Source organism: Vidua chalybeata, chromosome 4 (genome assembly GCF_026979565.1).
Source record: "Vidua chalybeata isolate OUT-0048 chromosome 4, bVidCha1 merged haplotype, whole genome shotgun sequence".
Lineage (NCBI taxonomy): Eukaryota > Metazoa > Chordata > Aves > Passeriformes > Viduidae > Vidua > Vidua chalybeata.
Genome location: NC_071533.1, coordinates 23,226,887 through 23,347,931, shown reverse-complemented (window position 1 = coordinate 23,347,931; position 121,045 = coordinate 23,226,887). Strand labels below are relative to the sequence as shown.

Sequence of the window (121,045 nt, the reverse complement as noted above, 5' to 3'; positions counted from 1 at the left end):
TGAAAGCACTTGAAAGTGTGGGCAGAAAAAATGTTAGAAACGCAGCTGGAGTAAGTTACCTTCCTTTTTCATATCTCCATCCCCAATCCCAAGTAAATCAGAAAAAAATTGTGCTTTCTAAGTGGTTTCTAACATAATGAAAGTCAATTAGAGTGATGCAAACAGAGCTTATAACTGTAGGTTTTCATCACTGACTCTGTGCTAAATATCTGCACTGTGTGGTTTGCAAGGAAGTAAGGGTGCATGGAGAGGAAAGGGGTTTTTAAAAGCACTTGAATTACCTCCAATTAGCAACACAACTGTAGTCAAAACATAATGTGAGGATAATAAATTGATATTTGCATAATGGAAATACTACCAAACTGTACTTCAAATAAGATGAATTAGATTATAATTAGAGCTGTGTTTTGGGAAAGAAAATCCTTCTAATTGCCTGAGTACAGACAGTGCCAAGGAGGGGAGGGCTGGCAGCTGTCGGGGAGGTCCAGCCAGTGCTGTGTGGGACAAGTGCCCCACAAGTGGGGGCCATTCCCTGAAGGGGAGACAGGGTGCCCACATCTACCAGCAGCCAGAACAGCCGTGGCAAGGCAAGTCTGGGGAGAAAAAGGGAAAAAACAGAAGGAACATGAATGTGTGCACTCTCAGCCACCAAGTGCAAAACTGTGAACTGAAAGAAAATCCAGGGCAAATTTGTATGGACAGCAATAAGGATGGAAGACACCTGTGTTTCAAGGGAAGGTGGTGCAAGGGTAAAAATGCAAGCAGTAATCCCACAAATTGCAGGAAAACCAACATCTTTTGCTGGTAAAATCTTGTCACCACATTGAGTTCCAATGGCTTCCTCCTACTGCTGTTTGATAACTGACTTTATTAAACAAACAGTTGTTTTCATCCTGTTGAATCATATGCAAAGTTGTTTGCAAAGACTTATTGTCCAGCTCTTACTTATTGTCCAGCTCTTACTACTCTTTTTTAATAAAGAGGGCCACCTGGATAGCACTGGATGATAGGTCACTCACCCATTGTACAAGACCATATATACCAGTAAGGAAATTACTGCTGATATGTTATATTCCGAAACAGCATTTTTTTTTTTTGAGAAAGCAAACAGAAGAATTACACCTTGTCACCGAAGTTAAGGCAGAATGAACCTTGAGGCTGACTTGTTGCCTGGTAGCTGCAGAATCTTATGGTTGGTGCTAATGCCCATTTTGTTGTTGGGCAATGACATGAGTTCAGGTGGGAAAATTGATGAGCTTAAAAAACCTGCTCTCTCATTTTGGCTGGGGGACTGGAAAAGGTCATTTCTTAAGTCCTGTGTGGCCATATTTTGATAGTGAGGGGGGCTATGGGATGATTTCTGTGAGAAGCTGCCAGAAGCTTCCCCCATATCTGACAGAGCCAATGCCAGCTGGTTCCAAGGCACATATGCTGCTGGCTAAGGCTGGCCTAGTCAGGAATGAGAGTAATGCCTTTGTGATAACATATTTAAGAAGGGGGAAAAAGTTATTGCACAGATGTAATTGTGGCCAAAGAAGAGCAGAAGGGGACTGCACCTCATGAAAAGTGACCTCTGTTGGGTCAGTCAGTGGAGAACTGTCTCCTCTGGCAGGGACCCCACACAGGAGCAGAAGGACTCCTCTCCCTGAGGTGGCAGCAGTGGCAGAAATAGCTGTGGTGAACTGACCATAACCCCCATTCCCCATCTCTGCACTGCTGAGAGGAGAGGAAGTAGGGCCAGGGAAAAAGGGAGGGATGAGGAGGAAGCTGGTTTTAAACTTTATCTTCTTTTTAGTTATTCTGCTCTGATTTTTTAGTAATAAATTTAATTAATATCCCCAAGTTCAGTCTGTTTTGCCTGTGACAGTATTTGATGAGTGATGTCTCCCAGTCCTTATCTCAACTCATGAACCTTTTGCTATATTTTCTCTCCCCAGTCCAGTTGCAGAGGGGAAGTGAGAGAATGGCTTTGATGGGTGTCTGGCGTCCAGCCAGGGGCAATCCAGCACACTGTGAAATGCAATGACCCTGCTCACCAGGTCCTCAGTGTATTTGCTCCTCACATACCCAGGTGAGTACGCCTCACCGAACTTATGCCATATCTGGGCCACCAACAGCATCATCCTGGGCCCAGTGGCAATAGGAAAGGTGTGAGAGGTGCCTGGGTTTGGCCATCATTGGTTGGCAGAAGTGTGCAACAGGACATGGCTCTCTGCAACCATGCTTGGACATCCCCCTGACATTGGCCGCTGCAGTTAGGGAGGATGGAGAAAACAAGGAGGATGATTTTGGGGGTAGAGGAGTGGCAGCACACACTGGTTCTGGGTTTCGGTGGGGTTTTTGAGACAGCTCCTCATGTTACTTGCCCAGTGGATGCTGCTTTGTGGAGACAAAGACAAGATTTTCCTGCTCATAGGCACAGAAAGGAGGGTACCACAGGCCTGGAAAATATGCCTGATGCACTTAATTGGTGCATCTCTCTATTTATGAGATGTAAAACATAGGTCTGGTTTCTAAATCAGGAGCTACTGCTCATGCACATTTACTCTATGAGAAAAAAAGGGCAGGGTATGAGGTGTGATGCAGCACATGAAGGGAAATATTCCCCTGCCTTCAAAGGGTCCTGGCTCAGGGCATGGACCACAGAGACCATGGAAATAAGCTCCTTTTTGAGCTGGCAAATGGCATCTTGCTTTTCTGCCTGAGGAGTAGGAAACAGAGAAACTCACCTGGAGCTCTGCTCTGCTGTGCAGTTTGTGGTACCAGATTTAATAAAGGGCTGTGTGGGAGGGAGCACAGAAGGGAAAGAGAAAGGAGATGAGTGGGGGGAGCAGGCAGCTGCACTGCACCAGAGAGCATTGGTGTGCAGCATGCTGATGGGGATAAGCTGAGGGAGGCAGGACAGCCAGGCCACAGGTCTCCTCTCCGTCCTCTCCTGTTGGGAGCAGGATCTGGAGCTGGCCCTGAGGAGCCCACCCTGGGGACAGCCAGGTGGAGAAGAGGCAAAGCCTGGCCATCTCTTCCTTAATGTGTGGCCACCACACAGCCTCCACCAGTCTCCACTGTGCGGGGTGCTGGCATGCTGTGCCAATTGATGCCTGGCAATTGGATGCCCTCCAGTTGTTGCCAGGATCACCTAGAAAGATACTGAGGCTGAAATCCAAGAGGGAACAGGAAAATGGGAACCTTGATAAAATCCTTCATGCCTTTGCTTACGAGTCATGGCACAACAGCAATTCTCAGAAACCAAAGTTTGGACCTCACTGTGGACTTTCTGTCCCATTTGCTCCCTCAGTGGCAGCCCATAGTTCTCAGGCTTACCAGTGTGGCCTCATGCACCCAGGGGGACTGCAGGGCCTTGTGTCATGCAACAAGTGAGCTGAATAGTCATGGTAGGAAGAAGGGAAATATTGCACACCAACAAAAACCCTGGGAAACAATTTTATTGCTAGCAAAACTCTGCAGGTCTTTGTTTAGTGAGTGCACTTCCCATGAAATGCAGTTGCTCACTGTGGTTTTAAACTGCAACCACCCTGAAAATGAAGGCAGTTTCATTAAATTGAATTACTTCTCCCCAGAACTGGCATAACAATGGTAATGTTGATAAGGAACAATAGCTGTTAAGTGAGAGCATCATTTATATTTTCTATTAAATCACTGTCATTTCCAGTACAAATGGATCACGCGCGCATGTCATGCTGATTTACAGTGATAAAGCCTTAGTCATGATCGGTTATTGCAATGCCTAAGCAGAGCATGAAAGGTGGCACAAACATGCAAGAAACACTGCACCAAGCCCAGATCAATATTTGGATCTAACTTAGCATTAGCAGATGAGTTGGTGCAACAGTGATGGGAGTTTTTTCAAAAATATTCATATGCTTGTCATCAGTATAACTTTAAAGGTTATTAATCTCCTCCACCACACCTTTCCAGTGGTCTTCAGAAGAGGCAAGCCAGGAAGCAAATGGAGGAGGAGCAGCAGCAGCACATGACTGCTATAGACCTGACCATGGAGATGCAACACAAAGCAAATGTAATGTGCAGTGAATTATGCAAATTCCTGAAGATTAGACACTCAGCAAGGAGAAGGTAGGGTTGCTGAGTGAAGAAGAAGGCAAGGTTGGATGAGCATCGGTGTTGCAGCAGTCATTCAGAGAAGGTTTCTGCTCTTGAAGATGTTTTCCAAAAGTTGCTGAGCTTCTAGGAGCCCATGGGCTGCTGCCACACTGAGGAGTTTCTCCACTTCCCTGAAGGACATGAAACCTTCATGAAGAAAATCTAGGAGGAAGTCCTAAATTCATTCCTACCTAAATTTTAATTACACAGGCTTTTATAAGAAGAACACAGCTACTGAATATGAAAACATCTGTGAAGTTAACTCTCCCCTACTCAGAAAATGATCTGATTTTCCTTCTGCCTCTTCCTGTGGTCTGATCACGTATGTTCTAGGTTTGGTGATTTTCTCTTCTTAATTGAAGGAGAAATGGTTTTGGAATTCTTGACATACCACCCAATATGTGAGTCTGATAATGCAATATGCAGTGGACACTGAAACAAAATGCACTGGCTTCAAATCACAAGGTTTATCCAAACAATTCTTTTTTAGCTTCATTTAGCATACAACTGTTCTCTCCAACCCCAATTTTAATTTTCAGGCTTGAAGCAAATGAAGAGAATCAAAATGAAACAATACACAAAATCAAAAAGGGGCTGGGCTTCACTGTGATGGGATCAGTTTCTTCAGCTTCACTTAGCCCTAAGACAAGTTGCCACAGTGACTGTACAAAGCACAAGGCAAGTTTTCTTTATCTGTGGGCCTTGCTGGGAACACTGGTGTGCAATTTGCATGTGCACATCAGGGAGAGAAGCTCATCCTGGGCAGTTTCAACCCAACCCCCAGGCAGTCAACAGGAAGCTTCTGATTGACCCCACTGGATGGGGAGAGAGTGAAAAGGGAACTCGCTTAAAAGAGAAAGACAGAATTTTCTTTATAGCAGAAAATTCACATCACTTCAATTGCTCTTTCTATACAGTACAGGTCTTGTCTCTTGCTTTCATTGGGAAATCTTCATGGAAAAACATGTAATCAGTCCATGGACATTTTAGGAACTGTGACACTTAAGTTTTAAAATGTCATTGGACTAACTGTGTTTTTCCATTTCCCTGCTGCAGGTAGGGCTGCATTACTGACAATAAAAAAAGAGGGCATTAGAAATGCTGGAGTGGCTTTGTGCCTGGAGTACCTACAGCACCAGGTTTCCCCCCCCTCCCCAAGAGGAGCTGGGAATTAAGCTGTAATAGGAAGGAAGAGGATTATCTCAAGTTACCTGTCTTCAAGTACCACGGTCATGTTTCTGAGTGTCCCCACTGCCAGGTTGAAGGAGGAATGGGGATGGCCCTGCCCTGCAGCCTGCCTACAGCCAGGAAGAGGCAAGCACAGAAAATAGTAAGAGAACTACAGAAGAAAAAAAACAGAGTTTGAATGTTTTCAAGGAAGGTAAGAGTTGGTTTTGGCTGAGAGTCACCTTTCTTCCTAGCAGCTGGTACCGTGCTGTGCTTTGGATTCAGTATACGAATGATGTTGGTAACACACTGATACTTTGGCTGTTGCTGAGCAGTGCTTACCCTAAATCCAGGACTTTTCAGTTTCCCACGCTCTGGCAGTGAGCAGGTGCACAAGAAGCTGGGAGGGAGCACAGCCATGACAGCAAACCTGAATGTGCCAAAGGGCAATTCCATCCCATGGAGCATCTCATGGTCAGTGTATAAACTGGGGAGGTTGGTCAGGAGCTGCTGACTGCTTGTCAGGGACAGGCTGGGCATGGGTCAGAGTGTGGTGAGCAATTGTGTTGGGCACCACTTCTGTTTCTTGGGGTTTATTCCTCTGTTTTGTTACTATTGTTATATTTTATTTTATTTCAATTATCACGCTGCTCTTATCTCAACCCATGGATTTTATGTTTTTCTAATTCTCCCCCCACAGGAGCGGGAGAGAAGAAAGCAGTGAGCAGCTGCACAGTACTTAGTTGCTAGCTGAGATTAAACCAGGACAGAGCAAATAAGGGAAAACTTATGTATAATTCACTTTTTGAAATGTGACTCCTTTGAAATTTCAGGCCCTGATTTGGCAAACACCCTTATTCAGAAAAGCATGAAGGCTTCAGCATTTCTCTAGGTATGGACATCTGTAATGATTCCTCCTTGATTTACATCTCCTGCTGTCACAGGCATAGTTCTTTCAACTCTAAAAATCCTGCAGCTCAATGCTGTTCTATGCCTTGAACAGGCAGAGATACTGTCCAATATGCCTATTCCTCTCCCCTTACTTTTTGGGTAGCACAGTAAATTTCCCTGTGTTTAATCCTTCCCATTTCTCACCAAGAATGATGGGATTTCAGGGGACACAGCCCAGGTTCCCACCACAGGTGTAATTGCTATGGGTACCACAGCAAATGCACACACAGGCATGGCAGTGTCACTCATGTGGCAGAAGCCTCTTGGGAGGATGTGCTGAGAGCAGGAAAATAATACACTGCTGTAACTTGATTTCCCATTGCCTCAGCAGCTCCTGGCTCACTCCCTTCCTGCACCTGTGCATTCTTCCTGCTGCCCACCTGCAGCTCAAACCTCCCCAAAAAAGCCATACAGCAGCACCAGCATCCCTCTGCACGCCCACTGTCAAACACTTCCTTTCTTCCCACTGATGAAAAAAATACCAATAGCAGGTGGGGAAAGTGGAGCAAAGCATAGTGCAACACACAGTGAGAAGTCAAGAGCTCCCACTGTCCCTGCTGCCACCTGTGAATCTTCTTCCCACCAGCACAGGACAGCTCAGTGCATCTTTCCCCCCAAAGCACTGCCAGCTTTTTCTTCCTCCCATACCACAAGTAGCTTTTCCCCAAAAGAAGCCAATTTCCCATGACAGGAATTGCTTGGGGGATTTTTGAGCCTCACCTGAACCAGTGCATGGCCATGTCCTCATTTTTTTCCACTCCAGCTCCTGGGTGTGAGACAAGGTAACAAAGTCACAGAGAGTTTATAAGATACAGTGTCCAAAATCCAGCAGTGTGTGGTTCTGGCTTATAAGCATGCACACTTTGGCAGCAAATTAGCCACAGATTGGAGAAACATTACCTTGCAAATACCTCTGTCCCAGGATGTGCTGAGCATCGGGGTACCCCAGGCAAGCATACACATGAGCCACATGGAAATGGAAATCCTCATAGCACAGCAGGATATAGAGCAGCAGGAGGCCAGCAGTGATTACAGCTGCCAGCTGTAAAAGAGAGGAACAGTCATGATGCAAGGAAGAAAATAAGCTGAGGGCTAGCTACAGCAAATATCTCATCTGAACTCTGAAGCCTCCCAAAGCTATTCCCCACAGAGAAATGGGAGGAAAGGCCCACACAACCGCAGAAAATCAAAGTCACCTTTGATAGAGAGCCGGTTCCAGAACTTTCACTGAAGCTGGCAGAAAAGGCCCTGCTGAATTCAGTGAGCAGTGTATGAGCTCCCAAGTTAATTTCCTCTTTAAGCTCTGCTACAGCAAAGGAAAGTACAATCACTTAATTTTCTAGTGGTCCTCTTGAAGTAAAGGGGGAAAAAGAAGCCCTAAGGTGCCATGAGGCTTTTAGAAACAATTCATCAAAGACACCAGAAAGAGCCTCATTCTCCTGGCACCTGGGGACTTGTGGACCACTACTGCCCACATAATTGTCATACAGATGTGAACTCATATAACCACAAAATGCGTCAGGCTGGGAGGAACCACAGTGTGTCATCTGGTCCAACCTCCCTGCTCAAGCAGGGTCACCCTAGAGCACATTGCACAGGATTGCATCCAGACAGTTCTTGGATATTTCCAGGAAGGGAAACTCCACACCCTCTCTGGGCAGTCTGTTCCAGTGCTCGGTCACCTGCACAGTAAAATTCTTCCTCATGTTCAGGTGGAAGTTTCTGTGCATCAGTTTCTGCTCGTTGCCTTTTGGCCTATTGCTTGGCACCAGTGACAAGTGCCTGGCTCCATCCTCTTGACATCCTTCCTTCAGATGCTTATAAATGTTGATGACTTCCCCTCTCAGTTGTCTTTTCTTGAGGGTGAACAGGCCCAGCTCCCTAAGCCTGTTGTCCCCCTTTAATCATCTTCATTGCCTTGCACTGGACCTGCTCCAGGAGCTCCATGTCTCGCTCCCTTTGAACATCCACAGCTCATAAACCCTTTCATTCTGTGTTACAGCAAGGACATGCCTACACCCGACAAGAGAATAACCTTGAGTCTGAAACTCTTCTTGCATCCAAGGTATAAATCAGTGAAAAGTCTGATGAACTGCTCCAGCAGGGAAAAAAAATATGAGAGAGCAGAATAAGACTGTTTGCTTTTTTTTTTGCCAAATTGGATTTTCTTTGTTTGGTGAGCTAGCTATTAACTTCCGGTGAGAGGAGCTGGCAACTTATGCATCCACATGTTGGCAGAGTCAGATGTTCCTGGCTGGGGGAAAAGAACATATTTAGGAAAAGGCTGTAGGAGGCCCACGTGGAGCCTCCTGCCTGCACAGGTTACCAGAAGACCTTTGCCTCCCTGGAAGAGAATGCAGCATGTCTCTCCAGTGCTGCCAGCCTTGCAGAAGGTAAAACCCTTCTCTACTACAGGGGAAGATGGACCAGGTACAGTCCTGAGTGGAAGACATGGCTTTTTGAAAACATTAAGAAGAAGAGTGCTGATCAGTCTCTCTGTGCTGCTCTGTGCTGAAAGAAACCATGTCAATGGTGTGGGATCTGCAGGAGGTGGTGGTATCCACTAATACCTCATCCTTCAGCTCTGTAGCTTTGGTGAAACAGTGATGGATTCTTGGAGCTGATGTTCCTGGGGAAATGCTGAAGTGCTTGCAGGTGCTCTGTCCCTCTGTCCCTCCCTTGTGCATGAGGAAGCAGAGCAGACACAAGTAGCTCTTTTTAACGGCCAAGTCAGAAGCAAGCCCCAAGGTCTGTCCAGTTGACCACAGCTGTTGCAGAATAAGCTCACTTTTTCATCTGGGCATATTTTCTTGCTTCAGCTACTTGTGCATAGTGGCTGCAGCATGTGTGTGCGTTTGTCACCATGTCACGTTCAGAATGAGCCAAGGGGACAAGAAGTAGCTGCAAAGGATGATGAGAGAGCAGTGCTTTAATAGTGAGGGGCCCTTCTGGCCACCATGGATGGTTTGATGCAACTGACACAGATGTGTGCAAAAACCAGCTCTCCTTCACTTTTTTGGGGGGCAGGAGGTGTAGTGCTCAAGATATATGCAGACCACAGCAAAGCAAACAATGCATTTAGATCCTGATCTGCTGCTCAGTTGTCTTTAGAGCTTGAGCACAGAGGTGATGTGGGTCTGCAATTCCTTGCTGTTTCCTTGCTCCTGCACTCCCACACATCACTATCAGCTGCAGGGATTGCTGGAGGCAGCAGATTGCCAAGAGCTTGTTATCTCCTAATTGAGACCCAGGTCCAGGTTTGGGCCCATCTCTAATTGGGATAAGTGAATGCTGAGGATTAAGTGAGCCTAGTTAGCTAATTAGGCTAAATTATAAAATAGGAAAGCAATAATGACATGCAACTGCCCCAGCATTTGATTTTCTGACTGATAAGTTTAGGGATGTAGGAAACTTGGACACACACACACACACATTCCCCCATTCAGCCTGTGTGATGCTGTTCTGAAAGTGCTGATGGGTATGTAAATCTCTGTAAGCCAATGGCAAGTCCAAGAGGAAATGTAAATCATAGCTCAAACTGGTTATTTTTGAAAGCTTTTGATTTTATTTAAGAGGAGGAAATGCTACTCCTGGTAAGAAGTGCTTCTTGCTGAAGACGTGGCTGATGTTAAAGGTCAAGCTCAGGAAAAGCTGAGCACAGATCTATGATGAAGGACAGGACAGTGTTTCTGAAGCAGTGCAAAAGCTGATGAGTAAGAGTCTGGTTTCACACAGTGGCCGTGGGCTGTTATTGTGCTGTTTTGTCACTGCTGCAGTGGCTGGGGCTGGAACACGTCAGGGAATGTTTCATGTGGCTGCAGGAGATAGAGTGCACCAAACTGCAAGAGGCAGTGACAGTGCTTTTATAGGTGTAGAGCTGTGACCTGCAAGATGCTCACAGCTGTGGTGTCTCCTTTGTACTCCATGATAGATTGCCTGAAGCCTCAGGAAAGGAGTAGAAAATGTAGTGTTTTGGAGGAGCTGTTCCTACTGCAAGTCTGGAACATCCAAAACATGTAACAGCAAACAAATGACCAAGTCGGTGAAAGGGCAAAGGATATGGTCAGAACCAAGGTCACGGGGGAAACCTCTGTGACCATGCACCAGTGCCATCGGGGTACATCCTGGCATATATGCTCTCTGTGGGACACCACCTTTCCACAACAATGTCCATAATGATCAGCCATGCCCTGCTGGCAGCCACCACCCTCAGTACTGCATAGATGCTGTGCCTGGCTCCTCTGAGGCAGGTGGTGCAGGAACCTCTGGATGTTCACTTTTTGTCCCAAGATGTTTTTTGAGGGGAGGCCTTCACCTTTTTGCAGTTGTGTAGGCACTGACATGTATGGCAAGTTCACATTTCACAGGGAGTTCCTTTAGAAATCAATCCCTGAGCATCCTTAATCTGATTTGCTTGTTTGGTTTTTTTTTGGGGGGGGGGGGTTGTGTTTGTGTGGGGGTTTTTTTCTTTCTATTTTCTTTTCCTAAACAGTGAGAAAAAAGAGACCTATGCATGACAAAAGGCAGGTGCACAAAGTGCTGGAGTGCAGTGATCCCAGCTCCAGAAGATGATACCACAAAGAGCTGTTGCTTGGCTGCCCACCATCTGAAAATGCATCTACAAGCATACAGCTAGTCCTACACAAGCAGAGACATTAGCAAAAATACTCTTTTGTCCTCCACTGTGGTTACATCTGAGTTCAGGTAAATATTGTGTTATTTTAAGTGTCTCCAAGACCAGGAGAGGAGGGAAACGCAGCTGCTGGTGGATAGGGGGGTCAGTTTGAAGGAAGGAGATACAAGTTCCCTGGGCTTCTTCCTTCTGCAGCCCCTCGTCCTCACAGCCAGCACCAGGGACTACAGGCACCAAGAGCTCCTCAGGGACCCCAGCTGGGCAACAAATATAAATAAATGCCTGTTGCATTGCATGCAGAGATGTGAAGTAGATCACTGCCCTGAGACAACCTTTGTAGCCTTGGGTGGCACCTCTCAGTTGCTCATCACACCCTTTTCTGTGGTGACTCATCAGAAACTACTTTGCATGCTTGGAACCCTGCATCCTTGGGGCTGCTCTAAAGCATGGGGAAGCCCAGTGCTGTTGTTAGGGCTCTGCTGGGGAACCAGGCAGTGAGGGAGATAAATCAAGCTGTGCATATGTATTTATGCAACCCAGTTCCTATACATCACCCATGTGCCAAAGCCAGGTGAATAGGATCAAAATGATGACCAAGAGGAATGCCTAAAAATCCCACCCATAATCACTGCATTTGAAGATGCCACATTACTGTGTGCTAGCAAAAGCCTCTGCTCCCCAAGCTGAGCAATTTGGAGAGGCTGTTGTGAGCAAGCAGCTCCTGTGGCTTTGACCCACTCTGGCATCGGTGGCTTTCAGAGGCAGGGTGTGACATAACACCCACTTCCAGCACTCCCACCCTGAGCCCATCCCCACACTTACCTCCCAGCTGCTCCATGCCAAGCTCGGGAGGTGGGGGTTCCCACCCCCCGGAGAAGGAGTTGCCCCACAGGTATCAGCTCTGCCCCTTCCCTGCCGTCGCCACCGTGCTGCAGGCTTCGTGTCTCCCATCTCTCCCTCTCGCAGGAAGTCCGAGCACCTCGTTTTAAGCTGCTCTCTCCCTCTCACCAGGTACCACCACCGCCCTGCCATAACTCTTACCCATCACCATCCCTTGTTTTTGCTCGTGATTTACAGCAGCAGTAGCCCAGCTGCTTCACTAAGATAAGAGGGATGGATACGCATCCCCTTGAAGAGTCACAGAAAGGATTGTCCTGACAAAAGCCTTTCAAACCACCAATGTTTAACCCTCCCTGTGCTGAGTATTTATCTTCTTTCAGACTGCTCCCAGGTGTTGCAAGGCCTTACCAGTAAATCGTCGTATTTGACAAACGTGTTTACATTTTTTTTCTGCTTTTTACATGCATGGATTTGGGACAAATGCAAGATCATGCAAGCCCAGGTAAGAAAATTAGAAAAGATGCAATGATGTATTATCAAAAGTTATCAGGACATACAACGCCCCCCCCCCAAAAAAAAAAAAATTAACAGGATGGGAGGTGTTTTTTAAGCTAGAAAGGAGCTCACTTGTTAAAGTCAATCATTTTATAGCTGCGTAATTATGCCTCTATTCAACTGCAGTAACTTCACCTAGTGATTTTCACATGCTAAATTTTGTTTTGCTTTCACATCTAAGGAAAAAAAAAAATCCTTTTTAACACAAGATCTCTAAAGCATGTTATCTTTCCTGCTCTGAAGTCCTAGCAGAGGATCTTAATCAGATGGTAGCCAGGCATCCATCTCAGGTAAAATGCTGACCTTGCCTGGTCTCCTGACCACAAAAAATAAAATGTTTTTCTTTCCAATTTTACAGCAAGATAAGTGCTGTGCTTTGGTTTTAATGGCAACCCCACCTCCAGAGAACAAGGATACCACTTTGATGATGATGACTCAGCCTAAAAAGCCTTACTGAAGAGGAAACCCTTCACACTTCTGTATTTTATTTCTTATGTTATGCTGCCACCATTGGGACAATTTCATTTGGTCAGTCACAGCCCCTTTACAGTTAAAGAGATTTATCTTTATAGCCCTGGTCAAAGTGTGACTCATTTTCACAGTATATCAAATTTAATTGGGCATTAATAGTCATACTGCAAGATCAAATGCTTCCAAGTACAAACATCTGCATTAAGGAGACTTGGAAATTTCCAAAACAAGTCCAGCACAAAAGGCCCTTCACTGCAGCAAAGAGTAAAGAAGAGATGAAAGAAGGTGAGGAGTCTACTTACCTACTTGCCTTTTTTTTCTTCTTTAGGTGCAATTACTAAAATTTAAAGATAAATGGAAAAAAAAAACACAAAAAAAAACAAACAAACAAACAAAAAAACAACCTCTCTGGCAGTTACTGTTCTTGGGAATGAGATGCCCTTAGCTATAATCCCGAATTTTGGATGAAGTGAACTCCTGAGTTAATCTTGCTGTTGTTTGTAAAGGTACGTCAGTAACAATTCCCCCTCCCTTGATCTCTGACTTATGACCCCTCACCTTTGATCCTCGACCCTTAACCTTTACCCCTTACCCTTGACTCCTGGCTCTGGAGCCTGGACCCTGACCCTGGTCCCTAAACTGGTCCCTAACTACTCTGCCCTGCCTGTACCCAGACCTGCTGCTGTAACCCCAAACCCCTGCTGTGTAACCCTCAGCCCCCAACCCCTGCCTGTCACTGCAGCCTGGACATGTCATCTCTACCTTTTTGGGGTGGTCTTGCCCTCCTGGGAGGGTTCTGGTGTTGACATGGTGTTAAGATTGCTCCTGCTGCTGCTGCTGCCACGAGGGTGAAAATGGCATCCTTAGAGCAGTACAACTTTTCTAATGTTTCTACTGCTGTTTCTGTATTTTAAACTAGAGAGAAAAATTACAATCTGGTTTAAACATGGAGGAGACAAGGAGACTAGGTCTCAGCGAAAAAAGCAGGTCAAACGCAGAAAGGTTTGAAATATACCTAAAAGCATTATTAAAACCAAATAAGGTTAGATGTTGGTGCCAAAACATTGATATGTTTTATTTAATAGTAAAAGAGGGAGGAAGAAAGAGAGGGAATGACAGCGGTTAGGTAGAAAGGTATCACCCTTCCAGGGGTCCCGATGGCATCTCATTTCTCCCCTCCATCAGGTCTTCTTGGCGGTGAGGGGTCCCCCACTGCCAAGGCATGCTGAAAAGTACAGAATCCAGTGGAATTTGTGCTGACACCTCGACTCACTCTGTGAAACTGGTAAGTTCTCTGGTAAGTAGAAAACAGGCTCTGGAGCTTGCAGTTCTTTGCTGAAGATGACTAAAAATGAGAATGTTATTATTAATTATGCAATATTCAGTGAGGGCTAGGCTGTCTGTGTCACAAGTTAGGTGTGGTACAGGATCTCATTCCAGTTGTGACCTTCAGTTACTTCTCTACAAAACCCAATTTACACTATGAGGAAGAAATGATAGCTGTAGCAGCTGCCTCCTACCACCTAAGAAGAGTTGGATCTCTTCTATTTGCAATGACTTCAGCAAGGATAGGGTAAGCCCCTCAGTGAATTTTCTCTTCAGACTTCCAAAGGGCAGGTGGCATTTCTTTTTTCATTTCATTTTCACAGAACAAGTTGTGTAGAACCATTTCCAGCTCCTGCAAGGGAGCATTTTGTTTGAAAACCTAGAAAAAGCCACCTTCAGGAAAATGCAGTTTTCTTCCCTTTTCTTTTTCATGTTTTTCAGGTTGCTTTCTTAGGCAAAGAAACTGGTGTAATGAATTTTCTATAGCTGGCAAAACCCTATTTTATTACAATGTCCTTGGGACACAGATATCACAAGGAAAATTAGATTCACCCGAGAGCTCCCCAACCTGAACATAATTGAAGCAGGTGCTTGCTAATGACTTCATAACCAACACAAAATATCACGCAAATATAGCTTCAATTACTGTATTGAACAGAGCTCAGATAGGAGGAAGCAAAGCACACAGCAAAAAGAGAGTGTTGAGGGATAAGTTTCTGTGTAAGACAATGGGAAGGATGAGGTTAAGGAGTTCTGGCTGTCACCATCTCTGACAGACTCATTTCACCTTGCCTAACTAGATGTAGTTTCGTTTCAGAGCTGGCTAAACAAGACCAAGAAAAATCAATACAGGTCAGTCATTATGACATTATTAATAGCAAATACAAGGGTGTACCATGAACAACAGTGCAGCTACAGGGGTAGTTCAAATCTTCCTGAAATCAGTATGCAAGTGTTATCTGCAGAACTATTACAGAGACTTGTATTTTGTTACAAGTATAGAAATTTATCAGAAAATAAACCCTTCTGCTTTCCAGCTGGTCCTCAGAGGGGCTGGGTGCAGCAAGGTTTAATTTTTTTTTATTATAACCAATTCAGCACTGTAAGTCCAGCTGCATTCAGTAAGATCCCAGAGGCACCAATACAGTGGGTCTCACTCACAATCAGAGATTCACAAATAGTGCAGCTTACCAATGAAACACTGTAAGTCTGGTTGGGTTCAGAAGAACTCGCACAAACACAGACTCACAACCAGTTGTGAAACAACAGATTGAAGATTATTGCAGATTGGCAGCAATGGATTCACTAGATGTGCAAAATATAAATATATAGTACTATGTACAAGTGTTTCCAGGTATGTTCTAGAGGTGCAAATCTTACCAAAGAGGTAAGGTATCCCAACTTTGGGGAAGGAGAGAGGAGTAAACCCTTGGACTTGTCTGCAAGGTAATAGTATTCTCAAACTCTGCCATGGAGGATTTCAAATACCAAATCACATTTTTTTGAGAAGCGGAAGTGAGAATATAGTCAAATATTCTGTTAGCTGCTATCACAAAGGGGAGGGGTAGACCTTTTATACCTAGATGAGGAATATGGAGAGTTACAAAAAGAGAGATTACAAAGGCTGTATGTCTTGGGCAAGGACAGAACAGGACTGTGACACCTGAGTGTTACTCCCTCTTCCAGCTGGATTGCAGTGAGGAGAATCACCTATAATCTACAGATAAGATAACCTATCACCCCCACAGCAGGCCATCATGCCCATGGTAATCCCTTCACCACATATCTCACACCACATCTCATTCCTACAATGTGTGAAACTGTTTAGAGATAACAGATTAATAGCTATATCTGTTAAACTGAACAATTGAATCCATTCATCACTACAAACAATACAGCAGTGCAGGCACAGAGGGTGGGATTTTCCTGAACCCAAATACAGCAGCCAGCAGGGAGGCCCAGCTGAGCAGAACCCTGTTGTTTGATAGAGATCCTGGAAAAGGGCACAAGGGAAGCCCTCTGCAAGGGGAAAGAACCCTGGTGGCAAATACAAGTCATACGGGAATTCATCTCACCACAAAAACTAGAGCCTGAATAATTTAAGTGGTGTCTAACAAAAACCCCATACTCACTTCAGGGGAGTTGGTTCAAAGTTCAGCATACTAAAACCTCTCAATAAAAATTGTGTACTAAAAGCTTAACTGTTAGCTGTCACCTAAAAAAATAATTTCTTAAATGTTCTCTGCCTGGCTTTTGAAGTTCCACAGATATACAGATTTGTATCCTGGGAACACCATGGCAAAGCTGAGCACCTTGACATGTATCTCCTACTTAAACTTATGCAGCATCCAGAAACTGTAAAGTTCTGAAGGCTGTGGTACAAAGAGCTTTCTGGGAATGATTCATCAGCCCACTAAAGATGATCTCCACCACTTCTGTAGAAACTAAAGTCCTGCAAAAAATGAATTCAAGGAAGTCCAAATATTATCATGTTCATAGCCCAGTACTTACTGAGGGCTGAGAAGTAGTACGTGCTTTAGAGAATTTGTTTATATCTTTGGGGCAATTGGAAATAATACCAAGTAGTAGGCAGAGTAGAAAAGAAAGCAACACTACACTCCAATCCTCCTAAAGCTCTGAGAACGCAGGCGGGCAGTTGAAGGTCCTTCAAGTACCATTCTGTCTCCAAGGCAGAGGTAACCTTTACCCAGCAGCTCACACTGCAAGGCTGACAGCCTCTGAGCAAGGACTTGCCCCAAGCCGGCTCAGGCAGGGCACCAGCAAAGCCATCCAGCTTCCCGGGGCAGGCGGGAAGTACCGCGGTCCAGGACAAGGCAGCAGCAGCCTGAATGCTGGGCTGTGTGTGATGGGCTGCAGCAAAAGCAGCTCAGGCACAGCCTGCCCAGCGCATGCAGCACTGCAGTGCCCACACAACATCAGCAATGGCAAGCACCAGAAAAAATTCACGGTAAAAAAGCAGAGGCACAAAGGCTGGGTAAATGATGCAAATCTTCACCACTGTGCTCTTCAAAGGTAAGACACTTGGGGATAGGCTTTCAGTACAAATATCATTATAAATATCATTAGGAACATGGAGGTGGTAAGTGCTCCCTTTGGCTCCTTTCTGCATGTGGGATTGAGATTGAGTTATTTGTGCTCACAACTGGGTCTGAAGTTGCTTTGGGATTGTTCCTGTGTACCTAAGTTTGTTTCAATTTTTAAAAGATTTTTTAAATAATTTTTAAATATTTTAAATAATTTTAATTTTTAAATAGCAGAGAGGGGAGTTCAGGTTGTGCTCGTGAGAGCATCTTGTTAGACGGCATGCGGCAATCTGAGGCTGGTTTCATGTACTCTACGTGACACGTCCCTAACCTGATCTGTATGTTAAATATATATCCTTGCTTTAGTTTAACCTTTGGTGCTAGGCTGCCTTGCCTGGTAATCCCAGCTGTAAGGAGCTCCAAGCAGCCAAAGTGAGCCATGTGGAAAGTTCATGTGTGAAACAGGGAATGTCTGTGGCAGGGATTGTCTCCATCTAATAGGAGGCCTTTTTGTTCCTCTTCCTAGCACTTCTGTGGACAGAAACCAAAGAGAAAAATAATTTGTTTCTTCCTACATCTTGAATGGTGTTCCACAGGGGTATGATGGCCTGCAACTTGGTTCTCTTTTCCTGCACGGTAAAGGGCACATGGATCCTTGATTTTGAACAAAAATAGTTTTTAAACAGCATGCTGAACGAAATCTTAAGTTCTGCAGGCTTTTGTAAAACTTTGAGATTTGTTTTTCAACTTAAACCAACCCCCCACCTCAAAATCCTTCAAACCCTCTTATCTTTTTTTCTTGCTGAAGGAGAGTATGAACAACTGATGCTTCAAATAGACAGAAGCACCAGACAGTTACATAAAAACAAACTGCCAGATCTCTGCACGTAGGAGTGTCTGCTCTCAATTCAGTCCTGCCTCTCTGTGAATGTGCCTGGAAGTAGGTCTCCCCACCCAGAGATGATAGCAGCTGGGACTAGGTGCCCGAACTGAAACAGGGTGTTGAAGGCATTGATGATGTGGCCTTAGGCTGTGTAGAGATTCAAGCAAAGGGTCCTTTATAGCCAGGACACCAAGTATTTGCAGTCAGACTTGGGAGAAGAAGAGCCACAAAGTTTTAAATCTTTACTACTTGTGTGAACAGCTCAAAAGACCTTTAAATGAAGCTCTAGGGATCAGGACATATCATCCTGTCTTAAAGCTCTGAGTACTTTGGTTGTTGTAGACCTGAATAAGGGGGAAAGTTATGGCATGGAGAGAATCCTCATGAGAACTTTATGCCCTCAGCTCTACCTCCCATTAATTGTCTGGCTGTAAGAGTATTCATTGTGCTCAGGACCCTTCAATATCAAGGCATAGGAAATACAAGCTACACCTACCAAAGTGGTGGGTTTGTGATCAGGTTGGTAAAGCGCATGACAGATCCAGCTCGTCTTCTCTCTAAAGAGCTGTTCAGCCATCCTAAAGGCCAAGGTTTCTCCCTGAGCCCACTGCATGCTCACAGATGAACAGCAAATCTCTCAGATAATACAGACTTACAGTGTTCGGGAAGAGCACAGTGAATTGTTACTTTTTTGAAGCTGAAAATACAGGATTAACCAAAAACACCATCAGCTGAGCTCTGAGGTTAAATGGCAACATACTGAAAATGGGACCCCAAAAAACAAGCGGGATAAGGTTTCATTTTAGGGAAACACAGGCAGGGATTTGAGGTGCCCAAGGTGAGGAAATTTGCACTGCATTAATTGTTACACTTGGAACATAATGAATGATAATCTGCTTTTAACTGTAGTTTGTGAAATATCCGGTGACACAAAGGGGTCTGAGGCTGGGTGGCCCTAGGTATTGGTGCATCCATCCCCTGCTTACAATAGAGGTAAAAATAAAAATCAGTGCACGTGTGTAGTCGTTGGCACTTCTCCACCCCCGGAATCTTGAGGAGTTGATGCGAGCTTTATTCGACGCCCCTGAGCAGCCTCGTGTCCTCGCTAACGCAGTGTAATAGCTCCTCATCCCAAACCCGGGACATAATCTCCTTCAGGCTGCTCCCGAGGCGCTCTGCACACAAAGCCAATTAACTCCATTGTGGAAAGAAAGCTTCGCCGGCAGTGCGGCGGCTCTGGAGCGATCTGAATACAGAGGCGAGGCTCGGAGCGGGACCTGGCGATACAGAACCCCGCGAAAATGACAGAAGTGACTCTGGGCAGGGTCTCTCCCGCCGGTAATGCCACGGAGCCTCAACCCCAGAAGAGGCCGCCGGCGGCGAGGCGAAGGAAGCCCCCACTGGGCGGGCGCCACGACCGAGACACCCCCAGCGCCATCCCCCCCCGCCCCCCCCACCTCGTCTGGGGCCGTGGAGGCGGGGCCTCTCCCGCTCCCCGCGTCGCGCGGCCGGCCCCGCCCCAGCTCGCCATTGGTTGTCGCTGGGGCAGAGTGGCCGCCCCGTCCGCGGCCATTGGCTGGCGGCGAGGCCGGGGTTCCCGGATGCGGCCGCGCGGTGCGGATATAAAGCGCCGGGGGAAGGCGGGAGTGGGCGCAGTTTGAATCGCGGCGGGTCGAGGCAGGTTGGTGCTGTCGCCCGGGCTCGGTGCGTGCGGGACGCTCTCTGCTTCAGCCTTCCCCTGCGCGGCACTGCGCTCCGGTTCGCTATGGTGAGGAACCGCGGGGGCCGCTCGGGGGGCGGGGGCGGTGGCTGGCACCGGGGCGGTCCCGTGCTGCTGATGGTGGGGGGGAAACGCGCGGGCTCGGTGGGGGGAGGGCGGGGGCGACTGGGGGGGCGGGGGGGTGGTCGCACGCGCACTGGCGCGCCGGGGACGGGGGAGCGGTGGCCGCGCATGCGCGCGGGGAGCGGCCTGCGCCGCGCGGTGCGGCGGGCGGCGCGCACGCGCCTCTCAGCCGCGCGGGTGGCTCTGCGCGGGGAGCGGGGGATGGTGGAGGGGTGGGGCGCATGCGCGGTGGGGGACGTCAGCGTCTGCTCTTCTCTTGGCATTGCCAGGCTGGTGGGAAAGCTGGGAAGGACTCTGGGAAGACCAAGACCAAAGCAGTGTCCCGTTCCCAACGGGCTGGATTGCAGGTGAGCAGGGGCTGAGGTGTGGGTGAGTGAAAGTCACGCTGGCCTTCCATCTGTTGGTTTGTTTGTACAGTGTGAAGCCTTCTCACTCTGCTGTCTGGCTGTTTGGAATGATGTAAGGATCGTAAAGCAGACATTAGCACACCCAGCTGGTTTTAGACCTTTGCATATCTGTGCAGGGAGGAAAGTAATTCCCTTGTGGCCATTGCTACTGTTTGTGCTGAGAATCATGAAAGTTGCTGATGTGACCTTGGCATGCAGTGTCTTAACTGGATTCTCAAGGTTTGAAATGCAGCCCGTGCTTCTGCCACTGGGATTCTGCTGCCCACAATGTGGTTTTGTGCAGAGCCTTTCTGTCGTCACAACCTGTTCATACTTCCATTATTTTCCAGTTCCCTGTTGGCCGCATCCATAGGCACCTGAAGTCTAGGACAACCAGCCATGGGCGTGTAGGAGCCACAGCTGCTGTGTATAGTGCTGCAATCCTGGAGTACCTGACAGCTGAGGTAAAATGCCTGCAAGGGTTGCAAGCAAGTTGCTCAGTCCCCAAAAGGTGCAACAACCAGTACCTACTGTATTAGACAGTTTGGACTGGGTTGCAAACTCTTTATATACTATTGAAAAGGGCCATTACAGCATGTCATATCTGCTGTAGAACACTTACTCTGTCATTGGGAAAACTAAATGCAGAGCTCCTTGAAAAGAGACATTGTTTGCTGTCTTGGTGTCGCTAGCAGTGACACGGTATTCAGAACAGAGAATTGAACAGCTAAGACGATGCTGTTAGTCTCACTTGATTGTGTAACTGTTGAAAAATGGTCTTGTCTCAGGTCCTTGAGCTGGCGGGAAATGCATCCAAAGACTTGAAGGTGAAACGTATCACTCCCCGTCACCTGCAGCTTGCCATTAGAGGCGATGAAGAGCTGGATTCTCTGATCAAGGCAACAATTGCTGGTGGTGGTATGTCAGTGCTTGCTGTTTATGGGTGCTTGGGTGGCATGAACTATCACAGATTTGAAGTTCATTAGTGTTGTCATTTTATTTGAAGCATGAAGTTCAGGAAAATTGTTGAAGAGAAATAGCATGGTCTTAACTGTTGTTCTTTTTTAGGTGTAATACCACATATCCACAAGTCCCTCATTGGCAAGAAAGGACAACAGAAGACTGTCTAAAGGATACCAGGATTCCTTGTTATCTCAGGACTCGAAGTACTTAATTTGTCCAGTGTTGGTGATTCCAGTGGACTGTATCTGTGAAACACAATTTTGCCTTTTTTTAACTTTGAGAAGCTAAAGCTCCCTTGAGCTTTCTAACAAACCAAATTTCTGCGTTGAAGTCTTAACCATATTTAAGTGTTACCATGGCTTCAAAGAAGCTATTGTGTTTGTAGTGGGTTGTAATTGAGCTGACTGTTTTTAGATTGGTTTAAGTAAAGGAAATGTTTGGTTTTGTACAGACTTTTCATCTACTAGAGTGGAAATACTCAATAAATGTTATGTCAAGACTGATTTTGTCTCTTTTTCATTAACTGGAAAATCTGGTCTCCACTGTGCAGCTCTTGAAGTTGTTCCAAGAGCATTTAACTGACAACCCTTCCTGCTGGGCTTGGGGCATCTTGAAATTCAGCCTAAGAATACTGCAGTCAGTAAATACCATGTAGTGCAAGGGCACTGGGCTTTGTCCTGTGAAGTTACACTCTTCCTAACTGAACCTGCTGTGTCGTGTGCTGAAGTTGTCTTTAGCAGGGCACATTAAAGGGTGGTGCTTTTTAAGGCCAGTTTTACTCAGTGTCAGCCTTCATAGAGGAAGAGGGTTTGTCATGGAGGAGGGTAAGAATAAGCTGAAGGGATGTTTAAATTCCATGCTTCACATAATTTTGTGTTAGGGCCTGGCCTCTCTTACTGTTTCAGCTTGCAGAGGCTTTGGACGGACATCCATGAAAGCAGGGACTGTACTGCAGCAGCCTTTAAATTGTGCCATGCAGTAGAATCCTCAGTAGTGGATTACAGGGGAGTCTGGGCACACCTTCAGCTGTCCTCCACACTGCTAGTTCATTTTGAATGGTAAAGCCCTGTATGTTGTGGTAAGGAAAAAACCTTACCACAGGTAAGCTGGGGGTAGCAAGCTCCCTGCCTTCCAGAACTGCAGTCAGCAGTGAAATACTACAAATAGACTTGCTTCTTGTGTTTCCCTAAGCTCTTGGAGGCAATAATCTGTGCTGCAGCACTGTAGCTGGAAGGCGGTGACCTAGATCGGAGACGCTGGTGAGACCTGTGCAAACCGCACTCCTCTGGCGCTGCGGTGCTTCCCTGCACCCCAGCGCTTCCTTGGCGGCAAAGCAGTCCTTGCCGGGCTGTAACTGATGTCACTAATGACAGTGAGCCGGTGCGAGGTGCTAATGAGTACCGTGAGGCACAGTCGGGCACGGGAAGCAGTGGCACCGCGCGGGTGCTCTTCCTTCCGTGCGGGGCCGCAGTGCTGCAGCAGCGCGCACGGTACTTTTCCATCGCAGCCGGCTCCCTCGAGGGGCCGGGCGTGAGGGTGGCTGCGCTCCCGGCTGGGACGATCCCGGCGCTCCCGGTCCTTCCAGCCGCTCCAGGCCTGGCAGCGGCGGAGCCCCGGGCGGGCGGGGCGGCGCATGCGCGGCCGGGCCCGGAAGGGGCGGCCGGGCTAGCGCCGGTGCGAGCGCCGCGCTGGGGCTGCGGCAGCGCCGGGGCAGCGGCGGCATGAGCCCTGCGGAGTGAGCGCAGCCCCGCCTGACGCCCCGCGCCGCTCTCGGCGCCTCCGCCCCGCCCGCCTCCGCTCTGGCTTCGGGCCCCTTCTCTCTGCGCTGCGGCGGGCGGAGGCGGCGGAAGGAGAAGCCCATGGAGGGGAACCGGGACGAGGCCGAGAAGTGCATCGGGATCGCGCGGGAGGCGCTGGAGGCCGGGAACCGCGACCGCGCCCTCCGCTTCCTAGGCAAGGCGCAGAAGCTCTATCCGACCGAGACGGCCCGAGGTGAAGCCCGGCCCCCTCCCCGCTCCCGCTGCCCGCGACCCGGCTCTGTCGGGACGAGCCCGGACCGACCGCGGGGCCCGTAGGAGGGCGGGCGCACGGGGGCCCTCCCTCCCCCGGGGGGGCCGTGCAGGCTGAGGCGAGCGGGACCCGGCCCCAAAGCCAGCCCGGGGGCTGTGGCGGGGCGCGCGGCTCGGCTGGGAGAGGAGGCCGGAGTGTGTGCCCAGGAACAGCGCTCCGGGCAGGTGCCTTCCCCGGCTGTGCACGACTCTGGCGTCAGGCGCTGCGGAGGAGTGGGTTTGCCTCCCCCGGTGCCAGCGGGGATCTCCCAGGGCCGACCCAGCTCCTCGCCTGCATTTCCCCTCCTCCCTACAGCCATTAGTAAAAGCGCAGCCATACAGACGAGGCTTAGCCCCGATTAACATCAGGACATTTCAGGCCCCAGGCCGCGACAGGCTGAGTTTGCTTCTTTTCTGTGTCTGTGAATCACCCCTCTCTAACAGCTTGCAATGAGAGCTGCAGCTCCAGAGTGGACCGTGTCTTCATTCTCTAATATACTTTGTATTTTGGGTTTTCTTGGGTTTGGTTCCCTTTTGGTCGTACAGCAGCCACATAGGAATTGCATAGGGGGTTACCTTTCCTAGAGAAGATGGAATATGTGGCGCCCACCAAGACTTAATTAGCTCTTCTGACTATTCCATACTAAAAACTGGAAAAATATGTGGCAACCTTTTAGTGAAAAGTGTTTAGAAATAATTGTTTAAATGGAACACTAGTAAGGTTTCAGTGTATATAGAACTGTTGCCTGTCTTGGAGCCTTTCTGTCACACGGTGCCAGAAGTCAGCTCAAAACACCTTTGGATGCAGCAAGGACTTGTTGCGTTCCTCTGGTTCTCACTTACGTGGTCTGTGCTGTGCAAGGAGTAGGAACAACTTCAGTGCCCCCTGTACCACTTAAAGATCTCAGCATTTGCCGTTTCTGTAGTGGAAGTTTGAGGCCAGATCTTGTCCGAAAGTTGCTGTGAGGAGATGCGGTGAACATTTTTGGGCCTCTTATCTCCTGACTTCTTCTTAAATCCAAACAATAAATGAAGATTTCCCTGGCGCTTTTCTTTTTTAATTATTATTTAATTTTTCAAGTGTTTGTTTTTTTCTCCTGCAAGACAGCGTGGATGTTGCCATATTCCCCCTAAATTTCTGTGGCTTGAGAACATGACATGCATGAAAATAGTTGGAGCTTTTTGGAATTTCTGTTGGTCAGGAAGCAGGAAGGCAGAGGATTTCAATTCAGCTTCTTTCACCAAGGAGAGCAAACAGCTTAGTCTGCTTCACACAACTTGTTATCATCTTATATCTCAAAGATAAAAGTAACTTTCAGGAAAAATCTGACTTGTTTTGAGCATTTGGTTTGGTTTTTTTTTTTTTTAAGTAGGACTGCCGCTACATAACCACCATTATAAAGTATTCAGTGCAAGAAATAGATGTCTAATTAGGCTATTGTCTGTAGGACACTTGTTTTATTCACTGTGGAAATTAGCAAAGTCAATCACAAATGAGGCACAGACGTGGGGAAGATGGCCTTGTGGTAGTGGGATGTAATCTGGGGAATTGTGTCTTCTGAAACGAAAAGCTTAATAGAATTTCTGTGTGATGTTAAATAAGTCAGTTCACGCTGTTTCCATTAGTGACCAGCTAATTGTTTGTGCTTAATTTTTCAGGTATTCAGCTTGAAACAAGGGCCTGATTTGTGGAACTGGTGGGCAGTTAAAGTTCCATCTGAAGCTAAAGAGAATTGCAGATGCCCTAATACCACTGAAAAAGTTCAGGCCCTGGGCCTGATTTGAACTAGGTACTTAGAAATTAGGGGATTCTGTAAACATCTGATATTTCTGTGCTTCAGTTTTCTATCTGTGGAGGTTGTTAAATCTTTTAAAGTCATGTCATTTCCTCCCAAAACAACACAACTCATTGATTTTATTTTGGTTTTAAAGTTTGAGGCACTTAAATGGCCTTCTTGAAAGTGCAGTAAAGTGCAAGGGCACAGACTGTCTTTTTTTCAGGACAGGTTCTGGAAGGGCTGCAATAAATTACAACTGGTATTTTGCACTAATAATAAATTAAATTGCTCTCATTGGCATATTTTAGTTGGGAGTCTACTTGAAGAAAAAAATCCAACCTGTAATTCATTATTCAGGTAATCAAAAATGTGTCATAGGGCATACCAGAGAGAAAGAAGCAGTTAAGGTTTTGTGAGCCCATTTAGAACTAACACAAATTCTCATTTTACAGTCATAATGTGTTGGGTTTTTATGGTGCTAGGACAATGTGGTGCAACCCCAGCTGCCTCTCTGCTCACTTATTTTACTCTGGAGTGTGGGTTAGAAGGTTGTTGAACTAATTTCTCACTGAAGTTGCAGATTCTTCGTATGCTGTGCCTTTAGTATCGTTTTGAGAACAATTGCCCACCATTTCACAAATGAAGTTGTCGGTCATAAAAGCAATGAGAATGGTAATGCTGAATCTTCTGCTGGTGGGAGCTTCCTCCTCCTGATGTTGTAGTGGATTACAAAAGGGCAGAGAATAGGTTTTAACTATTGTCTCTAAAACAATACTGTGTTTGATCTGCTTTTGGCAACATTTACATTTAAAGGGCATTCAGCACTAGTTCAGTCATCAGTGAAGTTTAGTTTTGCTAAACAAAGCTTCTGCCTGAAATACGCTGACTGCAGCAGTGCTATTTTAAGGCTTTACTAGTGTGAAACGTAAGGTCAGTGCTTATTTAATGATACCGAGCTAATGACTTCATAGTAGCAGTGTCCGCGTTGACGTCATTCTTTGCTAGAAAATTGCTTTACGCTTCAGCCGTTCAAAAAATTGTTTGATTTTGATTTTTGCTAATGATTCATCTTGCAACTGAACAGACCCTAATTGCTTGCCTGGAAAAGATTTTTAAGAGTGAGTTTAAAGATAACAAAGTACAAGACGTCCCTTTCAAACTTAGGTGCCATTCTGTTTGAAGGCAGAAAACAATGTTAAGGAAAAATTTATTTTTTTAGTGCTTCTTAGGATTTTCTTGCCCCATTTCTGATGCTGCCTTTAAAAACAATTTTTTGGGAGCATGTCAGTTTAGTTTTTAGGCTGTTGCATTAGGACAAATTTTGAATTAAACAGAATTCTTCCATTAGTGAAAGTGGGGGGGAGGGGAGAGGGGTCATGTTCAATGCATAATGGAATCAAATGTAGTCCAAGGATCTTTCATTCAACAGCAGGTAATAGTACACACAAGAAAGGCTTCAGACACACTCAGAGATAAGATTCTTTGTCTTACCTGCTAACAAAATAAGTCTTTGGTTCCCTATATGTCCTGTTTTGGAATACTAGATGCACAGTGAAAGTTTTCCGAAATGCAGTGTTAGTATTACATTCTAACAGCTGGTTTTACCACCAGCAGTTCATGGAAGAGTCAGAGTATTTTCTGAATATCTAAACTGTATCTTCTATTTGAAGGAAACAATGGCCCCATACCCTTTGTGTGGTTTTCTTTTTTCAGTGTAGGACAACAGCATGTTTTGTGTACGCCGTGTCCTGCTATTTTAAGAAGTTCACACTGATATATTTGAATTTTATTTTTTTAAGCATCCTGCATTGTATTCTCAGCAAGGCAGCTCCATTATGAGGTCTGAGAAGGGGATTAGAAAATAGTGATGTTTAAAAAGCATTCTGCAACCAAACATATTCATTAAGAGACATAAAGCCATGCTTGCTGTGAAGAAACACTGGCTGTTAAAAATGCAAACCATCGCCCATGCCTGCGTTTCTGCCATTTCTGCTCCCACAGATTCTGCATAAATGTTGGTGCAGGGATGAGAAATTTCTAGAGCAATACCAATATAAAAGGAGGAACTGCAAAGCTTCGAGTAAGCATTGTTTCAAGATGGTCACATGTTCAGTAGGATTCTGTGTGATGCCACTGTTAAATGTCATACTCACTGGATAGAAAAATAATTATTTTTTTGTTTTGTTTTCTGGTAGCATTTCTTTGGAGCACGTTCGGACTGAAATCCTTCATTCCCAGGGCACTGTCTGTTCAAAGTTCTGTTCTTGATTAGTTCTTAATCTGCAGACCTGGTCACCTCGTTGGAGTTGTTCCTACTTTGTTTACCTCAAAACTTCATATGCCACAACGGAGGATATTATAATAAAGGATTGCAAATATTGGATATGTCCTTCAGTTATAATCCATAATGCAACTCTAGCTCTCCTGTTTTCAAGCTCCAGATTCCATTTGTAGTGAGAGCATGCCCTCAGTTGCAACTGGACGTATAAAGCTTAGTTGCTTCTTTGTATCTGCCTTGAAGAGCCTGATCTGATCAATCCATGAGTCTTGCTGAGGCAGGCGGAGGGCAGGACTGGCTCTGAAGTCAGTTGACTTTCTTGTTCAGGCTGAGTGTAGTTTATTCACTAATAAGTGAATGTAAACGTAGATACTGGGGAGCTTTGAAGAAGTGGTGGCTCTCCTTTTCAACAAAGCTCCACTTTCTTTTCTTCCTGTGATATGTGTAGGATCCCAGTTTTCTGCTGCTCTAAGAAAGACCATGCTGGGCAAAGGAGATTTTTTTTTTTTTTTTTTTTTAATTTAGGAGAAAATTCTTAAGGATTCTTCCCACTGGCTTTCTAGAAGAAAGTGCTATGCTTTCACAGTGCATGGGACATTTTTCCTTAGCAGTTTTTATTAGTGCATTTTTAATGCAGATAGTAACTAATTTTCTTTATGAAACAAATTTAGCCTATGTAGTTTGCCACGTTGCTCTGAAGGAATCTGTTTTTAGGAAAGGTGGAATATTTCATAATCTTTGATCTATATTATACTTGGTGTGCAGTCCCTTATGTTAGAATGGTATTGTTTCTGATTCATTGTTAAGACAGATACCCCCAAAATACAGGCTTATATACAGAAAGAAAAACTGGACTTTGTGTATAATGTTTATTAAAACTGCTAAATTTGAGATCTGCTGGAACATGGAATGAAAGAGGATTTCAAGAACTAGCAGAAACCATCTGGTTTTCAAGATTCAAGTCTTGAGTTGGGTGTACTTGGCTGGTCCTGACTTTTTTGTGGCATTTTAACAGTGGTTTGAATTTCAGCTGATATAGCCTGGAAGGAATAGAACATCAGTTTGTGGCACTAATGACTCAGGTTACTGATAGGTATGTACTGTAGGAACTGAAAAGTGCTGGAGATGGGCTTGATGTCTGTGTGGAATAATTTGCACTTTCTATAGAGTGTAAGGTTAGTTCCTCTTCTTCAATTTGCAGTTGCTTATTCAGGTGTTCAGATGTTTTCACCCCAAGGCACAGGTTCAGTGCATCTAAAAAACATCTAGAAATGAAGCACCTGGACAAATTCTCTCCAATGTTGCATTGCCTTGGCAGAGATGGATGGGAGGAGTCCAGTCACTAATTTTGAAACACTTTTCCATAGTTTTGCCACGAAAAGGAATTGTTAGACTGGCTGCAGAAACATCTGTGACACAAAGTGGTGATCCATGAAGGAGGATGTAGCAGCTAGTCTTGTAATGTGATGCTCTCATCTGAAATACTTGAGAGCCCTGACTTAATGACTAATACCTGTAATGATACTATGATATACTGTTGTTTTTATAGTTTTGTTGGAAGCTATTGTGAAGAATGGAAGTACTGCTGGGGGAGGCGCTTACTGCCGAAAACCAGCCAGTAACAGTGATCAAAGTAAGCCAAATAGCACAAAGGAGAGCAATGCATCTGCTGCAGGTGAAAGTGGGAAAGGCTACAACAAAGACCAAATGGAAGGAGTATTAAGGTATGGCTTAAATATGTCACTGCTTTTCATTCTGTGTATTATGTATTTATCCTTTCAACTCTGTTATCTAAAGGAGCCACAGGAAGTTTGAGGTTAGCTCAGAAGGGTTACTTGTACTGAACTTTGACTGGAAGGAAGAGTTTTGATGCTTTTAAACACCAAATGAGACACACTTTCTGCAAGAAAGATGCTACTCCTTTCTTCAAACTTTATGGAAAAATAATACTCAAAATAGTTACTGAGTAAATCTCATGGTAAATGGAAAAAATTACGAGAATTCTGTTGTACAGCTTGCAGGACAGTGTTTCTATTCAATATTTTTATACTAAAGATACATGCTTACTCCTAAAGTTTATTTTCAAGCTAATCTTGCTGTACAGGCTGGTCTTAGACAAATGTTAAAATTATTTTGGTTTGGATGTAAAGGTGTCTGAGAAGCACTGTAATACATCGTCTGGGTTGCAGTATAGACTCTGCTTAGTGCAGCTTGATAGTATTAAGGTGAGTTGACATCAGGAAAGGATGTGTGAAAATAAACAGAAAGTCAATAAAAATGCCCTTTTGAGGCAAGTAAGTCTTAAGTCATGTTATTACTGCACACTTGCTGGCTGTAGGAGCAAGAAAAATATTGTTTCATATGTGCCCAGGTTTCTGCTAAAGAAATATGGATATAGCAAGGAAATTGCACACCTCAAACTCCAGTATTTTCAGATACGCCTAGCCCAAATATTTTCAAGGGAGTTTAAAGGGAAATCAAGAGGTCCCTGTCTCCTAGTTTGTGTATATTGGATGTTGTGCATAACAGAAATTTGAGGGCGGGGGAGGGGTTTGTGTGCATCTGTGAAATGTATGTTACTGTTCATATGATCTTGGGATCTTCCTGAATTTCAGTAATCTGTTCAGCTGTGCTAACAGTGAGGAAAGAAGTAGTTTTTTCGTTGTTGATACAGAAGCTCTGCATTCAGGCAGGTAGACAGCAGCAGCTCTCACACGGTTATCCTCTTGGTCTAATTTACTAGAGCTTTTAATTTACCATCATCTCCACTTAATTAATGTTATTGCCTTTTGTGATACATCTAAAGTAAAACCCGGATAAGCCTGTATGTTTTTGGCCACCTCATCAACTGTTAAAATGAATGTAGAATGTGTGTTTGTACACACGCGTGTGAGACAAAATATCCAGAAAGAAGTCCTCTGTAAATGTGGCTTAGGTCAAAATAAGGCATGTCACATACTCCCAGAAAGCTATTGCAAGGAGGGCTGTCTTGGTGCCAGTAGTCACTCACCTGTGACGTGCCATTCTGAGCTGCAGTCTGCTTCAACATCAGGTTCCCTGCAAGATCAGTCTGTTTGTTTTAGCAGAAGATATGTTACCTACTTTGTCTTGCCTGAAATGGTGTTGTAGAGCTAGCTTTTTTCTCTGGTAGGCTTTGTGGTATTGGGTATTGCTTTCTTGAAGGGATTTGTTAGATGCTATATAAACTTAATCCAGTTTGTTGAGATCAGGACCAGAGTTAGGGGTATTCAAGAATTGCACATTGAGAATGATATTGATGCAACATTACTTCAAGAATATTGAATGTTGAATATGGAGTTTTAAAGTTAACCAAGATCTTTGCAAAATAAGCGATTGCAATACCTTACAGAGCAACCATGTTTGTTTGTTTAACATACCACTTAAAATCATGTGTTAAAACAGTATCTTCACCTTTGCTTGGGGAATGCTGCCATCCTTTAATACAGCAGTTCGTGAACCTTTAGAGAGAGATGGAATTTTTGTTTAGATATGCAGTGATCAACAGAGCAAGTTTTGATTTTATGTTGGAAGTTTTGAAATGTTTGTCACGTTGTTATTTAGTGACATAAACCACTTAAAAAATTTGTGGTTACAAATTAAAAAGCGTGTACCTTGCCAAGGAGAGCAGAATTAAGTACAAACAATGGGCTAAAACTAAATGGAAAAATACAACACATTCAGTGATGATAACTGAGAGAAAGTTCATGTTTAAACCACAGTGAGAATGAGCTTTCTAGCTGGAAACATGACAGACAGCATATGATATTGCTTCAGTCAGGCCCCAGGTTTTTCCAATGAAATGTAACATGCCCCTTTGGGGAGAGTATTCTTTAGACAATAGAGTTTGTCACCACCATACGCTTCTGCCATACAACAGTGGAATGGTTTCCAGATGTTTGAATTGTTAAAGAAATAGTGTGTGAAAAGAGGTGGTTTTAAACAGTGTTTCATGCCCAGTTGTTGTCTTTTTTTCTGTAAGGAAAGAAGTTTATAGACAGCAAGGTAGCAAAACCTTCAACCTTCAATAAATTCTGCATGAATTGCACATTGGACAAACAGAGTTGGCTTGCATGTGCATGATTCAAAAGGTCATTATCCTCAAATATTCTTCCCTTTAGGAGTTTTTGGTTCAGTAACTGAATGTGGACATAAGTACAGTGCTTCTGCTTTCAACTACACTTCCATGCCATTTCCAATGCTTTTGTTATAAGCTTTAGTGAGCTGTCAGATGGGGCGACTGACTCTGAACTCCCTGGCTTGGATCACTGATTAAAGTTCCTGGAATTGTACAGCTATCTTGAATTTGCTTGTGACAGTGGATTTAAGAAGCATAGTGAGGACGTGCTTGGAGCAATGTAACTAATTTAGCTGCATTAATTTTCATCAGGGTTACTACAGTAGCGTGAGTAGCTATGAGTACAAACAAGCACCTCTGTGCTGCCTTCATTTTTTCCACATACACAGGGGACACCGATCACTAGCAAGTTACCATAACAGTTCGGCAGAGCATTACGTGAGCTTGCAAGCTGCTCAACAGGGAGAAGCATAAGTTGTAACATATTTCCTTTGATTGCATAAGTACTGGGAAATGCTGCTCTTTGTGGGAGCCATGCTCCCTGTTTCAGTGTGACAGTTTGAAGCTTGAGACATACCACAGCACTTTGTTGCTTTTAAGTGGAAATGCTTTGAAAATCCCATCTGTAGTACATGCATCTGTTTCTTAATGATTCTTACCTTGTCACTGAAAACTGGATCAAGTTGCCTTAACACCCTTAGGTGACCTGCATGTGGGAGATAATGACAGGAGACTAGCAGAAATATGCTAGGACCCACAGTAGACTTAATGTCTTTTTAGGGCAAGTGCCCTAGAAGTCTCTAGGCAACTGAAAGCTACACAAACACTGTCAGCTTAAGACAAATGTGTGAGAATCATGTGCATGACAAAAAATTAAGCATATTCATGTTGTGTGTTTTATACAGTCTCTCTTTAAATGATCTTAAAATGCACATGATGTTTGACCTCTTTGGTCTCTTTTTTTAGTCAATAAGCCATAACTTGTATTCCATGTTGCCTTTTTGACATCTGAAAGAAAACTGCCATGACTAGTAGTATGCTAAATTTGCATTGTTGTCTTATTCTTGTGGAATACTGCTTTTCCTGTGCCAGTGCCTTGCCAGTGCCTGCTTCTTGGAAGAAAGCACAAGAATCAAATTTTGTATTTGGGTCTTTGAGATAGAACCAAACCAAATGAATAGAGGCATGAGTTCTGTAGAAACCTTGCAAGGCACAGGACTAAGTGTCATCAAGTAGTGGTCAGGAATATTCAGTAGCTTGATTTGAATTCATGTAGTGAACCAATAAATTGCCTCTACACATTTCATGGATCAAAGTAGGAGTATACGTGACTGACTTTTTCCAGGCATTCTGCTGACACTTTCACAAATCCAGCAAAAAGAGAGATATTGGTTCTTTTCTAGCATAGTGTAGAGAAGATAATTAATTGGAAGAGGATTAATAAGAGCAACCAATATGTATAAAAAAAGCCAAACCACCAAAGCAAAGAAATCAGGGCATGCCTTTAATTGGGCTGTAGAGCTGCCATGAATTGTTGAAATATCCAGTTGAATGGTTGAGAAATTAAGGTGGAAATCATAGTCATAGAGCCTGTCACAGAAAAGTGGCAGAGAAGACATGATGGACTTTGTCAGAAAGCTCGTAACTAAAATAAAAGCATAAATAAAATCTGGAGAAAAGTATGCTGATGTAAACACAGCCTTGAATATTTCATATCATACATACAGTAGAAACAAACTGATCAGCTACATCCAAGAGCAAGATAGTAAGACAAGCACCCTTATGTGTTGTTGAATTTATCCGTGCAACAGAGATCTGAGACTTCTGCTGCATTTGTTTCAGAAACTAGGGATATACTGGTACCAGCTTGGGTTCCTTGACAATGCTGTGACCTTCTCTTCCCAATCTAGAGCACTTCTTTCAAGGCGTTTGTCACCCAAACTGTGACTGGCACATTCCCAACTCAGCTGTGAGATACCATTTGCATCAGGCTCTCTGGCATAGTTGAAAATTTGACCTGTATAGATTTTGGTCTGCATTTTACTGTGTTTTTCTGCTCAACTCTACGATCAGAAGTCCGTATAGCTTCCTCTTGCTGGATTCTTTGTCACTAACGTTCACATTGCTGCTCAGTTCAGATTACTATTGGGAGGAATAATTGTGGCTCCCTGGACATGCTTCTGGTTGAAGTATTTGTCTTTTGGGCTGTTCCTATGAGACTTTGGAAGACACTTTAAAATACCTCATCATACTCCAAATTTCATTATTGTGCATTGTTGCAGGTATTTGATACAGTAAGGCAAGTATCTCTGATAGGTTTTGTTAATCTGATAAAAGCTGGCAGTGCTGACCTAATCTGAATTGTAGATTTGAAAAGTGATCTGACAAGCACAGCATTAGGATCACATCATTTTGTAGTCACAGGAGAACCAGTGGTGGGAGCCCTAGGGTTTCTGGAGGTGAGAAGGGACATTTCAGGACCTGAAGGGCTTCCTCTGCTGTCAGTCATCAGAGCATGGAGAGGAGCCCAGCATCCAGCAGAGTTGTTGGTGCTGCAGTTTGAAGCTGGCTGACCAGTTCTACTGCAGGTGCCTTGTCAGCTGCAAGCTGGGGTAGTGGAGCTTTGCAAGTTGTGATTAGATACCTCTGTCTACAGGCTGGGGATGAATGTAGGCCATCACTTGCTCTCTTACAGTTTGAGAAGTCTATTCTGTAAAAGTCAGGTGTTATTTCAGGAACAGCCAGCAAATCTATTAATCAGAAGGACAGTGCCAAGTTGTTGGCAGGGGACTAACAATTCAACAAGGAGAGAAATAACAGAAATAATTTGCTAGTAATTCAGATGCAGAAGTGATCCAACCAGAAATGAAAAGTACAAGAAAAGCAATTCACAAAAAAACAAAACCCCAAGCAAAGTATCAGTGAAAACATCAAACTTCAAATAAGCCAGAAATAAAGAGCAACAAAAATAACTTATTCAATACAAAATGGGCAGTTAGTAAGCAAGTGATGCGTACATTAGAATTTTAAAAAGAAACCTCTGCATGGAGTTTACGTATGCAAGAAAACTAGCAATAGGAACTGCAGTGCCTTAAGGGCAGCAAGACCGAACAAACAACAATTTGAAATGCAGCATTCAGAAAGTTGTTTATGCTGAGAGTGTGGCAGGGGTTTCAGGTACAGTTAAAAGCCAGCAGTAACATCAGTGATGGGGCTTTTCCAGAACCTCCACTGGTTTTACCCTTAATTTTTCCCTGCCTTTACTGGCTGATTTTTGTGCTCTGTAGTAAGAGAAAAGTGTGAAAGGAGTGGATCCTTCCATCCACCTGCCTTCCCATGACAAATCTCCGCAGGATCATTCAGTGGTGCAGGTGAGGGATTCTGGCTGAGTGAGGATTGTCAGAGGTCAGTCTGCTAGAGTAAAGAGGTGAGGAAAATGTCCAAAATGGTCTGCATCTTCTGAGGGACAAGGATCAAGTTGGCTATGACTTCCAGCAGCTGGAGAGAAATTTCTCATCAGGAGAGTGGAGTTTTGGAGGAAGAAGACTTGGAGCATCTCTTAAAGGATGAGGAGGGATGGGGCATCTGAGGTTGTGTGCTGGGGCATCTGAGGGTGGGCTGTGTGCTCCAGCAGTGTTAGAGAAGCCTTGTGGCTGCACAGCCATGTATGACCTGAGTCCTGGTGGCCCCACAGTTTGTCCTGTGATAAACTGACTTACCAGGTTTGGTTTGTGATGCGTTAAAGTTTTGCTTCTCAGGAGTACATCACAAACACTGATAACTTTGTTTAACTGGAAAGCACCTTCTAATCATCTTTGCTTGTCCCATCATCCCCAGTGCAAATTTTGGTGCAGAACTCACATGAACTAAGCTGGGGGGGGGGGGGGGGGGAGAGAAACTGAGGTTACGATTGCCCTGAATTGTGCTCTGTCAGGAACCTCCTGGCAAAAGTCACTGACTCCCTCCCAGGAGGAAACTGCATTAACCAGATGCTGGCAACTTACAGTCCAGGTGGTTTTTGCCTTGACGTGGCCAAGCAATGGTGTAAAACTGTTGGCTAATGGCAGTTTGGCAAGGGCTTTATAGCACAAGGTCACTGCTGAAAATTCCAGGCTTAGGTATGGTTTTTGGCCCCTGTGCATTTGTAAGATCATTTAATGTTTTTTTTAGCTTTAAAGCTTGATCTGCCTAATCCAAAGAACTGCTAAACTTCCATCTGTAAAATTTCCATATGCATATGCATGTTCCACATTTGTGTTTGTAGAATTTCTAATTTACCACTGGGAAAGACTTGCAAAGAAAAAACAGAAATGTGTTATACCTTGGCTGAACATGTTTCTGAATAATAAAAATACCTAATTTGTGGGCCAGGTTCAGGATAGCTGTTGCATGGAGGTGATTGCATTAATCCTTTAGATCTTTTGGTAGATACCCACCATTGCTGCTTCTCCTTTGAGGGTCGTTCACTGTGGAACATCCACTGGTTGTGAACAGGAGGGAACTCTCAAGTGGTTTTGGGGAGTTAGAAGTACAGGTTAGCATCTTTGCATTGTTCTTTTTTTTTTTTTCCCATATTTCTCCTCTTGGCATCCTAGAGTTGTGAAATGAATGTATATTGCAAATAAATAAACTTTAATGTTAGTTTTTTTTTTTTTTCATGAAAAATGACAATATCCTATTGAGGGAGAGAGTTGTTGAGGATGCACAGTGCTTAAAAACATTTGAATGAATGTTTAACACCAGAGTTTTAATTCTAAAACAATAACAACTTTGTTAAACATTGATGGCTTGCTATGTAATTTTATGTCAACCAAAGTTCTGAAGAGTCTGGCCCACAAACAGCTCATAAACAATTGTTGAAGAGAACTTAGATTGGATGCTGAGGAAACAATTTCATGAAATAAAAGCTTAATTTGATACTGTTACACATTTAAATAAAGCTACCTGTTCTTGGTGCAGTTCATGAGTCATCCTGGCATTGAGGCTATGGATTAAGGGATCTGTACACTACCACACTTCTTTCTGCTTGTACAGATTACCAAAAACGAGTTTCCAGTACTCAAGAGTATAATTTAATGTATTTTCTTTCCAACCTTTCTTGATGGATTCACTGTGTTCTTTTTAGTTAGCTCTATCAGCTTCCTAATTGGAGCTTATTAAATGTTACTTCAATATAATGAGCTATATTTATTTCACAGGATGTTTGTGTTGGCAGCTGCCTGCATACATTCAGTTCAGTGCTCTTGTGAGCATTTCACTGAGGCTTCCATAAAAGCTCCTGTGTTTGAGCACAGGAAACAGGATCGCCCAAATGAAACTTGATTTGATCAATCTGTGAAGTAGGACAGACCACACATGATGGTGTGGTCGTCCTTATGATGCTCACATTCCCTTAATTACAGGATTCTCATTCCATGAGAATGCCAAAGGCTTGCTTGCCCCCTTGTTTTCCACATGGCTGCCCTGTGTATAGTCTTGGAAACATTAAACCCAAATTTACATAGACATTTGTGTATGTAAGAGAATGCAGATACAATTACAGCCATGTGAAGAGACTCCCAGGAAGCTTTTAAAGTATTTATGGATGTATTTTCTATTTCTTGCTCAGACCAGCCCATTTCTTTTGGCATGCACCTTGTGTCAGTGTGCCTCATTTCTGCAGTGCAAGTTTGGGATTCAGCCTTTTCTTTCTGAATTCTTACCCAAGTAACTTGGTTTGATTTTTAAGCTGTATTTACTGGTTTGATCAGTTCTTCCTGCCCACATAGAATTAATGTTCTCTCTTTTCTTCTAAGTGCTCTTTCTTTCTTCTGGGGTATTGTGAAGTATACTAAATCATTACATCATTTCCAGATTTTGCTTTTCCTGTCTGGGTTAGACAGCCTACAAAAAGAATATTTCTGAGGTTTGAGTTTTAAAAAAATGCTACACTTGATTATATGAGATGAGCTAAATATGTAATTGCTGGAGCTGATAGTGTGACTTTGAATTTACCTAAACAGTTAGAGAAAGATTAAGTTCCAGGTGCATTCCCAGCAGCAGAAGTATTCTCACATGTTTTATTCCCTGAAAAGTGAATGCTTGAGTCATGGTATGATTTGACTTTTGTTTGGAGAAAGGGAGGTATTGTTTGCTTTGTTTTATATCCTTCATAGTGAAGTGCATTTGCTGTTTACAGTCAAAACACGTTTTCCTACCTGCTAGTTGTGCAAAATAAATTTGGAACCTTCTTTTTATGCATTATTAACAGCAATATTAATGTAATTGTGGATGAGGAAATGCTACAGTAGTTGCAAACTGAAACCCTTTCTTATAACTGTGGTAGTTCTACAGTAGAAGTAAAAGAAATATACATATTAAGCTCAATAGTGAGTTTATTATGAAAAAATGACATTCTTTGTTTCTAGAGTAGATATTTTAAAAATAATTTATATTGAAAGCAAAAGATGTAATATAATGCACCACTATAGTATATGACCTCATTTGCAGCTGTGTGTTAAACCATTACTTTTACATCTTTTTGCTTGCAACATTTTACATCATTCTCTTTTGCAGTATAAAGAAATGTAAAAATTATTATGAAGTCCTTGGAGTGTCAAAGGATGCAGGTGAAGAAGACCTAAAGAAGGCTTATAGAAAACTTGCTTTGAAATTCCACCCAGACAAAAACCATGCACCAGGAGCAACAGAGGCTTTTAAAAGTAAAACACCATTTTTACTTTAAATTTCTTTTATGATTAAACTTAATCCAAATAAAACATATTTATCTGCATTGATCACTTGTATTTTTACAAATATAAATGTGTTTTTTAGCTGTTGTTAAACTGACATTTTTATTCAAGAAAATATTTGACCTTTGTTATATTAGAAGTGTAGATAAATAACATGGACTTTGGCAGTAGAGCTTGGTTTCAGAAAATTGACTGTAATGTTCATTACAGGGAACAAATACTTGATCTGTGAAACCCAGTTGCACTTTTTTACTGTTGTTGACTTAATGTAGTTATTGAATTTTATTGCCTTGGATCTTTACTGTACTTGAGCTAGAAAAAAAGAAAGCAATCCTTGATACCAAAATGCAGTTTTTACTGAATCACATGCCACGGCAAGTTGCCTCTTCCTTAGAATTTCTTGTATGTGTGTAGTTTTACTACTTTTTCTGCATAAAAACACCTGAGTTCAATCATGGCCTTACGAGTAGTTGCCTTTGACCATTTTTTAGGTAAAATTTACAGTCTGACTTGACCTTATTTAAGGCTGCTTAGCTTAGCCCTACACAAGGGAGGTTATTTAGGAAAAGCTTTTGAAAGAAAACTACAGCTTCATCTCAGATGAAGAAAAATGTAAATCTGTAGGAAATGATAATGCATAAACAATCTGATTGTGGTACATCTTTTTATTTTTTTCTTGTGTGAGGTTTACATGCAGACATTTGAAAAAATCATTCGGATAAAACACTTAAATTGGGGAGGGAAAAAAAGAAAAAAAAAGTCCTGAGCAAGACTTCTGATACAGACTTTAAGAGGTAATTATAATAATATATTAACAATTCCAGGTGAAAAGTAGATACAGCAGAGCAGGAAAGTTGATAACTATTGATTCATTTAATACAGCTATGTGATTTTTAACATTTTAAAGATGACTTGAAATGCTAAAAGATAGCAATCTTTTGCATTATCTAGAAGATAGATCTAAAAGATACTATTCCTATAAAATTGTCTCAGGCCCTGGGAATAAAATAGTTCTTCCTTGTTAATAGCATTTCAAATCATCTTTAAAATGTTAAAAATCTGCTTCTTAATATTTTATTTAACATGAGCACTTTCTACAATTCTAATTTCTTCAGCTGAATTGCACTTTCTGGTTTTTAACTAGATGAGTAAATGAACAGAAAATTTTGTAGGGGAATCTTATTGACCAAAAATTATTTAATGACAACTAGCATTTTCTTGCATTGAAATTATAGTAATCCTTTTGTATGGCTGAGTAAATTTATGGTTTAGTTTTCCTTTAAAGGTATCTGATCAGTTTTTGACATCCATCTGAGAAAAGGAGTTCATAATAATAGTTTTTATTTCATAATAATGCTTTATTTTAAGGAAAGGTCACATTATAAAACAGAATTGCGTTTCATGATAGGTAAGGTACTTACTTAGATATTGACCTACCTAGTACTACTCTTCTATTGTACTGGGCAGTCTCATAGAAGTGAATTTTAAATCAAAGTTTGTGCAAATATCAATTTTTATCAATTTAATAAAAAATTTTTCCTTTGAAACTTTTTTTTTTGGAGCAGTGACTTTTTTGAAAAGAAAGTTATATTGGAATCAAATCTGTTGTGAATTAGCACCAGATAATCAAGAGCAAGTAACGAACAGGCATATTGTGATAGTGTGGTAACTTCACTTTATGTGCAGTCATCTGATTTATCTCTCCAAGTTTTTAATTCTTAGGAAAATCTAAATTTTTACTACCAATTTTATCCTTGTACTGAGCAACAGAGCAATATCTGATGTCAGTTTATATCATGCTTCAGTGCAAAATACCAGGCTTCATTTCTTTGGGTTTTCTCCTCCACTTAAAGGAATTGCTTAGGTTTTTTCCTAAGGGCATCTTAAAAGACACATAGCTAAAACTCATTAACTTTTGCTTAGATTGGATAATGTTTAAAATATTAATTATAAAGCCACAGCCTTATTTACCTGTGTTGAAGTTATAGTGTTGCACCTCTGACGAACTTTTGATGACTGATGGCTTTTCAACACTGAAAATCATAATCCCTGTGCCTTGGATTGGTTGGCTGCAAAAGAACTCTTTTGTTGGAGAGGCCTGGGGGAGGGAGTAGAGAGGAAGGCAGAAAGGGTTTAATGAAAATATGAGTGAAGATTGTTCATCAAGTGGTAACACAAACTTTCCATTAATCTGCAAGATCATTATGTCTGTGCACAGCAAGAAAAAAGCTTCTAAAGTCAGCAATATATGTGGGTTTTCTTGCTGATTTTTTCCATGTAGTTTTTTCTTTTCTACTGCCAAAATGGAAGCTGTTCATTTGTGATACCATAGCATAAACAGGGAGAATCATCCAGACCAGGCCCTCCAAACACTGAGGTCATATTGACTGCCCAAGGAACACACACATTCTACTCCTCAGGTTACATCATGCAAAACTTTGTGTTATTGATGTAATCCATAAATACCTTCAATAGCATGAAGAAAAATACATTCACACTCCTGTATACAATGAAGTTGATGCATTCCAAGAAATGACCACTTATCAAATGGAACCAAAGAAAACCTGCTGAGTCCATGATGGTTTTTTAAGCTAGCTGCTAGAGCAAACTGCAGTTACCCAGCTTCAGAGTCTCATTATAATGCTTGATGCTTTTTTTGTAACTGCAGTGAGAGAGAACATTTCCACAAGGGTAGGTGTTCCCCTAGAAAAGGAAACAAAGCTCTCCTGCCTTCTGCCTTGTTTAACAGGATAAAAAGGCCTTTGAATAGCGTTGGTGGGAAACTTTGTGGAAGCTATTCTAAGAAAAGTGGAGATGTTTCTGGACCTTGTTCTACTGTAGTTGTTTTGTAACATACAGTAAATTGCATCATTTGCTGCCTATTTTTGACTTTGACATTGCAATTTTCATGCTGGAATAGCTTTTATCATGCATTTATGGGAGTTGTGTTTTATTCCTTGCTTCAGAAATCGGAAATGCGTATGCTGTGCTGAGTAATCCAGAAAAACGAAAGCAGTATGACCTTACAGGCAATGAAGAGCAAACTTGTAATCACCCTAGCAATGGCAGATTCAACTTCCATAGAGGTTGTGAGGCAGATATTACTCCAGAGGATCTGTTCAACATGTTTTTTGGAGGGGCCTTTCCAACAGGTATTTGTATACATCAGCCTAATTGTCGAGATGTACTGCCCAGAGTGGCATTAGAGTTTATGACATTATAAAATATTAGGATTATTCCAGCCAGCCTTGAACCCCAACTCTACAATCTGCATCAGTTTATTTTTCCCTCAAGTGTTGCTAAATCCCAAAAATGTCTTTGGGGTTACTATCATACAGCTTAAAATACTTACTTTAAGCTACTTTGAAATTTCAAGATAGCTTAATGTCATTTTATGTGCTGTTGTGCAGTAATGTAAAGTGCTTTATTTTGCTTCTGTACTGACTTCTAAATAGTATTTTTTTACATGATTTAAATGTGGATGTTCCTTCCTCAGGTAGTGTACACTCATTTTCTAATGGTCGTGCTGGCTACAGCCATCCAAACCAGCACCGTCAGAGTGGACATGAGAGGGAGGAAGAGAGGGGTGATGTAAGTTTAAGCACCATTGGCTTTAAACTACAAAATTTGCTTTCAGTATTGTGATTGTACAGGAGCTCTGTACTGTAGAGGAGGATTTGTACCTGCCAGTTGGGTATTTTAAACTTCAGCGGGTGGTTCGCTTACTTACTGGTAAATAGGCATGCAAATTTGAGAAGGTAATAGCCTGGTTTTGTAAACCTGTTGTTGTATGTCACTCTCTTACTGGTGACTGGTATTATTAACCGATATATGCCACTAATTGTCACCACTACTCCTTGTATGCATTGAAAAATATATTTGGGCTGCAGTAAGAATTGAACGTATGGCTCAGTATTCACCTACATGAATTATCTCTAGTCCTGTATAATCACATATCACTGTATAGATGAGAGCAAATCCAGCTTTTATTTGGTAGTTGTTTGTGTGTACATGCTAACCCATGAACTCCTGCAGCTTGAGCACTGTGTGAATATTGTATATGCATTTGAAAGTTCGGATAATACCACAGTGTTTGCAGTTACTGTTTTCCTAGCAGCTTTTAAGGCTTAAAGGAAAAAGTCACACTTAGCATTAAATATTGTCAGATTTACCCGTTTGCTTGTTGATTTATGAAATACCTGAATCTGTTTTGTTCCTTAGGGAGGTTTCTCTATGGTCATTCAGCTGATGCCTATTATTGTGTTGATCTTTGTCTCCTTGTTGAGCCAATTGATGGTATCTAACCCTCCTTACGCCTTATACCCAAGATCGTAAGTACTGCTTAATTGCATCACCTTAAAGCAGAGGGGAAGGTATTGTAATCACCCTCTCCCACTTAGAAGCACTGTGGGGAGTCTTCCATTAGTTGATCTTTGACTTCCCACAGTGAAGAAAGGGAGGGAAGGTGAAGATGAAGCAGAACAAAAAATTTAGGTGTGAAGAACATGCTGTGAGAATGTAATGGAGAAAAGCGGTCAGCAGTACCTGGAGTTTAGGAGATCTAGTACAATGCAGTGGGTCCATGCAACATGGCATGTTGCAAAGGTTTTTACATCTCCAACATAGTTAATCAAAACCTGAAATCTGCTAAGGCTCATTACTCTTTTGGGGGTAATCTGTGTTTGTAGAAGGTGAAGAACTTGAAAGCATCTTTCTCATTCTTATTAAAGCATTAAACACGATGACAGCTGGGAAGATTGTCTGTTCTTTGCTTCATTCTAAGTGATGGTAAAATCTTCATTTTGTTGTGAAGAATTCTACTTGTGATACTTACCTGTTTCATACAGTAGGATATTTAAACCTTTTTTTCTTGTGAGAAATAAGTAACTTGAGTCAAGGGTGCAGCTAGCTGGTAGACATAGCCCACTCGCCACACTGGTTTTAAAGATCCTTAGTTCCTTGCAGAGCCCCATAACAGGAAGGTTTCTTTTCTCCTGTTTTTCAAAGTTCTGTATTTTTGGAGTAGGTTGTTTTTCCCTTCTGCAGCTAAGCTGTTGTAATGCTTAGAAAAGCTTTTCTGCCAAAATGTTTGCATCTGGTCTTTGATTTTTAATCTACAGAATGCCATCAGAAAAATGAATTTATCAAGGCTGGCAGCAAACACTTCTGAATGGAGATGCTGTACTGGGTTGCTGCAGAATAGTGACCTGTTTCTGTTGAGTTTGAATGTATTTTTCTATTATTAAAACTTATATTTGGCTAAAGAGGTATGAAATAAGTGTCTTAGTAAAGTGGAATTTTTTTTGAGATCAAGTGCAGCAGAAGTTTAATGTTTAGGTAAAAGGAATAATTTTATTCTCAAGCAGATGATAGAGCCATTCTTTTTATGATTTGTCTCGAAATGACAAATTTAGGAGTGTGCTGGTATTATTCTGTAATGGCAATATTTTTTTAAGTCTATTTGTGGTGTAAAAACAATAATCAAATTAATATTTAGTCTTTCTCTCCCCCCTGCCTCCTTTTTTGCAGAAGTACAGGGCAGACCATAAAAATGCAGACAGAAAATTTGGGTGTCATTTATTATGTCAATAAGGACTTTAGAAATGAATACAAAGGAGTGTCATTACAGAAAGTGGAAAAGAGTGTGGAAGAAGATTATGTATCTAACATTCGTAACAACTGTTGGAAGGAGAGGCAACAAAGTAAGTATGGTAATATGTGTAATTTAATGAAATCATGCATTACTATAAAAATTAATTGCCTGAGGCAAGAAGGAAGTGCTTGTGTTATTACAATATCTCAATGCAAAAGTGTAAGGTCCCATGCTGTTTCTCACTTTAAAATCTCCCCAGTGTCACTTAGTTTTTGAATTTTACTCAGTGATCTAACAACCATTTGCAAATTATCAGCAATTTTAACCTGCTGCTTTATTATCTGAGACCATTTCTTAGAAAATTAAAGACTACACTAAATTGATAATGATAAAGCTTTTGTCCTTAACTCACTGTGATTTGTAAGAATTCTCATGTCTTCCACATTACTTTATCATGGCAATAGCTCATTTCCCTGGGTGCCTTTATATAAGTAAATAAATAAACCAGAAACTTACATAGGTGTTTCCAGAAAAACGAAAAAATAATCTGCCTTGGACCACAGCACATACAAACACTGCTTTTCCAGGCAACCAAGGATAGGCAGCACATCCTGTCAAACAAGGGGGTTTAGTGTGCCATCTGTTTCTCCAGTCTAGTATTATACAATGAGTTACTTCTTTTCAGTAACCAAGAATTCAGTGTTACAGCATAAGAATACTGAAAAGCACCACCAGCCTTTTCTAAATCACCATCAATTTTAATGTGTTATCTGTTACAATTTTATTCTGTTATCTGTGACTATTTTGTGAGCTCTGTGGGAACAGCACTGCTAAAATTACATCAGTATGGAAACCAGTTGGTTTTAACTTTTCAGGTGGTGGACTTCAGTCATAGAAAACTGGAAAAATAATTCATTCATGAACTGTCACTAAACTGACCACAAGCAAATAGAATACAATTCTCTTGAGTCTGATCACATGTTCCTGCCCAGTTTTAGTCTCTGTAGTCCAGTTGTTTGGTACTTGTAATTTATCAAGTTGTGAAAACTACCCAAACTGATTTTGAGTAAGAGTTTCCTAATGTTTTGGTTTTGTTTGTTGGTTTGGTTTTTTTTTTTTCTGATTGTAGAAACAGCTGATTTTGTGGTTTTATGGATTTAAAATACCTGTTGTATGTTAAATCTCTTTGACATTTAAAATCTATCTGGGGTTAATTGATGTTTAAGAATGTCTTGCATGTTGAGTTGAAGTGACAAAAAAGATTTTATAGAACTATAATGTTCAGCAATACCAAGCTGTTGAGCACCAGTATAATACAGAGAACTCTTAATTATTAATAGCTCTGAACACTGACAGTCTGAATCAGCATCAGTTGAAGTAAAGGGCTTAACATTAAGATTGGATTTTTTGGGGCACAGACAGGATGCTAGAGGTATCAGTAACAATGCAGGATCACTGAGAGTGGCCTATATTTGTAATGTTTAATGAGGTCTGACAGAAGTAGGGGATTTTTGTAGGGTGTGTTTTTTTCTTTTTAATCAGATACTGCTGTATGAAGTCTGAGGGAACTGGAAGGCTGATACAGTTTACCTGCTCAAAAGGATGGAATCGTTACAAAGATCCAGCAAAGGAGAACTGTAGCAGTGCTGTTTCGGTGGTGTCTGAGGGAAGTTAGAATAGAGAGAAAGAAAAACGGGCAAGGGTTAAAACCTGAGGTGTTTTGTACAACTCTGTCATGTGCCAAGTATTCAATTTGTAACCAAAAAAAATCTTTTCTCTTTTCTCCTTAAAGAAACAGACTTACTTTATGCAGCAAAAGTATATCGAGACGACCGCCTCCGAAAGAAAGCAGAGTCCATGTCCATGGAGAACTGCAAAGAACTAGAACGGCTGACCAGCCTCTACCGAGGAGGATGAGCTACAGTTACACACACATCTTACCTATGCTGTTATCTCTCCTGAAACAGAGAAGAGATTTAGTTTCACCATGGATGCTGGAAAAGAGGGTGGATGTAAAACTCTACTGTGTAGCTGTTTCCAGAAACCTTATGCTGAAATATCATTTAACGGCTTCTTTACCTACTGTGAAATATAGGTAACTTTAATTGTTTAGATTTTACTTCAAAGCTTCTGTGAATTCTTTCAGCAGAGAGAATAGCTCAGAAAGGATGCTATACTTGTAGAGACTTAGTCATAGTGGTTCTCCTCTAACATATTTGCCATGTAAATATCTGTGGAAAGAACACTTTGTGTATATATGAGTTAAATGACTTTCTATTTAAAAATCTCAGAAATTTAGTTCCATACTACATTTTGTCTCACTGATGGAATAAATAGTATGATTACATCACTCCTATTCAGATGTCAAGTGTGTGGAGTTGAAACAATAATTTTTAATATTTTATCTCTAACTCTATGTAAAATCTTCTAGGTTTACCACTTAGAGGACCTTGGTATTTTTAAATATAATGGCATATATTCCTAAATATCTGTTGGGGTAAATTGATCTGGTGTAGACTAGCAGTTTAGCTGTTGTAGTTTTTTAGCATTTCTAAGCAATGCTGAGAAAAATAAGAACTATACTAATCTCTTTTCAAAGTAAATATTTGCAAATGCTGTACAGACCATTATAAACATTGCTTTTAGTACTTGCAACAGTTTACAGCAGCTCTACCATTTGGTATTCCAGTAGTAGTAAGTCCATACATATGGTTAACATGCATCCATAGCTTCCTTAATTTTCACCGGAAAGGTAGAGGAAAACATGTAACACTAAAATCTTAACACTAAAATAAAAAGGCAGCCTATTTTTTTTTCCTGGCAGGCTTCCATTTTCTTACAACTTTTTTATTTCAAGCTAGGTCCCAATACTGATTCGTCAATGGGCACCGCAAGTGGAACAGGGAAATTTTGCTAAGGACAAGCTATGTGCCTTTCAACCCTTTTGCCAACTATTTAAATGCTTTGCTGCTTTGCAGTGTGCTCCTATGGTCAGAGCGCTATCACTTGTCAGAAGAGGTAGGGTATGTGTTTTTTGGGACCAGAATGTAGCTGGACTGACTTCATAGAAATGAGCAAGCCTACTGTTTGGCTCCTACATAGAAGATCATGTAACTCAGTGGCCTGGAAATGGAAACTATATGTAGCCACACCTGCTGATGCAAAGAGGTGTTCTGAAGCAGCTAAGTACAATGTACTTAAAGTTTATCAAAGTGTGTTGAAAATGTTTTTAGGTTCAGTAGCTGATATTTTTTACATTTTAACAGTGTTATACAGGGGAATGTTTCTTGTATTTGAGAATGCCAGATAGCTTGTATTATGGGCAATATATTTTGTTTGAGAAAACTGCTATCTTTAAACAATGCTATCAGTTCACGTGGAGCCAAATATTTCTCCTAAACTGAAAATTTAAATACTTTGTCTGACTTCATTGCAATTCCTTCTGATCTACAGCAGGATATGACTTTACAAATACACTAAATGCTACTACTCCAAGTGACCCAGAAAACATTTTGCATATATCCCTTTTCCAAATTGTCCCAGTGGAAATGTCTTCTCTTGAATTGGTGTAACATGAGACTGGCTGCAGGCTTTTAACTAAGCAGCTAAACCAGCATTCAAGGTGGACATAAAAGCCTGGGGCACAAAACAGAACAAAAATTTGCTGAAACAACAACAACAAAAAATGTTGCTGTACTGAATGCCCTTGCTAAGGCTATAGTAAAAGGGTTCAGATGTAATGGAAAGGTATCCAGTTGTTTGAAATATGCAATCAAAATCTATGGAGAAAATGAGATTCCCCAGATTTTGTAACTGTCCAGAATGTATTGTAATTATATTAATGAAAACAAACTATCAAAATACATCCTGGTACTCCTGTTTCTTCTTAAAAGAAGAAAGTTGTTCCAAAGGCTTTAACAAGTAATTGGGCCTTCCTGTTTACAAATGAGCTTGCAAGTGATCTTTTAGTTAACAGGAAAAAGGATATATAACACATTTATCAAATATTGGAACTGTGAAGTCAGAGTGAACAGATGGTCTTAGCAAAGCTGCCTATAATAATCCTATGGGCTGTGTCTGCCCTGCAGCCACTTCTGGTGCAGGTGAGAAATGAGGAAATGGATGGATGCTGAGCTGTGTCAGTTGGGTTCCATTGCTGGGTTCCTCTCCAAACTGGAATGATGTGCTGGCTGTGCCCTATGGCAACACAGATATCCCATAAGGTTAAAAGTGAGACCTAGACTGCAACATTTCATATGACTACCTTGCAATTAGCACTTTCTGAAAAGGAAATCATATGTTTATACTGTTGGAAGTATGCTGCTTAGCATTTAACAGATGAAATAGTTGCACACTTTGAAATATGTAGTAATGTGCAAAAGGATGCTGTGATTTCCTGTGGCATAAAGATTAATCTGCTCTAAATATGGCCTGCAAACATTCTTTTAATATTTCAAGTGGGTGTTTTTCTCCTCACGATTGTTGTTTTTTTCCTCAAGTCTGAAGGTTTTTTTTTCCTTCAGAAATGTCAATATCTTCCCTGGATTTGTTGAGGGAATCTGCTGGAAAGTTCAGAATTAATTTTCTCATGAGCAAAATGCAAATTAAAGAGGGTGGAGTACTTAAATCTTCTCACATGGCCTTTCTTCAGAAGGAACAGTTCTCATTAAAATAAGATATTGGAAAGAAGAGAGGGAAAGAAAACTGGTTTTGAACAGCCTGAGTAAAAATCCCTCAACATTTTAGCTACCTGCTCCTTATTGTTTTTATTTAGTCATTACCTTTCATTTAATCTAGAGTTAAAGATAGCACAAGCGTGGGTTCTTGGTTTTATCCTTTAAAAGGGCAGGCAGAGAAGCCCTGCAAAAAGAGAAAAATCTTGGCATGACTCTGACATAACCTAATGAAAAAAGGAGGTGATTTGCATCTGCTGAAATATAACATCAATATGTGTTCTATTTATGGAGCATCCTGAGTCACAAGCGAGTTAAGTGTTCACATCTGATGAACATTTCCCTACATATTCTCTGTTTGGGTAAAACAAGTCTAAATTGGAATTTTTTATCTTTTTTAAAATGGTCTTTTTTCTTTTAACAAGTTTCCAAGAAATGGTAGAACATTACAGCACTAAAAATGTAACAGATGCATTTAAATAGACAGCAGAGACAACTTTAAATAATAAATATTTTTTAATATAATTTTGTAACAAATGCTGTAAAAGGATTTAAATGGGAGGGCAAGAATATTTTTAAGGTTGTTTGTTCATAAATTTCATTCACCATTAAGCAGTTGTTATTCTGACTTCTTGTAGCTCTGTCAAATAGAAGGAAAGTGTAATAGTAAAAGCATTTTGTTTTTAAAAAAGCAGGTAATATTAAATAAATTCCTGAAGCTATAACTTAATTACACAAAATGTAATGTAATAAATATAGGAAAGAAATAGGCCATTCGTTGTGGTTTGGCCTCAGCCATGAACTAAGCACCGTGCAGCCAGCTGCTCTCACCCCCACAGTGTGACGGGGAGGAGAATCGAACTCAGGTAAAACCTGTGGGTCGAGATGACAGCAGTTTAATAATCGAAACAAAATCAGATATCAATGATCAACAGCAATGAAAAGGGATACAACAAGGGAGAGAGGAGTAAACCCCTAGAAACAGAAGTGATGCCCAGTGCAATTGCTCACCACACTCTGACCCATGCCCAGCCTATCCCTGACAAGCAGTCAGCAGCTCCTGACCAACCTCCCCAGTTTATACACTGACCATGAGATGCTCCATGGGATGGAATTGCCCTTTGGCACATTCAGGTTTGCTGTCATGGCTGTGCTCCCTCCCAGCTTCTTGTGCACCTGCTCACTGCCAGAGCGTGGGAAACTGAAAAGTCCTGGATTTAGGGTAAGCACTGCTCAGCAACAGCCAAAGTATCAGTGTGTTACCAACATCATTCGTATACTGAATCCAAAGCACAGCACGGTACCAGCTGCTAGGAAGAAAAGTAACTCCCCTATCCCAGCTGAAAGCAGGACACCATTATAAACTATACTTCCCATACTGCTCAGTCTGGCAGGAATTAGGTTTGAGTATTGGGCTTCTCCACATTTTTGGAAATAAAACTAAAATACACTGTTTAGTTACAATGTTGTCCTTCATGCAGGATACACTTCTCCCTCCAGTACTGGTTTATTCCATGTATAGAATGACTGTCATTGGGATGGGAGAATAAATTCCCATTAATAACAATACATCTCATAGATGCTTTTGCATAGCTTTTATTCAAAATGTGACAGGGAAATAAGTAAAATTGATCATTGAACATCATGGCTGCAAATAATTTTTTTAAAGTTGCATTTTTAACCATATTTAGTGTATAGTAGGGAATATTTTAATAAATGAGAAGACCAAGGTTGTCCCAGGTAGCATTTTCAAAATACTACCAGAAGCTCACACGATGATTTTATGGGGTTCTCTTTTAAGTATCTCTCTAATATGACAAAGTCTTTATCAAATTGCTATGTGTGCATGGCTTGGATTAAGAAGGAGGTATGGATTGATTCTCAGTATTCAAATAAATGTGTTCTTTTGAATGACCTTTTCCTCTTACTTGCAAAAAGTGGCATATTTCTGTTTTGAGCTTTTTGGAAATGTCACTGGACCTATATGCTCAAAAACATTAGCAATTTCCAAGTGATTTTTTTTTATTTTTTAGTTTACACTTTTTTAAATTTTGATACTGGCATCTAAGCAAAATCTTCAGGTATCAACAATGCTCTAGTCACTGTTGGTGTCCCCTTGGCTCAGTATTGGGCCTGGTCCTGTTCAGTATCTTTACTGACGATCTGGATGAGGAACCTGAGTCTACCCTCAGTAAATCCACAGGTGACACCAAGTTGGGTGGCATTGTTGATCTGCTGGAGGGCAGGAAGTCTCTGCAGGGGATCTGGACTGGCTGGATCAATGGGCTGAGACCAACGGAATGAGGTTCAACAAGGCCAAGTGCTGAGTCCTGCCCTTGGGTCACGGCAGCCCCAGGCAGTGCCACAAGCAGGGGGCAGTGGCTGGGAAGCTGTCCAATGGAAAAGGACCTGGGGGTTCTGGTGACAGCAGCTGAACATGAGCCAGCTACCTGTGCCCAGGTAGCCAAGAAGGCCAAGGGCATCCTGGCCTGTATCAGCAACGGTGTGGCCATCGGGACCGGGGCGGTGATTGTCCCCCTGTACTTGGCACTGTGAGGCCGCAGCTCAAGAGCTGTGTCCAGTTCTGGGTCCCTCACTGCAAGAAGGGCATTGAGGGGCTGGAGCGTGTCCAGAGAAGGGCAACGGAGCTGGGGAGGGGACTGGAGCACAAGTCCTGTGAGGAGTGGCTGAGGGAGCTGGGGGTGTTCAGCCTGGAGAAGAGGCAGCTCAGAGGGCACCTTACTGCTTACAGCTCTCTGAGAGGAGGGTGTAGCCAGGGGGGGTTGGCCTCTTCTAGCATGCAACCAATGACAGGATGAGAGGAAATTATCTCAGGCTGTGCCAGGAAAGATTCAGGTTGGATGTTAGCAAGAAATTCTTCACAGAAAAGGTGACTAGTACTGAAATGGGGTGCCCAGTAAGGTGATGGAATCACTGCTTGCTGGAGGTATTTGAGGAAAGTCTGGATGTGGCACTCAGGGCCATGGTCTGGTTAACATGGTGATGTTCAGTCATAGTTCAGACTCGATGATCTGGGATGTCTTTTCCAACCTAATTTATTCTGTGATTCTGTGCTTGGCCTGTAGCAGCTCTTCTTCTTTTTTTTTTTTTTTTTCTTCTTTTTTTTTCCTTTTTTTTTTTTTTTTTTTTTTTTTTTTTTTAAGAGAAAAAGCATTGTTACATGCTGAGCAGCTTGGGGCATTTTTAGATCTATCATGAGAGTCCTGCATTCTGATAGAAGACTTTAAAAACAGATATGCAGTTACCTTTGTTACACTGTAGGCATCTACTAAATTAAACTTTTTATTTCTTCACATTAGCTGTTAAATTATCCTGCAGGCTCATGGTTTGATGGACTAGATCCAAAAGTACGGGAAATAGGCAACAGTGGAAGAGCGGCAGTAACTTCTCGGCAGCAAAAGACGTTTGCTTTCTGTTGTTGATCTTCTTTAAGTGAAATGCTACGGTTTGTTTTGGTTTGTTTTGCTGCCGGGTCGAAGCGGGGCGGAGACGGCCGGGAAGCGGTTCCGGGGCCGGGAGGGCGGTGCCGTGGCTCATGTGACGGCGGCTCCGAGGGGAAGCGGCGGCGGAGTGCGGGGCGCGCCGGGGGCGCGGACAGGTACGGCGGGGCGGGCAGGGAGCTCCCCCGCACCCCCTCCCGGTGCGCGGTGGTCCCGGCCCAACCGAGCGCCCTTCCCGGCGCGGCTGGGAGCGGCTCTACCCCGGCAGCGGGGCGGGGGGCGGCGGCCGGCCGGGCCTCGGGGACGGAGCGCGCCCTCCCTCCGGCCGCTCCCCTCCTCGGAGGCGCTGGCCGCGCCCGCGGTGACGGGGCGGCCTCTCGTCTTGTCTCGCAGGCCCGCGGAGGTGGCGGCGGCAGCACCGGGCGGGCCCCAGCCATGGCCGACGTGAGTGCGGCTCCGCGGGGCGGGCGGGACGCGGGCGGTGGCTGCTGGCGGGGGTGGGCTCGGGGGATGCCGAGGTCGGGCCGGGGCCGTCCGGGCGGTGTTTCGGGCCGGGTCGGGCGGGGAAGGGAGCTCGGGAGGTGCCCCGGCCGCTCCGAACGGCCGTGAGTAACGCGCCGCCCGTCTCTGCCCGCAGGACCTGAAGCGGTTCCTGTACAAGAAGCTGCCGAGGTAACGCGGGGCTGTGCGGGGCGGACGGCGAGGGCCATCCGGTGCCAGCCCTCTGACACGGGCAGGGCCACTTCCCACTAGGACCAGGTTGCTCAGAGCCACATCCAGCCTGGCCATGAACACTTCCAGGGTGGGGTATCCACAGCCTCCCTGGGCAACCTTTTCCAGTATCTCACCACCCACACAGTAAAGAATTTCTTCCTAATATCTAACCTGAATTTCCCGGTTTTCAATTTGTACCCATTACTACTTGTCCTGTCACTGCAGTTTGTGATGAAGAGTTCCTCTCCAGCTTCCCTTTAAACCCCCTTCATATACTGGAAGGTTGCTGTGAGGTCTCCACTCAACCTTCCCTTCTCCAGGCTGAACAGCCCCAACTTCCTCATCCTGTGTTTGTAGGGGAAGTGCTCCAGCCCTCTTATCAACTTCATGGCTTCCTCTGGACTTGCTCCAGCAGTTCCATGTCCTCCTTATTATTTGGGCTGCCAGACCTGTACTAAACAGAACAAATACTAAATTAATAAAGGCATCAGTTTTTTTCAAAGTTTTCCCCTTCCTTGCACATTTGTTCACACAAAAATAACCCTTTCCTACTAATTACTGTGTTTTTAAAATGGTGTCTCTTTTTTTCTTCCTTTTTTTTTTTCCCCAGTGTTGAAGGTCTTCATGCTATTGTGGTCTCAGATAGAGATGGTGTGCCTGTTATCAAAGGTAATTTCAGCTTCTCGCTGTGGTCTGCAGCTGAAATCCTGATTGAACAGCAGGGGGTGAAGAAGTACAGAAAAGTCTTCCTGGTTATGCCACATACCCGAATATGCCAAGTGGTAGAATTAAATTGGACTTTAAGTAAAAGTCCAGTAGTTGATTATGTACCTCTTTGAATATATCCTTTTGTCTGTGCCCTCAGTAACTGTAGTCCATGGAAGTTTTCCTCCATGACAGGATGTGCTTTAAGGTCCTTTTATCTTCAAGTCCCTCACAGGCTGATTGATACTAAGTAGTAGAGAGAGCTTAGCAGTGTTTTGTTGGCTTTTTTGGTACTAAAGTTTTTATGTTCTGCAGTCCTTGTTTCAGATGGTTTTAGCTTGTGAGTATAATAGCTTAAGGATAAAAATATTCAAGTATTGCAGATTTATTTTGCTCAATGCCCCAAAGTATTCAAACACCCAGCAGAACTTGCACATCTTCACCTGTCTGCAGTCAAGTGTGTTCCAGTAATCTTTTCAAAGGCTGGAATGGGTGCAAACAGTGTGGGGCATGGAACCAAAGGGGCATCATCACAGGCTATGCACCCTAAAGGAAAAGACTCTTGTTTAGGTATGCTAGGAGGGATGCTGCTATAACAAGCTACAATCATACAGAGAGCATTAAATTATGTGCAGCTCGTGAAAACTGTCTGGTGTTCTTGTGGGAGCACCTCAAGTGTCTTCCATGTTTCTCTGGTTTTGGCAGAGGACCAAGCTGGATGAGGGTTTGGGATGCAGTCAGAGACACCGTGTAAAGATGATTTTCTTGTTTTGTTCTAGTTGCCAATGATAATGCTCCAGAACATGCACTGCGACCTGGCTTTTTGTCCACCTTTGCCCTTGCCACAGATCAGGGCAGTAAGTTAGGACTCTCTAAAAACAAAAGTATCATCTGCTATTACAATACCTACCAGGTGAGTAACCTCAGTGTACCCTGTCCTCAGCAACTCGAGCTCTTCCTGCATTACATTGAGCAGGAGAAAGAAGGTTGTTTAAGCTCTGGTAGATTTTCACTAGGCTGCTACTGAAGTAATTTTGGTTTATTTCTTAGACAGATTAAATGGTTAAGCAAAACTTTCAAAGTATTTTTAAAACTTCTGTTACATTTCTCAAAACTTGAGATTTACTTCGTGACAGTGGGAAAATGTAGTGGTTCTGAATTTGCAGGAGGTGTTGCTCGTATGGTCTTCTGAATCTTTTATGAAGGGTTTATGTACTCCTTTATAAACAATGTTTAGAATTAGCGACACCTAACATTAATTAAAGCACATGCAACCTACTTCATAGCTAATATTGCTGCCAATATGGCTTTGAGGTAAGAACACTCTGAAATACCACTCGCATTTTTCACAAATAAATTGATTATTTGTGTCCAGAAGTCCATCATATATTACGTTTCTGCTCCTTCGTGAGTTCTGGTGGTCCTGAGAGCTTTTAATTATGACTGCAGTAAACTGACCAGCTGTTTAGCCTACAATGTATCAGGCTTTGTTTGGAAATAAGTGGGTGAGTTAGTTTGCCCACATCAGTACATTGCTTTGACTCTCTTGATGCTGCTAGCTTGCTGTTGTGCCCAGGGTGCCATTTCCGTGTTAATGGAAGAACAGATACTCCTGTACAGGGAACAATATTTTAAAACAATAAACCTGCCTGCCCTCCTGTTTCCTGTGGAGGGTGTGTCTCCACAGTGTAATCTGCAGGGTCTGCAGCTGAGGTAGGGTTCTGGGGGACACTGTAGAACGTGGAGGTGGAGGGAAATGCCAGGTGCTCCCTGTACTGTAGTGTAAGTTCTGTTTGTGTTTTTAACCATGAATCTTAAGAAACAGGTACACTGAAAAGTCACCTCTGTGGCTCTTGCTCCTGTTTGTCCTTTAAACTGAGGAGGCTGCTTGTTGCATAAAGAATTTATGTGGAAAGAATTTATCAGAGCCTGACATCCACAATATGTTAGGTGCTGGCTGAGCACTTCTCTCGTCTTGCAGGTGGTGCAGTTCAATCGCTTACCTTTGGTAGTGAGTTTCATTGCAAGCAGCAGTGCCAATACAGGTATGTCTACACATTTGTTTTAAAGATTGCAGTAATTCAAGGCCCAGGTATTTTAATAATTGAAAATTATTCACTGAATTCACTTCAAGCTGTGTTTACTTTATCCCTGCTGTGAATTTTGTCAGCATATTGTGAAAGGTGACAAGGAAAAGGTGAGTAAAAATGCACAGATGTTAGGTGGCTTGCTGGAGTTGTTACTCTTACAGAAGCATATTTCTCCTGTGATTAACCTTGCCTTTGCTGCATGGGCAGGTCCTGTGCTGTACAAGCCAGCTGTTTGGTCTCTTTCTGTCACTCAACATTCTGCAGGAACATGTGCAGATTTGTCTTCAGTTCTGTGGGGTGGGGAAGTCCTTTAGCCAGACCCTTGCCTTGCTCGTGAGGATGCTGGCTGATGAATGTGAGCAGAAGGGATTTAATTCTGGGACAGCTTCTTGGGCTGCAGTAGCTATGGAAGTGGCAAGGCTGTAGTGGGGGAGGGTTATGCTGCACTGGGTGCCTCTTTAGTGCCAGGGATTGTAGTCACCCTGGGGTGTCTAGGGATGCTGCCCCCTATTCACAGGAAAGTGAGTAGCTCACATGAAACATTTCAGGCTTTGAAAAACACTGCCTGTGACTTGGGAAGGGGAGGGAGCTATGGGCTTTGGAGAGAGGCTTCTCAGTGATGTTGCTTAATGGAATATTATGTCTCTTTTCTCTTTCCAGGGCTGATTGTAAGTTTGGAGAAGGAGCTCACACCCCTGTTTGAAGAACTGAGGCAGGTTGTTGAAGTTTCTTAACCTGATGGTACAGCCAGAGTGCAGCATTCCTCTGCAGCCCAGTGGACAGAAAGATTCAATAATCATCAGTCAAATAACACATCTCAGAAGAAATACCACAGATCCTTAGTATACTAAGAGTAAATTGTACATAGTACTGAATCTGAAATGATCTACTAGTGTGTTGTAGGTGGATGTTACTTTAGGCCATGCTTCTTGTATTATGCAGTACTGGAGAGCCCACCAAAATAGCTCCCATGGAGTTTAGCTCAGCCAGGTTGGTGCGATGCCCTTGGCTCAAAGGAGCAACCCCCAGATATCTTGCTTTACAGGGCACCAGGCACAGGGCAGGGTGTGTCCTCAGGCTGGCCACCACTACATGTGGGAAGGCACATGAGGTGGAGGGAGTGAGCAAAGACGTGGTTGGAGGCATTACGAGAGCAAGTGTGTTGCGGCGGTGTGTCGGTACAATCAGTCAATATCCCGGCTTTCTTACACGGACTGCACTTTGGCAAGGGAGTGCTACTAATCTGGATGCTAGCTGCATCCTGCTTCCACTAGAAAGAAAGCTGTTTCTATGGAAGCTGTTGCTGTAGGGATTTTCATGATGCCTAGCTAAAAGCACCCAAACAATGTCTCACTTCTTCATGGGGTTTTTTGTGTGTTATGGTTGTGAAGATCTCATGTCTCCTAGTCTTTGTGTGGGTTCATCACTGGTGACACTCTCAGCTTATTTACCCTTAGGTTTTCTTAAGTAAATAAATACAAATAAAATACAGTATTTTTAAATGACAGAGCCTGGTCCACTCTTCTGTTGCACTCTAATACCCCACAGCACATCTGCTTGTCTCTAGGGAGAGCAGGTCCCTTAACTGTTTGTAAACATCCAAAATCCATGAATTTATACACTGAAAACTAACCAGTGTGTCTCTCATTTGGGCAGTAAGGATACCAAGTCCCAGGGCAGTGCAGAGATCCTGTTGCTGGGGATCAAGCCTGTGCTCTTAGCCTCACCCCTTTTTTCCTCCCACATCCCGTTATGACGACTGCCAAGCACTGCAGGTCTGGGGGACAGCTCTGGGCAGGTCTGTGCCCCAGGCTGGGAAAGGGGATGCCGTGGCCCCGTGTTCACACCTTATCAACCTGTGGTGCATCAGGCAGGATGGGGGGAAGCAGCGGTGCTGGAAATGACAACTGGGAGCTCTTGGCTCAAAAAGAGATTACACCTTGTCAGTCAACCCTTTTCCATTTAAATTAAGCTGGAACTTTGGTTGCTGGTCAATACAGATGCAGCTGGAATGTGTATGTATTTCTGGCAAAATGTGTTTGTGTTCCAGCAAAGGCCTCCCCTTGCTGTTTGCTTCTGCTCAACCCATCTGTCTGTGACAACTTCCAAGGCCACCTAAGTGCTGTTTGTTTCACTGGCTTCAGTTTGTGACACCATGTGCTGAACTTGTTCCCAATGTTTTGTGAAGCAGCCTTTGCTGTGAAAAAGGGAAGGCTTTGTGGTTTCCCTACAAGGAAACCATCCAAGCCATGTTAACAGGACAGTGATGATGTTGGAGAATATAATCTCTCTCTTCCCCTTATGCTGCCTCTCTCTCACACAAACTCAGCAAAGGTTTTTAACTAAATAGGACATGCCAGTTTGTTAAAACTTCATTAAGGGAGAAAGAAGGACAAAGCTTTAGCAATACAGTGCAGGAATATGAAAGACCTGTGGTAGTTTTATAATGACATTTTATTCAGAAAACAGTCTGTATAAAAATATTTACAAATACTTTGAATTTCTAAGTTGAAATAAAATGCTATTTATATATCCAAATCTAGATTTTCTTTCTTCTGTCAATGTGCTTTTGCTTTCCTCTTCTGCACTCTTCTCCCAGTAAAGGCAATTACAAAACACCTTCTGTATGAGCTATACCAAACATAGACTGCAGTGTTGCATAGCAGGAGAGGTTTGTATGTGCTGTTTCAGCATAAATTTGATTGTTGTGCAGGGAGAGAGGGTCCCCCCTCTTTGCCCAGCCCTTGAGGAGGCACAGGATTGCTCAGGGGATCTTGCAGCTGGGTCAATCTGGTCTTGAGCCTCTCCAGTGTGTCAAACTTTGGTTCCAAAATGTAACATCTATTTAGAGTACAGCACCAACATCATGGGATCCCACTTCTTGTCTCTCTAGTAAGCCACAACGCTGTTAAATGTGTGTCCTATGGCTGCCAGGAAGCAGCTACTGTTTCTCATAACCGTGGTTTGTATACAAGTGTGCTTACATGATGCTGCTCACCGTTACCTACGGATGCTGTTTGACACAAACATACCCTTGTAGCCATCACTGTGGTATAAAGCTAACCCATATAAAAACGTGTTTGACCAGAACTAAGTGTCACACATTGGTCACTTTGAAAAGGGCCTTGAAATACTACTCTCTGGATTGCAATATAGATACTATTTACAAAATGTAATTCTGTCATTTTTCTTTCAGTTTAAAGCCTAAACAGGCAATAAAAAGGTATTTAATGTTTCCAGAAAGGACCTGTTTTAAATAAAAGGTTCAAGGTTACAGAATATGATACTGATGCTTAGTTGTAATGCAGCTTACAATAAATTAATGAGTGCTCCGAATAACCCCAGAAGTTTTGAACAGTGACCACTCCTGTGATTAGATGGCAGGTGTTCAAATTAAGTGCATTACAGGCATACACCACACGTATCGAACCCACACTCTGGTTCTGCAACCATCCCCACGCGTGACTCAGCAGCCCCAGAGCACCCAGAGCTGCCGGATCCCGTGCGTGCAGAGCTGGGTGACATCTGTGTGGGGGCACAGACAGCACTGGAGACGTGAGACTGCCCCCTGGTAAGCAATGCCTTCCCGGTGGAGAGAGGCAATTCCTGCCAGTGGAGCAGGAGTGCTGGCACACAGCTAGGAACGGAGGGTGGCGTTGCGCTCCTCCAGCTGCTTCCGTATTTGTGACTGGAACAGAAAGACAGCCCGTTACTGCTTGTCTGCGTGCATGTGGATGTGGGTGAGTACAGCCCAACCAATTCCTGGTATTTTTTTAGGAAGTAGGGTTTTCAAGGCTTTATATTGTCTCCTCATGCCTGCCATCATGACCCAGGACATGCGGTCTGGGCTGATGATCCTTATTGTTTACCAAGCACATATAATGACATCCTTAGAGATGGAAGTAGTTTTTTCTTACTAATGAGCGTCCCTGTAAAAGTGCATCCCAAAAATGCTGAAGTGGATTTGCAGGCAGATACATTATGCCCCCGTGCGTGGCACTGATGAGGCCACACCGTGACTGTTGTGTCCAGTTTTGGGCCCCTCGGTTCAGGAAGGTGCCTGAGTCCAGAAAAGGGCAGTGGAGGGGAAGGGGCTAGATCATAAGTCCTGTGAGGAGCAGCTGATGGAGCTGGAGGGGTTTAGCCTGGGGAAGAGGAGGTTCTGGGGTGACCTTATCACTAACTCCCTGAAAGGAGTGGGTAGCCAGCTGGGGTTTGGTCTCTTCTCCCAGGCAACCAGTGACAGGATGAGAGGACATAGCCTCAAGCTATGTCAGGGGAGGTTCAGAGTGAACATCAGGAGGAATTTCTTCACAGAAGGGGTTGTTAGATATTGGAATGGGCTGCCCAGGAAGGTGGTGGAGTCACCATCCCTGGAGGTGCTTAAGAAAAGACTGGGTGTGGCTGTGGCACTCAGTGCCACGGTCTAGTTGACAAGGTCCTGCCTGATCAGAGGTTGGACTTGATGACTTCAGAGGTCCTTTCCAACCTAATTGATTCTGTGATTATGTGAAAACTGCATATTCCAATATAGCTGGCCTGGCAGCCAGAACAAGTACTCCCTTGTTGGAGGTGCTGAGAACTGTAGCACTTGGGTGCCCCAGTCCTGGGGGGTTATGCTGACAGTAGCAGGCGCTGCTGCCTGGGATGCCGTGTAACAGCGCACATCACCTTACCAGTTTCCACCGCAGGATTTTAATCCACTCGTCAGCTTCTATCCCAGTTTTTGCACACAGGTAGTATGTCCTTAGTGGGAACACTAAACTGTAAGTAAACAAAGCTTTCTTAAGTTGCTAGAACAACTGGCAGTTCTCTCCAAAACTGAGCCCAGCTGGCCTGTGCCAACAGTTGCTGAGACAGAGCAGGACAGGGAGGCTGTGCTCCCCTGCAGCCACCAGAAGGGAGGTTAGCCAAGAATGGGTGACAGCCATTTACAGCCCAGAGTCCTTAAGGATAAGGACCTTTCTTAGGATAAAAGACCCACATCTGGGCACAGAAGGGGTTACCATATGACCTGTATCAGTATCTGACCCCAAGATCCATGAGTCTAGGTGATGATTATAGATGCTTACAGAATTAAAAATGCCCACTACAAATGGGCCCACCTTTTGCCAGGAGTAATTTGGCAAAGGCATGCAGGACTGACAGAGATTGTCTGACAGAAACAGACTTGAGAGTTAGAGGATGAGCAGGGTTACAACCACCACGGGTTTACATTTCAAAATTCCCTTTCTATTTTGAACTTCCCAGCAACATGGAGAAAATCCTGCAACCTACCAGAAACAATTGACTCTTTCCTGGGAATAGTCAAATTGCACAGCTGAACATTCAGTTAAGTCAAGTGCTCGAATTGGTTCCGTAGCCTTGAAGAGAAAATGTTTTTAAAATGTGGACACATGAAAACAGAAGATAAGGTTATCTCAGCTAATCTTCAGTGGATCTAGACCTTTACAGGCACCTCCACAGGTTTTTCCAGGCATAGTTACAATGTCTGTAACACTATAAGCACAAACTAGCAAGCATAACATCAGTGGCATGATACAAAGTGAGCTTAATATTAAAAACTCAGGACAGTTCACATCTGGACAAGCAACCGAGGAGATCTGTGCTGCAGGAATGTTTGAGCTACATGGAGGCTGCTGAGGGTTTGGCTGATACCTTGTAATGTAACTGACACAGCAGCAAATCTGGTACCACTTCCAGCTAAGGTTTACAGAGACAAAAGCGTGGGTATAGGTCTTATCAGACTAGCCAGCTGTTGGAGGTTGAATTAATTCCTAAGTGCCTTAAAAGGATGAAGCTGGGTAAGGAGAAATCTAGAAGTAAAGTCAAAGTAGTGCTTGCAGTAGAAGTGGCAGGTTTGGCTGCCTGAGAAGCACGTGTGCACAAACACACACACATATGTATGTGCATAAAAGTTTCTTTGGACAAGCGCAGGTGCAGAGACAGATTGTAACAGCAACTCATCTCCCTTAGGAGTTTCACTCTCCCTAGGTGTGAGAGCTCTTCTTCCATTTGTTTCAGCCTCACACTGTTAAGGCCTCAGAAGAGGCAGCTTGTTTGCTTTCTGCCCAAACACCCTCAGCTGTTTCCATGGTCCTTCATCAGGTGTATGGAGGTGTCTGTTGCTTTCTCATCTTCCCTTAATATTTCTGCTGACTCAGTGGCTGTTAGTAATACCCTACATTAGAAGGAAGCCCCTTGGGCTGTGGTGTGATACCAAATGCTATCCCAGGGTCAGCTGCAGGCTGCCCACCTGTAGGTACCTGCAGCCCCACAGCAACAACAAGAGTGCCAGGAGACACTGGAGCTGCTGCCTGGAAGGAGGTTGTAGTCCTGACAAACACAGGAATTCTTCTTGCCTGGTAAGTCACTAATGGAGTGCTGCTCTTTGAAATGCTATCCTGCAAACTTAATTCAAGTTATGTTGAACTGAAATGAAAACTGATGGAAAACCCTGAAAAAACATAACTGTTTAGAAATGGTAATGTTTGGTGAGAGAAGGCAGTTGTCTGCTCTTGTATAAAAATCTGTTAGAGGCTTGAAATAGGGCTTGGCAGAGGTGAACAGTTTGGCTGTATTTTATGAAGGGCAAAGAAACTCCAGATGCATTTCTTATCTTTACTACCAGTATTTTTAGAACTATTTTAGCAGCACATTCTCTGTCAGGTTGTGTCTAAGCTACAAGTAAAGGTTGTGTTGTGCTGGTAGCTTAAAATCCACTTAATAAAGCAACACAAAAGTGTATTCTAGGCCAGGTTGGGCAGGGTTGGAGCAGCCTGGTCTAGTGGAGCCCTGCCTGTGGTAGAGGCTTGGAAGAAGAAAATCTTTGAGGTCCCTTCCAATCTATTCTGTATAAAAAAATCCCTGTAAACTCTATCCAGTAGCTAAGACTGACAGAGCACAGTAAATATTTTCCAGCTGTAAAACTTGCTTTCTCTTGTTGAAGTCATCAGCAAAACTGACTTCACTTGACAGGTTTGACCCTTCTGACAGTTTGGGAAGCTTTAGCTTGGAAAGCTGTGATACAGATGTGAGAAGCCAGAGATACAAGGAGGCTGCAGCTGCCTGTGTAGATATTTAAAAGGTAGAATTGGTGTTTGCTACTTACTGTCTGGTCTTTGAAGTACTTAAGTTCATTCCTATGCAGTGTAAACCACCTTGTTTTCCAGCTCTGAAAGATCAAGAATGAATGGTAACTGTCTTGGGAGAGTTTAGTCTAAAAATTAGGAAAGAAAAACTTTCAAAGCTGCTGGCTTGCCCTGGTTTACAGTTATGCTTTGTTGTTGCTCAAAACACAAATTGTTCCTCTCTGCAGGGAAATACAGGTGGAGCAATTTCAGCTCCATGTTGTCTTAACTTCTGTGGGAGATCACAGAGTGGAAGTAACAAGAAAGAGTTTTCCTTACCTTGACTATTTTGCCTTGTTTTATCAAATATCCTTCTTTGGTACCAAGCTGTGAAGTAACAAAGAAAGGGATTGGGGTTAGAGGCTGAGCTCTGCTTCTACTTTCCACATCCCCCTCTTTGCCTACAACAGGAAGATGGATCAGTTCTTTGGGAAAGTCCCCATATCCACTTGCCCTCACTTCAATGCTCCCCTTGGGCAGATCCAGCCACCTTAGGGTGAACACAGAGCTGTGCTGGCTCTGAAGGCAGCCCCCAGGCTGTGCCTCCCTCAGGGAGCTTCTGGCCTGCACCTTCTCAGCCTAACACAGCGAAATAGCCGCAGTTACTCTTCATTTAGGAAAGCTGGATGGTTGCCTTGGTACGTGTTGTGACCAGGAGCACATGGGGTTTAACTGACAGTGGAATTATCCTCAGAAAATGCTCCTCAAATACAACCAGGGGAATGTGCTGTTTTACTGAGCTGCTCTCTTCTCTCAACCAGGCCCATGCTTGACAGGAAAAACCTGTTATGTTCAACGTGCTTTTTGAAAAATTGGGGTTTGAACTGTTTCTCTGTCATCATGAGCGATACTTGGACCTTATGACTTCTTAGATACTGAAATTCTCTGTAGGGACTTGGCTGTAAGACCTCTGAAAAGCAAAATTTTGCCAAGTTACCATTTGTTCTTGAAAAAATATTACCTTTTTATTGGTGGTGTGTGGAAGTCAAGATTCTTTGGAGGTTAAAGTGCAACTCGGTGATGAAGGGTTGGTTATGAGACACATTAGAATTGGTTCTTCTTGCAACTTCATTAACCCATATTAACATAACTCTTCCTCTTTCCCCCCAAAAATAGAGTATATAGTTAAAATACTTTCCTTTCTGTTCAGAGCAAACTGTTCCGGAGAAACCACCTGTCTCACTTAGACGTGAGTTACAAGGGTTTTAGAGACTCTAATTGCTGTTCAAGTGAGTCTCAAATGTCAGAATAGTTGGCCCAAATGTATATGGTGATTTTTTTTTGTGTATGCATTTTTTAAATTCATGATAATTTTAATAATGATAAATTATTCTAAAAGATAACACAAGAATGAAAATCTTTCACATATTCTTTGTTTGGATTGTCAGACTCATCCAGGTCAGCTGCAGAAAATGTTTTTCCAGGGACAGCATTGAAGTGACAACAATTATAAAAGCCTTTATTTGCCATGGGCCTGTACTGAGCAAGTCTGTATTTGTTTTGCCTTGTTTGGCAAAGAATTCCTGTATTTACAAACCCGTAAAGGGATTAATAACCAGTCTTACTCCATAGCTCACTCCAACAATCGTGCTTGACTCAGGCCAGAAGCACCCCTCCCACGAGAACACAACTTACTGAGGGAGCATTTGGGACAAGGTCACTTTCTGTCCTTCCCGTCTGCATTGCCGTGTGAACTCGGACAGACTCATAAATGGAAGGTTCTTCCACTTGCCGTGGGTAGGGATGCTTCAATACAATTAAAGTTCCTGGACAGAAAAGAGCAGGAGTAAGGATCTGGCAAGTCCAGCTTAGAAAATAACTTGTCAGTAGCTACATCTCTGAAAAATGGTTAATTTCACCTTTTCCTAAAATTAAAAAGGCAGCTGTGAAAACTGTAAATACATGGTACTTTTTCAAAACCTTTATCCTTGCAAATGCTTGCATGAAATCTCTTGATTCATTAAATTCCTTTCCTGTCCAAGAGGCTGTCTTGGAGGGCAGGCAGGATGCTAAACTAGATAGGAGGCCATAAGAGTCATTGGGTTTGCCAACATCCCACTAGCTGGTGCTTAAATCATTTAATCTGCCAGAGCTTTGGCTACAGGCTTCCTAACAGTAAACCCACATTACCATCACCCTCAACTGTTTTTACCACAGCTCTTCCCAGTTAAACTTTTCATTATAGCCATTCTTCTTTGCTCCAAGTAAGGTCATGTTTATTGCATGTTCCCTGAGAAAAAACTGCATTCTCTATAGTGAATGTATTGTACTTTTCAAAATAGTGAAGAATGTCCTTGAAATAGTATCTGCTCCACTGTCTAACTCCATTCTTTAAAAATAATGTCACAGCATACCAAATGCTGTGACATTTGCATTTTATGCTGCTATTGTAGCACTTAAAGAGGAGAGATGCTAGAACTGGTAACAACTTGGACTTGAAACCTACAGATGTATGAGTAATTTACAAGTATTTTGTAATGGGAAGAGCTAAAAAGAGAAATGGAAAAGTAGTATTTGAAGTAACCAGCTGAAATCTGTTTGCAGGCACAGGAGGTGTATGCAAATGTGATCTATTCAACTTGCTGTACGTGGAAAGTCAACATTAGTTTATTTCTATCTGGCCTTGCAGAAAAATTATGCTTTACCATTTAAAATAAAATTGAGAACATCTCCATCACCATTCCAGAGAAACTACTCCTGAGCTGTTGCATAGAATCGGGGTATCATCATCTGTACGCCATGGATAAAAAGCACCATTGCAGAAATGAAAGGACTAATATAACATTTTATACAGTATTTGTTTTCTAATAAGTTCTCTGTGTATTTTTTTTCCCTCCACAAAGACAGTTGTACAAAATAATCTGGTAATTATACACAAGATCTAGCAAAAGCTGCACTGTAGCAAGATTATTCTGCCACATCTGCATCTGCTGATGCTTGGATTGGAGTTGACTCTGATGAGCCTCTACCTCATTTTTGACAAAACATGGTTATGACCCAGGAGAAATCTGATACCTGTATCTGAAGGAATATTGCCTGAGTGTTAATTCTCTCTTCCTCTCTACTGCTTTCCATGGTATGGTGAGGTGGAAGGTTTCTTGATATGATGTTAATTTTTTTTTTTTTTTTTGTACCACATCTGACTTAGAGGTTTCACAGAGCCAGTAGGATCTGATTAGGAAACCTTAAGGCAGCAAGTGTTGATCCCATCCATAGAGATCAGATAAAATGTCTTGCTTATTAGTGTCTGTAACACATGCAGTGAAGGAGTGAGGAATGGGGAAATATAAGTTTTATGTCATCTGAAATCTTTACAGAGCTAGGCCTGTGGGTACATGCCTGATTTCCCAGGAAAAATAGCTCACTGGCACAGAGGATACATGTGGGAGCTCTGTTTTTGAACCATTCATTAAAGCAATTTAAAAAGAGAGTGTTTTGAGAGATACAAGTGCAAGACTGGGTGTACAACTGCATTTTTCTTGGGGGAAGAAATTGGCAAAGGAGCCCTTGAATTTAATGTTTGCATTAGCAGAGTACTGGTGCAAATTTAGCGTGTGACATGTTACGGTTATTACATGTGCCAAATATCATTTAACTGGGCTCTTGCATACATAATTAGTACTGCTCTGAGTTATTTGCATACACTTGCCACAGAGGACACTGAAATTTTTGGCATTAATTTGTACTGACATGTCTTCAACTCTTACACTTGAAGCTAAACATAAAACTGACATTGCCATGATAATATCCACTTTGTTTCTCCAGGGGTTCTAGTCTGATGGTGTTCAATTCACTTGTAGGAATCAAGTTTAATATTTTGACCCTTTAATTCAGGCAGCACATTGGTTGGTAGAGAAACTTGTGCTTTTCTCTCTCCTTTTAAAAGCAAGAAAAATCACTGTGATTGCAGATGGCATCAGCATGGTGATGGCACTGCGGGCAGAACAGAAGAGCTGGTTAAAAACACATTCCCTGCAGGAAAGAGGAGCATAACACTGTAGGCTCCTTCCTTGGACAAAGAATAGTGAGATGAAACAATTTCAAGTCACTCTTCCACTTATTCTTATTGGGGGATTTCAACTTCATAGATGAATATTTATTTCCTCACTAAGACTGTGCTTTGGTTTTGCCATTTTTGAGAATGTTCTAATCCTCCCAGTATTTTGAAATGTTTCCTCCTCTGAGAAATTGAAAGGAGTTCATAGCCCTGGTTAGCAAAAGCCCAATAACCTTACGTGTGGTTTATCTTCAAAGAACTTGAAAGATTTTTTGAAGTGGAATTTATCTAGATACAAATACAAATGTGAATTTATGAACACTTTAGCGGAAGATCTATTTGTTAGCACAACAGAAGCTCCTTTTAGTTAGATCTTTGTGAAGCATGGCTACAAATGTGCTCATACACACAATATGTTTCTCCTTACCTGTTTCACTTCCAATTAAAGGCTGGTTTGCAAAATGCATGACCAATTCCTTCAAGCTAGAAAATTCATTAAATCCAAATTTGAATGAAGTTCCTGTGTGCTCAACATGGAAGTGTTTCACAGAATCTTTACCCCTAAAATAAAAGAGCAAAATTTGTCAAGATGTAAATGCCAAAGGCATTTGGCACATACAATCCTTAAATATCATCTTTCACTAGAGGGAATCTGACCCAGATCACAGGCTAATCACTGTCCTAGTAGTATTACTACTGCCATTACTGTCCCTCACTAATATTCAACACATCTGAAAATCAGATTTTAATTGCTGACTTACAGATATGAGATGATGAAAGCCTAGAAAGGCCAAGTTGGTTAATTTAACTCTTGCATCAACAAAAAGACTCACAAAAGAGATTTCAAGCCTTCTGCCTAAATAGGACAAAATCCTTTCGCTTACTGGACTTCAACCTTGAGGGTGTACTCAGTATGTGTCTTGATTTTCAAGTAGCATCCCAATCTCACAGAAAATGTCTTCTGTTTCCCTTTGAAAAATAGGCTGTCTCTGTTTTGCACCCAAACAGACTCAATAACCTAATTTTAAATACCTAGGGCTTTAGAAATTGTTTGCTTTGTCTCTGTATTTGGATGATTGGTTCCACTAGGATAGGCACTGACAAACATGAACCAGGGTCCTGGTTCTGTAAGGGAAGTAACAGCTTTTGTTTATGAAACCTGATGGCATTTAGAGAAGTGTGCAAGGTCTCACTTCCTGGGTAGGCAATTATTTTGACTTCAAAAGACAGTGGAGCACTTATTGCAAGTATTTCTCCAGTGAAAAAGTTACTTTTGTTAATGTTACTAGCACCCAAAGTAAACTGTCTGAGGAAAAACTTACATAGCAAATATACTGAAAAAATGTGGTGAAGAAAATGAATTATAGCATCTCTTTCATTTATTGCCCCTTCCAAAGAGGATTATGATTCCAAACTGATATTTTAATATTTATCTTTGAACAGTATTTACGATACTGTAGAAAACAGAAGAAGAAACCCTCTATGGGCTTCCTACATGTTTTGTGCTACAGTCAACTGGAGCACAACAAGCCAAGTGCAAATGCTCAACACCACGGAAGAGCTGCTGTGACTCTGCTGCAATTACATGGTTTCCATCTTTTTGTTTAATTTCTCAAGACAATGTTGCAATGAGAGCAAATTCTACTCTGCTTCCTACTTCCTTTTCAAACTGGCTAATGTAGCTGGGGATGGGATTTCAGGCAATAATGCGATCTCTCTTCCTACAGCTGTCAATAAAAACCTCAAGGGATGGCTAAGCATTTTTTCCTTGAAAAACCCCAAACTATAATCATGGCCAAAGTTCCTTGTGAGGCTGAGGCAGAAAATAAAGTAAAAGCTACAGAAGATATTTTAGGACAGAAGGAAAATGACAGCTAGAATTGCTGAAGTTATCCTTTTTACATAAATGTATCAGAACAAAACTGAATTACTTATTCTAAAATTAAGTTTTAATATTAAACAAAAAACTGACAGAAAACATAACATTAACCAGTAGAAAAATTGTAAAACACTTTAAAATCAAAGTCAGTATTCAAAGGATATGTACCACCAGAAACAACAGAAACTAAAGAACAGAATAAAAGATCAAACTTCAGACTGGGCTATTCAGTTCGTATGGTAATGTAGTAAGTAATTCTCACTACATGAAGAGCTGAACAAGAGTAGAAATGGGCCCGAAATAGATTTTTGTAGGTCTTCTAAGGCTATAATCTGTTCAAGCAGCAAATTTATTTTCATTAACTAACACTTCTTTTTCCTAGTAAAAGAACTATTTAAATTTTGGATTATTACAATAAGTCATTTCCTGAATGCCCTTTAAAACTACCTTCAAGATACATATTTTTTTTTAAATTGTCTGAGGTAGTTATCTCAAATAATGCTTAACATTTTAATGTAAAAAAAATTAACCAGAAAAACAATTATTAATTTAAAACTGCTTTATTTAAGGAAAGTAATTACTTATAAATGCCACTATTCTTTTTGGCAACACTTGCACTGAATTCAGTTATTGCTACTCTGAATACTCATTTTGTAACATCACCTTCAGATCTGTTGGGCACCCCTTGTATAGATGGCTGCCTATAGTGGTAATAATTTCAGCAGTGTGTGTATAGGCACACTTGCTTCAAGATCTTCTGTCAGAAGTGGGTGAAACACCTCATCATTGCCTTTCCTGGGGAACAGGGTATGTGCAAATCGGACTTTCCTCAGTCCCAAGCATCTGCTCTTCCAAATTGTAACAGCTCCTGCTACTGAATATGCAGAAAGCCACAATCTCAAGGGCATATGCTGTGCTCCTGTCAGGGGTGGAAATCACCAGCAGCATTACACAGATCAAAGTGATTTTAGAAAGTTACTGTGGTTCAGCTGAGTTGTGATCACAAATTGTTCAGAGGCTCAGTTTGCAGCAGGAATGAGCTTCCATGCACCAGCTTAAAATTTTGGTCAAGAGGCTGTTTTTATCACGCAGTTGCCAAAGGTTACAAATATTTTTAGGGCTGGTTACCTCTACCCAGCCAATGTGCAGGATAGAGGTGTGTCTAATGCATCTGTCCTTCGGTTTCCTTGCTAAAATGTTGTAGCTTCTCTCCTTCTGGGAGATTCTTTAAATGTGATTCTGTAGTGAAGTAACCAGGCCAGGCTTCTTCTGCTCTGTGTTGGTTGTATCCTGAACAGTTGTGTCCTAAATTGCTGTAATTGACTTCAAGGCCCTGGCATTGATCGCTCACAAGGTGCTATTCAATTTAGTCAGACCTGGCTAAGACTGAACCTTAGCACAAAAGAGAGGAGTAAAACTAGCCAAACACTGGATCATCCTTCAGAGGTGATGGTTCCTATGCAGGGATTCAGAAACTAGTAAGATTAGTACCTGTTAAATGTTTGCTGCTGTCCTCATCATAAAACTCTTCTACTCCCACCAGCTGTTTCTTAAGCTCTTTTAACTGACATGCAGATTTTTGTTGTGCAGACTGAAAATTTACAGCCATTCTATAGAATTATGTTTTCTACCAATAAGATTAATTCATAATTTGGAAAAATGAGAGCAGTTGTCAAATCCAATCCAATTTTTTTTCCTCTAGCAAAATGTCATTCAGTGGGATTACACCAATAGAAAATATATTTCAAAATAGTTTAAGCCTAGGGGAAAAAATAAAACCTGTAATGCATGGGACATTCAAACATGGAAGTAAGTGCAGCATTAGATTAGTCCACTCTGTCCATAGCCTACCTTACAGAGAGGGAGTACAGATCTTCCCTTTCATTGCTCTTCCTCAAAAGATAGCTCCCATCCTTCCCGTTGGAGAGCAGCAGCGCTTCTGCTGCGTGTCGGGTGAGATTGTCATGGTACCACCTGGGGAGACACAGGGGGTTAGAGCATCCTTCACTCCGCTCTTGACTGGCTGATGCTGCTTTTTGGAGCAGGATTAGAAAAAGCAGTGTTAGTTGCAGTCCTTCCTCTACAATTTTGAGTTGCAACCCTCCTCACAGGCACTCACAGTTTACACAGATCTTTGTCTCTTGCAGTGGCTGCCTTTTGACATGGTCAAAAACTATTTTTCATTAACACAAAGTTGTGTACTAACAGCTGACTGTTCTGCTGGATCTAAAAACCCTGTAAATTCTGCTTGCATGAGCAACAAATTACTCAGGTCTGTGCTGATAAGGTGAAAGCAGTTTTGGGGGTATACAGAATCCTTTGTCTATTTTCAGAAGCTATACTTCCTGACATATGTATGTTTTTTGGTACACATCCTCTTCTGGGCAAACAGGCGGTGCTTAAACTCCTCATAAACTCTGTATTTCCCTCAATGCATCTTCACTGCCAAGAACTGTAATTAAACATGCTTGCCTAAGCTTAGAATTAAAAAGATCAAAATTAACTGACAAAATTTCAGTGAAAATTAAGATATCTTGCTATTGTTGCCTCTTGGCCAAGTATGATCTGAGCAACAAAGGAAAACATCTAAACATTGTTTCAATTTTTCTTCAGTGAAAATTAACTTCATTTTTATAGAAAAAGTTTTGCAAGGACTTCACAGGCAAAAAAAATCCTGCAAAGAAGTCCAGGAAGCGTAGTTTATGGGTTTGTTTCCATTCAGAATGTTCCACAGTGGAAACACCCAATTTTTACAAGAGACAAGGATCTCACTGGAAATCAACCTGAGACTGAACACAAAAAGCTGGAGCTGTAAAAGGTTGGAGCTGAAATCCTGCAAGGCACGTGATAATAACCATAGCCATGCACACACACATGAAGTTCTGGAGCAGAAGGAGGGAGGGATACTACACCCAAGGCTCTTCTGGGAGCAAGCTTCCCTTGTCTGTATGTGGAGTGGTGCCAGGTCACCTCTCCCTTCCTTTTAAATGCCTGTAGCATTGGGAATGAAGCTTGTCACTGCTTCAGCCAAAGAAACACAGTTTCACTGAAAGCAGAAGTGCCATCGCACAGCTTGTGTCGTGGCAGTCTTCAAAATGAAACCAGGTGTAATTGTATCCTCTTTCTCCTTAGCTGTTCATCCCAAGTTTCCACCAAACTTGGCATCTCACACAAAGCTTTAACTCTGAATTTGGACGGCTGCCTATTTGAAATGCCAGCTGGCTGATGAATTGCTTTATGAGAGACTCCAGACTGTTAACCCAGAGGAAGAGAAGATCCATGTGAAACTCAATACAGGCAGGGCATTACTGTTTTGGCTCTAGAATGTGGTCCATCTACAGAGTAGAATAAAATAATGAATATTTAAAGAGTCAAAGTGTCATCCTCTGGAGCACCTGTTAGCCAAAATCTGCTTTGGGATTAACTGCCCAAGTAAGTAACAGGCAAAAGGTCAGATCATTCCTGATGTCGGGAGGATCATACCAGCATGGCCAGACCTGCAGCTGAGAATGCAGCACTGTTTTGAGTGGGATTTCGTAACATTATTTGGCTCGCTTCTGTGCAAAATAAGCAGATGTTGAGAAAATCTGTGAGTGGTCATTGTCATGAAGGAGGCAAATTTAATCTGAAGTTGCTCATAACTGCGTTGTTACCTTATTTCAAAAAAAAACCCTTTTACTAAAATTTTGAAAGAGAAGTCACTTAAGTTTAAAAAATGCTGTGTTTAAATCCACACTCTCTTTACACGTAAAAGACTAGTGACTAATGAAATGTTACTACTATAAAAAAAAAAAAAAAATAAATAAACCAACCAGAAATCAACAACAAACCCCTTGATTGGGAAAATAATGTTTGAAAGTGCACTTTTAAAACTTTGCTGACTAGGCTGTACCAGTTTCTTGCCTAAATATGCTGTCTCAGACAAAAATCCTTCAAATGTTACTATGTTCCTCTTGTTCAGCTCAAAAAATAGAAGTGGATGGGAGACAGTAATGCAGATCTTGGTGTCAAAGAGACTGTTACATGTAATTTTGGTTTTTTTCTCTTCCTGACTGTGACAGATGGTTTGATCAGGTTACTTTGATATTCCACTGTGAAAATGGTCACATAAACTTTGTTCCAACTGCATAAACACAGGTAAAATATTAAATTCTGAAGAAAATTTAGAATTTGCATCACAGACTACCAGGAAGGTAAACAAATGCACACCTGTGTAGTCTGCTCTCACAATCAAGCCTGAGCTGACAGTACAAGTAGGAATCACCAGGACTAAAAATAAACCCAAACAATCCTGTGGTTAGACACTAGTAGGTATACTTCAGGTAAATTTAAGTATTTTTCACTGTGAGAATCCTTCTATTTATCTGTCTCAGAAAAAAAAAAAAAAAACAAAAAAAAAAAAAAAACAAACTTCTAAGCAGTTCTTTGAAATTGGCAGGCAAATCAAGATGGGATTTATGGCTCATTTGGCAAAAGTGTAAAAGGCAGTCCACCTTCAGCTGAAGTTTCGGTTGTCTTCTGAGTTACACCTGGGGCAGGAAACTGTTGATACAAAACACAATACTGTATCTACCTTCATGCTGTCTTAAAACGAGACATTAAGGAAATTAAAATGCTTTACAAACATGCATCTCATTGAAGCCCCCAGAAAGTCCTTCATAAAGTTGAATTGTCTTAAATCTTCGGTTTTGAACATGGTGGATAATGTTGGATAATCAGGATGTTTCTGAAGTCCTTCCAAAAGTCATCTTTATAGAGTCTTGTATTCACTACAAAACAAGTCCAGGAATATGCTCTGTACTTTGACACCTTTCAGACTGAAAACCATCAGTAGTGTAAAAATTGCCTGAGGTTCTTGATTGAGATTTCTCTGAGAAACACAAGAAGAAAGATAAAAGAAATTCCTTCCTTGCTTCAAACCCACTTCTTCTGGCTGCCCTTGGCCTTGTATACCCTCCTGATATGTATACAAACTTCTGGGAGGTTTCTCTTTTCTAATTATTTCATTTCTTCTATTAAAAATAAAAAGTGTGTTCAACTTTTTGGGGTTCCCTTTCTACAATTTGACTGGCAGTCTCAGGCTCAGAGTTTATAGCTGCTGTCATTTATCCATTCTTGTTATTTTAACTTCATCCTAAATTATGTTAAATATCTTCATCCCATTCCATGTAAGCAAGCTTGTGTTAATGCCATCCTTCCTGCTCTTTGGAATGGCCAGTGAAGGCATGTCTTAGGATGGGCAAGCACAGCCAGTCAGATCATTTTTGCTACCCTTTGAAAAAGAAACCATTTTCAGACATCAGCCTATTTATGTCACACTGCATTGGTGATGGCATAGAGGAAGGACTTCACTGATGGCTTTTACAGGAAGGAGGAGGAAATGAGACTCAGTGCCCCAGAATGCCCAAACTTATCAAAGCACACAGCCTTGCCCTGAAGATCTGCCCCTCCAGTCACCAGTGGGGTTCCCCATGGAATAAGCTGGTGGCTGCTGTAGTACAAGCTGTGACTGTGCTGACCAGCTGTGCTCCTGCAGCTGTGCTGATCATCACAACTCCAGAACAGGATGCACTCACGTTAAAATCTCTTCTTTAGGAGCTCTCTCTGTAGTTAATGCAGCAGCTAGAGCTACCTACATCATGGTGAAGATCAGGAATATGTTACAGCAAAGTTTGGGGTGGGAAACTCCCTGTTTGGGTTAGAACATCATCCTCAAAATGTTCATTCATTCTTTAGCAACCCAAGTTGTTCCAACTAAAAATGTTAATGAAACTTCATTTCTGTGTCCCCTGCCAATAAGTGCCCTTAGGTATGGCATCTGTAATTTCTGATAATGCTGTTTTCAAAGAAATTGTGTGGATGTTTTACAAAACATTTCCGCCTGTGTAAACAGAGGCTACTGAATAAACTTGTAGCTGGCATCAGGTGGATAAACTTTTTAACAATAACAGAATACACAAGGAACACAAACACTTATCTAAGAAAGGGTGAATGCTGAGTGACTTGCATAATTCTCTTCTGAGCCATTTTTATGTGCATACTGTGTAACATCCATAAGAAATTTGCTTTTCTTCCTCACAAAAATGAAAGTAGCACCAGAAGAGAGCACAGCTGGGAGTTCTGGCTGCTATTTGGTGTAAGTTTGGAGTGATAACTCTGCAGTATGCCCAGCTACCAGATAAATGCATAGGCAGAGGTCACACTTAGTTTTTGTGTCCTTATCAGATGCTCTCAGACAGATGTTCTATCCAGGTGTAGCCTGGATAGAATTAGAAGCCATGTGCATGTTTGGCTTGCTTTTGTGACAAAGTCAGGCAATTAAAAGTTCCTTCTGTGAAGCAGGAAGGAGGTTCTTGGTGTTCAGCTGGGTGAGCTATGCTCTCTTCCCAGAAGCTCCCTCCCCTGCTGCAGCAGAGGCAATAGTGCTGGTGCTCTGTGATGGGTGGAAAGCACTTTGGCTCTCTGAGATGCAGGCGCCAAGCAGAAACACAGCAAGTCTAAGTCATCTCTTGTCCACTTCTGAAAGGTAACAACGACCCAGATTACTGGGAAGATGAGCCACATGTCCTCCCAGTAGGACTTCACTCGTAGTACTCACAGCAGTTATTTACCCTCAGTTGGTTGACTGGATTTTTTTATTGTTTGTTTGTGGGGTGTTTTTTGTGGTGGTAGATGTTGGCAAATTTTGTGTTTTGTTGTTTTGTGTTTTTTTTTTTTTAATTAAATATATCTTCTACCACAAGGAGTTGAATTCACTTACACTTTGAAACTCTATTCTAGTCTCAAAGATGTATTTCCACAGTACTGCTCGATGGAGTGCATGGGAAAGCACTGACTTATCTACTCTGGCTAGATGTAATACTCTTCAATGCTTGTGCTCCAAAAAGGACTGTAAAACTGACTCACTAGTTCTCTATTTTTGGCACTCTGTATTTCGGCAACTTCCAGCTCTTATCTGTCAAGTATAGTAGTTTGGGATTTTAATTTTTTTTTTCCTAATATCACACCCTAGAAGCATTGCCCATCATCTCAAAATTGCAAAAGGGTTCTCTGTACCTCGCATCGCTATAAGTGAAGTTTTGGCCATGTTTTTAATGGTGCATGAGTTGACAGGGCTCTAGAGAACCTCCAAAAGGGCAAGAATGCTAAGAAAGAAGGTGTCAGGCAATCAAATTGGTATTTATTAGACATCCTTTCAATGTGTTACACTGAAATTCACAAAGTTGTGTAAAGTACTTTGCTGGAATACAAGGAGGCTATTATACGAGGGAAAATAATTTTAAAATAGAAATAAGAGGAAATAACATCATTGTATCCAGTCTTAAGGTTTGTCTTCTAACTGTAGACTTTCACTAGTTCAGCTTCTGCTTTTCACTTCAGTTTTCTCTCCTCCTTCGTTCAACTGCCTTAATTCTGATTTTCACCCATTATTTGGCCCACTTTCTAGTCACTTTAATTTTTATCTCCCTTAAATTAGAAAATAGAGATGAAAAGAATTCTTATCACCCTTTACCCTATTCAGTGTAACATGTTCTTCTGTTTCACAATTTTATTATCACCTGATCTAGGCCTGTGGCTTGATTTCTCTTCTGTTGCTAAAACTAAGCATGAAATGTATTGTCTAGCCTTACAAATATCATCTGTCATGGTATTGTCAGACCTGAAAGGGCATAAAAGTTCTGCTGCCAGGGGTGACAAAGTTTGGACTGTAGAAGGAAAAAAGGCTACAAAAATTTGTTTCCTCTTGCCCTGTGCCTTTCACTTTTGATAAACAAAGTGTCACCCAAACTATACTGTATTGGGATGCCTACTGTGCTACCAGGTCTGTCTGTAATTACTGGGATGACGGGATACTCCACATTCTCATCTCTTGCGCAAATAACTGCCACGCGGAATTCCCCAACCTCACGCAGTACGTGCTCAGCCACAGGAGCTCCACACTGCAGTTTTCTGGCTGTGTTTTCAGCTCTAACAGCAACAAAGGCAACTGGAAAATAGATTGACTCCAGCAATAACCAAAGAAGAATACCATTGTCATTTCCCTTTTCCTTTTAAGCCAAGGTGCTTATGTCTCTTCTGGAAAACTTCAGTGTTCCCGTTTAAACATTTTGGTAGATTTAGGGACAAAGCTAATGGGTGAGGCAACAAGTTTTTAACAAAGTGTTCTGGTTTTGATCTTCCATTTCATTAAGCATTAGGTCCACCTATATACACATCAATACAATTAATCTGACTGTAATCTGAATTTTCCCTACATTGCTGACAACTTTCCATTCTGTTGAGCAGCTAACCTAGTAAACTACAAGCATATCCTTGTAAACTACAAGCATATCCTTGTAGTAAACTACAAGCATATCAGCCTTTTCTCTTAAGAGTAAAGTCCTTCCCATTTCACACTTCTTTAAACCTTATCCAACTTCTTTGATTTTTGCTCCAGAAAGCAGAAGCTTTAACTAAACTGCTTCAAATTCCCCCCTAAAGGTATGTGAATCTTGAAGCTGATTCTCATTTGAATGACCATTGTCTCTGTTGGACACACACTCCTCACCAAAACTAGATCTCAGTTGTGCTGGACACTGCATCAGCTGTCAGGGGAACTCTGCACTGTGAGAGTAGGGGACTAAGTTTAGGATGGAAAACCCTTGTGATGACTGAAAATTTAATTGTATGGTCTGAGGTGTGATACACCTACTTGTCACAGCTGAAAAAGTATTTACCTTAAGAAATCTTTCAGATTATGCTACAAGAATGTCTGCTGCATGAGGACTTCTACATCTTTAGGCAAAAAAAAAAAAAAAAAAAAAAAAAAGTGGCTTTAGTACTAGCTGAAAATAAAGGGCCTTGTTTAATAATTTGAAGGGACTCTTTTACCTGGCATTGCTTATTCAACTTTAATGCATTTAACTCAACGTGCTTCCCTGAAGGAGATGCTGAGTGTTCTGTGGGAGGGTGAAAAGTTTAGGTTTTCCTTTGAAGTGGAAGTAAAATAAAGAAGGTACAGCTTTAAAAATGCATATTTGTAGCCCTCTAATTTGTACTCTTTCCTTCTTATGGATACCACATTAAGTACCACATCAAGCTGTATTTCTACAAGACTGTCTATGGAGGATGAAGTCCTTGCTGTTTATAGGCAGATGTTACTGGCATATATTAACTCAGACCACATTGTGGAAATCAGTAGAAGTCTGGTAATTGGGAATCATGCTTCCTGCAACAGCTGCAACTAATTTTTCTTTCCTTCTTCCCTGTAGACTCTGTTTTAGGATGAGTGTAAACTTACAGTTGTAAAGAAAAAGTATAAAATGGCTACTCTGGGTACCACTGCAAAGTGACTTTACTGAATTTCGTACCTGCTAGGTGCTTCAGTTACCAGGCATTTCATTAAAAGGTTCTTTTAAATATGGGAAAGTAGTACCAGTGTGGAGATAGTGAACAAATTGGAGTGCAACAAAGTAGCTTGGAAACTCTAAGTGAATGAATCGTAAAAATAGGCAATTAATTGGTCCGAGTCCACAAATACTCAGGAAGCAAAATACCTTTACTTTTTTCATCAGTTCTTTTTGAATGCAGAGCTGACACCAGAGCCTTTTTGCTTTGCCAGAATGATCACTGGCCTTTCCTCTGCTTTGCTTCCCCTTTGCTTTGCTGCCACTGATCCCACCCTGCCTGCACCCACCCCTGCTGCTCCTCCAGCCCGTGTTTCTCCTTGCCCACGGCAATGATGTTGGTGACAAAGTGACCCGAGCCTTCCTCCTGTAAAAACCAAAACTAACTGGCAGAAAAAATGGGCGAGCCACATACGACAGGGAACAAGGTCTGTTGCAACCTTCGGCCTTCCCTTTTCCTCCCGGGTTTTTGCTTTTCGGTGAGCAGATGTTCTCCTCGCAGTGGCTGTGAATTGCCCGCTGCTCTCCTTCCTGAAGCCCCAGGCACCTTTGGGAATCCTGCTGCCTCCCGGGGCCCAGCAAGGACACAGCAGCTTTCCAGACCAGAGCTCAGGCCAAGCTGCAAGGAGGCAGCTGAAGGGATGGCACCGGGAGGGCAGGGATCTGAGGACAGCTGTGGGTTTGGTGCTTCCTGGGAACGCAGGGAAGTGGCGCGGCACAACCTGGGCTCTATCCGCTGGCAATGGCTTCACGGCCCCAGAGGTTCTCCGAGGGAAGGTGCACCCCTGCCACCAGCTCTCCACTACATTCGAGCCGTGTGCTTGAGCTCTCGGTTTTCTAACTATTCTTTATTTTTCCCGGTCCCCTGTGCCAGCCCCTCACCCCTGCCACCGGGACGAGGCGCTGGGCTTCTCCGAAGGCGCACAGCACGCGCGGAGCGCTTTGGCGGCCTCGCTCAGACAGACCCGGCGTTTCCTCCTCATCCCTCGCATCACCACCGACATCCAACAGCCAGACCCAGCAGTTCCCACCCCGCCAGCCCCGGGTGTCCGGGCACGCCCAGGGCTGTCACTGAGGGTGCCCTTGGTGCCGCTTACCCGAGCGCCATCAGCTCCCGCTCCAGCGGCGCGGCGGGACGCGGCTCCCGGCGCTGGGCCATGGTCCCGCGGCTGCTCCGCCGCCTCCGCGGGGCTGAGGAAGTGCGGGCCGGCACCTCCCCGGGCGGGGCCCATCCCCTCCCAGCCCGGCCCTCGCCGCCCCGCAGCGCCCCGGCTGCGACCTCCACCCTCGGGGAGCAGCCAGAGCCCCCCGGCTCCCAGCGGTGGCCGGTGTGCCTCCCATGCTGCTAACACCGTGGTTCATGGCCAGAATAATTCATACTTCCCGTTGCTTTAGTCTGTCCCTCCCAGAAGTTCGCATTCCAAAACGTTTCGTTGTCCGCTCGTTTTTCTCCGGCGATCTATCAATGAATGCCCCTCGCCTCTTTTGTGTCCGCCAAAGTGCTCAGCGAGGAAATCCGTGGAGGTGAAACTTGTGGATTATTCTGTAAGTGTCAGGTGTTCAATCCTGTCCCCAGCCAGCCCCAGAGCCCAGGGGGGCTGTGGCTTGCCCCTCTAAGCGCATCTTTCCATGGCCCTGCCGCTGGATTGCCAGGGAAGGGGGATGCTGCTTGCCCAGGGTCTGCCTCGCCACGGCCCCGGCACCCTGACCCGCTGATTGCCGTGGTGATCCTCTGTGCAGGCTTTGAAGGGGTCACACTATCTTTCTGAAACAGGAATAGGAACATAAACTGCTAGAAATTTACAGCTTCATTCCCTCTTTGGAAGTACCAAGAGGACTGAGCTTCGTGGATGAGAAATTTCTGACCATTATCTCATTATTCTTTCTAATGCTTAAACGATCTCCTGCAATACTAGAAGTTATTTGTATTCTCTGATACTTCATGGACAGTAATTATTATAGGTGTGACAGATTCCTCACTAAACTTTTTGACAAAAAAAAAAAAAAAAAAAAAAAAAAAAAAAAAAAAAAAAAAAAGACAGAATGCTCCTTTCCAGTCATACCACCTATCCAGTACAGTACTAAAAATCAGCTGTTTCCAGAGAAACTGGTATTTAAAGAGGATGGAACAGCTACTTATTTTCCCATAAGCAGTCATATGAACTGCATGCTCAGCGTGCAGCTAAGAGTCATTTGGAACAGGATTTTTTAGCCTGCAGTGCCTGCTGGTCTTGGGGAATCTGTTTTGAAAGAGCTTTTCTAGCCTCCCAAATGGGAAAATCTTCCAAGAGGTTCCATGTGTCAGATCAGACTGTGCTTTGAGCTTCTAATTGTGGCTGCAAGGTGCTCTTCTTCCGTACTTACCTATTCATGTCGACAGGCAGACATTTAGTTGTAGACAAAGATATTGCAAATAAGCTGGGGGATTTTTCCTTACTAGGAAAATGTAATTTTTTAGTGGGGAAAAATACTTTTTTCCTTTTTCTGGGTTTGCCCCTTCCTCTATTGCTTGTTGAAAGCTTGTGATCTGATACTCTCTTTGGTAACCTGACTCTGAAATCCACAACATTTGTTAAATAGATGCTTTGATGTCTCCACTGTTTGCTTGTATTTGCTGGATAGATTTATTTATTGTTGTTCTCCTCTTCTGGAAGCTGCTGTGTTTGATTTCCACAGTGATTAACCCATTCCAAGTTGTCTTGTCTCTTCTACTAGGAGAAAAGCACCTATGAAAATTTCTGGGTTACAGAGGAAAAGGCACAGAAGGAAAAATTAATTAAATTCCAAGCAACAAAGAGCCACAACTAAATTTTAGTAAATTCTACTTATATCACAAATGGTCTTAAAAGTTTAGCAATGCAGGCTCAAAGGTGGTTTCCAGCCCTTGTGTACACCATTGTGTTTTGTGCACCAGTGTGTTGTGGTGGGAGGGGGTTCCCATCTGGGAGCAGACACTTCCTCTTACTCTGCACCTGAGAGTGCAACGTTTCCTCTTCATTTGTAGAAAAAAAAAAATTAAAAAAAAAAAAAAAAAAAAAAAAAAAAGGCAGAAATTGTACTCTCATGCAGCAGGGAGCAGGGACCATCTTTCTCTTTAATTAAGTCCACTTGTTTTTAGGTTTTTAGCACAGGTTAGTCACTGGACAGAAAGGCTACAGATTGCCAGCTTGCACTTCCCCAAAGCCAGAATACTTCAGTGTCTGTGTTTTGGTCCTCATCCTCAAGCTCGGGCGTCCCTGTTGGAGGAGTGGTTCTGTGTGCAGTGTGACTGCTGTGCAGAGCAGACCTGTAGATAGCAGCAGTGCTCTGGTGCTTGCAGCTCAGCCTGAGCACTGCTGGCCACAGAGCACCCCCAAAAGACAGTTTGGCTCTCTACTCATCCCCTCACAGCTGTCACTTAAAAACCAAAGTGGGATTCAATTAAAAAAAAAAACAATCTCTTCAAGTCTTTCTTGAATAACTGCACCATCTCACAGGAAATAAATGCCAAACCACTATTGTTTTAAATTTAGGTAATGAAAAACAGAAGAACTACGGCCGTCAAATGGGGAAGGTCACTAATGACCAATACATGTGCAAGTATTCCTTGTGTTGTGTCACACTAGGTTATTCCAGAATGCCATATTTACCAGCAGACTTCAAAACCCAGTGAATGCTTTACAGTGCAGCCACCAGGTCTCTCAGTTCAGCAGGTGTTTGCTTTTATGATAGTGATTTTGGAGAAATCTGTGTGTTGTGTTTGGGCAGAAATTGTGGGATTGCTAGGTGAGCTTATATCATGTGTCCTGCAAGTGGTCAGGTCCCAGGATCACGATGGTTCTTCCAGGTTTTTGAGTTTTTATGCAGCAACTGTTTAAAACTCTTTGAAAGTTTTAATTTTTTTTTCAGGTAGCTGTAATTTTGTACTTTAAGATATACTAAATTAATAAAGGAGAATTTGGCTTAGATAGGCATGTGGCTAATAAATAGATATGATTCCTGCAAGAGCATAATTAAATAACTCCAGTTACTTGACAGAATGTGGCAGGAAATAATTGAAAAATTAATTTTTTTTCTTTAACTATTTCACATTCTAATAACCTGAATAGATTACAGATAGCTGTGAACCATCCAAGCAAAGATGGTCAGTCACAAAGACAGTGATTTCACCCAAATGAAAGAAAAAACCCCAGAAATATCACAAAGCCATTGTTAACATGGTTGGGATGAAGGGCAGGTTGGGATGAAGCACAGTGGGCACCTGCAGAGCACAGATTTCCTACATAACAGAGAGTTGGCCATTGATTTATTCCTTTTAAGGTGACTGCATCTGATAATTTTGCAGTGCCCAAGATATCTAATCCCTATTACATTCAGGTATGACCCCATGGCATTCTGTGGAACCCTCTAAAGCAGCTACAGAAATCTTTCCACTGTGTTCAAACACAGGATGCACACTAAGATCATCTTCTGAAATTAACCTGATTCTTCCCTTCTGAGTGTGGCACAGATTGTCTTGGAATATTTATTGGAAACAATTTTTATGCTGGAAAACATTTCAGATACTGGGTATCAGCACAGTGATGAGTTTACTTTGTGGATTTTGAGGCACCTAAGGCATGTTTATTTAATGTGTTTCTAATGCCCACAGTCAACACGTTTCCAGAACATGCCAGCTAGCCCTGTGCTGGCTGCAATCTATTCAGATAGGAAACACAGAACAGTGGTGAGAAAAGGAATTTGAAGTTACCCAAGTTCCTAGGGGAAAATGGTTTGAAGACAGATTGTGCAAAAGGGAGGGCTTTTCTTGCCCCATTTTCTCCACAGTTTGGGTGGAGCAGGGCTTCTATAGCTAAAGATCACAAGAGTTGTGCTGCTGTCAGGATTCATTCCCCAGACTTGGATTAGGAATGAGTCTCCACCTAGGCACAGCAAGAGGCACAACAGCCATGCCCTCCCAAACCTTTGTGGAGTTTCCTGCCAACTGGGGTAGGCCCAGCCATGTCACAAAGGAATATGATTATGTATGGGATCCCAGAGATATTAATTTAATAATTCAGTTTTATCAATCTCTTAACTCTGCCCTTAGTAAAAAAACTAGCATTCTTCATACTCTTCATGATGTGACTTTTGGGACCAAATATAGTTGTTATTTCTGACTTCATGCACCTTCTCCTCTTGTTTGCTCTAGGAAATTCAGCTACTCCTCTAGGGCTAAGTACAGGAAGATTTTTTTCTCTGGTTTCTGGGACACAGAAATAAGTTCCCTTGATGCTTGCTAATTTTTTTTCCTGGCCCTTGATTGCTGTGTGCATAACCAGGAGCTGGAGCATGTATATTTTGAGATGATGGTGGGAAATTAAATGCCTGTAGCTAGAACAGCTGTGTTATTGCACGTGGTTTGGTTTTCACAGTTTCAATAATGTGGATAATGATGTGAAGATTATATGCTTCCACTTACAGTTCTGTAAGGAAAACTTTCTAGGAACTTTGTCAATCCACTCTTTAATGTGCATGCGTGCTTGAAGCCTTTTTTATGTCTTCTTAGACACAGTCAAAGTCTCTTTAAAACTTCCCACTTTAGAGTAATGTCATGCTCTCTGAATAGATGATGTGCAAATGTTTTTCCTGTCCAGCCAAACCCCAAGAAATAAACCCAAACACCTAGAAATTATCTTTAAATTAGAAAATGTGGATGTCAGTGGCTGTTAGTGGCAGCACATGTGAGGAGGTGGGGGAGAGCAGCTCTTGTTGCCAAAGGCCAGGGTGAAGGGCAAGGTTGGAGACAGGCAGCTCCTCTTGTGGGCCATGTGGTGCCTTGAGCCAAGTGACTTGCTGGTGGTTCAGCCTCTTTCCAAGAGGAATCAGACCAGTCTGGCAAGTCTGTGCTAGGAGATTACCCAGTAATTAAAGATGTAGAGAGGAGGAGCCTCTCCAGACTCCAGGGGGGAGCACCTTCAGGGCTGGAGACCTGAATGTCCTCACACCAGGAGCTGCTCCAGGGATTCCTGCTTGCCTGTGAAGCCAGCCCATAACTCTGTCCTGCAGCAAAGCCCAGGGTGCCAGCTGTGCAGCTCTGTTCTGGCTCCCAGCTCCCCACAGACAGCATTACAGTACCTGTGGTCGAGCCTCAGATGGAGACTGCACCCAGAGCAGGACTGACCCCACACACTGGTGTCCACCATGCACGAAAACTGATGGAGATGCAGCATATGATTTTAGGCTCTGGCAAAAGTCTTATGAAAAGCTAGGCTTAGGTAAAAGTGTCATAAAATACAAAATGAAACTGTTAAAACTAAAGATGTAAGTAAGGGAAAAAAAGGCTGAGAACAGTCTTACTTGCTGTTTCATGAATCTGTTGTTGTGTGATCTTATTACAGTTCATAAATTGGGTTGTTTTCATTTTTGCTTTTTGCAACTTCAAAGTTTATGTTCAAATAACATAAATAACAAATTATATATATAATAAATAATATATAATAAAATAACTAATAATAATAATAAAAATATATAATACAAATATATCTGTGCACTATCAAACTTGATAGCCTTGTCACCTTATGCAACTCTTTATGGATACAGGGACAAGCTTTAGGAGTAATACGAAGACCTGAGTAGAAAGGAGCTCAGAAAAATAAATTATTTTACCCAAATAAAATTATTTGGGTAAAATAATAAAAAAAATATAAAATATTTATATAATTATTTTTAAATTTATTAATTTATTATTAAAATTATATTAAAAAATACCTCAGTAGCTCTGAAAACATTTTCCATTTTATGGCACTGCTGATGCATAAAGCAGGATACTGAGAATCTGGGTCAAAATGGGGATGCAGCTTGCTTTCTGAGAACAATGATTGCAATTATAGTGCCTTTTCCTTGCAGAGGGAGCATGGGTTAATATGTTAACATTATATGAGCATAATATATTAGGGTTATCCCAGAAGATATCTTGCTGGAATTACAGATGCCAGGCATTTCTCAGTGCCTTGTCAAAAGCACAGTTCACTGCCAGTTGCTTTAATTTAAGGACGTATATGCCTTGTGGCAGGTCAATTTTTTTTCTAAAATGAATAAGAGCCTAACCTTAGAAAGGGTGCAGAAGCTTTATAACTAATATTTTGTGGACCCTAATTGGTCTAACGGGTGTTCAATGCACTGCAAATGCCTGGTATGGATGGCTGCTTCTCCTACCAGCACACGGCATCAATAACCATTTGCAAGCCAGCAGCAGCTTCATCTTCCATTCCATTCCATGTTCAGGCATTTCAGTGACTTTAAAAACCAGCACTGTGTCACATTAACACCTAAGAGCAGTCTCTTGGCAGGGTCCAGGTTATAAATAGAGATCCTCTCCAGAAGCCTGGTCTTACCTGAGATGTCCATCTGGCAATCTTGCAGATGTCCATCTGGCCAGTTTGCAGGCATGATCTTTGAATGGCCATTGCGGGGCGATTGCAGTGGATCTCTCCTGCAATAGTGGGAGAGGTTGTGCAAGCTGCTGTGCCCAGCACATTCTCCCTGCTGAAGGGCGTGAGAGCATGTCCTCTGCTGGTTTTGGTGAGGGGAAAGCCGAGCTTGGGTCATCTATGGAGGATTGTGCGAAAAGAGGAGAGGGCAGTGGATGCAGGCAACCATGCCATGCTTTCCTGCACAGCCTTCAAATAGCACCGGGACTGTTGCTTTTTTTTTTTTTTTTTTTTTTTTTTTTTTTTTTTATTTTTTTTTTTTTTTTTTTTTTTTTCTTCTTTTTTTTTTTTTTTCCCAAGGCGAGTGCATTTAGCCAAGTAGCACAGTAGGGGGTATTAAAAAATCCTGCCTGACAACGCCACTTCCCTTCCCTATAGCTATTTATTGTACCATGGACCACAACAGCTGCACTGGGCACCCACGTGACACACAGGTCTGCCCTGTGCCAACATTTCAGCCCCTCAAGCCCTCTTATTTATACTGCGACTTTCATAGCAGCAATCTCACCCCACTTCACGTGTTATAATTAGACCTTGAAAACCAGTTCAGATAAACAGAACTCAAATGTTAAAAATCTCCAAACTGATTGACATAAACAAGTAAAGTAGTGAGGGGCTGGGGAGTTTGCTCAGATGTGTCCTTGTCACTGTGATTTTGGCAGAGCAGACCGGTTCTGGTTTGAATGAAATACAGCTTTCAGGTAGTGGTCTTTGGTTCTGTTACCTTAGAGCAGAGCAGGGTGCACTCATGTTTAACTGCTGTAAAGTTGATATAGCTCAGGCCTTGTCAACACTGTGGGTGTGCTCCAAGTCCAGCCACTGATCTAATTACACTGCAGATAGGCAAAACTAATCAAAGGACAGTTGTGTCCTGCGGTACAGGTGCCTGAAATGCAAGCTGTAATTGAACAAAGAGAGAATTTTTGGATGACCCAAGAATGAACCAGTGAGGATTTTTCTGGGTTAAGATGAAGAATTAAGGAAATTGGGATCTGAGACAGAAACGTGATACTGTAAAGAAAGTGGAGGAGACTCTTAGAAACATGGGGCTTATATTGTTATTATGGCCTGATTTGGTTTCAGGGGGTTAAGAATCTCCTCTTTGAACTCAGAAATTAAATTTGCATGTTTATTCAGTGCATGAGTCATCTTTCTTTCTCAGTTCTGACAGACTGTAGGTTTTAATACCTGGAACCAGAATTTAGGACCTCTTGTAGGCCACCTTGATTTCTTGACATTTCTCCAGTTTTTACATTTAGGACATGCCATAGGTTGGAGGGGGACTGGGTTATGAGTGAGCTCACAGGAAATCCTAAGTTTGAAACATGAAATTCATTAGGTGCTAGCTCTCTACATCATTATTTTTATGAACATTAAAATTTAATTAACTTCTTTCTTTCTTTGAAAGGATTTGATAGTCCAGGAGTCTGTTTGCCAGAGCTGGAATAAAACCAAAACCCCATGGTCTGTAATCTGTTAGGAAGTCTAATTATGCACAGGGGTCAAAGCCCCTAGCTAACATCCAGGAAATTTCAGTTATTTAAACTACATTTCTTGTCTATAATAACCCAGATCTTCGCAGCCTTAAAAATACATAGTGCTGGCCAAAGCATTTATGCTATACCCATAGAAAGCATTTTAATAACTGGTGTAAAAATTAAATATTGCACAAATACAAAAAGCGTAAGAGCTTCATGTATATATCAGGCTTCCCTGCCATATTTTTGCAAGGGTCATAGGCTCCCCCCTGGGAATCATCCTCACAGTCCTGAGGACCAGGTAGAAGTCACACTCCAAACATCCACCAAAGCAAAGAGGCTTTACTGCAGAGCTGCAGGTGCCTGCAGCACTTCACCACATGTATGTTGCTGTTTTACTTGAAACACACAGAAATGTGCCACTCGAGGGTTTCACAGCATGTGCCAGTGTCAGATAGAGATCTGTGAGCTTTTGTGCTTCTGATATGGCTCCAAACTGGTCACAGAATAGCACCAAGTATTGAAGATACTTAGCCAGAAGCCCAAGTGGGCTGCGTGGTTCGGTAAAGCCAAGCAACCTGTACCACAGCCGGGAGCAGAACACAGGTGATTTTACAAGCAAATCCCTTTCTGTATCACTAATGAAAATTTGAAAGTCATTGTCTTCTGGGATGGAAATGGCATGGCAGAGAAAAGCAATTATGAGATTGAAACTGTTTTTAAGCTGCTAAAATGAAGTTCAGTTGTTTGGGAAATGCTGCTGAAATTCAAGGTTGGTTTAGTACAGGTTTAATAGCAGTCCTGAAGCTGACCGAAATAAACTGAAACTCTGTAAAATAAAGGTTCATTGAACAAAACCACTCAGTATAAAAAATGCAGGTTCAACACAGAGATCTCAGAACATAGCAAAATGTTTATCTGCTTGAATTAGTGAACATTATTTTGACTTCTGTATCAGTTGCAAGTCATGTCAGAGTGTTTTTGGCAAAACTGCAGACAATGACTTTATAAAAATTGATCTGGATGTAACAAAGCTCCAAGAAGCTGAACAGCAGTTATTCTGTGGCATATTTTGTAAGTGATAAAAATCCATTTAAATAACAGGTGCATATTCATAATCATGTTCATCAAAGGGAAGCTGCACATCCAGCATACCTTGGAGATGTCTCACCAGCACACAAATAGGGATCTTAATCAGCATCTCCAGAAAAAAAAAAAAAAAAAAAAAAAAAAACAAACTGTGGAGTCAGGTGTGAGGGTGAAGGTGGGGGCAGTTTGGTTGATGCCAAGAAGTAAAATGTCACTTTGATTCTTCATCTGCTATCATGGTTACAAGAAATAACCTAGGCAGCAGCAGCCCTCATTAGCACTTTGAAAAAGGAGCTTTTACATGTTTGGGATTCAAGGTGAAAACTGCATTTTGGATTTTTAAGTGGCAGGTTCTGCTCACATTTCTGGGCTGCTTCACATTGTGGGAAGGTTCAGCTGGCTGCTCTCTGCCAGCTCTCTCATGTAGTTAAGTACTCTATGCTTCCTTTAAATACAGGGAGTGTAAATGATCCTCCTTGCAAGTTAAACAGCTTGACACCAGAAAACCCCTTAATTTTTTTGTCCTCCTATTTTACTTTAACATTTGAAATGTATAGAAATACAATACATTGAAGCAGAGCTGTCCAAGCATAAACACACACTCACACTAGGGAGTAACAGCAGCAGCAGGGGAGGAAAGAGGAAATCTTATCCAGGAGGAGCTGGCACATAACTGGTACTGTGGGTCTGTCAGGCCATTCAGACTGATACAGGAGCAGATGGTTCTCGAGAGGAGCACACAGTGAAAGGAAATAAAGGCTGCATCAGGTCTTCCACGATCAAACCCCGTGGCTTCAGGGAGCCCTCATACTGTCAGGTTGATAAGTAGGTCTTTCTTGTTAGAGACTTTTATCTTGCAAAAAAAGCAGCATCCACAGCAATGTCACTCTGGAAATTGCCTCTGAAGCCTGCTGCACTGGGGAAACATGTCTAGGACTGAGATATTTTGGAAGGATATCCTGTACTTGCAAAATATTATTGAGCGCGCATTGCAATCAAGCCAAGGCAAAGCAAGCTGGTGCTGTGGCACCTTACTCAGAGGAATGGGCTAAGAAGGTATCTGTCAGAGAGCTCTTCCCAAAAGCCCTCCCAGTGATTGTACACAGAGAAGCAAGCATCTCACATAAAGCTGGGCTTGGTTTAGACTACCTTGGTAGTACTACTAAAGAGCTTGGAGTGCCAAATTACCAGGGAGAGAGTGTCCTTAGCCAGGCTGTTAAGTGACTCAAGCCAGGACAGATGGAAAAATGCTGTTCACAACAGGTAATGTCCATACACCCTTCTGAATGCAAAGAGAAGGTGTTTTCCAGCAACATCAAAGTAGAATATTTCTTTTGCAAGGGCAGAAATAGCTCAAATTAGTAAAATGATAATAATTCCCTAAGCCATAGGTAAGTTTTGCACTGTAAGTGCAGTCCATGCACTCCCCCATTTCCCCTGCTGCAGGCAGAAAGGGGCTTTCAAATCTGATCTTACTCTCAGGAACAGTTCATTCCAGCCTTTCCATCTGTACAAGAGGCTCTGGAGGCATGACAAAAAGCAGTTGCTAATTATTTAATCTGTGCACCAGGGTGCTGCTGACAAGTCCAGCTCCCTGCAGAGCAGCTGAGTCCAAAAGAAACCCTTCTTGTGAGAATTGCAGCAAGTAGGTAGGCTGCTGTGGCAGTCACATTCCTTCAAAAGAAAATACAGTATTCTGAGTGGAAAAAATAGTGCAAAGTGCCCTTCCTTCTCTAGCAAGGAGGTGTACTCAAATATTGTTAGACTGGATGAGCTCCTGAATGCCAGCTACATGCTTGCAAATACCTGTGGCAAATCTCTTGTTTGTGTGAGGGATTCTTCCCTGCCTATGCTTTATTTCAAAGGTTTCCTTTGAGAATAGAGAATTGTAATTTATTTATAGAGAAGAAAGAAATCAACATGCAAAGCTCATACTTCAAATTCTCACAGATTTTACTGCTGAAAGTCAGCTGCTCAGACAGTTAAAAATACTTGTCTTTAATAAGTTTTGGGAAGGAACTAAACAAATGACAGAGATTCAAGCCCAGGAGTTTTTCTTGAACAACCATTTCCTTTTCCCCTGCATTTCAATCAATTTTTGCCTGTTGTCTTAAAAGCCCTGTGACTGGATTTTTGATTGAGAACATGAACATTTTTCCTTTGAGCAGAGCTACAGGCCTTCTGAGGGAAGCTGCTTTCTGTACTTGCCCTTTGCATGGATTTCCCCATCTGTAAGGCAGGGATGAACAACTCTGACCTCATCTTTTGAGTGCTGCAGCCTGGCAGGCATGAGCCAAATCACCTCCTAAGAAGAAATACTAACATGTTTATGTTATATAGTAACACAAAGTGCTGTGGTTGGAGACTCAAATGAAGAACCGTATGGGCTCAAGTAGAGTGAGAAAGAGCTGTTGAAGGGGAGGGAAAGATCAGTTCTTTCAGTCTTCCCAACTTCTAATCCATGGCAACCTGCTAGCTGAGGACAGCTGAGGGAGATGCACGTAATCAACACGTCTCTCAGCTGCCTTGGCCACTCACCCTCCTCGCCACTCTTTGGGCTTCCCTGGCTATTGCTGGCTCTGTATTTATACCATACTCCCCAGATACTGCAGTGGTGGCTGTGGTATAAATACTGCCAGACAGCGATCTGTCGCTCCTGTCACTGTCCTTACAGGCCCCAGGATGGCTTTAATATGAGTTAGCAATGGGTTTCTGTGCTGGGAGAATTTTGAGCTGCTTTCTGACACCATGAATTCTCCCACTGCTGAGCTCCCACCTTGGGATTCAGTGCCTGCGTGTACAGTGTGGGAAGCTGGGACAAACTTGGGACAAACCTCTTTTGCTGCTGACAGCGTTGTTTTGAGCTGTGCCATGGTAGACATGAGCTGTAAGGCTTGCTGCTCCTACAGCAGTGAAGGAGAGTACAGATCTTCATGGGCCTGCTAACATACTGTTAATTTTGGGCAGAATTGGCTCCTCTCCAAGTGGAGAGTGTACAAAGCACAGGTTTGAGGCAGTCATGCTTCACGCACCTCTGCTTTTGCAAACAGTTACCTGAGCAGGGAAACCAGTCACAGATGTCCCTGGAGAGTGGTCACAGGCTTCTGGAGGTCTGGTGATGGTAGTGGTGGTGATGGTCGGAGCTCTCAGAGCTCCATTTTGGGGAGCATTAATCAGAAAGGCAAACGCTCTATGAATGAATGAAGGCACTGGTGAGTAACAGCAGCAGCAGGGGAGGAAAGAGGAAATCTTATCCAGGAGGAGCTGGCACATAACTGGTACTGTGGGTCTGTCAGGCCCTTCAGACTGATACAGGAGCAGATGTTTTGTGAGCAATCCTGAATATAATTTTAATATAGTCATATGAAATAAAGTGTAAAGGGAGTGGACAGAGAGCAGAGACAGCAATGACAGTTTGCAATTTCTGAGGGCTATGAGCATCCTGAAACTCTTTAAGGCAATACCTAAGAGTTCATCAATCACTACTAAGTGATTGCTCTGAACCCCTCCCCTTCCACTTGGCATAGAGTAGCAGCTGTCCAGGTAAGCCATAAAGGTGGCATGTCACCTAAATTTAAAGACCAGATTTAAATTTCTGCAGTGTGAAGTCTGAAGCCAGAGGAGTGGAAAAATGCAGTTTTCCTTCTTGGCAGACTTGTCAGACTTTGTCTGACAGCTACAGAGTTGACTACCACCTTGTCAGGATATTTTGTTTGTTTATGTTTTAATAAGGAGATAAACACAAGATTTCAGGTAGATGTACTCTTTGTGTAGTTGTCGTATCACAGCATCCTTGCCTCATCCCAGCAGGAACAGAAAATAAAGGATGCATACTGCAGACCAAACAAATGTAACGTGGCTAATGCTCTTCTTCACTTTGTACCTGCTCCTCCAGTCTGCCTTGCTTTGGGCCACGGGAGGTGAGTGGGAAGAACGAGAAGTTTAGAGGGTCACATCCATATCTTGGGGATTAGCCAGAGACTTCTGGTTTGCCTTTTTGCACCAGGCTGTACCCCTAAGTTCTCACTGAAGACAGAATAAAAAATGCCTTTCAAGTCAAGCCACCGTTAAGTCATTCATCAAAATCAAAGACTTTGAGCATTTCTGTGGCACTAGGAAAAGAATAATACCATGAGAGAATGTAAAGGAGTGCAGAAATTATGAGGGCAGAAAAGAGTCTCCAAGCACACTTCTTTTTCCTACCTTTTTAACTTCATAACCAACAAGCTCATGGTGATCTAAGTGCTTTTATCGCTTGCACTAAAGCAGCAGTGAAGGAGAAAAAATTGTTACCAAAAGAAAAATGCAGGCACTCTTATACCTTTTATAAAACTAAGCATCAGAACAGTATTTTGTTCCTAGTTACTTTAGAGCAGATAAAATATATCCAATTCTGAACTACTGGGTAGGAAAATTACGTGCATTTGATATATGCTGTGAGATACTGGGGAAAAAAATCCTTTGATATACCATATGGAGAAAGAGCCTTTAAATCACTGAAGCTTTCTCTGTTGAGCAGTGGAAATGATGCTCTGGACAAGTGTTTCCGTAGTGCCAACAGAGGAAAGATGGATGAGAGTAGCTTCAGGCACTGAAGCAGCATAATAACACAGGTGGGGGGGCTTGGGTGCTGAAAGCAGTTTGTGAAGTCTGGGGAAACATGAGAGCAAAGGAAAGCTCAGATGTTTTCTTGCAGCACAGGACATGCACCATCAGACTTTCAGGCAAATGGTCAAGGAGCCAGAGAAGCTATCAAGAGTAATGACAGGGTAGATAGGAACTATCTGCAGAGTAGAAGAAATGAAGAAGGAAAGATGGAAGAAAGAAACAACCTGAAGTGGAGAGGTAAGCGGCAGATAATAAAAGAGAAAGCCCAGAGCCTTGTTGTTGGTTGTATTTGTAGTCCTAGCAATTACTTTTTGCAGACTATATTTAAATAGCTTACAGTACCTGTGGGTCATGGTATAAGCAGCTGCTCCTCCTGAAAGCTAATATCATTGAGGAGAAATAAAAAAGGGAATTTGTAAATACATGTCAGTCTCGGGGATACTAATGGAACGTATAGGTTAAGGATATCTGATGGATTTGCTCCTGAGTTTAAGTAGGGAATATTATTAGTTTCAAGAATGTTGGGGGGGGTGGTAGGGTATTTTCATTAGAATGAGAATTAAAATCTTGATCTTTGGCTTAATTAAAATCATATATTTCTTTAACCTTAACAGTAAGTGTCTCTGGATCATATACAATCTGTGGTAGGGAAACTGAGGTTCCATTGCAATCTGTAGCTCCCAAAATTATGTGGTATTACATAGAAGTCCCTATGATGCATTAATGTGTGTGTGTACCCAGGAGGAGGAAATCACCAGCAGGCAGGAGTTGGAGAAAGCTGTCTGAGGAAGAAGTAGGTATACCAGCCTACCTGTAAAGTGCTTGCCTCGGTGCTGGGCAGGTAGTAAGCTGGTGGATATTTGGAACAGGAGAATTTGCTGGGTTTATAGTTTTGTGTCCAAGATGGACCATGCTTTGGAAAACACAGGAACTATACATTGCTTGCACTGTTGGGAAGCAGGACAGGGATGGCATTCGCTGGACACAGTGCCCACCATTCTCCATATCATGCTGCAGAAGAGCCTATTTGGGAGAACAGTCACTTTTAACAGAGGGAAGTGACCCTCTTGCTCTTCTCGGTGCCAAAGTACTAATGGCTTATCCCCATTGTTTTATGGGCTGGACTGAAAGGACAAGGGATTTCAGAAATGTGAGACTCCATCAGAAGTAGGCTCAGGAGGCCACTGAGAGCTGTGAAGTGACAGAGACACAGGTAGAAGGCAAGAGGTGTATGATGGCAGGGAACAAGCTGGGGAGACCTTGCTCAGTGTTCCTCATCCTGAGCATCCCCCATGCTGGAGAATTTCTTCCCAGGGGGTGTGATGAAGCATAGCAGCACCTCATCCTTGCCCTGCAAGGAGAAAGAAAGGCTTGGTGTCTGGAGGAGCTGGCTCTCTCTGCAGGTCTTTTCATGCCAGTAGCTGCCAGGTCTGCGTGCCCATCCTCCCAGGTGCCACGGCTGCTGGGCTCCCCAGGGATGTGGCCCATGTGGTACTTAAGAGAAAAGCGCAGTGCCTTTCTCAGAGCTTGGTCTGACAAGAGGAGTAGAGCAATGTCAGCCTCCAGGGCCTGTCTGCCTTGTGGGGGTATTTCTGTTCGGGTGAACTGATGTACAGAAGGGTAATATTAAAAGTTGGCATATAAACAAGCATATAAAAATATTAGTGGAAAATTAAAGTCAGAACGGCCTGTGGAGATCGTCCAGTCAACTTCCATCCATAAGTCTGTTGCCCACTCTCTATGCACCTATCAAGGGCACTTGTATGAGTTTTTAAAAACAGTTTTTGTCAGTGCAGTAATTGCATCATAATTATCTCATTATGTAGCCATAAAAAGCAAGGATGATGATAAAAATTCAGAGGAAAAAGAAGACAAAATTACCTCGGAGCTCTAAACTCTTAATCCCCCAGCATTAACATCAGAGTTAAACCACAACAATTAATCTGGAATGTTACCCACTGATATGTGTGGGTTTGCATCTAGTCTTTTGGTTAAGTGTTTAAAATAAGTTATGTTTTAAAAAGTATATATGAAGTCAGAAAACATATGGCCTTACTGAATTAAGTAGTGCTTGTTCACGCTGGGTTTGCTGACCTAATTTTCAAAAAAGTGAAGGCTAATTTTCGGTGACAATACTGAAAGCATAATTTCCGAACCTTTGAATGGTACGGTTATTTTCAGAAAGAACTGAGGGTCAAACAGCCTTTTAGGACTGGAAGTGTGAGACAATGGATAACCATTGTGCTGGTACTGTCAGTGCTGTCAATAGCATATGACACAAGAAGAAAAAGAAAATTTTAAGGAAGTCTTATAGAAAGATCTTTCTTTTGACATAACTCTCCTCGTTCAAGTAGATTCAAGTAGATTCACACATCCTTTTCTAAGACTCATGTGTCTGCTCTGTAGCACAAGCTTTGTTGATTATATAGGAGTTGTTTTGGGGTTTTTTATTATTTCAATAAGTGTGGGATAATTTTTATTATTAAAAAGACACAAGTGTGGGATAGAAGGGTGTTGAGGAGTAGAGGGCTGTAACCCTGCTTCTCATAGTCTCTCTTCCCTGCCCAACACCTCCACCCCTGGGAGTATTTTATTTCCTGAGAAAGCAGGTAGTTTGAGATGTAAGTTAAAGTTTAGATACCTTGCTGTGTGGCAAGGAAAACCAAAATCTTGGATTTGGGTAGCTGGCCACTTTAAAAAGCACCACAGTTAACTCTGTGATGGTGTCAGCAGGTAGCTCTTATTGATGTGTGACATAACTGGTTGTGGTTTCTTCCTGGACAGATATCTGCATCTAAAAATAAATGTGACACAGTTTGTGTTTTTAGCAAGATGGCACAAATACTTTTCAAATTACTCTGTTGACTAGAAAACAATTGCACTTCATCCTCTGATGAGTGCTGGCACCTGCTGCCTCCTGAAGTTTATTTGCAGCATGAATCATCAGCGGGGCCTTGAAGTGCCATCAGTCCATTTTAGGCTCTGAAGATCTGGAACACATGAAGACCTGGCCTTTTATGGACTCCACCTGGAAGCCCATCTTCTGCTGTAGCACCTGAATCTTCCTTTTATTCCTCATCCTGTGTCCCTCCCCTGGGAAGGGACTGTAATGTGCATATTCAAACGATGGAGTTCATGCTGCTGTGGCTGCAGTTTCTGTTCACTCCAGGGCAGTGAGAGCTCCATTTGCCTCCACCAATCCAAGTGCTGAGGACCTCAGTTTCCACATCGTTATCTCACTGTGCAGAAGCCAAGCACCAAGCAATATTTGCCACCCTGTGGCCTGTAAAGGAAATGAATGAAATGTGATCACATCCATAAACTATAGGAGCAGTGAAAAGGATATTTCTGTACAATGACATATAAGCTTTTCTCATCAAAAATGAGGTCAAAGCTGGTCTGTTCTATTACTTCCAGAGAGAACTTTTATGTGTTATATTCTTCCCTAAACTGCTAGTGGCTTTATAGGCATAATCTCTTCAATTATTTCTGCACGCATTTTGCCATATTCAGAAATTATTTGCAACCTAGAGATATAAGGATCATAAATGTCTCTACCTCAGAGCTGCAGAAACTCGATACTGTTAAATGCCCTTGGATATGAACAGTGCTGTGCAGTGGGCACTGGGTGTTATTATAGTAGCATTTACTCAGCTAGGCTGCCCTGCTGAAAACTGAGGAGCATGCTAAGAAATATATTGGTCCCTTAGAAAAGGGAGTGGAAGGGAAGTCATGATGTGGCATGGTTTCCCAGGCCACAGGGAGGAAAGCTCCATGTCTCTGTGAGCCTGACTGAGGCTGTTTGCACTGGCAATAAATTCAGAGTTTCCAGTGAGTGAAGAGCACACGTGCAAGGGAGCGGGGTCTCAATGTGCCAAAGTTAACATCAGGTAAGCTGCCTCTGGAGTCAGCAGCAATGTAGGCACCACACCCAAGCACTGTGCAGGAGGGAACTGCTTTGGCTGAATGCACGTGGTCACAGCAGGATACAGTCCTTGTCCCTGGGGTCTGTGCTGCTGCACAGCAAGGTCAGGAGGTGCAGGAGTGCGTAAGGATGGGGGACATACTCATCCTGTGCCACCCTGCATGGAGCAGGCACGTTCTGGGTGTCCTTGCGTACCTCTTGCCATGCACACTGCTCCCGTGTGCCAGAGCCTCTCAAATAGCTCCTGAGAGCTGCACAGCCACCCCCGCGCTCCTGCACTAAGACAAGACAGCTGCAACTGATCTCTCTTCCCCTTTGCCACCTACTTCAGCCAGGCACGGCTGGCAAGGGTTTAGCTTTCCTTAAAATTCCCAAATGTCTTCTGCCCTCAATGAACATGACCCATGCAGAGCTTGATTAGACCGTCTACCGCCCACAGCATTTCACTATGATTGACTTTGACCCTGAGGGCTTTAAACCTGCTCTTCCTGACCTGGATTAGAGCTGCAAAAATATGGGCACAACAGATGTCTCTTCTGTCCCACAGGTGCCAATCTGCCCCTTAGGTGCCCCTAAATGCATCTCCCTTGTTGCTACTTAGCAGGGGACTCTGCAAGGTCCCTGCAGACACTGGCCCCATCCAGGAGAATGCCAGGTGTTAGCTTGTTTAAAATGTGGTTGTATCGTGCAGTATTGCAATAATTTGCCTGTAAGAGGCAAACATCTAAACTGAACATAAGCCATAAATTACAGCTGGGAGACAAGAAGGTGTTGGAGAAATCCACAGCAACCTGAATTTTTCTGAGACTTTCCATAAGACTGTCAGATCAGCTTGAAAAAATTCAAATAAAGTAAGTTCCCATCTGTACCCTGCAAAAGCAAAAGCAGCTCAGCTTTGCTTCATTCTAGACAAAAGTAGTCAAGCGTTTTGGGCAGAGGTCACTTCTAATCCCTCAGTGGGAAACTGTGCCTTCTGTCTCTTTGTACCATTTGGAACATTTTAAGGCAACAAGGACTGTGATTTAGGCCCAGCACAGCAGAAGGATAGTGACCACCCGATGAAGGCTACTGAAGCCTCACTGGGACCTTCTGGACAGAAACTTTTCATGGCCTCTCCTCTGTGTCATTGCACAAGCGGACCACGAAAAGGACCCAAGCACAGCCTTGTTCTGGGCTGCCTTCAAGTGCAGGAGGTGAATTTTATCAGGTGGTGAAGTTGGCTGCTTCTGGCTTAGGGCTCTGTCCATGTCTAATGAAGGTCAGAGTATTCTCCCTGATGGTTATCTGTGCTGCTCGTCAGATGTAACGAGAGATGTGTGAAAGCACAGGCTCTGTTCTGCTCAACAGGCTAAAGTGAGAGCAGGGAAGGTATTGTAGCAGATATTTCCTCCCATCTGGCAGCTCTGAGAGCGCACTCTGTATGGAGAGCTCACTTTCCATATGGAAAGGTCAAACGAACTTCACACTTACTAAATTTTATTATCAAATTTTTGACATCCTTCCTGATGGCTCTACCACATGGTTAGCTTGAGCTCTTCATCCTTCATTACCAGTGATAATGATGATAATTTTTACACTTAGCTCCCAGTCCCTATAAAAAAGCCTTGACCATGTGGATGCCTGAGTGCTGCTCAGCCTACACTACCTATGCTTTTGTGCAGACATGGTGCATTTACTTACCCTGCAGGATGAAGCACTCTGAAATAACTCATTGCTTAGACAGCTCACCCTGCAAATTCAGCAAGAGTCTTTAGCACTAAACAAGACTGGGTAAAATAAACCCAAAGAGAAAGAGGTTTTCCAAGAGAAAACCAATAATTATGCATTTGTACTGACTTAGCTGAAACTTGGCTTGGAAGCATTCTGCAATCAGTCTGTCACCAAAATGCGCTGTATTTTGAAAGGAATACTTTGTACTTACTGTATGATTTTAGTAAAAACCCATAGCTGCACTGCAACGTTGCCATGATGTGGTAGAATTGGTGTTGTGTTCTGGTACATAGGTTGGTTTTCAGTGTCAGCTCTCATTAAAAAATTACCTGTGATTTAATAGTAGAATTTGACAATGACCAATGGATGCTCCAGACCAGTATGTCTATCTACACAGTTTTTTAAAAATCTAATTTTCAATTTTAAATGTTTGGGATTGGCAACAAAATTAACTTCTAATCAAGAGCCAAGAATTTAACATGTACCTTGTCTGAGGTGATGCTGTGATTATTGACAGCATCACAAACTTTGGTTTGCTTTCTCCACACTTCCGTGTTTTAAAGCAATATTGACAGAAAAGGAAGTAGCCCCCAACAGTCAGACTATAACAGCAATTAACCTAACAACTGGTGGATCCTCTGGAAAACATCAACATTCCGGACTTTTATTGTGAATTTCGGAATTACATTTTTTTCTAATGCCCTGACTTCGCTAGTAACCTTTGAAGTACAGGGCTGTGCTGAAAACATCTGTTGATCTTTACACAGTGCCTCTATAAATAGCTAGTGCAGCTATTGCATCCCTGCCTCAACTCCTGGGTGACAAAACCACATTAATGTGACCAAAAAAAAATTGATTGTGGACAATGTCAGGTTCTTCAGGCAAAAAAATTCATGTGTCACTTATTATTATTATTCCTGTCTTCTACTGGGATATACATTGGTCCAGCACAAAGGAGATAATGGGGATTCTTGCTATGGTCCACTGCATTTAAAATTAGATTGAGTAGAGCTGCTAAAATGCCGCCTGATCAATACAAATCCAACACTGTACAGTGTCATGCTCTTTTGTTTAAAAACTTAGGTCAGGGAATGTCCAGCTGGGTGGAAATCTCCATCTGGATGCCTGGTGAAAGTGCTGGAGCAGCCAGTGCTGCAGGTTATTCAGCAGGTGGAGTGAGCATTCAGTTGAGCTTTCATGCTGCTGTAAATCTGGAGATGTGCTGTAAAACCAACAGAACAGCTGTTCCTCTGGTCAAAATGGGAGAAGGTTCACATTCAGGGGCACCTGATCAATGGAAAGTACCCAGATATGAGCCCAGGATATAGTTTTATTTCTCAAGTTTGGAAATACAAACAATTGGATAAACGTTTTTGTTAAAAGGACATTGTGTTTTACTTCTGTAATATTCCTTTGCAGGGAAACACTCTGCACAAAAAGAACAGCAAGGTTATAGAATTCCAGAAAAGTTTGGACTCAATGATCATTGTGGGTTCCTTCCAACTCAGAATTTTCCATGAATCTGTCATTCAGAGCATTATAAGGAACACTAATAGCTCTGTTGACTTTTCTGATTGCTAATGGAGGAGGGGGATGGTGTCCTCCCAAAACAAAGTCACAGTTTTTGGCTTCAGTCACAGGTTTTATCTTCTGGCAAGCACAGTAAGAAAAGCTATTTTTTGAACTTTTAGTAGTTTCCTTTTTGAGATATTCTTTTAACACAGGTGCATTTTTAATATGTTCTTACTAAGTACTTTTTTCACTACTTCTAGTACTTAACTTTATTAACATGACCTCTGAAAACAAGATCTGGGCAGAATGTGACAAAGGACAAGTATGTCTTCACCTCTTGCAGCAGCATACTGTGACAGTACTGAATATTCAGCTCCCCAACCATTTCCTGAGTAACTGAGCTTAGGAACCAAACTTCTTTGTTAAAAATAAGAATTTCATTACTTTCTTCCACAGTGGTTCCCAGAGAGCTCTCTGTGAAAGCCCAGTGTAGCTCATCTTCAGTGGACATTAATGCATGTGAGGGCAGAAAGGTTTTGTACGTGTGCCTCTGCCTTGTCTGTTTGGCTTTTGTGCCAGCTGTGAAACCATGTGCCGTGGGGTGGCAAATCTGCCTAACAGACGAAGGCAGCTGCCAGGAGAGCTGCTGCTGATCTCCCAGCTACTTTTCCTGTAACCTTGGATGACCATCATTTCTGGGTAAAGGGAGAGAACATGAACCTGTGGATTAGGATCTGATAAATCGTGCCTTTCCCCCAAACATACGTGATCAGTTCTATCACACCCGGCAAGCAATGGCCTCAGTCGCGTAACTTGAGAGCCTGGCCACGTACAGTAGAGATCAGCTTGGGTCTGCTCAGCTCAGTCTATGGGCTGTACTCTCTCCATTGCTGCACAGCTCTTCTCAGGTTGCCATCATATCCCTGTAACTGCTTTTGGCTGTATCTGATGGCTGAAACAACTGTACAGCCGCAACAGGATACGTGTTAAGTAAGGCTTTATTGTCAAGTGACACTGGATTTTTGCCCAACCACTTTAAGTGCCCATCCTCTTCAACATATTCACAGGAGGAGGTATGGAGGTTTCATCAGAGAGCAGTGATTTGTCCAAAAAGATCAGCATGTGCTTCCTTTTATCAGCCAGGGATAAAAAATCATTACGCTGTGTTCTCTGCTTGCTTTATATATTCAATTCATGTGACTTACTGCATGGAAAGTTAAGTGGCTTGAACTGCTGGTGCACCAGAATAAGACCTCAATGGACTCTTCTTTTTCCAGCATGGAGAGGAACATGCCCTAGTTGAATGCATTCAAACCAGGGCTCAGGAGTTCATTCAAGCTAAATATATCCCTGCAGCGCTGTCAAGGTATCAGGCACAAAGCTTATATATAACTACATTTTTTCCATACAAACCCACTCATATGGGTCTACACCATTCAATAAAACAGCACAAAGTGGAATTCATTTGCTTTCCCTTTAACCACATAGGCTCAGCCAGATCACTGGTCCCAGCTTGGATAGAGTTATCCATCTGACAGATCTTTTTATTGAGACCCCGTGGTACACATAATTATGTGTACAATACCATGTCTTTATGCACTCATCTGAAGTAAAAAGCTAATTACTGTCTGCTAATGACAGACCAGCTGGGACTTTAGGTGGGTTGAACTCTCCCTTTGCCGGTTGTTCTTCAAGTTTTGGTGAAAAGTTATACTCTAGAAGCATTTTCTCCTTTCTGGGCTTAGTCTTGGCAGGGTCAGGGCATAGGAATGGAAAGATGTAAAGTAAAGGGATAAAACTCAGCTAAAGTTCTAGTTTTCATATCTTTTAAAGTACAGAGTAGCAGGTGTGAAATAGCTTTTGGGGAAAAAATAAATCTAGGCTCTCCTTTTAAAATTATTTTTAATCTTTTCCCCATCACAAATGCTAAAACAAGCAAAATCTCCCTGACAAGGAACACATTCTCAGGTTTGGCCTTTGAAGGTTCTTCACTGTTGCAAAAGGGACTGTGTTGTGATGATGAGGGGAAAATGCTCACATAAAGATATGCAGAGATGAGATACCCCAGCTTAACTGCTCTGCTTTTGCAGGTGAACAAATGGTCAGCACCCCAGCTAGCCAATTTAAAGCTATCTCAAGAATCTCTGTGCTGGTGCTGCCCTGCAGCCAGCAGCTAATACAGTTGTTACTTGTGTCACTGGGTAGCAACCTTCTGTGCCATCTTGGCTTGTACTGGTAGTAAAAGATAACAATTACCAGAGTGGGCCAAATACAATTTCCCACTGGTCACTTTACTAACTGAACACTTCAGACCTATCTGTTAATTTGGGTCTAGTTCAGCAAATGGTTCATAAGAGGAGAAAGAGTTGTTAAGTGTTCAAATTTTCTGAAAGAGAAAGGGTTTTTTGCTTTCTTTTCCCAAACTTGATGCACGGAGAGGTTTGGAAATCATTGAGAGACAGGAAGGGGAAGGCTTTCCTTCTTATTTCCCTCAGCCTTGAGAGTTATCCAAAGCAGAATACGATCCATACTCAGTTCCATGATCCCCTGGCCATGATGTGCTGGTGCAGGGGGAGGGATAAGAAGCCACTTGAAAACTGCAAGAGCCTCTGAGCAGAAGAGGCTTCTTTGGAGAAGGAACTTTGCCCCATGGGTGTTGGTTTAGCCCTGGGCTCTGGGGCTGAGAGAAGAGAAGTGACCTGCAGCATCCAGCTGGGCTCCATGGGGAGCCCATCGCCCCAGAGGGTTTGCACACCAGCCCTCATTGCTGAGCAGCTACAGACTTGAGTCACAAAGTGGACAAATACTTCAGTATTTTTGCAGAATGAACTCCATATCAGCCAGTATTTGCCCAAAATTCACCCTGCCTCATTACCAGGACGATCAATTTATTCATGGAGAACCTCCACAAAGGCGACACTTGAGGAGGAGGTTGGTGTATGCTGCAGAGAGGAGGATTCCCAGGAGGGTGTCGGGGGAGATGTGGTCAGTGTCTGCCCAGCCTGGGGATGTAAGTCCCAGGGATTTCAGAGGGCTCATCACTTCCTGGGAAGCACTCAACACCTCACAGGATCAGGCCTGCATGCTCTGTGCAGAGCACCCTCCTAAACCCCACACCCCTGGGTGCCGAGACACCATCTGTGTTCTCAAAATGCTGTGGGAAAGGAAAGTAGCAGACCTGGAGAGAGAACCTCAGCCTCTGCAGAATAGAGAATACACCAGTTTTGTGTTTAAAGTATTCCTATTTTTCTTATTTTTTAAAACATTCCTATTTTTCAGTGTTGATTAAAGGAATTGTGGGAAACACTGAAGCGGATAAGCAAATATCTAGCATAGCTGTAGATAGATATTGTATGTTTTGTGTAACTATAGATAATATGCTATAGCATATCTACAGCTATGTTTTGATTGAGAGATAATGTATGTTTTGAGGCCAAACTTGAAACTGCAGTTTAATGAAACTTGCATTAAGCTTCAGCATGACAAGAACTGCTCAGCTGATGAAGGATGTGTTCAGGGGCTTGCAGTGTTCTAGAGGGTGAATTAAGTCATTGCACAAGGTAAAAAAAAAAAAAGCGAACAAATCCCGACTTGGTGTTGATACTGCTTTTTGGAGAAACAGTATTAACGTGAGAGAGATTTTTATATTGCAAATTAAAAAGTACTTTTTCTCTGGTTAGATACACAAAGGCTTTCTCTTAGGGTGCACATGCACCTCTGTTAAATGTATGTATTTGTCTACAAGTTCTTCTGGACAGGTTGTCCTCCTGTTCTATGGAGAAATGCAGTTTCTCTAAGTTAAAACTGTGTTAAAGTTCCTGTAGAAACTCTTACTATTTCTGTTCCTGAGGCTAGCTATTAAGATTTTATGTTTTATGTATTTTTTGCAAAGCATAGGCATTAAAATTTGTGTAACTTTCAATAACATATTCTGCAGAAAAATATGTTAAACCTTTGGAGGGTAAAATTACAGAATAATATCTCACATAAATAACCTTTTCTTACCTCACTTTTGAGCTGAATGTGGGGAGCTACTTACACATTTTTCATCTCCGTGAGATCTGGAAGGATCAAGGACAAATTAAAAAAAAAAATAAAAAAGTAGTCCAATTTAAATAAATCCCTTGTTCTTGTATTACTCAGTTTCTGCCAAGCTATCATTTTCCAGCCTCATAAAACTGTCATGACATTAGCATTTTGGGATGGTCTCCTTATAAACCTGACCTTTACAATGGATTTTACATGTGGATTTAAAAATCTTATTCTTACTTTGCTCTGCAGTTGCCTCATGTACTGACTAAAAGGTTTTGTCAGATGGAAACTGGCTGGATTTATAACTCCCCATTATGTAGCCAGTTTGTCACCTGCAATTCTTTCATTTGTAAGCCAAGCGAGCCAGTGGAGAAGCACACACAAAAGCATGGATGTGACCTTAATTCCGGGCAGGCACGCCGCATGCGGATCATAATGGTGTTTATTGAGCTCCCCTATATTTAGCCCCTCCATCCCAAGGGAGCATTGCTCCAGGGGCTGCTTGATCCCCCTCGGCACTGCCAGGGGATGGGAGGCACTTTAGCTGTAAGCCCAGTGAGAAATGCCTCGGCACGGTCGCCGCACGCACCCAGCTTGCTGACCAAACATAGGCCCCGTGGCAGGAGCCGTGCGTAACCAGCAGGGATCACTTTCCACGCGGCCCTCCCAGCATTATTTATTGAACACTGGGAGCAAATTAATCCCAATCCAACGCTGGCTGCTCTCCAAAGCATGGCAATTTCATGTTACAGTCTCTGAGCAGATTGGCAATTCACTGCTGGAGCGCACATTCGCCTGTAGGAGTTCTTCTTCGTCAACAAATTGTTGCCAGAGTTCAAAAGTCCTCTGCAAAGCAGTTGATTGCATCAAGCAATGGTATTATCCCACATAAAATCCAGACTGACTGCTTGTATTTTTAATTCTAAATTAAGTGGGGAAAAAAGATGGTACCGCTTTATGTTTTCATGTGATGGCCCCTGGCCAGTTAAAAATTGATTTTTTTTAAGATTAAAATAATAAAACTAGATTTAACAAAACATAGTAATAAAAATAAGAAATTAGCAAACCATGAGAAAATTAAGAAAAATACCTTGAATATAAATAAGATGTATTTTAAAATATAACATAAAATATCATAAAAATATAATCCATTTACATTCACATTGCTTCAAGAGATAATGCCTTGTTTTCTCATGTCCAAATACCCTGAACTATACAGGCAAGTTTTGAGCCTGAACTTTTCAGCTGAAATCTATCTCTATAATCAGTTTTGTGTAATTTTAATGAACGGTCATAAATTATCTCTCTTTCCCCCACCAGCTTGGCTGATAACAACTCAAGGAAAGGTCATGGTTTCGGGTTTTTTGGCAATCATCTCCACAGTTCCAATAATCAGATACATCTGCAGTTCTCAGGTTACCCAATAATACTGTACAAAGAATAGGGTCACTGAGGAAAGTTCATTTCCAAAGCAGGTCCATAACTGGAGATCTGAACAGACCTAGCCACCTGGGAAAGTTGCTCCTGTGGAAGAGGGACTTTGAGAGACCTGGGGGAAGGAGCAGCAAAGTTGAAATCAGTCAGTGTAACTTCAGATTCTGGAGAAATGTGGGCTTAAACTTGCACTCTGTAGGCAAAGAGAAACATAAAGAACAGATAAATAACAATGTGAGTTTGATGGGATTTGTTCTTGGTGACTTCTACAATGGGGCAATGGGCTTTGCAGAGAGAGCAGAAATGGTGCTTGCCTTTCCCAGGGCGTGATTCTCTTCTGTTAGCCAGGTAGGGAAGCACTGCGATGGTGAAATTATGAGGTGAGAAAAGGTGAGGTTTCGATTGTGCTTGAAGGTCAATTACAAATACTGCATCATTTGTGTTAGTAGTAAACTTATGGGGGTCAACACCATTGTGTTTGTTCAGTATTTTCATTAGTACCTGGCAGAAGAATGGAAAACATGCTCAGGATAGGACCCAAGCTGAAGGACATGGTCATGCCAACATGGAAACAATGGATGTTACTCAGGGCTGGATGAGCAGGACACAAAATTTTTCTTTCCCTCTTCTTACTGTGGGAGAGGTACCACCTGGTATCTTGTAGGCATCGCTTCTGAGTGCACCTACAGATGGGCTAAAGGACATCTGAAGAGCAGCAATGGGAGATGCAGCTGATATGTCCCACGGGTAAAGTTAAAGTGAACTTAGGCCTAGTGAAAGCTGGAGATTGAAGGAAGCACACTGGTCACCCTTAGTTATGAAAAAAGCCTGTAGCACAGAGTGGGAATCATCTTCTTCCTCCATCTGTGGCAGAAATAATGGATTGACAGCAAGGAGAAGCCTGATAGATCTGAGGACCATTTTTCTGATGGTATATGGATAATCAGGTACCAGAGAATTGGCCTGGGGAAGCCATGAAGTACCTGCAAGCAGAAGTTTGTCAGTGCAGGCTGGACAGACACCTGCCAGGATGTTTGAAAGCAATAAAGTGTTTATAATTAGTCTTATTCAACAGATTTCCACAGTTTGCATGTGCTATTGCAGTCTACATGTAACAGCCACCAGAACATTCTCTTGTATCACTGACATTGTAGACACAGTTTAATCTGTCATGCACAAAATTCAGCAAGTATTTGATTTATTTTGTCTGAGGAGCAGACACCCCATATAAATACATGACCACATATTTAGACTGTATTTGCAGCACAACTAAAAAGTACGACTGAAATCTAAACTCGTTCTGGGATTATGTTCCTGCCTGTTTGTTTTGGCATGAGATTTTGGGGTCTGGAAGAGAGGGATGGGTAGCAAGGGGGAGGATCTGGTTTAAAAACATATATATCTTCTGCAGCCCTTGTAAGGCACCCAGCAGGAGCTGCTAATAGCAAGGGCCAGAGGGAGCTGTGGGGAGGGCTGGGGGTGCTGTTTCACCGGCACTTCAGCCACTGCTGCTCGCAGGGGCTCAGTTACACGGGAATGCACTGCAGAGCATAAGGCAGTGGCCAGAACTTGATCCTATCTCATCCTAGGGGGAAAAGTGGCCTCCCACTCGGAGAGCCATGCCAAGGTCTTTGAATCATGCAAGCTCAAGCACTTGGGTTAGGGTCTTGAAATCCACCCAGCTCTGGAGTTTCTTTAGAAAGGTCTGACACTCACTGAGAGGGAGAGGTCTGCCAGGAAGGAGAGCACATTTGGTTTACATTTGCAGGTTGAGTGTTAAGAAGACCCCTTTAATCTCTTCAACAGGCTCAGATGGAAAAGGAAAGAAAGATCCCCTTGACTAGCATAGTCTCTGTGAGAGAAAGGATTGAGCCATCCAGGTGTTGGTTTTCACTTAGTTTTTGCTTAGTACTTTTTCAGTCAGACCCTTGCTAGATGCCATAAGAAACAGTATTTTAGTGCAAGCTGCAAAAATCTCATTTTATTTCCATTTGATTTTGCTAGAAAGCTTCCATACCAACACACATGTGTGGGTATTGTATTTCCTTTCAGTATATCTGGTAGCACTTGGAGATATAATGGTATATAGGTATAATGTGTGCTATAATGGTATATAATGGTATATAATGTATATAATGGTATATAGGTATAATGTGTGCTGGGCTTCACTGTTTATTGCCAAGCCACACATCCACCTCTTCTATTCCAAAGTGGAGTTTGCTCCCTCCTTCTTGGGTACTAGTCCTGAGAGAAAATTAGGGTGCTGTTTTCAGTTTTCCCTTCTCCTTAACACACACACACAGAAATACATCTTAATTCCAGTAATGGTTTGGTTTGGTTTGGTTTTTTTTTTGCTTTGATTTCAAAGATTACCACAGAGCTCACTTTGACAATGTGCAATGTTATCAGAAAACTACTGAGAGAAAAATTTAATCCAGCAGTATTCAAATACTACTCAAGAGAATAATCAGCCAAAAATTTAAGCTTCTCCCTATGACTCTATCATTCTTCATCTCTCTCTGAGCCTGTAGTGAGCGTCGTTTGCTCTGTGCACAGAATTCAACAGAATCCTTGTGCTGTTTCCTTGTTTTTTTGTGAAAGACATCACTTCCCATGCAAGAAGCATAACCTCTCCTGCAGACCATCTTAGTTACTGGAACAGTGTTTGTCTTCTCCATGAAAATAATATTTTGATTTTTCTTCTGTATGAGTCTGATTTTTATAACTCCTTTGTGATGACTTAACTCTGTAATAACTAAAATATTTAAAGTGGTATTAACATTTTCTAAGGTTAAATTAACAGATTAATGTTTTACCTTTTCCTAGTCAGAGAAAGCTCAACTAAATACCTCTACCCAGTTGCTCACTTCCCTGTCTGTCTCAGTTAAAGGGGCAAAAAACCCCTATGCCTTCTTCTGTATGGTTTCCTATGTAACTGTATAGTTACAGTCTCCCTAACCTCATTCTTCATCTCTTGATTCCACTTTTAAGTGCCTCTTCCCAAAGCCCTTTTAAATCCCACTTTCCTGCTACTTCCATGTAATGTAATGTAATTTATTTTAAGGCGCAGAGCTAATTCAGCCTATCTACATTTTCCCCATCACCTTTACCTGTCTGACCTACCTCTATGAGCAAAGGACAGAATGTGGTTAAAGAGTATATGTTGTTATTTTTACCAGAAAGAGTTTAAAAGTAGAGTACCTACTGTGTTATAAAAGGCATTAAACATACAGGTTTTCTGTGATTGTGAGGAGAGGTCCAGTGACAGATTTGGATGCAGAAATCATAGACTTTGGTACCTTTAGTGAGCAAGAGAGATTTAAAGGTGGAAACCACAAGAGAGTAATTGATGCTAATGCATGCCTCAGCTGAGTATTGCTAGAATCATAAAGATGACATGTTAGTTACTTATATCCCACATTATTAACCAAATCACATTGATCTGTTTATTAATCAGTGATGTCATGCCAGCACCGAGCAAGAAACTGCTATTTGCAAGAAAATGTGATGGAGCTGCAGTTTTCCTGTGTACTTTTGACTGTGACCAAACAGGTCTAACACTTTGCTTGCTGTAGAGTTTTTCTAGCAACTGTAATAGATACAGAAAAAAACATAAACCTAAATCATCTACACCTTTGCAAAGCTGTTGAAGCACTCTGACCCCTTGTGAGGCAGTGCCACAGGGGAACAGTCCTGGGGAGTCAGCTCCAGGTTCACGCTGTGCACCCAAGCTTTGGATGCAATGCATGGAGGCTATTAGACACCTCCAAAACAAGCTTTACTATAGCTGACACTATGGTGGCTAAGAGGAAAGGCTGGGGAGGAGGCATTAAGCCTAAACCCCATGGAATTTTACGCTTTGCTCGAGGCCAGACTCGCAGCAAAGCATCTCTGAGGAGCTGGCGCCTCATCAGAGCAGAAATCTGTGACACAAAAAAGAGATGATGAAATCCTTCTCATTTTCCCCCACTCTTCTAACACCATACAGTGATCAGAGCACTTAAGCTGGGTGTCAGAGATTGCCTTTTTACAAATGACATTAGGATTTGTGTGGCTCTGTACCCTGTAGCAATGTCTTAGTGCCATGGGAAATACCCTGATCTGACAGCCTAAGGCATGCAGGCCTCCAGGACTAACCCTGACTGAAAGTGGAGAGGAACAGGTGTGGATTTATGTATGTATTTTTGTCACCAGGGGCATAAATTCCCGGTGCTGGAGACATAAGTATGTTATAAACATACATGTATGAGTGCTCCATTGTTGTTTCTGCCTTAGTTGGGAGAGTCATTGCCTGGGTTTGTAAGATTGAGTAGATTAAGTTCAAGATATCACCAAAGGAAAAGGGCAGAAAAAACCATCTCAGGACCACAGCTAGAAACTAGACTGTGAAAATAGATAAATAAAGAGTCAAGTTTCGATGCTCATTTTGGTGGGGATATTGTCTGGGGATCTTGGCAGTAATATACGAACAACTGTTACTCAAAAAAACAACACCACTCTTAATTGTGCAGGTTTGGGGAGTAAAGATCTGATTCACTGTGTACTCTTAATGCAGGAAAACCAAACAGGAGAGGTGAGAGTGAAGTGTGAGAGACTGACACCTGAGACCCTGGTTAGGGAGATCAGAGTGTGGGGGCACTGAGAACTTGGGGTGGAGACCTTGCTTGAGAGGAGGCATCTGGTAGGAGGCAGAGCAGAAGGCCAGGCTGCTCCAGCTGCCAGCAGTCACCCAAGTACAGTGAATGATCAGGGTTTAAAATGCATTCCTTGGCATCCCAGGCATTTGGAAAGGACTGTATTTGAGGATCTAGTCTTAGCCCATTATCAATTGAAACTAAGATGCCTCTTAATAATGTGCTAAAATATTGTCTTTCTCTAGTTATGTCACAGTTTTATTGCATCTGCTTGAGACAGAGAGGCAAGCCTGTAATACATGTGGATGGGACACAAAAGCCAGTGAAGTTGTTTGGGGATGCCACTTACCACAGCTCTGTCGGACACTGCAGTCACTGTGTGTACCAGGGGAGTTGAAGCTACATAAGCTTGGGCTAAAACTAAAGCTGAGGAAGCCTAGTACCCATAAAACCTGGTGCCCAGCTTCTCATTAACAGCACACTGACGGCAGGACAGACTCAGTAAGGATGGAAGTCAGTTATCCCTGCTGCCTGGGGAGAGCCTCACTGCATGTGACCCGACTTGCTACAAACCCTCCAGGTTTGGAGGATGTGTCTTTCTTTTAAAATATCACGTGGTGCTTCAGTAATATTTTCCATCCTGTCAATCTACAGCCTAAGAAATGACCATGTATCTATGGTCTATAGAGTACTAAAAACTGGAGCCACCTCACTTGTTTTCCTCCAGGAAGCAGAGGCCCTTATCTGAATCAGGCTATGAACCTGCCCTTGCTGCAGGGAGCCTCACAAGGCTCCATTTGGGTTCAGTAAAGAAGGCAGGTCATTTTTGCTGGAGCAGGAGGAAGAGCGGGAGGATGGCAGCAGAGCTGCCTGGCTACAGGGTGGGATGAGGAGCTGGGAGCACTGGGAAACCCTTGTTTTGATATGGACAGTGCTGGGAAGACTTCTGGGATGGTGTCAGCTTTGCATCTTGGTTCCTCTGTTCCTGTGGCATCCCTGGCAGAGCTGCACACCATGCCAGTGCATGCAGCTGTAAGGTCCTGGACCCTGGTAATCACTTTAGGGATTTCCACAACTCTCCTGCACCTCAGTTCAGTGTTACCAGCCCAATGCCAGCTTGCTCACCTTAGTGTTCAAGTACTGTAAATTTAAGATGTTGTATTTTAAGCTGCATCTTTAGGATGTTATCTGCATTGTATACCTGTGGGCTGCTTCTCAACATTGTTCATTTTCCTTTGTTTCTCCTCCTCAGTGTTTAACACCTTGCCTTTTCAAAATTTCCATGGTGCTGGACTGATTTTTGGTTTGTCATCTTGGGAACCGCTCAGTAAAGCTCTCAGCCGCCAAAGGTCAGGCATGCCACAGAAATGCCTATTAATAGGTCTTAGGTGCTGGTTGTGTCTAAACCGGCATTTCTTGGAAAGAGAAAGATTTCTTGGAGACCGGTGGCTCTCTGGACTACTGTAAAGGTGCAGGGCCAGGCTGCCATCCATAGGGTGTCCCTATGCAACCACACATCCTGCAAAAGGGGACACAGGGTGCAGGGGAATAGTTTAGGGAAGAAAATAGCTTTTTAGCCACTGCTGCGTGTAGAACGAGGTCGCACTTGCTGTTGACACGCTGCGCGCTCAGCCGGTGCCCTGGGAGCTGTCTCCTGCAGCCGGTGCCGCCGGCTCCCCGGGGAGCTGGGCAGTGACAGCATCTTTGTAGGCATGGACATCTCTCCTCTTCCAAGTGGTGTCCGGGCGCCTTTATTCCGGCAAACACAGACGTTTAAAATAGGATTTCAGCCGGCCTAAGCGACGCCGGCTCTACGTATAGTCCGCGCCTGGGGCCGTCCGAGTGAAGGCCATCTCGAAAAACCATCAGGACCTGGGCCCGTCCCGGGATGTGCAGGGCCAGCTCCCCTGCGGTGGCCGGACTGGCTGCTCTGTGCCGCGGAGGGCTGCGGGGGGAGCTGAGCCCGACCCGACCCCTCCGCCCCCCGGCGGCGATGCCCGCCCGGGTCGGGAGCCGGCGCGCCGGGCGGAGGAGGGGACGAGAGAGGAGGGGAGGGGAGGGCAAGGAGGGGAGGGGAGGGCAGGGCGTGGGCGGCCGCTGCCCCCCCGTCCCCGCCGGCACGTGCCTGCCCGCCCCCGCGGGCCACTGCCGCGCCCCGACGGCCCCGGCATGGACGCGCCCGGCCAGCGGCCCGCCAGCCTCCGAGCCGGCCCGGAGGGCGCGGCGGCGGAACGGGACCCGAGTACAAGCCCGAGCTCGAACCCTGGCCCGGAGGCGACCATCCAGGAGAAGGAGGAGGCGGCGTACGTGGAGATTCGCGTCTCGCCGCAGGGACCGGAGGACAGCCGCCAGAAGCCCGAACTGGCCCCGGCCAGCGGCGCGGAGGGAGCGTCCGGTCCCGCACCGGACAGCGGAGGCGGGGAGACCGGGGATGGCAACTCGGCGAGCGGCGGACCCCCGGGGGAGGAAGCGGGGCCAGCATCCTTGGACCGCGGGCGGGATCGCCCTCCTTCCCCAGCGGCGGCGGAATGCGGCGCTGACACCGGCCGCGGCTCCGTGGAAGCGGCGGGGAGCGGCGGGACGCCAGAGGCGGGGGGCTGCCCAGAGTCCTCCTCCTCCTCCTGCCCTTCTCCCGTGACCAAGGCGGACGACTTTCCCGCAATGGGCGACCCTGTGTCGACGGAGGGCAAAACCTCCTCGTCGTCCTTCGGCTACGAAAGCGAAGTGGAGGATGAGGTCGCGGGGCGCAAGGCGACTCCCCCCGGCGCCCCCCCGGGCACCCCTCCCGGCGGCGGCCGCGACGAGGCGCACTATATCAGCACGCAGGAGATCCAGCTCAGCGAGGTGGACCACGACATGGACTTCGACGCGGGGCTGGCCGCCCGCTGGGACTTCGAAGATAACAACGTGATCTACTCCTTCGTTGACTACGCCTCCTTCGGGAGCGACGAGACCCCGGGGGACACGCTGACGGAGGAGGAGGAGAATAGCTGCTACCTTAGCACGACCACCAGCGACCCCAACAACCAGACGGACAGCATCGACAACACCAGCAGCACCGAGATCGTCAGCCTTACCTCCGAACACGACACCCCCGGCGGGGACAAGCGCGCCAGCTCGGGGGAAAGCCGGTCCAAGCAGCCCGGCCGCCCCGGCGGGAGCCCGGGCGCCCAGCTTCTCCTATCAATCAAAGCCGCTTCCCGGGCTATAAATGAGTCTAGCAACGTGCACGGAAAGCAAAACACTGTTTACGCTGCCAAGCATGAAGGCGACATGAGTCTCCGTGTCGCCGCGGCTCCCGACCGCAGCGCGAGTTTAAAACAGGATGCGGTCCGCGACCACGCGAAAAAGTTCATCGCGGTGCCCGCGCGGCTGCAGACGCGGTGCGGGGCCGCCAGGGCAGGGGAGCACTCGAGCGGTGCCTCCAGCGCCGTCAGCGAGCTGGACGATGCCGACAAAGAGGTGCGAAACCTTACGGCCAGGGCTTTCCGCAGCCTGGCGTACCCCTATTTCGACACCCTGCGCCCCGGCTCCCGCGCCTCCTCCGCCTCCCTGTCCGACAATGCCCTGGGCATCAACCGCTGGTCCACCTACCTGGACCTCAAGTGCGGCAGTCTGGGACCGAGAGCCGAGCCCAGCCTGCTGCGCTCCGGCCGCTCGCAGACCAAAGCCCTCGAGTTCGTGGTCAGCAAGCTCGACGGGGAGATTGCCCATGTCGAAACGCCGCGTCGGCTGCGGGCGGGCTCCCGGGTGGTGACCCTGCTGGACCTCGGCGATGCCGCCGAGGCTGGGGAGCCGCCGGCGGCGGAGGGCAGCGGGAAGGGGTCCAGCAAGAAGTCCAGGTTCGCCTCCAGCCTCCTCAAAAACGTCATCTCCAAGAAGATGCAGCTGGAGCACGAGTTCAAGATGGAGCGGGGCGAGATCACCGACACCTCCTACACCGGGCCGGGCGCGGGCCGGGAGCCTGAACCCACCGGCGGCAGCGCCGGCCGGGAGCGGCATCGGGAGGGTGGCGTGCAGCGGCAGAACTCCCGGCACTCGGAGGGAGGCTCGGACTGCACCGCGGCGCCGGCGGAGGATGCGGGTGAGGGCGGCGGGGGCCGCTCTCCGGCCTCCAAGGCGTCGACGCCCCGCGAGGGAAACCGCAGCCTGGACCGGGCGCTGTCGGAGGAGCTGTGCGAGGTGAAGCGCAGCGCCTCGGAGGCCATCAAGGCCACCTTCCTCCGCAGCCAGAACAGCGCCTTCAGGTCCTGGAAGGAGCGGGAGGCGGAAAGGAAGGAGGAGAGGGCGCCCGTCGGTAAGCTGAAACTCTCTCCCAAGCACGACTGGCGAGCCGACCTGGGTGAGATCTCTGCCGGCAAGTCCACCAAAATGTCCCGCCTGTTCGTCCCCGCCATTCAACACACCCCTCGGGACAAGGAACCCGGCAAGAGGGCGACCAAGTGCTCCGCCGCCGTGTCCTCGGCAGCCGCCGGCGCCGCCGCCACCTCGCCTCCCGCCGCCAAGCCCAAAGCCCCCGAGATCAAGATCAGCCTGGGCAGCCTGCAGCAGCCCCGGGACGCTGCTTTCAGCATCGCCCAGCTGCTGACGCCGCAGATCGCAGGCCGACCGCCGGAGGAGGGCAGGGGACAGCCGCTCAAGCCTCTCAAGGCCGGCGACGGCCCCGACAAAGTGCCACAGTTCCTGGTGCGCGACGTGAGGGACAGCAAGTACAGAGCCCAGGGGATCCTCCACCAGGTGCGGGACGTGCGGAAGCTCATCAAAAGCTCCTACAGCGCTGACTCGGGAGATAACAGCAGCGACAAGGGCAGCGGCGCCTCCGAGCAAGGCGGCCCGGAGCAGAAGCCCCAGCAGCTGGTCATCGCCGGTGTCCCCCGGTCGCTCTCCCCCGTGGTCATCACCTGCCAGGCGGTCGGCCACACCGGCACCAAGCCCACAGAGGCGGGGGCCAAGGCGGCGAGCAGGGCGCCCGCCTGCCCCCCGGAGGGCACCGTGCTGGTGCACCGCACTTCGGGCAGGCTGCCAGTGGCCACCATCGCCCCCAACAAGAGCGATGCTCGCCAGCCGGCCGTGCTCAAGATCGTTTCCAAATCCTCCGCGCCCTGGCGGCACCAGCCGCCGCCGCCGCCGCCCCCCGAGAGGGGCCGGGCATCGGAGGAGGACCCGCGGGAGGAAAGCAAGGCAGCGCCGGTGCAGAACGCGCTGGAGAAGCTGACGGCGGCGGTGCGGAGCATGGAGGAGCTCTACAGCTTCAACAAGCGCGAGTGGAAGCGCAAGAGCGACCCTCTGCCCATCACCGACAGCCACGTTCTCTCCCTTATCGCCAGCCAGGAGCGGGGCGCCGGGTCCCGACCCGCCGGCGCTGCCGCTCCGCCCCCGCCGCCGCCGGCGGACAAAGCGGAGGAACCGTCGGGCAAGGGGCCGAGCAGCGAGCGGCTGCCTCGCCGCCCCTCCAACAGCACCGCCGACAAGGTCTCGGCCAAGGCGGCCGCCTTCGAGAGCCTGGTCCGGCAGCGGCAGCGCGGCCCGCCGGCGCCCCGCGCCGAGCCCTCCGCCGCCCCCCGCGCCCTCCTCACGCTCCGCGGGGCGGGCGGAGCCGCAGCCCCCGCGCCGGCCAAGCTCCCCTCCGAGGGCGGCCCGCGGGGTCCGGCACCGCCGCGCTCCCCTCGGCTGTCCGCGGGCGGCGGCGGCGGCGATGCCGAGCGCGGCCCCGACTGCGGGAACTATCTGTCCCTGCCGCTGAAGGCGGCCACCGAGCCCGGCTCCCCCCAGTCCGCGGGAGCGACGGAGGGCGGCGGCGTCCGCCCCAGCCCGGTGTCGGCGTCAGCGGCGGCGGCGGCGCTGTGCAGCCTGCAGCCCTTCGGCACGGCCAAGCCCCCCGGCAGCCCCAGGCCGCCACCCGGACCCCCGCCCGCCGAGGAGCCCCCCGCTGCCACCCCGCCGCCCGCCGAAGGTCCGCCCGCCTCCCTGTACCGCCCGCCGCTGCCTTTCGCCGCCCTGCCCGGCGCCGCGCCGCCGCCGCTGCTCTGCTTCTCGCCCTCCGTGCCCGCCGCGGCCACAGCGACAGAGCCCTTCCCGCAGACGCAGCGCAAGGTGCTGCTGGATGTGAGCACCGGGCAGTACTACCTGGTGGACACGCCTGTGCAGCAGCCCCTCAAGCGGCGCCTCTTCGACCCCGAGACCGGGCAGTACGTGGAGGTGCCGGTGCCCCAGCAGCCGGCCGTGGCTCCCGTCCCGCTGCCTCTCTCGCCCCTTGCCCTCAATGCCGGTGCCTACGGCGCCACGTACATGCTCTACCCCGGGCTCCTTCCCGCCGCCACCGTGCTGCCCGCCGGCGCCCTGCAGCGCCCGCTGTCCCACTCGGGCAGCGATGGCAGTGCCCCGGCAGAGCCTGGCAGCCCCGCCGCGCCAGAGGCAGCTTTTGCCGAGAGCCCCTACTACGTGGCTACCAGCAAGGGCCCGCCACCGCCACGGCACGGGGCAGCCGAGGCGAAGCCGGTCATCAGCATCACAGCGCCGGCCACCGGCCCTCGGATCGTCGCGCCGCCCTCCTTCGACGGCACCACCATGCGCTTTGTGGTGGAGCACCGGTGAAGAGCGCGGGTGAGTGGGTGCTGCCTGTCGGGCACGGCAGTCACCGGTGATGGGTCAGGGCAGAGCGGGTTAATGGCCAAATGACAACAGTGCCGGAGCTTCTCCTCAGGGGAGAGAGGGTCCACGGAGGGGCCCTCACCAGGGTGTAAAATATAGAAAGGTTAGGCACACCCCTTGGTGCAGTTCAGTAGTCTTTGGAGATTCTTTTTTTGGCAGTTTCAGAGAAGCACACCATAGCCACTCGTCACACAACCTGTATTTGTGCAGCCCCATGGCTGGGGCACCTCCCATTGCTCCCAGGGATGGCAGTGTGGTTGGGCATCTCTGGACCCATCATCTGGACCCATCTTGCAAGCCATGAAAGAGCCCCTTCACCTTGGCATCACATCCTCCTCTTGTCTCACCTCTCACCTCTTCCTCCCAAGGGGAGGTGAGCACCTCTTTCTTTCCCCTATATCTGTTTCTCCCTAACCTCAAGAAGAGTGGGAGAGGAATCTAATGGAAGCAAACCCTTATTTTGGGTCCTTCTTGTTAGTGGGGTGAGAGAGCAGGATGCATGGAGCAGTACCAGGAGTGCTCTCCTGGAGCCATGGAGCTGCTGGCAGGGCCAGAGGTGCCCGCAGCTGCCTGTGCTGCAGGAGGGCTCCCCAGGGCACTGCTGCAAAGCACAGTTTTACACAGCAGCTCAGAGCTTGTAGTGCCAGAGTCCTGACAGTGTCCAGCTACCTGGGGCTGTAACCCAGGGCCAGCCTCCAAATTCAGGGATGTGCATGCAGGAACTCTGAATCTTGGAGCGAGGAGGAGGGCACAGGAGTCGGCATACAGCATGCACTGAAACCAGTGCGGTACAGTATGTCCTGTGCAAAATAACCAAGGAATGATGGCATTTCATTTTAAAAGACCTGAAATATTACAGAAGTGCCTTCAGGACTGGTGTCACTGCTCCTTCTGCCTCTTGCATTAGAATGCGCGGCTAATCTTTATCATGTGCAGTATTAGGCAGAACTGCCAAATCTTCCATGGCTTACCAAGAATTCACAGAGGTGGTTTTTTGGTGTATATAAAAATACAAAGAGTGGAAGAGTGGCAACAGCCAGAAGTTTAGGTTTGTTACCAGTTTGTGCTGAGCTTTGTCCAGTTGCATGCTTGAGGGTAAATTTTGTCTTCCAGTACTTGGGTTGTTTATTTTGCTGTAATATTTTTTTTTTAGTTTACATCAGCTACTACATAGTAGATTATTTGTTGAATGAAACCTTATCATTGTGATTTATACGCTTTGATTTATACTTCTCTGCTTGTAATTATTTTATCTTGAAAGTTCCATTCTTTTATCCTGGCTGTGCATGAAGTTGTTTTCATTGGCCCGTCTGGGTCACTCAGGACAGGCAACATGCCAGTTTAACTTGAGCTCTGCTGTGCTACTTGAGTTCATCTTGCCAGTAATGTCAGAGAACCTAGATGAAATGGCAAAAAGTAGTTCATTATTTTCCATTTGGTCTGGAGGCTGAATTGAGATGGCTAGCAGAAGGAATTTGTTAGATTTCAGATTAGACTTGACGTTTTTGAAAAGGTGGGGTATATAGTAGATACATTTGTAACAGTAGCTATTTAAATGAAAATGTCCAGCTTTTCTTGTGTCTTTTTCACTCTTTAAAAGTGAAAAACATCGTATTTCCTGGTGTGCCCTGCCCCTCAGTTCCCAAAGGGTTATCCTGTTATCATGTATTTAGCTTGCCTTCACTGCCTGGTGAGGCAGGTGATGCTGTCACCAAGTTGTTCTTTCTCACTGCAGCCCTGCTTTGTTGTGCTGTCAGAGCTCTACCACTGCACAACTGTGTGAAAGCTGCCCCAGAAGACTGATGGTGCATACTCAGTACAGAAGGTCATTCAGCAGTGTGCAGACTTGAGTTTCATTTTACCATCCTTTCAATCTTTGATCATGCCAAGGCATTTGTTGTCTAATACAGACAGGAGTGCCTCCTCTGGGCTGTCCCAGACCTGCTGAGGGAGGTGTCCTGCTGCAGGACAATGGATGCACTTTTTTCCCTTGAACTGTTCTGACAGTCTTAAAATAAATAATTTTAACTGCATGCTGCAGGATGTGTTTAACTTGTCGTTAGACTTTGATTATTCCTGTATCTTGTCTCTCAGTAGAAAATTAAATATATGCCACAGGGGAATCACATATGTAGCTTTTTTCTTCCTGTTATTTTCTTTCACCTACATAACTTTCATGTTCCTGTGGATAATTTTTTCCTCTTCTCTCTTTTAATGTCTACTTTAGTTTTCCATTATTTTTCTCTATCTTTTGTCATTCCATTCCTAATGAAAAGCCTTTGTTTGCTCAGTGTGGTGTTTTCCCCCTAACACTGTGGTGTTTTTCCCCAAGAACAGCAGTATATTTTCACGTGAATCTAAGGGTGAATTGTTGTTAACTTTTTTAATTCCAGTTAGTTGCTTTCACACCAGACCAGGGTGTTTTGATTGCAGCAATGCTGTGCAGATCCTAAAATGGATTCAAAACCAGCCAAATTTCATCCTTTGAGAGCAAGAGTTGAATAAAGTACTGTCCTTTCAGGTCCCTTTTTTTTAACTAGGCAAAATGAGCTGGATGAATGCTCTTTTCCTCCACTCCTGAATTCCTTTCTGCACTGCATATATTCTCTTCTTCCTTTCTTTGCTCTATTTCTTTCACATCTTCATTCACAAACTGTATCACTGTGTCAAGGACTGTTCCATCTTGGTCTCTGTCACCCGTGGGAGGTCAGCGTGTCTTGAAGTTTTGGTAATGATGTGATGCCTGTGGTGGGTTGACACCAAATCCTCTGCACATCAGCCATCAGAGTTCCAACATCTGCTGCTCTTCCAGCACTTCCCTTTGTATCTGGTGCTCTTTCCTGCATAATCACTGGGATAAAATGGATCCCATCAATTTGTGTTCTGACAAAATCCAAGCTACCATTTCTGAACTATTCTGAAGTTTTTGATATGCAGAAAATAGTGGAAAATATGTGCATAATTTTGAGTGATACCTTAAGGTTGCTCCTCTCCCTCGTCTTCTTCACTCACCATAAATGGGGAGCTTTAGCAACATTATCCTTGCCTGCTGCACTTCTTCCTTGATGCTAATTTTCAGTTCAAATAAACTTGCATCCAAGCCTAAACAGAACTGACCTGTAAGAGAGTGAACTGGCTGACAGGAGCTCATTCCTAGTATGAGTGAATGAAAATGTGTTTTTAACTTTTGTATCTATTACCATGTTTTACTCTCTGGAGTTGTTGCCTCATGTTAGGTAAATAAATGAGAAAAGAACAGGTAGCAAAGTAGAAAGCAACTGTAATAAATTGTACTCTCAATATTAGAAGGGTATTTTTCATTCTTCTGTTTAAACCATGAGCATAGACACCTTACAGGTACAGGAATACCTATGCAAGTATACTTATCAGTTGTGTTTTCTTCCTAATTGCTATCACATAATCTATGTTTTCCTTTAAAATTAATTTTGTGTGGATAATATATAAAAATGATTTTAAATCCTCATAAATTGGTATTTTTACACTTTTAGTTGTTCCCTGTTCAGCAGGATGTATGTTCTACATTACTAAGTCAAGAAGTCAACTTACAGTGTAATATGCAGTACATAGGACTTATTTATGCTGATGTCTTTGATGAGAATTTAGTGAAGACTTTATCCAGTTTTAGTGGGAAATACTGGAATATTCCAAGAACAAAACAGGCTCTAACATTTGATCTAGTAAATCAGTCTACAAATGGAAATAAGCATGACCTTGTGTACAAGACTGTGGCTACTTAGGAAACATTTCAATAGTGCTGAGCCTTGGTACCAATAAAAGTTTGTGGTGCCCTTAATGACTCCTCCTGCCCAGGGTGATTTCCCGAGCCAATATTTAAGTGTTAAGTGCACAAATCTTAGAGCAGGTGGGTATGGGTTGTTTCCCTTTTCCTGATGTATTCCATACTGGATGCTGTGTTGGTAAGGAAAGTGCCCATGTCTTTAACTGAGCAGATGGATCACTTAAATCCCACATAGGTCACATTGCCCTCTTTCCATCTATGTCCATGGGCTTCCCCAGGACCAGTCTGCTGGGAGCTGTGGGGTTGTAAGGCACAGCACGTTCCACACCTTGAGCAGCAAGGACGGGTTCTGCTCAGAACCCAGGGCTGCCCAACAACTGACTCGGTTTGAAAACCTGGGTGCCCTTGGCTCATTATTGGTGGTAGCTTAGGAAATGAGGAGTAAGAGTAGTGTGATGACAAAGGAGGTATTTATGCACTTCTCTAGAGGAGTAAAGATTGTTCAGATTGTTGTGGCAGCACTCTAACAATCTATATTAATGATGCTTTTCTGGTTTTGTTTGTTTTTCCACAGGGATAAAGAAGAAGAATTACGCTTCTTTAATTTGAAATACACTTGGTAACTCTTCAACATTAATCCTAAAAACTGCTTCTACAGTTTTCTCAATTTTTTTGCTTCATCATACAAAACAAGCATGTAAGTTTCTTGTTTTCTCCTAAATGCCCCATGTTTTGGAGTATGCCTACATTTAATTATGTGAGCAACACTAAATTACTGCATTAGTTTGTGCAAAGTTCTTTTTGTACTGAAGCCAATCTGCAGGCTTTAGGCATTGCCTCTGTGCTGGTAGCTAATGGTAGTGATGCCACTACAGCTGTTTGTAAAATGCAGGGTATAAATACAGCAGTGTTTCAGTGTGGATCACCACACAGCTTCAGTCAGGTCCCTGGAATGTGTTGTGATGATCCAGTGCAGCCCTGCAGCTCTTCAGAAATGAAATAAAGCCCTCAGCTCTCTCCT

At 43.8% G+C, this 121,045-nt stretch overlaps 4 protein-coding genes across 7 annotated transcripts; 3 read left to right on the top strand and 1 right to left on the bottom strand.

The window, feature by feature from the left end:
- Positions 1-20,053: 20,053 nt before the first annotated feature.
- Positions 20,054-21,684, top strand: LOC128787415 (histone H2A.Z). The gene is made up of 4 exons (XM_053941526.1): positions 20,054-20,179; positions 20,569-20,682; positions 21,007-21,136; positions 21,287-21,684. Exons 1-4 carry the CDS (start codon positions 20,054-20,056, stop codon positions 21,346-21,348), a joined length of 432 nt encoding a protein of 143 aa, XP_053797501.1. The 3' UTR covers positions 21,349-21,684.
- Positions 21,685-22,945: 1,261 nt separating this feature from the next.
- On the top strand, positions 22,946-50,289 carry DNAJB14 (DnaJ heat shock protein family (Hsp40) member B14). The gene is made up of 8 exons (XM_053940348.1): positions 22,946-23,173; positions 28,835-29,009; positions 37,937-38,082; positions 41,079-41,264; positions 41,609-41,703; positions 42,334-42,443; positions 43,642-43,814; positions 45,498-50,289. The coding sequence occupies exons 1-8, from the start codon at positions 23,041-23,043 to the stop codon at positions 45,620-45,622; spliced, it is 1,143 nt and encodes a 380-aa protein (XP_053796323.1). The 5' UTR covers positions 22,946-23,040; the 3' UTR covers positions 45,623-50,289.
- A 1,315-nt stretch (positions 50,290-51,604) lies between these two features.
- Positions 51,605-56,855, top strand: LAMTOR3 (late endosomal/lysosomal adaptor, MAPK and MTOR activator 3). Of its 3 annotated transcripts, XM_053940838.1 has the most exons (7): positions 51,966-51,997; positions 52,233-52,283; positions 52,477-52,511; positions 53,164-53,222; positions 54,038-54,171; positions 55,240-55,303; positions 56,009-56,855. In XM_053940838.1, exons 2-7 carry the CDS (start codon positions 52,275-52,277, stop codon positions 56,080-56,082), a joined length of 375 nt encoding a protein of 124 aa, XP_053796813.1. In that variant the 5' UTR covers positions 51,966-51,997; positions 52,233-52,274; the 3' UTR covers positions 56,083-56,855. The 3 variants fall into 3 exon arrangements, with proteins under 3 accessions (XP_053796811.1, XP_053796813.1, XP_053796812.1); XM_053940836.1 differs by lacking the exon at positions 52,477-52,511 and having other exon boundaries at positions 51,605-51,997; XM_053940837.1 differs by lacking the exon at positions 51,966-51,997 and having other exon boundaries at positions 52,066-52,283.
- A 944-nt stretch (positions 56,856-57,799) lies between these two features.
- DAPP1 (dual adaptor of phosphotyrosine and 3-phosphoinositides 1) lies at positions 57,800-113,485 on the bottom strand. 2 transcript variants are annotated; one of them, XM_053940833.1, is made up of 9 exons: positions 113,208-113,485; positions 70,206-70,328; positions 66,903-67,036; positions 64,114-64,244; positions 62,758-62,805; positions 62,460-62,522; positions 60,626-60,711; positions 60,025-60,112; positions 57,800-59,036 (listed from the first exon to the last, which is right to left on the bottom strand). In XM_053940833.1, exons 1-9 carry the CDS (start codon positions 113,483-113,485, stop codon positions 58,986-58,988), a joined length of 1,002 nt encoding a protein of 333 aa, XP_053796808.1. In that variant the 3' UTR covers positions 57,800-58,985. The 2 variants fall into 2 exon arrangements, with proteins under 2 accessions (XP_053796808.1, XP_053796809.1); XM_053940834.1 differs by lacking the exon at positions 113,208-113,485 and adding an exon at positions 78,838-78,912.
- Positions 113,486-121,045: the final 7,560 nt, after the last annotated feature.

Bases quoted from the DNA above. Each gene is read 5' to 3' on its own strand.
- LOC128787415 (XM_053941526.1), top strand. From the start codon at position 20,054: ATGCGCGGTGGGGGACGTCAGCGTCTGCTCTTCTCTTGGCATTGCCAG. The intron at 20,180-20,568 runs GTGAGCAGGGGC...ATTATTTTCCAG, and splicing joins CCCAACGGGCTGGATTGCAG to TTCCCTGTTGGCCGCATCCA. The intron at 21,137-21,286 runs GTATGTCAGTGC...GTTCTTTTTTAG, and splicing joins GGCAACAATTGCTGGTGGTG to GTGTAATACCACATATCCAC.
- DNAJB14 (XM_053940348.1), top strand. From the start codon at position 23,041: ATGGAGGGGAACCGGGACGAGGCCGAGAAGTGCATCGGGATCGCGCGG. The intron at 41,265-41,608 runs GTATTTGTATAC...TTCCTTCCTCAG, and splicing joins TGGAGGGGCCTTTCCAACAG to GTAGTGTACACTCATTTTCT. The intron at 43,815-45,497 runs GTAAGTATGGTA...TTCTCCTTAAAG, and splicing joins TTGGAAGGAGAGGCAACAAA to AAACAGACTTACTTTATGCA.
- LAMTOR3 (XM_053940836.1), top strand. From the start codon at position 51,837: ATGCTACGGTTTGTTTTGGTTTGTTTTGCTGCCGGGTCGAAGCGGGGC. The intron at 51,998-52,232 runs GTACGGCGGGGC...CTTGTCTCGCAG, and splicing joins CGCGCCGGGGGCGCGGACAG to GCCCGCGGAGGTGGCGGCGG. The intron at 55,304-56,008 runs GTATGTCTACAC...TTCTCTTTCCAG, and splicing joins AAGCAGCAGTGCCAATACAG to GGCTGATTGTAAGTTTGGAG.
- DAPP1 (XM_053940833.1), bottom strand. From the start codon at position 113,485: ATGACGTTTTTGAGGAGGCTGGAGGCGAACCTGGACTTCTTGCTGGAC. The intron at 70,329-113,207 runs GTAGGTGGACCA...GTGTCTCCCCAG, and splicing joins CTGCCGCACTTGAGGTCCAG to GTGGTACCATGACAATCTCA. The intron at 62,523-62,757 runs GTAAGGAAAACT...TTGATCTTTCAG, and splicing joins AACAAGGCAAAATAGTCAAG to AGCTGGAAAACAAGGTGGTT.